This window comes from Euleptes europaea, chromosome 4 (genome assembly GCF_029931775.1).
Source record: "Euleptes europaea isolate rEulEur1 chromosome 4, rEulEur1.hap1, whole genome shotgun sequence".
NCBI classification, from domain to species: domain Eukaryota; kingdom Metazoa; phylum Chordata; class Lepidosauria; order Squamata; family Sphaerodactylidae; genus Euleptes; species Euleptes europaea.
The window spans coordinates 106,545,746-106,689,924 of NC_079315.1; the positions used below are offsets into that span (position 1 = coordinate 106,545,746).

Here is a 144,179-nt window from a genome sequence, read left to right on the forward strand (position 1 = left end):
AATATGAAAAACTGAAACTTAGTTCCTCAACAGTTCTTTGGTCCTTTTTATTTCATATCTTATTTCCATGAGAAAAAAATATTTATGATCTGTTACTCTACTGGGATTTTATTATATTTTTATGCACAAAAATAGTAACATCTTCAGAATTTGATTTATAACTACATTAAAATTACATTTTCCCTTGGCCTGATTTTTGGCCTAATGTACAGATTTCAGTGGGAGTGAAGGCCTAACTACATATGTGGGCTGTCCTGACCTGTACTAACAGCTATTTCTTAATTCAAACATACTAGAGAATCAAATGGCAATGAAAACCCAGAGGTAGAGACTGTACCACCTTAGGCTACAGGTGGTAGATTCTGTATTCTTTACAGAAAACCTCCAGGGAAAGGGTTCACCTCCTCTCTTAGCTGATGTCATATTTGCAGGGATTTTTTTTTTTTTTTAACACAAGGGAACTTTTCAAACTGTGATTCTTTGTGATCCTCCACCTGCAGTCAGGTATAGCCCATTCTACCACCTCAGTTCCCTGCCACCTTCAATCAATCAATCATTCCTTTATTGGGATAAAAAGGCACAATACAAAAGGATACAAAAGGATACAAAAGGATACAAAAGGAATGGAGATATTAAAAGGTGCCCTTTAAAAAATAGTTAATAGACAGTTACATCGAATAACATTGTTTGTTGATGATACCATCTAATTAACTGTTTGGCGGGCTTTTAAAACAAATTTTAAAAACAGTGCCACCGTCTCCAAGGAGGTGAACGGTTGTTCAATAAATAAAAAAGGTAAAGGTCCCCTGTGCAAGCACCGGGTCATTCCTGACCCATGGGGTGACGTCACATCCCGACGTTTACTAGGCAGACTTTGTTTATGAGGTGGTTTGCCATTCCCTTCCCCAGTCATCTTCCCTTTACCCCCAGCAAGCTGGGTACTCATTTTACTAACCTTGGAAGGATGGAAGGCTGAGTCAACCTTGAGCCGGCTACCTGAAACCAACTTCAGTTGGGATCAAACTCAGGTCGTGAGCAGAGCTTGGACTGCAGTACTGCAGCTTACCACTCTGCGCCATGGGGCTCCTATGTTCAATAAATAGGTGACATTAAAAGAATCTGGGACATTGTGTCTATCAATCAACAAGGGGCTTAATAGTTCATTGTGATATTCTGTATAGAAACGACAATAAAATAAGACATGAGCAACTGTTTCAAAGAATTGTTGTCATAGGAGCAAAGCCTGGCAGGCAGAGGGGTTTTCCGAAATCTGCCTTCAAGTAGCACAGATGTCTCTGCCACCTTATTTCCCTGTATTGGGGCCTAAGTTTGCTCCACTTTCAACAGCTGTAGTGAAAAAGAGATATCCACCAGTCTAAAAGGACGATAACCTGCCTCTCTTTTTAAAGCCTTCATTAGACATTGGCTGACAATAAATGGCTTTAGGCTTGTATCTGTGTGTTCTTTGGGGCCTCAACAGGTCAGCTCCAGCAAATCTTGCAAATGTGGATTTTCTGGCTCTGCAACAGATAGGACTGAGATCAAAGTTCAGATCTAAAATGCTTCAGTTGCTGCAGATCTTTGTATGAAGATGGGAAGGGGGGGAGTGTGTTCCTGGCTCCGTTCTCCAGAGGCATTTGATAACACAGATTAGAACATAAGAACACAAGAAAAGCCCTGCTGGCTCAGACCAAGGCCCATCAAGTCCAGCAGTCTGTTCACACAGTGGCCAACCAGGTGCCCCCAGGAAGCCCACAAACAAGACAACTGCAGCAGCAGCAGCACCATCCTGCCCGTGTTCCACAGCACCTAATATATTCGGCATGCTCCTCTGATCCTGGAGAGAATACGTATGCATCATGACTAGTATCCATTTTAACTAGTCTTAAGATTTTCTGACAGTACTGTTTTTCGATATGTGTGGAGTACTGTAAAGATCCTTTTCTCTCAGGTGCCTTTTTAATATCTACACGCAACCACTGGGGGAGAACATTTGGTAGCTCAGCGTGCGGTTTCATCAACAAGCTGTGAGATTCCAAAAAGAAGAAGAGGACGAGGAGTTGGTTTTTATATGCCGACATTCTCTACCACTTAAGGAAGAATCACACCGGCTTACAATCACCTTCCCTTCCCCTCCCCACAACAGACACCCTGTAAGGTAGGGTGGGGCTGAGAGAGCACTAAGAGAGCTGTGACTAGCCCAAGGTCACCCAGCTGGCTTCATGTGGAGGAGTGGGAAACCAACCCAGTTCACCAGATCAGCGTCCACTGCTGAGTGGGGAATCAAACCCGGTTCTGCAGATTAGAGTCCACCACTCCAAACCACGGCTCTTAACCACTACACCACGCTGGCTCTCCCAGTGCAGATAGGATCTGGATGAGGGCTAATCAACTGCATTTAACCCAGGTATTATGACAGGGACTTCTGACCTATGGCTGCAATTTAAGAATAAGATTTTGGCCTGATGTGAGTGACTGCAACGTGATCTACACAGGTCAGCCTTAGAAGATGGCTCAGAGGCTTCAGCGGGTGCCCAAAGATGAGATTTTCCCTCTTGGAAAGGGGATGTTGTGGGGAGCAAGTAGCTCCTATTCTAGCTTAGCTGCCCTGGCTGCTGGTTGGATTCTGGGTCCAAGTCAAAGGGCCAGGTCGCCAGTGGTGGAAAGTTTTTGGGGCGGAGCCCGAGGAGGGTGGGGTTTGGGAAGGGACTCCAATACCATAGAGTCCAATGGCCAAAGCGGACATTTTCTCCAGCGGAACTGATCTCTATCCGCTGGAGATCAGTTGTAATAGCAGGAGATCTCCAGCTACTACCTGGAGGTTGGCAACCCTAGATGGCCCTGACCTTGAACGTCTGATGTGGTCCAGGGCTCTCCTGTCTCCGGGAGCAACCCCTACCCTACTCTAGGATTTCTCTCTCTATATGGAGGCGAGAACCACAGATCTGGACTTTCTGCATGGGTGTCAGGGGCCACAGTATGGAAAGTGTGCCAAGCCTGGCTCATGTGGCCCCTGCATTAATAGTGAGGGACCTGGTAATTTCAAACGCCGGCAAACTAGCGGTTATAACAACTGCATGTTTAATTTCATTAGCATTTCTGTACCTCTTGTGTTTCTTGACCATTTTAAGTGATTACTTATTGATTGATAGTTCTGATGGTGTCTTTAAAAATGTTGTATATTGATTTTAGCTTCTTTAAAAAGCAGCGTTAGGTGTCATTTTTCATCAGATAATGTGGACACCCACTGTTTAAATCAATGAGTAAATATAGATAACAGCCCAACAATTTGTTTTACAGAAAATTTACTTTGGAAGTATGGTTGCCAGGTCCCTCTTTGCCACTGGCGGGAGGTTTTTGGGGCAGAGCCTGAGGAGGGCGGAGTTTGGGAAGGGGAGGGACTTCAATGCCATAGAGTCCAATTGCCAAATCGGTCATTTTCTCCAGGGGAACTGATCTCTATCAGCTGCAGATCAGCTGTAATAGCAGATCTCCAGCTAGTACCTGGAGGTTGGCAACCCTGCTTGGAAGGGAAGTGATTTATGCTTAGCTGTTTCATTCCGAAACACTTCTCTGCTCCAAATGCCCCTCCCCATGAGTTCCAAACATGTAAACAAACCATGTTCTTTTCATGCCAAAAATTACAGCTGAACGTGTGAACTTGGCTTAAGGTAATGTAGGAAGTAATAAAGATCTGCCTTTGGTGTCCGTCTGGAGATGGATATTTTCCACTTTCAGGTCATCAGAAGATACTGATTACTGTGTGATTGATGGAATGTGCCTACTCGTACATAGAACATGCCCTGGATTACACCCCAGAACGCAAACTTCCACTGCATAATTATGAAGTTCTGAGTTAACGTCCACTAACTTAGAAGGTAACACCCACAGAAGCATTTTTTAAATATTTAAAACCTTGCATTTAGCTATATGGGATCTTCACTCTCTGCCTATTCATTAACTCAGATAGTTCATATTCGTCATGCTGCATAATATTTGCACATGCAGAATTGCCCTCAACCTGGAGATAGAAAATTGGCCTTTCACCATTTGCTGGTCACTTAGCATACCCTAAATGTTCCCTTTTAGTGTGGTCCTGCTCAGATGCCTACAACTGTTGCATGAGGATTTAAAAACAACTAGGGCCGATTCAGATGATCAAATTGGTACGCTGAGTATGATAACCATCTTCAAGTACTTGAAGGGCTGTCATAGAGAGGAGGGTGCCGAGTTGTTTTCTGTTGCCCCAGAAGGTTGGACCAGCACCAACGGGTTGAAATTAAATCAAAAGAGTTTCTGTCTAGACATTAGGAAGAATTTTCTAACAGTTAGAGTGGTTCCTCAGTGGAACAGGCTTCCTCGGGAGGTGGTGAGTGCTACTTCCCTGGAGGTTTTTAAGAGGAGGTTGGATGGCCATCTGTCAGCAATGCTGGTTCTATGACCTTAAGCAGATGATGAGAGGGAGGGCAACTTGGCCAACTTCTGGGCATGAGGTAGGGGTCAGTGGGGGTGTGGGAGCGAGGTAGTTGTGAATTTCCTGCATTGTACAGGAGGTTGGACTAGATGACCCTCATGGTACCTTCCAACTCTATGATTCTATGAATTCAGCAAACGGTATATCTTGGAGTATGCACCATCCTCGGCTTCTGAAAATTGCTACCAGAGCTCTTGGAGGGGAAGACAGAATTGCTACAGCAGAGAACTGCAGCAACTTCCTTTCCTGCTATTTGTCTTGCCAACGTAAAGCTTTTCCCTTCTCCTTTTAAAAGGACAGGGAAAATGAAAAATGTACACAGGATTCTTCATACATGGCAAAATTCTGCAAAAGCCTATGAGATGTTGGCAGAATGAACACACAAGGTTTTCATTACAACACCCAATTGATTGCACCGATTTAATTTGTAAATGGTCCCCCTGCCTGGTTGTTCGGCCTTGTAAGGAACAGCAAACTATTTCCTGACTTGCTGTCTTTGTTTCTGAAGAATACTTTTTTTTTTACAGAACATGAGACAACCACACATGTTATTATTTACAGACCAGCCAGTAAATTTACTCTGAAGTAGCTCTATTGCTTCCGAAAGGTTTCTATAGTATTTAATTTTATGAGCCAATTTGGAAATTTTGCACAAACTTGTGAAAGCAGTTTTGTAAACATACAACTGAAGTCAGCAATAAAATTCCTATTGTCGTTTGAGCGATCATGACAGAAATAATCCGTGGTTTGCATCTTGAGCTGCTTAGAGAATTGTTGTTAAGAAATTACCCCAAATCGGACATTTTTCCATTATGGAAAATATTGATATAAAAATAAAACACACAAACAACAATCCCATAATTTTTGTGCTGCCTTTAATTAAACAATTACTCCAAATAAATACTGAAAATGTCAAAAATACCGAATATGTTACTCACCTTTCATGCACTGCAGCAAACATGTTTACTGTGTCAAATGTGGAGCCCAAAAATCGTATCTCACCACCCTCAAGCTATCATGCATGTATTATTAGCCCACAATTGTTAAAGCCTCTTTTTACACCTAGTGGATTTCAATCAGACCCCTTTGTATGAAGTTGGCCCTTCTCTTTGATTTCATATCACCATTGTCACTTATCTGAGAGGCCCTAGGATATCTTAGCTGCCGTTAATGAAACACTGTTGCATTAAAGTCAGGACACGACGACCCCTCATCCCAGCCCATCAATATAACTGGCTTGCATGTCCATTACTATTCTAAGGTGGGATTTTGTAATGTAGGAATTTTGCAATGTCTGTACCTTACTTAAAACTCATTCAGGACTTCCATGCATAGTTAAACTGTGGTACTCCCTGCCCCAGGATGTGGTGATGGCTGCCAACTTGGAAGGCTTTAAGAGGGAAGTGGACATGTTCATGGAGGAGTATTCATGGCTACTAGTAAAAATGGATACTAGTCATGATGCATATCTGTTCTCTCCAGTATCAGAGGAACATGCCTATTATATCAGGCGCTATGGACACAGGCAGGATAATGCTGCTGCAGTCATCTTGTTTGTGGGCTTTCTAGAGGCACCTGGCCGGTCACTGTGTGAACAGACTGCTGGACTTAATGGGCCTTGGTCTGATCCAGCAGGGCTTTTCTTATGTTCTTATGCATGTGTAAGATCAAGGTGTATAAATCTCTGCACTACTCCCATAGGATACATTCATGCATTGGGTGCTGTTGATATAAAAGGTTGCTGGTACATTTTTAATGGAAGGGTAAGTTTCCAGTCCTCATGGAGGAAGAAATGTTCACTAGATGTATACAGCTTTGGAAAATGAAGCAACTGCCTCTACAGCTGTTTAGTACTATTTCTTTTCCCTACAACAACCTCTACCTCCTTTGTACTGGATCATCCCTACTGAGCAGTGTGTTTTTCATTGTACGTGCCATCAAGTGACAGCTGACTTGTGTGTGTGTAAAATGCCGTCAAGTTGCAGCCGACTTATGGCGACCCCTTATGGGGTTTTCATGGCAAGAGACTAGCAGAGGTGGTTTGCCAGTGCCTTCCTCTGCATAGCAACCCTGGTATCCCTTGGTGGTCTCCCATCCAAATACTAACCAGGGCTGACCCTGCTTAGCGTCTGAGATATGACGAGATCGGGCTGTACCATGCTGCCTTCCCTCCTCACAGCTGACTTACAAGGACTTGTATGGTGGGGTTTTCAAGGCAAGTCGTTAAGCAAAGGTGGTTTGCCATTGTCTTCCTCTGTCAAGTCTTCCTCTGTCAAGTCTTCCTCGGTGGTCTCTCATCCAAGTCCCAATCCTGCTTCGCTTCTGAGATCTGATGAGATCAGGCTACATTACACCATTCCGCATCCTGCTTTCCATTACGGGTACTCAAAATTTCTTCCCCAATGCCTGCTCTGCAGGCTGGTATTTCACAGCCAGCAAACAGGCAATCAGTGGGACCCAGCAAAGCCTGAAGGCCTCAGATCACGATGGGTAGCCGTGTTAGTCTGTCACTAGCTGTAGGAAAGAGAAAGAGTCCAGTAGCACCTTAAAGACAACAACATTTCTGGCAGGGTATGAGCTTTTGTGAGCTACTGGTCACTCCTTCAGATTCAGCTAGAATGTGATTCCATCTCTCCTTAAGTAGAGAAAAGTGAATTAGACGCACAATGGCAATCCGAAGAAGTGAGTTGTGGCTCACGAAAGCTCAGTACCCTGCCAGAAATGTTGCTAGTCTTTAAGATGCTACCGGACTCTTGCTCTTTTCTACTGAAGGCCACAGTTCGAAGTGGGACAAACGATAGAGAGATCAGATTGCAGGGGAAATCCCTCCGAACAGGGACTTTGTATGAGGGAAGGGATGTTTTCCATTTCGCCCGCCCTACACCTAATTGCATCCACACCCTGGTGCAAAGCGAAGCATCCGGCTCGCGGTTCGGAAGATCTCTGACAGGCACGCTTCCTAGAAAGCCAATCCCACTGTGTTGGAGGGGAGGGCCAGCGTGGTGTAGTGGTTAAGAGCGGTGGCCTCTGATCTGGAGAACTGGGTTTGATTCCCCAGACTCTAATCTGGTGAACTGGATTTGTGTCCCCACTCCTACACACGAAGCCAGCTGGGTGACCTTGGGCTAGTCACTCTCTCAGCCCCACCTCCCTCCCTGGGTGTCTGTTGCGGGGAGAGGAAGGGGGTTGCCAGCCGGTTTGAGTCTCCCTTAAGTGGCAGAGAAAGTCGGAATATAAAAACCAACTCTTCTTCTTCTTTCCAAATCCACGGGCGTCGGATCGCACCCTCCAAGCTGCACAGAGACGGAAAAGCCCCGCGTCGGAGCGCCTCGTCGGAAAGCTCCGAACAAAGCGCCCGGGTTGCAAGGGGGGGGGGGAGGGGGCGTGGCTCGGCGAAGGCGGCGGGAGGGGAGAAGGGGGCGTGGCCCTGCGAGGAACGGCCCCGCCCCCCGGCATAAACCCGGCCTCGCCGCACCACGCGCGTGGCGAAGAGGCGCGCGGTCGGCCGCTCCGCTATTTAAACGGGGGCGATGAGACCGGCCGGAGGCGGGGAGGTGCGCCCAGATCGCTCCGGAGGCGGCGAGGCAGGGGACCGGGGAGGAAGACGAAGATGCTGCTGCTGCTGCAGCACCGGGGACAGGTCGTGGGAGGGCCGTCGCTGATTTTGCAAACACCCCCCCACCCCTTTTAAATACATCTCTATCTCTTCCATGTCCTGGTAGAGACAGAGGGGGGGAAGGAAACTCTCCTTCGGACTGGATCCATACAAACTTTGCAGGGTTTGATTCTTAATTTTTGCAAGCCCCCCCCCCTCTTAATTTTTGCAAACTTTGCCGGGTTTGATCCTTAATTTTTTGCAAGCCCCCCCCCCATTAATTTTTGCAAACTTTGCCGGGTCTGATGCTTAATTTTTTGCAAGCCCCCGCTCTTTTATTTTTGCAAACTTTGCCGGGTCTGATACTTAATGTTTGCAAGCCCCCCCCCCCCTTTAATTTTTGCAAACTTTGCCGGGTCTGATGCTTAATTTTTTGCAAGCCCCCGCTCTTTAATTTTTGCAAACTTTGCAGGGTCTGATTCTTAATGTTTGCAAGCCCCCCCCCCTTTAATTTTTGCAAACTTTGCCGGGCCTGAGACTTAATTTTTAACAAGCCCCCCCCCCCGCTTTAATTTTTGCAAACTTTGCCTGGTCTGATTGTTAAATTTTGCAAGCCCCCCCCTTTAATTTTTGCAAACTTTGCCGGGCCTGAGACTTAATTTTTAACAAGCCCCCCCCCCCCCCCGCTTTAATTTTTGCAACCTTTGCAGGGTCTGATTCTTAATTTTTGCAAACTTTGCCGGGTTCGGATTCTTAATTTCCGGGCCGCCTTTGCCTGGCCCGCTGGCCAGCATGCCTTCCTTCTTGCTGCTGGGCTTCTTCGCGTGCAGCCTGGTGGCCGGGCTGCTGCTGGCCAAGAGCAGCGAGGAGGAGGCGGGGGCGTCGGAGGCGCGGGCGCTGCGGGTGCTGGTGCTGCTGCCGCAGGACGACGCGTACCTGTTCTCGCTGGGGCGGGTGCGGCCGGCCATCGAGTACGCGGTGCGGGGCGTGGAGGCGAACGGCTCGCTCCTGCCGGCGGGCTACCGGCTGCGCGTGTCGTACGAGGACTCGGAGTGCGGCAACGGGGCGCTGTTCCGCCTGGTGGACATGGTGGCGGTGCGGCGGCAGTGGCCCGACGTGCTGCTGGGGCCGGTGTGCGAGTACGCGGCGGCGCCGGTGGCGCGGCTGGCGGCGCACTGGGGGCTGCCCATGCTGTCGGCCGGCACGCTGGCCGCCGCCTTCGACGCCAAGGCGGGCGAGTACTCGCACCTGACGCGCGTGGCGGCGGGCTACTCGCAGCTGGGCCGGGCGCTGGTGGCGCTGGCTCGCCAGCAGCAGTGGGGCCGCGCCAGCCTCGTCTACCAGGAGGACAAGGAGCGGCGCGACTGCTTCTTCGCCGCCGAGGGCGTCCACGCCGCCTTCCGCGACGCCGCCCTCCACACCGACGACTTCGCCTTCGACCCCCGCGCCAAGTACGTCGAGGACGTGGTGCGCGCCGTCCAGGGCGGCGAGAGAGGTGAGCCCCGCCAAGGCGCGCGCGGGGGGGGGAGGCTCCGCGCGCTTGGTGCTGGCGGAGGGAAGGGGCGAATCCAGGCGCTTAGAGCATCGATGCGCTTCGAGCATGAGCAGGGAGGGGGATCGATGCGCTTAGAGCATCTGTGCACTTAGAGCCTGAGCAGGGAAGGGGGGATCCATGCGCTTAGAGCATCGATGCGCTTAGGTCATGAGCAGGGAGGGGGGCATCCATGCGTGTAGAGCATCTATGCACTTAGAGCATGTGCCGGGAAGGGGGGATCCATGCACTTAGAGCATCTGTGCACTTAGAGCGTGTGCCGGGAAGGGGAGGAATCCATACACAGAGAGCATATGCCGGGATTGGGATGGGTGAATCCATGCACTTAGAGCATCTATGCACTTTGAGCAGGGAAGGGGGGGATCCATGCACTTAGAGCATGTGCCGGGAGGAAGGGATCCATACACTTAGAGCATACGTCAGGATTGGGGTGGGGGAATCCATGCACTTAGAGCATCTATTCATTTAGAGCATGAGCAGGGAAGGGGGGAATCCATGCACTTAGAGCATCTATGCACTTAGAGCATGAGCAGGGAGGGGGGCATCCATGCGCTTAGAACATCTATGCACTTTGAGCAGGGAAGGGGGGAATCCATGCACTTAGAGCATCTATGTGCTTAGAGCATGAGCAGGGAAGGGGGGATCCATGCACTTAGAGCATCTATGCACTTAGAGCATGAGCAGGGAATGGGGGGGTCCATGCACTTAGAGCATCTGTGCCCTTAGAGCATGAGCAGGGAGGGGGGAATCCATGCACTTAGAGCATCAATGCGCTTAGAGCATGTGCCGGGAGGAAGGGATCCATACACAGAGAGCATATGCCGGGATTGGGGTGGGGGAATCCATGCACTTAGAGCATCTATGCACTTAGAGCATGAGCAGGGAAGGGGGATCTTTGCACTTAGAGCATCTATGCACTTTGAGCAGGGAAGGGGGGGAATCCATGCACTTAGAGCATGTGCCAGGAGGGGGGATCCATACACTTAGAGCATATGCTGGGATTATTGCGAGGGAATCCATGCATTTAGAGCATGTGCTGGGAAGGGGGGAATCATGCACTTAGAGCATGTGCCGGGAGGAAGGGATCCATACACTTAGAGCATATGTCGGGATTGGCGTGGGGAAATCCATGCACTTAGAGCATCTATTCACTTAGAACATGAGCAGGGAAGGGGGGATCCATTCACTTAGAGCATCTATGCACTTAGAGCATGTGCCAGGAAGGGGGGAATCCATGCACTTAGAGCATCTATGCACTTAGAGCATGTGCCAGGAAGGGGGGAATCCATGCACTTAGAGCATCTATGCACTTAGAGCATGTGCCGGGATTGTTGTGGGGGAATCCATCCATTTAGAACATGTGCAGGGAAGGGGGGGAATCCATGCACTTAGAGCATGTGCAGGGAGGGGGGATCTATGCACTTAGAATATGTGCAGGGAAGGGGGGGAATCCGTGCACTTAAAGCATGTGCCAGGAAGGGGGAGGAATCCATGCACTTAGAGGGTCGGGCTGTAGGGCTTCATACCTCTGCGTTGCAGTTAGTGCAATCCAGGCTGAGCCCATTGATTTGAAGGGACTCGGACAAGAGCAACTCCGCTTTGGGTGGCACTGGGAGTGGCGGTTGAGCCAGGCGCTGGTCTACCTCGCAGGGTTGCGGGGGGGGGGGCAAGGGGAATCACGTGGGGTGCCTTAAGCTCCTTGAAGGAGAGGCGGGATAAAATAGTAGTAGCTAGTTACCAGGCTGCGGATCTACTCCTACGCCCGTAGGTGCGCGGTCAAAAGTATTGGATTGCACTGGGAGTGGCATTGAACCAGTCGCCGGTCTACCTCGCAGGGTTATCAGTGGGCAAGGGGGTTGCAAGGAGTGCCTTAGGCTCCTTGGAGGCAAGGTGGGATAAAACAGCTAGTTACCAGGCTGCAGACCTACTGCTACACCCGTAGGTGCTCAGTCAAAAGTACCCGTTTTTCACCCGTGCTTGGACCGTGGTCCGGCGAGCAACCAAAGGGAATCAATCGTCGCTCTGGGAAGTTAAGCCCCCGGTTGCTGATCGGTCGCTTTGTGCTTCCCAGCAGGGCGCTCCTGCACCCGGCTGGCGTCGCCCATCCAGCAGCGCCAGTGGCGTTGGGAGGGCCAGTTCAGACTGTGCGGGGCGACCGAATTGGGAAGGGGGGAGGTATCTGGGAGACATTGACCATTTATACACGGGAGGTTTTGCCTTGGATTTGCCGCTCTCTAGATGCACAATTTCCCCCATCCGAATTCTCAAAACTTTGTATGGGGGCTTATTTTTGAGTTTTGAGAATTCGGATGGGGGAAATGTGCATCTACTGAGTGGCAAATCCAAGGCAAAACCTCCCGTGCATAAATGGCCCTGCTGTTCTTCTGCACACTTGCCCCTGCGGTGCACCGTCTAGCCACAGGGTACAGTGCCCAGATGGACTACCGGCTTACGATCATTTTGGGACCATGCAGCCTAAATTTAGCAGCTCCGGCTCAGAACTCCCTGCCGGTTGACGTCTTTCCCTGAAGGTACCTTGTCCCCATTTTGAGCCTAGCGCTATATTTTGCAATGCGGACTTGCCCTCAAGTTTATTTGCAGAGCTCTTTACTTTGCAAGCCTGTGTCTGTTTACTCAGAAGTAAGATAAGCCTGTGTGTGTGTTAAGTGCTGTCAAGTCGCTTCCGACTCATGGCAACCCTATGAATCAAAGTCCCCCAAAATGTCCTATCTTTGACAGCCTTGCTCAGATCTTGCAAATTGAAGGCTGTGGCTTCCCCTATTGGGTCAATCCATCTCTTGTTGGGTCTTCCTCTTTTCCTGCTGCCCTCAACTTTTCCTAGCATGATAACCCTACTTGCAGGAAAATGTGTACCAGGATTTTCGTCTTGTGTGTGTGTAAAGTGCCGTCAAGTCGCAACTGACTTATGGTGAACCCTTTTAGGATTTTCATGGCAAGAGACTAACAGAGGTGGTTTGCCAGTGCCTTCCTCTGCACAGCAACCCTGGTATACCTTGGTGGTCTCCCAGCCAAATACTAACCAGGGCTGACCCTGCTTCTGAGATCTGACAAGATCAGGCTAGCCTGGGCCATCCAGGTCAGGGCAGGATTTTCGTCTTACCTACATTCATTTGACTTAGTCTCCAGAAGCTCTGTGGTCACTGTTATTCCCATTTTATAAGGGGAACACTGAGGCTGAGAGAGAGAGAGATCACCTTTGCTAAGGCTGCAGAGTTAGTCTTTGCTGGAGGCAGAACTTGAACCCAGATCTTCCAGATTCCACCGGTTCCTAAACCACACTGGTTCCCTGTAAGAGGTCCTGATCTTCCACTGCTGTTCTAAAGCTGGTTTACTTTAGTACCAGCTTTCCAGGGCTGCTGCCTTAGTGGGTGGGAGAACATTTCTCTTCTGTTAAGCATATGTTTAAGTACCTTCATGTGCCTATAATAACTGCACGTTTTAAAACTTGTCGTTGGCTATGATTAACAACAGAGCACATTCCATTGCTGGAGAGGGGAATTGCACAAAGCTGCGTTTTATGATAGGCAAAGTAAACGCTGGAAATTTGGGGTGGGGGGTAGCAATACAGGTGTCTGCCAGGTTTTTCTACAAATTGAAAAGACTATATGATTCAATGGCTGCATTGGTACACTGGGGAGCACTCTTTGTCTTGCAGGGGGGAGTGTATATAAAATAAGATCTCTTAACAGGGTTGTTTTAAAATGATGCCGACCGAGGGCAAGAGTTAGAATGCTTTCAGTGATGATACAGGCACTGGCCAATAGGTGCCCCTAACAGACAAGTGGTCAGAATGCACATGGCACTTCCATGGCACTTCCAATTGCAGTAGGTACACTAGGGAAATATGTTTTTTTCCCCCTCAGTAATATTAGCTGGAGGAAAGATGTTTGACTCCTGTGTATGAAACTGTAGCAATGGTATATTGTACGTTTCAACATTTGTCTGGATGGCTGACACAATCTTGCACTATGCAGGCTTCTGCCATTAGATCAGGAAGGGCTAGGAATAGACCACAGATATGAAGGATGCATTACAATAGGGCATCTTCTGAATTGGATGACGTCTAACCCTTCCTTGGTGTTAACTTTCCCTGGCTTTATTCTTCAGTAACCAGTGCACACCTCTTTCACCAGCATCACTAACTGTCTCCATAATTTTGGAAATTCTGATCCAGCACTTCCTAGTTTTGCTCCCGCTTTATCACTTACCTTTCCCTTACTTTTGTCTAGGGTTGAGGTTGGTTGAAACCAATTTTTAAAACTGCCAAAAGGATTTGTCCTGTCACTTGTAATATGCCCTCACGTCTTCCCCTCTTCCCACATCACTACCGTCCCCGGTCTTGAAACTGACTTTCTTAGTGCTTGCTGTTTTTTGTATACCAGGGGAAAGATTTGCTATATACTGTTGCTGCCCACAGGGTTATGTAGTAGTCTGGATTGAGAGCGGCTCTCCTTTGTTTCTATGGATGGATGGCTCCCTCGGGGGGAGGGGGCATGGCTCAGTGGTAGAGCATCTGCTAGCCATGCAGAAGGTAACCCAGGTTCAGTCCCCGGCATCTCCAGTTAAAGGGACCAGGCAAGTAGGTGATGTGAAAGACCCCTGCCTGAGACCCTGGAGAGCCACTGCCGGTCTGAGTAGACAATACTGACTTGGATGGACCGAGGGTCTGATTCAGTATAAGGCAGCTTCATGTGTTCAACTAAATCATGATTTTGAATGTGCCACAGACTTTCCTGGTCTCTTTTGCATCTATATATATGTATTACAAAGAGGTGGTGTAGTGTAGCGGTTCCGAATTTGACTCAGGAAGTCCCTGGTTTGAATGTTACCTCTGCTGCAGGTACGCTAGGTGCTCACTAGGTATGCTCTCAGCCTCATCATTCCCTCTGCAGCACGGGGTTCTCAGGAGCTGCCCCCTTCTAATACTGATCTACCTTATTGCCAAGATCATGATGATAATAGCTGGTCCCTGTAAATTACAGCATGCCCAGTTTGGTTTTCTCCTGGAACATTTCTTCCTCTTGCTGTTCATAAAAGTCATGGCATAAGAGTTATTTGGAATGAAGGATTATCGTGGAAAAAGCTTTGTAAAAGGTTAAATAATGTTCAAAAGCGTGTAATGAATGGACATCTCCATGTGAATTTCAGAAGTGCAGTGGGATTCACTGCCTGTTGTCTCCGTTCCAGTGCGGGAAAGAGAGCTCTTGTTTGGGTACCATTATTTTCCAGGCAAACCACCTCTGAGCATCTCTTGCATTGAAAACCTTACAGGGTCGTTGTAAGTCAGCTGTGACTTGACAGCACTTTTCATCACTATTTTCCAACCCCTGTAGTGAGTGATCCATCCATTCATCGCATCTTAGCGTGACACACGTTCTAACATATGGACAAGAGCGTCAGACTAGTATCCGAGAGAACAAGGTTTGATTCCCCACTCCTGCCATGGAAGCTCACTGGGTGACTTTGGGCCAATCATACTCTCTCAACCTAACCTACCTCACAGTGTTGTTGTGAGGATTAAATGGAGGAGAGAAGGATGATGTAAGCTGCTTTGGGTCCCCATTGTGGAACAAGGTGGGGTATGAATAAAATAATTCATGCTTGTGTTTATGAGATAAGCTTGGATTGATTGGCATACCTTTCAAAAAAGCTCCAGATAATCAGCTTCAGCATCTCTTACCTGTGAACCAATGAAGAGGAATCAAGAAATTACAAATCTAAATTCAGTTAGCAACATGCCCTGGAGAACAGAGCAATGTAGGGCAAGAGTGAATCAGTTTTAAGTGTTACGGTCCTATTTCTTTTTTTTAAAAGTGATGTTACCCACCCTGAGTCGGCTTGCTGAGGGGGGCGGGTTAGAAGTCTAATAAATAAATAAATCTCCAAATTAATTTTGTCATCTCTGCCAGCCCTTTCATTTCCATTCTGTTTCATTGTTAGTATTTTGCAAGTGAAGCGTTGGCCAAGGTTTCCCCCCTCCCCCAAATTTGCCCCCTTAACTTTATCCTCAAAATCTGGGACATTCAAAAATATGCTATCTGTTGATTTGGATGATGAAGAACTAAATTGGGCTTTCAGGACCTCCCTTGTTTTCCACTCTAATCTGAATATTTCACATTCGGGGCTTTCAAACTGGCCTCACTCAATAGCGGCAGAGTCTGTCTTTTGTGGGGTTTCCTGTTTTTATTCCGACTAGGAAGTTGTTCTCCAGCAGGTCATACACTGATGGCATTTGGACTCATTTGGTCAGCAGGGGCCGCGGAAGGCGGATTTAGAACGAGTGGGGGGGGGTTGGGAACGTACCCAGGGAAACGTCTGTGCAAGACGGCTGAATTGTTTACAGCATGTGCTTGTCAGTAGTTATGTGACAGATGTTGCAAGAGACAGGCTGAGCTGCTGTCCTGGGATGTTTATTAAATACTGTCTCACAGTTCCTGATTCCTGATTCCCCCCCACCCCCCGGCCGCTGATACGTATACATTGATTGATGAATTCCACTCCCGTCTGTTCTGAAAGGTCACATAAAAAGTGCAATGCGAACAAATGTCATAAGAACATAAAAAAACCCTGCTGGATCAGACCAAGGCCCATCAAGTCCAGCAGTCTGTTCACACAGTGGCCAACCAGGTGCCTCTAGGAAGCCCCCCAAACAAGACGACTGCAGCAGCACCATCCTGCCTGTGTTCTACAGCACCCAAGATAATAGGCATGCTCCTCTGATACTATAGAGATCTATATAGGTATGCGTCATGACAAGTATTCATTTTGACTAGTAGCCATGAATAGCCCTCTCCTCCATGAACATGCCCACTCCCCTCTTAAAGCCTTCCAAGTTGGCAGCCATCACCACATCCTGGGGCAGGGAGTTCCACAATTTAACCATGCGTTGTGTGAAAAAATACTTCCTTTTATCTGTTTTGAATCTCTCACCCTCCAGCTTCAGCAGATGACCCCGCGTTCTGGTGTTATGGGAGAGGAAGGAAACTTTCTCCCTGTCCACTCTCTCCAAACCATGCATAATTTTATAGACCTCTATCATGTCTCCCCTCAGCCGCCTTCTTTCCAAGCTAAACAGCCCTAAGCGTTTTAACCGCTCCTCATAGGGCAGTTGTTCTAGTCTCCTAATCATTTTGGTTGCTCTCCTAGGTTTGGGTAAGTAAGAGAGGGGCCGTAGCTCAGTGGCAGAGCCTCTGCTTGGCATGCAGAAGGTCCCAGGTTCAATCCCCGGCATCTCCAGTTAAAGGGACTAGGCAAGTAGGTGATGTGAAAGACCCCTGCCTGAGACCCTGGAGAGCCGCTGCCGGTCTGAGTAGACAATACTGGCTTTGATACTACACTTGATCTTAGCCAAAAGGCCAAGAAGCGATATAGTAGCGAACCATTACTACAACTAGGTTATCAAAGAGCTAAATTACAAATTAAGCAAAGGCTATGGGACATTGCACTTCAAACTGACAGAGCACAGGCCCCCTATTAAAGAAAGATTGTAATAAAAGGTTTGTGCCTCTAAATTACCTTTACTCGCTGGAAACCCCAAAGTTGAGAAGCGCCTTTACCTTAGCCCGGTTCAATGTACTTCCGCCCTTATTGATGGAAGATATGCATGTATCCCATATGATCAACGAACCTGTCCTTGCCAGTCAGGCGGGATTGAAACCATTGAACACGTCTTATTAGATTGCTGTTACTATCAGGAAATTAGATCCAGGCTCATTAGACCAATATTGTCCAAATACCCAGGTAGAACAAGCTCCTTTTATACTGACCTTCTCCTTGCTGACTGCTCCAACGAGACCACCCTTAAGGTGGCAAAATTCTGCGCACAAGCATGTTTAATAAGACGGAAGAAGGTAACCTAAATTTTAATTAAAGTTATCTAAGTGTTATAACTGTACTATTTATATATGTCTAGGGTTATATCAATTTGTTGCTGGTCTTTGACCGTAAATAAACTTGTTGTACTGACTTTGATGGACCGAGGGTCTGATTCACTGGAAGGCAGCTTCATGGGTTCAAGTGTCCTAAATTCAGGCATACAAGATGCTTACAGAAGGCTTTTCATCAAATATTTAAACATTAGAACCACTCTTGGATGTCATGGAACTTCAGAGCAAGAATATCCATGGATGGGAACTTCTGCCAAACAGGCGGGATTCCCAGTCTTTACAATCAGTGAAAGATTTGCTGCTGATTGCAATGGCATTTAAAATTACACATGAAGCTGTGTGATTCCTTGAAAGCAGCATGTAGGCTACAATTCTGGTCTTTTACCTTAAAGCCTATCAAACAGAGCAGGACAGTTCTGAGCAAGCATGGGTTGGTTTAGATGAAGCATCACGTCCTTCAGCAGCCAGAGATGTGCTTCCTTGTCACTCTAGTCTAGCACAGTCATCTCGGGGATGCAGGATATGGTGAGGGCTCGGCTTTAATAAACAAAGCAGCCCTCCGATGTTGTTATTTTTTGCATGGGAGTAGGTGTTAGAGGCCAAGGAAGTGTTTGTCTTCACTCCCATGTCTGCATAAAGGGCTTTCTCCTTGTTTGCTCGATTACTCCATCATACAGGTCAGGGTGCATCTTGGTGCAACATCTGTCCAGATCCCTGAAAGGGAGTTCGATGGCAGCGCAAGAGTCCCTGCTTGAGCAATCCTTGTGTTCAAGTCTGCCCTGATAAGAGCTCTAAGCATCCGGTTGTTCAAGAGGCATCTTGACCCGTCTGAGTGAATAACACATCCGCAAGGCCGCGCTCTCAGTTTGTACCATGGGGAGGTACTTACATGGGACAGCGAAGCTGGTGACCACCTGAAGAAGAAGAGTTGGTTTTTATGTGCCGACTTTCGCTGCCGTTTAAGGAGAATCAAACTGGCTTTCAGTTGCCTTCCCTTCGCCTCCCCACAACAAGCTCTCCTTCCCTGGAGGTTCTTAAGAAGAGGTTAGATGGCCATCTGTCAGCAATGCTGATTCTATGACCTTAGGCAGGTGATGAGAGGGAGGGCATCTTGGCCATCTTCTGTAGGGGTCACTGGAGTTGGGGGGGGAGAGGTAGTTGTGAATTTCCTGCATTGTGCAGGGGGTTGGACTAGATGACCCTAGTGGTCCCTTCCAACTCTATGAATCTATGAACAGACACCTTGTGAGGTAGGTGGGGCTGAGAGAGTTCAGAAAGAACTGTGTCTGGCCCAAGGTCACCCAGCTGGATTCATGTGCTTTTTAGGGCCCAGGGCCCTAAAAGCCACTCCTTCTATACTCCACTTCTTAGAACAAGCTGTTTTCTGCCACAATCTGCACAATGTTTTAAAAAGCCCAGCATACACTACACAAATAGACTTTGGGCTACAAACATGAGTTTTCGAACTCTGCTTTTGATGATAAAATACAGGGTGAGGGAAGGGAACTTGCGAGAGGGGGGGAGAAGAGGCTTCCTTTGAAATACCTCTGAGCTGTTTCTGAAGAAGGTGGGCAGATGCGGGGGAGCTGAGGAGGAAGATGGTCGGGAAAGGGAAAAGCAGCAAGGGGAGGAAGAGGTGCGTAACCCTTTGTCTGTATGCTGCTTAGGCTTCATAAAACTCTTGCCCAGAGGTTGCCCAGGAAAAACAGCAGGCAGGGAGAGGGTTGCACCCTCTCCTGCCTCTGTTTCTACCCATATACATCCACCCACCCACCCACCCACCCACTGAACACGAGGGTTAGGAATCCCATGTTTGTCAGTGTTTGCCAGCAAGGGTTGCCAAGTGCCTTGAGAACAAAAATGTCCTGTCCCTTTAACAGAGGCTTAATGGGATGTTATTTACCTCCATGTCATAAAATGCTTCAACTGCCCATTTGCACGTGCTAATCCTCCATTAACGGGAGGGGGCATTTTTCTCCAGGCCTGTTGACAACGCCAGCGTGGTGTAGTGGTTAAGAGTGGTGCTCTGGTGGACTCTGATCTGGAGAACTGGGTTTGATTTCCCCACTCCTCCGCATGAGCGGCAGACACTAATCTGGTGGACCGGGTTGGTTTCCCTACTCCTTCCCCACATGAAGCCAGCTGGGTGACCTTGGGCTAGTCACAGCTCTCTTAGAGCCCTCTCAGCTCCATCTACCTCGCAGGGAATATGGGACAGTCATCTCTGTTGATATTGTTACATCTACCGGTGGCCTTTGATACAATTGACCTTATTCATTGGTTGAAATATGACATTTGTGTTTTTGAAGTAGCTCTTTGGTGGTTTTAGAGAGCCGGCGTGATAAAGAGTGGTTGTTTGGAGAGGTGGACTCTGATCTAGAGAACCGAATTTGATTTCCCCACTCCTTCACATGAGTGGCGGAGGCTAATCTGGTGAACTGGATTTGTTCCCCCACTCCTACACGCGAAGCCAGCTGGGTGACTTTGGGCTAGTCACACTCTCTCAGCCCCACTTACCTACAGGGTGTCTGTTGTGGGGAGGGGAAGGGAAGGTGATTGTAAGCAGGTTTAATTCTTCCTTAAGTGGTAGAGAAAGTTGGCATACAAAAACTAACTCTTCTTCTAAGTCTGCCCCCCAGGCAATATATTATGTGGGGGGGAAATACACTGGGAAAGGTATGTTTTTGCTCAGTCAGTAACCTCCTGCCTGACTTCAGATATTCCTCTCTTTTGTTGTGTAGTATAGTAAAACTTCCACACTTAACATGATGATCTACTTTTCAAGATCTAAGAATGCAGAAATCCCCAAGAGTACACCTAAAAGGAAATGTTGGCTGGATGACAAAAAACCGGATACTTAACCTTTCATTCTTTTATAGCGACTCTGCATATGTTACGAGTCTGAGGGATGTTTTCTTTTGGCCCTGCCGAATGGAGAGGCTCTTCCTCCTCAACCTTGGAGAGATCCCATTGAGTATTGCATAAATAACAAAGGCATTGTGTGGAAGCAGCTACCAGGGGAGCGCATGAATTCCTAACTCCTCAGTAATAGGGCCACCAGTTCAGCAAAACAACTGGGACACAGAGAGCTTACAAAGCATATTTTTTTTCTCAAAAATATATCAGATGAAAGAAGTGGCATAATGCTTCAGTGTACATTAGGACAAAATTCCCACCTCAGTGTAGTTAAAGAGAAGATGTGTTACAAAATTAGGCTCAGACTAGAACATAAGAAAGGCCCTGCTGGATCAGACCAAGGCCCATCAAGTCCAGCCGTCTGTTCACACAGTGGCCAACCAGGGGCCTCTAGGAAGCCCACAAACAAGACGACTGCAGCAGCACCATCCTGCCTGTGTTCCACAGCACCTAATATATTAGGCATGCTCCTCTGATCCTGGAGAGAATAGGTATGCATCATGACTAGTATCCATTTTTACTAGTAGCCATGAATACTCCTTTTTTCCATGAATACTTCTCTTCTAATACTGAAGAGTTGGGAATTCATGCACTCTCCTGGTAGCTTTTGTTATTTATGCAATACTCAATGGGATCTCTCCAAGGTTGAGGAGGAAGAGCTTCTCTAGACATGTTGCTGGCAAGCTCACCTGTTTATCCCAGAGTCTTCGGCAGTCACATATAAAAGCAAAGTGTGGGGCTTGACCTGAAGGGCAGGTGAGGTGCTCAGGGGAGGAGAGCTGAACGTTCCCTACGCATCCTCCTCTCCCGCGCTTCTCCTCCCTGAGGGCTTTCCTTCACTTCAGGTATTGGACCTTGTCTAAGAACCTAAGTTCCTGTGGCATAGTGTGTGGAGGTCAGTGGAGGGAACCTTCTCAGGGCGAACCTAAGGGTTGAGCTGGAAACTAAAAATTCTTATAAAGCAATATGTTTATTTGGTGTACGCCATAAAATAGATTAAAAACACCGGGCCTGGAATACAGGCTGCATATAAATACAGGAGTGGGGAATAAAGCCCGGTTCTCCAGATTTGAGTCTACCGCTCTGAACCAATACACAACGCTGGTGTGTAGGGACTAGTGATTGTGACATTATGTTGGACGCGCATGCCACCATGGAGCGCCTTGATCCTCTGACCAGGATCTTACCCAGGGTTGGTCTGAAGCGAACAGAAACACGTATGCTTCAAATAGTGGCCTATTTGCTAAGCATTTATTATTATTAGTAGTAGTATTTCAATTTAATACCCCGCTCTCCCTGCCTGAGACCCAGCTCAGAGCGGCTGACAGGAGAGTAATAACCCATTTAATCAATAAAACCATTAAAACACCATTTAAAATAGCCCTAAAGTTATAAAAGCCAAATATCCTAAAACTGCTTAGGCACCTCTAGGTGTTAAAAGTTTTAACTAGGCGAGCAGATGGACGTAGATACAACAACGGTGAGGGGTTGGGGAGGCCAGCAATCCTATTTAGGAAACCGTAGCTGGCCTCAACCATAAGCCTGGCAGAATAGTTCTGTTTTACGGGACCTGCGGAACTCTTTAAGGTCCCGCAGGGCCCTGGTCTCACTCGAGAGGCTATTCCACCAGGTGGGGGCCAGGGCAGAGAAAGCCCTGGCCCTGGTCGAGGCCAGCCGGACGTTCCTCGGTCCGGGGACCACCTAAAGATTGGTATTAGATGACCAAAGAGTCTGCCGGGGAACACACCAGGAGAGGCGGTCCTGCAGATACGCAGGTATTTCTCATCCCAAGCTATTTCCCCCCCCCAATCCACTGTTGCTTAGATGCAGGACATGTGGACTACGAACAGACATGCTGTGTGTGGTCCATTCATTCCCAGGGATGTGAGGGTCCAATTTGGATATATTGGGATCTCAGCGTGAGAAGAGAAGGGTCTTCAGCCATCTTCCCCCATTCAGCCGTCAATGTAACTTTGGTTTAAATTGCACAAAGATTAACAGACTGAACTTATGTAGAGTTCTGTGGTAAATGCCAATAACTGGATGTCCTTGAGTGGTTTTGCTTTAACTTTAGGGGAGGGGCTGTGGCTCAGTGGTAGAGCATCTGCTTGGCATGCAGAAGGTCCCAGGTTCAATCCACAGCATCTCCAGTTAAAGGGACTAGGCAAGTAGGTGATGTGAACGTTCTCCGCCTGAGACCCTGGAGAGCCGCTGCTGGTCTGAGTAGACAATACTGATTTTGATGGACCAAGGGTCTGGTTCAGTATAAGGCATCTTCATGTGTTCATGTGTTCAACTCATGATTTAATCAACAAGGGGGGAAAGGGTGACTCTAAAGTTCAAATAAAAAATGTCCGTGTATATACTTCCATATGGTGTATGCCAACTGGTTGCCTTAACTATAGAAAATATTTAATTAAAACTGAATAAAGCCTCTATATACCTCGGTTGGGTATACTTGAAGGTTCTTAAATACTTATGTTTTGACTATTTTAGAAAATTATATACAATTGCTGGTTTTTTTGGATGTCAACTTTCCAAAAGCTCAAGTAGAGAGAGCTTTCTTATCCCCTACTACCTGGTAGGGCTGATTCACACATTGCATAGTCCACATGGAGGACACAGGACTCCGTCAGCAGACATGATATGCAGGGTCTGTGCTGGACACTCGATTCCCAGAGGTGTGGAGGTTCCATTTACATGGATTGGGACCACAGCATGAGAGGAGAAGACGCGTCAGCCTTTTCCTTTTAAGGGTTTCCTGACCTGAAATGCTCTGTGTGGGGGGAATTTACATGTCCTGATGTCTGCGCATAAGTTTCTGTCAAGAAGACAAATAGCTGCTCCCCAGGGCCGATTCAGGTCATGGAAAAGGCACAGGGGAGGAAGTCTGGCGCTCTTTCTCCTCGTGTGCCATGGCCCCCATCCAAACCTAGCAGAGAAGTGCACTGCTAGTCAGGGAACCAAATAAAGCCGTGGTCTTTAGCACTAGTGCAGTGACAAACGGTTGCAAAATGAGAGCTTGTTTGCTGGTCACTGATGAACACGCTCTATACACGTTCTTTCCTCTTGAACATGGGATCAGTATGATGCTTTCTTAGATTTCGGGGGAGAAAGAAATGCAGGATCTTCATCTCCCTAGCTTCAGTAGGGGATCCCTGTGGTCAAAGAGGATGTTGCTTTTCTCGGAGGAAAGCTCTTTGCATGCACCAGGAGCTGTGAACTGGGGTCTGCCCCTTGGCTGCTTTATCTAAGTGGGTTTTCCCTCTCTTGCCGCCAAGACCCTCACTTTTTCATACAGCCCTGTCTCTGGATGCAATTTGCACTTGGCAGTGGTGCGAAACCCGTCTGAGCATAATTTATCTATGTTTAGTTTCCTTTAAACTAGTAGATCTTTTTTTAGTGTTTCTGTATAAACTGTACAGTAATATAATCTTCACTCTGACATTTTCCTGCTGTGTAACGGCCTTCGCTCAGGCAGTTTAAGGGTATTGTACTCATCTTCCTTCCCACGTACACTTTTAGCAAATGCCAAAGTGACTTTATCAGTGCATCTTTGAAATAGAAGCTGTTCCAGGTTTCTTCATTCCTTTTAGTTGTTTGTCGTTGGGTGCCTGAGGAATTACTTTGATTTCACTTACAGGAGAATGGTTTTTAGGGTAGATTACAGTTAGGTAGTAGAAAACAGGAGCGGCAGCTCAGGTGATGCGAAGGCTAGAGGGCTTTCTCTGGAAGTAGAACGCCTCAAGGCCCTTTATCTGATGAACTTTAGCATGGAAATGGGCAAATTTCCCCCATCCCAGTTCAGAATGGGACCGGGTCTGTCTTCATTGTTGGGATTCTTGGGAGGTAGAGGGAAACATGGTGTTGGAGGAAAGTTTATGAATACCGTTGATGGCCAAAAAGACAAATCAGCGGGTTCTAGATCAAATCAAGCCTGTACTCTCCCTAGATGCTAAAATGACTTTCAGGTCATTCCTGGCTTCCGAGGACAAAAGTCCTCAGGAGGCCAGGAAGGGGCTGTGTCAGCGTAAGTGGCCTGGCCACCGGTGGGGAGACCCAGACACCTGTCTCCTGGCACTGCCATGACTGCACCTCCCAGGGATGCTGGCTGGGCCTTCTGCCAGCTCCCACCAGCGTAAAGGTTTGCACCGGTGTTCGGGGTGTGTGTGTGCCAGAGGCGGAGCTGTCTGTAGGCGGCCTCCTGTCCCCTTTCGCCCCGGGTATGCCACCGGAACAAACAGCGTTGCTGCGACTGCTTTTTTCAATGGGGCGAAAAGCCCCATTTAAAAAACAAAAAGCCTCCAAAAGGCTTCTTTCGGCAGCCGGGAAACGGCTTTGGGGATGCCACAGCAGCACCTCAACCACACTGTCCCTGGCCGCCTAAAGCTCAGGAATGGGCTGTAAACTGGTGCTATCATATTTTGACCAAATTATGATAAGACAAGACTCACTGGAAAAGACTCTCACTCTAGGAAACGTTGAAGGCAGCAGGGAAAGAGGAAGACCCATCATGAGATGGATTGACTCTATAAAGGAATCCACAGCCCTCAGTTTGCAAGAACTGAGCAAGGCTGTTAATGATAGGATGTTTTGGAAGACATGGATTCGTAAGGTCGCCTTGAGTTGGAAGCGACTTGACGCCACTTAACACACACACACAAATGGGGAACCAGGCTGCAATCTCAGATAAATCTGATCCATTCTAAACGCTTCCCTGCCAGCTTTCCCAGCCCTCCGTTTCCTTCTTTGCCCCCTTTACTGGATCACAGAAAAGACTTTAACTTCCCTCTCTAGATGCAAATATAATAGTGCTTGCAAACCATAAACCTGCTTTTTGAAGAGGAACGTGTGCAATGCAGCCAGGACAGGCTGACGCTTCAGTCCCTGGTGAGCTACGCTAAGGGCACTATGAGTTGTTATTGCCCTTAATGTCTGTTATCACTTTCAGAAATAGCTGGAGGGTTTGAGGAATAGCTTCTTACCGATGTTTTCCATTTATTTCTCCAGTGGTGATCATGTGTGCCAGCAGTGACGCAATAAGGAACATCATGCTGGCTGCCCATCGGCAAGGAATGACCAACGGAGACTATGCTTTCTTCAACATTGAACTTTTCAACAGTTCGTCATACGGTAAAGTATTTCTTTTCCTCTGGGATGTTACAAGCCTTTTATGAGCATAACATTTTAGAGATAATATTCTAAAACAGGCTAGGGTAAGCCTTAAGATAGACCATCATCTGAGGTTAACATGAAGCTCAGCATTTTGAGGCTGATGTGCATTTTGATGATGTTTGGAGAAAAAAAGTAACCTCTTAGAAATTATTGCATCTGTTGTTTGAAACTGGTCTTCTATGAGCAAGCCCCAGGGCTGTAGACGCTGCACCAGAATATAACAAAATAAGTTGGATAAGCTATTTATGGGCAGTTGGATCCACCAACCAATTTGCGTTGGAGCAGTCTTTGAAAACAGAACCCCGTAAGTAGCAAAATTATAACCTGTTTTGCCATATGGTCCAGGGTAGTCCCTGAACTGGTAGTTATTGGACCAGTCAGTCAAGTGATGCACTTTCTTGTGTTAGGCTTCCCTCCATACCACAAGGCCTTTGCACATGACATCTTTTGAAAGCAAACATCGTTCACATCCATTGATGTGACAATATCGTGTGAGTTTGAGCTGAGATCTAGACCATAATGGATTTAGCTTTAGATGGATCTGTGAATGGGAAGGTAGTCCTTGGTCCAGCGTGTTTCCGTGCCGGAGCAAATGGCATCTGAGCAAGCCTGCGTGTGGTTTGTGGCTCTTGTAAGCTAATCTGAGGCACAGTTTTCAGGGCTTGACTTCCGCGCTTGGATTTGTTTTAGCAATTCCAAAGCAGTGAGCTGACTTAAATCTGTTTACGTTTTTCAGTTTAACTGGCTAGTGAATCATCGTCAGATGGACCAAAGAAAAAATTATCCTGGGGGTGGAGGGAGATAACAATAGAAGACTGAGGAACTGCTAGAGAGCGGTTCAGGAGAAAGCCACCTTGAGAAGCCACAAATGTGGATGTTCCAGGCCATTCTGTGAACCACAAGATGCTTGCGCAAGCATTATCGTTAGAAATACTGCAAACTTCTGAGCAATTGTGTTCACCAGCTGATCACCTGTGAGCCAAACCCCAGATCTCTTTACCTAAGCACTGTAGGCTTCAAGCAGCTGCTGAAGAGGTTTGGGGGCTGCTCAGTAGCCCTGCTTGCTAACTTTCATTCTTCGTGATCTGTCACCTTGTTTGGCCCCTGGGCAATAGCTGTGGTTACTTGCTAACTTTTGCTTCTCCAAGATGCTGTGGCCTTTGGAGTTACTCATGGCTGTCCTCGGTTTTTCCTTATTTTGCAACCAGAACATAAAGCACACAGTGATCCCTGCGCGGGGTGCTTTCACCTTTTCTTGCCAAGGACGTGCAAGGAAAGGCTTTTTAAAGGCAGTCAGTCCTCAATGAACTTTGGATCATGCAACATATTTTTTACCACGATTGGGGGACTTAAATTGCTCTTCAGTTCCCCCCCCCTTGTTTGGGTCGTTCTCCTTGTGGAATGCTGAACTTTCAATATAGCAAGCAACTTGAAAAAAAGAAAAGATGTGCTTATTTGGGGCAGGGGAGTAAGCTACGGCTCCCATCGGGCTTTGCAAAAGAAATGCTGCTGATCCAGGCAGCTTGGCATTCATTATCTTCATTGTCAGTAAAGAATCAGATAAACACTGAGCAGTTGTTTTTAAGACTGCGTATGGTGTCGCTTATATGTCTGGATCTTCTGTAGCAGCATGCAGTGATGACAAGGGTGAAAGGAAAGCTACTTTAGGTTGTACATGAGAAAAGTGCATACGTGAAAGGCCAGTTATACTGTACTGTAGCATTAGGATATGTCTAATTTTTATGTCACCTTATCACACAGCTTAGTGTCCGCATGGTGGCAAAAAGTCAAAACCATTAAAACATATAGAGGAGGGTGCCGAGTTGTTTTCTGTTGCCCCAGAAGGTCAGACCAGAACCAACAGGTTGAAATTAAGTCAAAAGAGTTTCTGTCTAGACATTAGGAAGAATTTTCTAACAGAGCGGTTCCTCAATGGAACAGGCTTCCTCGGGAGATGGTAAGCTCTCCTTCCCTGGAGGTTTTTAAGCAGAGGCTGGATGGCCATCTGTCAGCAATGCTGATTCTATGACTTTAGGCAGATCATGAGAGGGAGGGCATCTTGGCCATCTTCTGGGCATGGAGTAGGGGTCACTGGGAGTGTGGGGGGAGGTGAATTTCCTGCATTGTGCAGGGGGTTGGACTAGATGATCCTGACTCTATGATTCTATAAGCTTTTAAAATACATACTATAAAACCAATTGAAAACAAAACACATAAACAGGAAGGAGGATCAGTGAGTGAACACCAAATGAAACCGATAAGTCTTCACCTGCTGGTGGAAGACAGTGATTGAGGGGCACAGTCTAATCTCTGTGTGGAGGGAATTCCATAATTTTTGTGCCAATGCTGAGAAGACCCTTTCTCCAATTGCCACCCATCTAGCCTCAGATGGTGAGGGGCACCCAAAGAAAGTTCCCTGAAGATGACCACTGGGATCTGGTGGGTACATATGGGAGTAGGTGATCTTTAAGGTATGTCGGTCCCAATCCATATATGGCTTTAAAGTTCAATACCAGCACCTTGAACTGGGCCCAGAAGCTAATTGGGAGCCAGTGTAGGTAGAACAAGACTGAAGTGATGTGGTCCCTATAACACATTCCAGTCAGCATTCTGGTTTCAGCTTTCTGCACCAGCTGTAGCTTCTGAAGACTCTTCAAGGAAAGCCCCACACAGAGCACATTGCAGTAGTCTAATCTGATGGGAAAATCCGTCACCAAACAAAAACAAGTGTCTTGAGCTTTCAAAGGACTACCGTCCCTTTAATTTGTCTCTATACTCCTTCATTTAAGGAGGCTTCTGCTTCTTGGCTTCTGAACTGCTCGCTTCCTGTTAATTCTTGAATCAGCCCTTAATTGGTCAGTTCCCGCGCCTTGCTGGGAAAGGCTGATGGCTTAATTACTCTTTGCAGCCAAAGCAAATGCTCATTAGTGTTTGTTATGTGTGTGTGTGAAGTGCCGTCAAGTCGCAGCCGACTTATGGCGACCCCTTTTGGGGTTTTTATGGCAAGAGACTAACAGAAGTGGTTTGCCAGTGCCTTCCTCTGCATAGCAGCCCTGGTATTCCTTGGTGGTCTCCCATCCAAATACTAACCAGGGCTGACCCTGCTTAGCTTCTGAGATCTGACGAGATCAGGCTAGCCTGGGCCATCCAGGTCAGGGCAGTGTTTGTTATAGTATCGTAAAAATTATGAGCAATTGGTTTAGCTGCAAAAAGTAATTGAAGCCTTAACCCCCCCCCACGCACACACACCAGAACAGAAATTGACTACCCACTGATTCCTAAATGTTGAAGCTCCGCAAGAGACTTGTGTGTGCTTGTGAAGTGCCGTAAAGTCGCAGCCGATGTAAAAAGACCTCGGTGGGGTTTTCAAGGCAAGGGACTAAGCAGAGGTGTCTTGCAGTTGCTTTCCTCTGCAGAGTCTTTCTTGGAGGTCTCCCTTCCAAATGCCTAGCCGGCTTAGCTTCCGAGATCTGACGAGAACATAAGAAAAGCCCTGTTGGATCAGACCAAGGCCCATCAAGTCCAGCAGTCTGTTCACACAGTGGCCAACCAGGTGCCTCTAGGTAACCCCCAAACAAGACAACTGCAGCAGCACCATCCTGCCTGTGTTCCACAGCACCTAATATATTAGGCATGCTCCTCTGATCCTAGAGAGAATCGGGTTATGCCGTATCATTCCACTTCCCCGTAAGATACTTGCAAGGAAGCAAATAGTTGAGAAGCAGAAGCAAGTTGTGACAAAACAGTGGCAGGGATAATAAAGGAGCAGGGACCTATGTGAATCAAATTCTCAGTAACTATGTAGGATGTTGCTTATGTAGATGGGTGTTGCCAGGTATTTATAGGGAATATGGTGCTATATAAAGTGACCTGTGGAAATACCGTGTTAATTTCACTGCCAGACGATTGCAGAAAGGGAAAGGATGCCTCAGTTCTCTTTTGTCAATTTAACCTCTATATTTTCATCTATGACTGGCTTTTTTATTTCCAGATGAATGAAAACAAGAGTTTCACCTTTAGTGCCTTTTTATAGCATTCATAAACCAACAGTTTAAGGTCACAGTCTTCCACTGAAGGTCTCTTCCGTATTTGTTTGTTGAAATAAATAGCCTTCCGGTAAAGTATTCTGTTCGAGCCCGTCCTTTAGTGTCTTCTCCCAGTGAAGGATTGATACATTCATTTTTATTGATGGATGTACGAAATTTATAGCCTGATTTTCTGCCCAGGGACACCAAGGCAGCTACCAGTTTAAAAAAATAGCACTATAAAAACGTAATAAAACCAAAACTAAAATACATACATAAAAACACAGAAACAGCAATGAAAATATAGGGAAGGCAGGAGTGATCACCGAGGGAACACCAGGCGAAAGGAAGTATTCACTTGCTGGTGGAAGACAATGATAGAAGGAGACCAAAAATATCCCCAGGGAGCGAGTTCCATAATTTTGGTGCTACAACCAAGAAAGCCCTTTCAAGTTGCCGCCCGTCTAACCTCAGAAGGCAGAGACACTTGAAAAAGGGCCTCATAAGATGACTAGGTTTGTAGTGGAGTGGGCAGTTCTTAAGGTATGCTGGTACCAAACTGTATAGGGCTTTAAACCAAGACACAGAACTAGTCAGAACAGAAGAGAGAAAGAGTTATCTTTGTTCCTCTCCCCCCCCCCCAATTGTCTTCAGTTTTCCTCATTAATGAAGTGTAAAAATTTCAATGTAAAAACTCAGATTACTGCTCATGGTGAAAATGGATTCTTCGGCCTGAGACATATGCATATTTTCATTTCATTTTTGACCATACGTTCCTGCAGAAAATTTCAGGCATATATCACAGACCTGATTCTCCAAGCCAGAATTTTTTTAGAGAACAATACATAATATTTTTTTACAGAAAAATATTATTCAATCATTCATAACATACTTTGTATTCCAGTCACACCTAAGCATTTACTTAATTTCTTGTTAATTAACATTCTCCTAATTTCAGGGAGAGAGATTTGAGCATGTGCTTAACGTTCCGTCAACCAAACTGATATAATTTAGACTTAAAGTGCTTAAACCTGGATGGATTGTGTTCCTAGTGTGTGTGTGTATATATATACATTATGTTATCAGGATACAGTGCTTTATATTGCTGACTACCCCTAGCAGCACATCAGGAATACAGCCGTTGAAAAAGGGGGAAAACGAGCTCTTTATGGTGACTGGGGTGGAATTGTAAATATTTTTATTTCTCCCTTAGGAAATGGCTCATGGAAGAGAGGAGACAAATACGACCTTGAGGCAAAGCAAGCCTACTCATCCCTCCAGACAGTCACACTACTGAGGACAGTGAAACCCGAGTTTGAGAAGTTTGCCATGGAGGTGAAAAGTTCTGCTCAGAAACAAGGAATCAACGATGATGACGATTACGTAAGTAACATCTTCTAAAACGTTCTTCTTGTTAAAAACGAAGGTGACAGAGTGGCCTTTTCTGAATTGGGCTAAAATGTCTGGGTGTTCGTAGATGATTTCAGAGAACTCTTTTTGGTAGCCTTTTTTTTTTTTTGGAAACCACTTGCGAAAGAAAATTGCTCTGTTTGTTATTGGTCACCTGGAACAGGGTTCTTTTTGTCTTTGTTCTTGGGGCATCTAAGGTATTAAGTACTGAAGGCATGGACCCGATAATCCTTAATACTTTTTGGTACCAATTCTTTCCAAGGTCCTCCAGGTGACGCCAAAAACCGTTATAATAGTGGACAAAGTATCCACTTGCTTTCCCATCACCATGAGATTAACTTATCATAGCCAATCAACAAACTGATTTTTTTGTTTAGCTGTGTTGATTGATAATATTGGTGATCTACACCAGGGTTTCTTAAACTTTTTCCACTCGCAACCCATTTTCGCCCAAGAAATTTTACGCGACTCCATGTGTATAGAATAGGTATACAAATCAAACATTTACTGATAATATATCATAAAGAAATTTATTTTAAAACAATTCTTTGGTATACATGTATTACCATTTATTAAAGACAAAACAAATCTGCATACTAATTTGCATACTGTTGCCAAATTTTTCGCGACTCCCACATTCAGTTATGGGACGCCATATGGGGTCGCGACACATAGTTTAAGAAGCTTTGATCTAAACACACGCCCTTGACTACAGATCTTTCTGGGCCCTTTGCAATGGAACAAGAGTGAGTTTTGTTGATTGTCTTGACTTGAACAGGCTGTCTTTCGCCAAGTTTGAGAAGTCTGGTTTTCGCTAATATAAGTTCTTTATCAGCAGATGAAATTTACAGTTTGCAACACTGTACAGTTTCCTAGGGGAATAAGGGAGCTGCAGAATGATGCGGAATGATGCAGAACCCACCAAAAATGAAGAAAAGCTGTATCAACTTCTCAAACTTTGGAACTGCATTTTGCATCCTTAAGCAATTTTGTCAATATATCAAAATATCTGAAAGAAAGCCCTCTATTGCACATGCGAGTGTTTTGAACCTGGAAATTCTAGCAACAGAACTTAACTGCCCAAGACCCAGAGTCATTAAAGGATGAGTTCTAGAACATCACAGACCTGAAAAGCAGGGAGACTCTTTACCTTGGAATGGTCAGGAAGGGGTCACTAAGACAACAGTTCCAGCAGAGACATCTTGAGAGTGTTTCCTTGTGAATATCTCCAATTTATTACTCATTCTTGCACAGGGGGATATACCAGCCTAGTTGGAGTTCTACCACAAAAACAAGGCACTCCCCTTTACCTGAGAACTGATCTGTACTAGGGAGGTGGGGCCCTGAATGTTTTTCAGTCCTCTGTAGGTTAGTGCTGGAGCAACCTTCTGGATTACCTAGTCCCTGTTCATTATCTCTAGTCTTGGCTCCATCTTCCACAGTGCGCTGTCCCAGGTTCTGACACCAGAGTCTTAAGAATGAATGTAGGTGGTACTCCACACTCTGGCCATGAAGAGGAGAATTTTGGGAATACCATCTCAGTAGACTGCTGGATTCACAAAAGACTAGCAAATAGGTCACCAATGGAAATAGTGGCAAGCTGTGAGATAATGGAGCATAATTAATTACAGGGAGAAACAGAAAGAAGATTAAACATGATCTGAGCCATGGCTTAGTGTAGAGCACATGCTTTATATGTAGATGGGCCTACGTTCAGGCTCTGGCATCTCCTGTTAAAGGGTTTCAGAAGCAGGTGTTGGGAATGACTTGAGATCCTGGAAAGCCACTGCTAGTCAGACATTGCCAAGTTAGACAGACCAATTTCTGATGTGTTATAAGGCAGTTCTATATGTTCATAGATATATGGTCCAGAACTTTGTGGATTTATTTAAAACATTTATATGCTGCTTTTCCACCCAAATAGGTTCCCCAAGGCAACAGCTGGCATAGAACTTGTATTCCTACAACAGCTCCGTAGAGGGTGTTATAGTGAGGAGAAGGAAGAAACAGCCAAGATTGTAGCTCAGGGTTGTATAGGTGCATCTTTGTTCTGAATCATCTCTGGTAGAAACTGCCATTGTTAACACTTTTTGTTCTAAGTATTTGAATTCTGCTGCAGTGATAGAATAGTGTCAACATTTCCAAGTATCCCAGGAAGAAGAATGAAACTTTCATATCCTTTTCGTAGATTAAATAGAAGAAGAAGAAGAGTTGGTTTTTATATGCCAACTTTCTCTACCACTTAATTCACAGTGGGTAGCCGTGTTAGTCTGTTTGCAGTAGTCAAAAAGGGCAAGAGTCCAGTAGCACCTTAAAGACTAACAAAAATATTTTCTGGTCGGGTATGAGCTTTCGTGAGCCACAGGTCACTTCTTCAGATACATCTAGAATGTGAATCCATCGGTCTTTAAGTAGAGGAACAGTATGTAAATGTGAATAGCAGGCTTGATGGGATTAGGTGTGATATGCAGAAGAGTCTGTGATGTCCAGGGGAGAGATGGGTGTGGAGAAATCAGCATTGGTAATGGGCCATGAATGCAAGGTCTTTATTCAGCCCAGGTAAATGCATTGACTTTAGTTTGAATATCAACTGTATGATGACTGTATGATAACTGTATGATAACTGTATGAGAAACTGCTGAATTACAGTTACAATTACCAGAAAATATTTTTGTTAGTCTTTAAGGTGCTACTGGACTCTTGCCCTTTTTGTCTACCACTTAAGGGAGACTCAAACCGACTTACAATCGCCTTCCCTTCCCCTCCTCACAACAGACACCCAGTGAGGTGGGTGAGGCTGAGAGAGTGTGACTGGCCCAAGGTCACCCAGTTGGCTTCATGTGTAGGAGTGGGGAAACAAATCCAGTTCACCAGATTAGCCTCCACCTCTCATGTGGAGGAGAGGGGAATCAAACCCGCTTCTCCAGATCAGACTCCACCGCTCCACACTATCAAGCAGTGAAATCACCCTCCTTGTTAAATTCAAGCTTATTTTATCATATATCTTTACATAAAATGTAAAGAAACATAATGTAACTGTAAAGAAGTATATTGACCAAAAGAAATCCAAATTGATAAAAAGGGAAAGTTCTTCCTTCGAAGTAATGGCCTGGAATGCACTAGTGTACAGTGTGAAAGTGGTGTTTCGCAGATGTTTTTATGGAATCTTTTGATAAATACTGAATGTTAGGTATTTGGCATTAAATTCAATTGAGGGGCTGCTATCAGAGCAAAACAATTGCTAATGCAGTTGGCACTGTCTGTTTTGGCTTTGTTATCTGAGCTGCTGAATACACCGTTTGACAGACAGGATGTCAAGACGTAGAGAACACACACACCCATCCAAGTCTTTGGCTGTTCAGGGGCACTGAACTGTAATCTTGGCTGTTCCTCCTTCTCTTCCTCATGAGAACACCCTCTGTGGAGCTGTTGTAGGAATAAAAGTTCTGTGTCTGCCATGGCACAGCCCTTATTGAAAGCCTACCAAGTCCTTGTAGTTGCAGATAGTAGAAGCAGTCACTTGGAACTAAAAGCTATTTTATACAGACCTTGCCAAAAGGTTAACGGGACATAGCATGTCTAGTAATTTCTGATGCCCCCCTCCAATGCAAATCAGGATCCTTGAAAACTCCTTTAGTGAAGTGAAATGCAATGGCAAAACTGGAGCTTAAAAGAATGTGCTGCAATCAGTAGAGAATATAAGAGTTACTCAGCAGTCAAGATTTTTTTTAATCTTGTCGAAAAGAAACCATTTTTTGTTTTGTTATCCTGGAAGCCATAGGCAGTGGTTGATGGCCTGGGAACATTTAGGAGGGGTGTACAATTAAATCACTTGCTAAGAAGGCTACGAAATATTGCTTTGATCAATAGCTGTCCTAGCATTTACAGCCAAGTAGCTACAAAAGCTCGCTACCCAAACGAGAAGGGAATCTCGGAGCTCGGCCACACTGTTCACAAAATGAGTCTGAAGGAAAACAAAGAAGAGAAAGGGAAGGTTTCCTTCTGGGGTCCCTCAAGCAAGAGGCCCAGTCTGAAGAGGGGAGGCCACCTACACAGCTGCTGAGAACTGCACTGAATTCTTGTTTTGGGAAGCGGCCGGGGAAATAGGATAGCAACATAGTGTAGCAGCACTAGTGCAGTACATGCAAATTACCCCAAACACTGCTTTTGCTGGCAAAATACATTTATTTATGTATTTAAAATAGAAGAAGAAGAAGAGTTGGTTTTTATATGCCAACTTTCTCTACCACTTAAGGAAGAATCAAACTAGCTTACAATCACCTTCCCTTCTCCTCACAACAGATACCCTGTGAGGCCGAGAGAGCTCTAAGAGAGCTGTGACTAGCCCAAGGTCACCCATCTGGCTTCATGTGGAGGAGTGGGGAAAGCAACCCGGTTCACCAGATTAGCGTCCGCCGCTTATGTGGAGGAGTGGGGACTCAAATCCGGTTCTCCAGATTAGAGTCCACCGCTCCAAACCAACGCTCTTCACCATTATACCATGCTGCCTATTTGGCAGGCTTGCTTTTCTCTCAGCAATTTCAGGCCCAGGTTAGAAGAATGGTGCTTCAAATACGTTTAAACCTATTACCAAAAGATAACACCAAATGTGTTTCTATTAAAACGTCCTACTGTTTCCCAGCTAAAAATCTCCAATACGTTTAATCTTTTGGCACTTCAATGTTATACCAACTTACGCAGAAAAACTGGATTTCAATAAAACTTACCTCCAGGTAAAAGTGATTAGAAACTAGTTAGTTTATTCCTCTTCAGAGTATTTGACTGTAAGTAATCAAATGGACTTTGCTGAGAGAACCAAGAAAAGATAGCTTGAGGACCATGATTTTTTTTTTTTGCCCCCAGGTCGCAGCCAACTTATGGCAACTCCGTAAGGTCTTCAAAGGCAAGGGCTCAACAGAGGTGGCTTTCTATTTCCTGCCTCTGTGTAGCAGCCCTGGATTTCCTAGGTGGTCTCCCATCCAAATACTAACCAGGGCTGACCCTGCTTAGCTTCCAAGATCTGATGAGAGTGGGTTAGCCTGGGCTACGCAGGTCAAGGTAGGACCACAATAGAGATTTCTAAATATGAGCCAGTTTCCTCCAAAACTAGCCACTTGGACACTAACTCAGAAGATAGCTTCTTAGATAGTCATATCTGGACACTGAAAGATAGCAGTGTCTCTCACCATTGCATAGCCTTCAAAATGTTTGTTTTGTACAGTGTTGTGATGGCTTGAAGCAAATGTAAAATTGGCTTTAGATGCAAATATAATATGTATCTGTTTTATGTGATTTTCAGTTATTTTTACAGACATATCAATTTTCTTCAATTGTCCATGTTCCATCCCCAGCTTTTCAGATCAGGAAGCAGTGTGGGGAGGGAGATACAGGGGGAAGCGAGGTGTTCCCCACAAGACCTTGGAGGTTTTGTACTGCACAACGGAGCCCAGCCCAGTGGCCCCCCCAACTGGGACCATGCAGAATTTTCCCAAGGAGGGGCTGCCAGGGGAGGGAAGGAGAGAAAACTGAAGTCAGTGGGGCAGATATAGGAAGGTTGATTGGAAGGATGGATGGAAAGAAGAAGGAAATGGGGAGAGGCTATAGGGACTTTCGGGGAAGGGAAAGAATAGTGGGGGGAGGGGAAAGAGATCCCCCGCAAGCCCTTGCGGATTCCCTGTTTGTAATATTGAAAAATTGAACATATAAACTTTGGAAGCAGTTCCAACGGGATTCTAAAAATCAGTAAATTAAAAGCAAAATTAAATATTCTCTAAATTGATGCCTAATTAGATACCCCAGAGCTAAACTCAAACATGAAATGGATATAGCCATAGTGCTATACAGTTTACCTGTGTAAAAATCAGCTTTGTGATGTCCCTTGAATTTAAGCTGACCGTGGAATTACCAGTAGCTCATAGCACACATGAATAAGTAGATTTCAGTCTAGGATTTCCAGTTCTGATAACATAAAAACAGGAAAGATGGCAAGACTGAGCCAGTGCTGGTGGAGGCTGCTACTGCAATTGGCAGCAGTTTTTTTCCCCATTATCTGTTTTATCCTGACAGCTCACTGCTATTCGTCCTATCTTGGTGCCTGTTCTTCAGGGCTCCGTAGCCAATAGTGTACAATTTTATCTTTGAAAGGGATCTTGCCCAGAAGGTCAGAACATAATAAATCTTCTCTAGACCCATGGACACAGTCTCTTTCAAGCATCCCATGGCAAACATGGCAGATGTTCCAGGATCATCCACTAAAATGCAACCCCAGACTACCAGTGATTGAATTGCAAAACCAACAGTAGAAGGGGAAATTTCAGCAGTGTTAAGCAGCCACTCCTTAATTACGGATTCAACAAGCCAGGGCAGTAAGAAATGCCACAAGCCAACAGGCCTCCCAAATCAACAGAGCAATTGCCTGGATTCTGCTGATACCCAAAATTCACATTTGCACATCAACCTGATAGTAGTAGTGCATATATTCTGCCATCCCAAAGAGGAAGGAAACTGTGGCTGAAGTCCTAAGAACACCTAACTGGCATCTAGTCCCACTGAACTAAGTTGGACTTATTTCTGAGTAGACATCCTTAGATTTGCTCCCTTTGTGAATATTCTGGTTATGGTAGTGGTCCCTTATATAGTACACATTTTTCCAAAGTGTGGGATCACCTCATGAAAGCTTAGAAACTTGCTTAATTTATTGATTCAAAAGCCTGAACCCATTTCTGGAGCAATAAAACCATAACTTGAAGAAACATTCTTTATGGCATAACATGTGAGCGTTGAAAAGAGCTGCCTTTAAAAGCAAAATGATGCGCCAGCAAAGCGGCACATGTCATAGTGTAGCTGAGCCGTAAGCCTTCAAGAAGTCTAGGGTGAAAAACCTGACCTGTCTTCGTTAACCAGCAAATTGTTTTTTGGTTAAAGTTCAATTGCGGTCCACTTATTAAATCATTCTTACTGGAAAGTGGCTTAGAGTTTTCAAAATTCTCAGTGCTACCTCTGCTACTGGTTTTGGGGAGTAGACGTTAATAAATGCTGGTTTTATTTCTAACCTGAACTGGGATGCTTTTATAACCTTGGCTGTTTTGCCTGTTGAGGTTAGCGAGACCACCCATACTTGTTGTTTCTTCTAATTAAAAAGCAAGGTGTGGGGGAGCTTAACTAAATTAGTTAACCTCTCAGCAGTGGTGGCTAGATCGGGAGGATACATTGCTTGGGATCATAGATTGCTCAACACTCAGTGCAGGGGAATGAAAAGCCGTTCATCTTACCTTTATAACTGGTCTTGCTGAAAGAAAATGAAGTAATGTATGGGGCAAATGAATTGTTTAGCATTGGATGGACATTGACATTATGAAGAAGAAGAAGAGTTGGTTTTTATATGCCGACTTTCTCTACCACTTAAGGGAGAATCAAACCGGCTTACAATCACGTTCCCTTCCCCTCTCCACAACAGACGCCCTGTGTGGTAAGTGGGGCTGAGAGAGCTCTAAGAGAGCTGTGACTAGCCCAAGGTCACCCAGCTGGCTTCGCCTGGAGGAGTAGGGAAACAAATCCAGTTCGCGAGATTAGCCTCCGCCGCTCATGTGGAGGAGCGGGGAATCAAACCCGGTTCTCCAGATTAGAGTCCACTACTCCAAACCACCGCTCTTAACCACTAAACCATGCTGGCTCTTATCCTCCCCCCCCCCAAGAAAAGAAGGGAATCCGTTATCTACAGCATTTGTAAGAGAGGTGGAGGCACCAGTCCTCTGAAGCAACCAGTTTGGTATCCTACTGCTTATCTGCAATAGCTACTTGGGAGGCAGCAGGAATTGGAATATTTGTCAGCTGATGTATAATATCAGCACCAGGCTCGCCGCACATTTTTTGTCTTCCTTTTCTTCTAATTGCACACCCCCAGCCTGGTATTACCCATTAATTAGGACTGCAGAGTCTCTGAACTGGTGTGGGTGGGGGGGTTAGTAAAATCACTGAAAGAGAAGGCAAGAATGTAACCTGCTTGCTGGTGTGTGCCCCACTTGCCTTTCCCCCCAAACCAGCTAAGTAGGATTAATGACATGCGAGCTTTTGTGTCCACTTTAAATGCACCAGGAGAGAAAATAAAAAGGCCGCTGCCAGGGAATAATTTGTACAGTTGAATAGATCTATTCAGCGGCTGGAGTGCTTTGCTAATTGGTTCTTGTAGGTTATCCGGGCTGTGTAACCGTGGTCTTGGAATTTTCTTTCCTGACGTTTCGCCAGCAACTGTGGCAGGCATCTTCAGAGTAGTAATACTGAAGGACAGTGTCTCTCAGTGTCAAGGGTGTAGGAAGAGTAATATATAGTCAGAAAGGGGTTGGGTTTGAGCTGAGTATTGTCCTGCAAAAGTATTGTCCTGTATTTGCAGGACAATACTCAGCTCAAACCCAACCCCTTTCTGACTATATATTACTCTTCCTACACCCTTGACACTGAGAGACACTGTCCTTCAGTATTACTACTCTGTAGATGCCTGCCACAGTTGCTGGCGAAACGTCAGGAAAGAAAATTCCAAGACCACGGTTACACAGCCCGGATAACCTACAAGAACCAATGAACTCTGACCGTGAAAGCCTTCGACAATATTTTGCTTTGCTAATTGTCTTGGAAGGAATGAAAGCAACCCACAAGTTTGGGTTTTGGAAGCAAGGGGGGGCATGAATTCACATGTCAGCTTGTGCTTTTGTTGTTAGAATTGACCCACTATTAATTAGAGGTTTGGAGCGCAGCTGTACGGACCACCAAAGACAACCTCGGTTCTTGCACTCACTTCTGTTGACGGATCAGCATTGCGGTTCCTAGCAGAGTTGCATCCTTCTGAGTTCATTGAAGTCAGCTGAGAATTGTACTGTAAATGTCAGACTGTCAATTTTTCCCAGGCCAAAAGGAAAATAGACCCTCCCCCTTTCATACCTTAAAAGTCACAGGATGGGCGTTAGATCTTGAATTAAAGATCTAACGCCCATCCTATGACTTTTAAGGTATGAAAGGGTTGGGGGCCAATTTTCCTTTTGGCCTGAGACTTCCTATCTTTTTATGATTTTATGGGGGCTTTTAAATAAATCATATCTATCCAGATCAGATCAGTTTAATATAAGCTTCATTTCACCCAGCAAATAAATGAAGAAGAAGAAGAGTTGGTTTTTATATGACGACTTTCTCTGCCACTTAAGGGAGACTCAAACTGGCTTACAATCACCTTCCCCTTCCCACAACAGACACCCTGTGAGGTAGGTGGGGCTGAGAGAGTGTGACTAGCCCAAGGTCACCCATTTGGCTTCATGTTTAGGAGTGGGGAAACAAATCCAGTTCACCAGATTAGCCTCCGCCACTCATGTGGAGGAGTGGGGAATCAAACCCGGTTCTCCAGAGCAGAGTCCACTGCTCTTAACCACTACACCACACATTATTTAAAAATGAAACATTTCCCCAAATCCTCCAGTATAGATTGTGGCCCTTTGGATCCTAGCTTAAAAGACAAATTTTGTGTGTTTTAGTGTTGTGGTCCCAAGTTCTACAAATCAGTCCATCTCTACAGCTGCACTTCGCTCCAGATGTATACTCAGTTGTGCATGCAGATCTAATAGATGCGAGTGTTCCCCAGTCTACAAACCCAAAGGGCTGTGTGAACTATTTTCACTAAAATTGGTGTAGAATGTTCTGAACGCAATGCAAGTGATATGGCCCATTAATGGTGGGGACAACAAATGCTCCCAGAGGCATACTTATGTGACATGTGGGATCCAGTCTACTAGAATCAGTGATTATTAACTGCATCCTAAGTTTCAAGTTCTTTTGGCTGAAATGAGAAGCTTTAAATTTTTGATGATAAAAAGAAGTCCATGTCACAGACTCACGGAAATTATGCATGTGTGAAGATAAAACTTCTCCTAAATACTGCAGATTAACTGCACCAAACTTTATTTGGTATGGATGCCTTTCCTAGGGTATGCAAGTGACGTTACTCAAGTGAAATGAAAACATGTAAACTAGAACTGGCCTCCCATTTATGGCATGGTTAAGACGTAGTCCTTAATGCTGGACAAGCTGTACCCCAAATAAAGCAACCTATATTTGAGTAGGTGCTGTGGTATAATTCTGTTTAATGAAAAGCTGTGTGTTTAGAGTTCCATGTTTCCACTAGATGCGAAGAAAGTCTGTTCCAAGGAGAAATCTCCCGAGGGCAATGAGACCTTCCCAGTACTGGGAACTTTTAAGGCAGAGATGAAACTTATATTTAGGGAGGTTAGATGAGGAGGGGAATTTGGTCTGTGTTATAGGAATGTCTGTATGCTCCCAGTACAATCCACTAAACCAGTTTTTCTTTTCATTTTCAGATTGTTTTCATTGAGTTGATGTGAAGTTTAATGCTGTTTTGTTTAAATACATGATGGCTACCCTTTAAAAATTATGAAGTTGGGCTTCAAAAAAATGGAAACTGGCAGTTCTCTGTTGTGAACAGTTAAGGCTGTGCTACTGCTCCCTGAACAATAGCACAAAGATGTCTGCAACACACTATGATAACTGTACACATATTTAGAACACTAGATCAAAGATGTCTTGCTTTTGTAGGCTTTAATTTTGGGAGTGGGGGAATGAAATAGTTGCATGGCATACTAAGCTCCTACTAAAACCGAATATTTTAATCAGTATATACATGCCTTGGCTAATGGGTCAAAGTTGGGTAAACGTTCATACAAGCCTGGTCCTAGGAATGTTTACTCAGAAGTAAGGTTCCTTTCACTGAGACTTGGTTCTGTTGAACTGCGTGGGATTGAAGTCTAAAAACCTAATAGAACTACACTTGAAAGAATAAAATCCCAGCCTGATTATCAGATGGATGCCGTCTGCTGAAAGCCAGTCCAAATTGGAAGGTCTTACGCGAGTTCGCTACAATTGCATTTTGTTACTGTAGTATAAATAGTTCCCATCTGCTCAGCCTCCATGATGGTGTTGCATTAGGTGCCTTAGGAGAGCCAGCGTGGTGTAGTAGTTAAGAGTGGTGGGCTCTAATCTGGAGTACTGGGTTTGATTCCCCTCTTCTCCATATGAGTGACAGACTGTAATCTGGTGAACCGGGTTGGTTTCCCCACTCCTACACATGAGGGGCCAACTCAATCTGGAGAATTGGGTTTGATGCCCTGCTCCTCCACAGGAAGCCTGCTTGGTGACCTTGGGCTAGTCACAGTTCTCTCAGAACTCTCTCTGCCCCACCTATCTCTCAAGGTGTCTGTTGTGGGGAGGGGAAGGGAAGACGATTGTAAGACGCTTTGAGACTCCTTAAAGGTGGAGAAAAGCAGGGTATAAAAACCAACTCTTCTTCAAAGTATTTTCTGAGTCTGAGGGCCACTGCCTGTAGAAAACAAAGGGAGGGTGCACTGGCTTGCTGCTTGCCTACTCATAGCTGCCTTGCATGGGTACTAGGAATGTGCACCTGAAAAAAAACACCTGATATTTTTCAGATTTTGATTTGGAAAAGGGCATAAATACTGGTATTCAATGGTATTTGTGTCCCCTGATTCCAGTTCAGTTTTTTCCAGGATTCTGAAATTATTTGGGTTTCATTATTCCCTATGGGGGACTTAGGGGGGGGTGGAGTGGCTCCCCCCCCCCGAACCAAATGGCACCAAAATTGCAGTGGAGCTAGTGCTGCCAGTCCACTAAAGACTCTCCAAGTTTCAAGGAAATGGGAACAAGGGGTCCAATTTTATAGACCCCTGAACAAGGTGCCCCGGCCATCCTACTTGCAGGGGTGCGGACTAGGAGGAGAAAAGAGCCCCTGGAAAAGGGCCCCACCCCCACAAAGGAAGGAGGGAAGGAGAAAGAGCCTGTTCTCCCTGTCCAAGGATAGACAGGCTGTGGCTTAGTGGTAGAGCATCTTCTTGGCATGCCGAAGGCCCCAGGTTCAATTCCAGGCATCTCCAGTTAAAGGACTAGGCAAGTAGGTGACGTGAAAGACCTCTGCCGGAGAGCTGCTGGCAGTCTGAGCAGACAATACTGGCTTTGATAGACCAAGGGTCTGATTCGATATAAGGCAGCTTCATGTGATGAATGTAGAGTATGTTTATCATTGGCTAAAATTTCATCTTCCTTTTCGTCATACTTCTGGTTGACAAATGGTTGATATTAGTGAAAGATCTCGCCCCACTTACGAACCTTGCTGAGTATCTGGCTGGCTAGTGTTGATAACTTTTATAAATGGAAGAAACTTGGTTTTGCTTCCCCTGTGAAACAAAAAGTGACGGCATTTTAATTCCAGCAGCTTTGGGGGGGGGGTAAGGGGATGTCTGATGTGGAGCCAAGGCACTGGTTTATGTAGGAGCTTCATTCAAAGCCTTTTGAACTCCGTGAAAAACCTCCCATTGGCTTTGTATCGCGTCCTAAATCTGATGAAGTGGTGGAACTGTTTTCACTGGTAAGGAAGGCAATTTCAGGAATCTTTGTGGGGGAGATTATTTATGATGTTTATTGTTCAGTAAGTTGGCCAGCAAGCACTTGCCAGGAGCTTAAAGCAATTTATTATTATTTTTCTAAAGCACGGCAATAAAAAAGGATACAATGGGAAACCCTAATAAGAGGTACTGTGTGTGGTGAAGGGGACCAGTCTTCTTATTTGTAAGCCATTTATCCCTGTGATATATCCCCCATTTTACTACAATGTGGCTCTGCAGTTCAGAGGCAGGAGAGATCGTTTTTCAGCTGTGTCAAAAGGGCAATCTGGTGCTGTCCTGAACTGAGCATATTTGGGACTCTGAAATGTTTTAAAAAAAGAAAAAAGAATCAAGGTGCAGGAATTTCCCCCCAAACAGCTACAGAGAAAGATAAATGGCTAGATAAGGTAGAACTCTTAGGGCTTTGCCTGGCTGAATCTAGTTAACTTAATTATTGCATGAATGAGCTAGGAATCCATAAGAGATCTCAGCACCATCCTAAATCTATACTCCCAGTGAAAAGCTAATGTGCCTGATAAATGATATGGTCCTTAATAAGTAGTTTCTGAAGCTTTCTGCAGACATTATCACTAACAACAGCAGTACAACAACTGCATTAACGTATTCCCTTAATGCACACAAAGTACAAAACTGGATTTTTTTTCAGGCGCAGAATTCGTTAGCTGGCCCAGATGTTTAGTACCGCCCACAGCAATCCTGTTTGTGTAGCCATATTGGCATGTGTCAGTTGAATATTCTTGCTCGCTGAAGAGCCCCATACTGAGATCGGTGGAGTATTTTTGTCAGGAGGGAGCATTCCACCATGCAAGCCCCTACTTGCAATCCGAAGGGGAGCGATTGAGCAACAGGTTTCTGGCTTTCTTTCTTTCAGACAGCTCTGTTCTGCTTTTTGGTCTAGTGGGTGTCTAGGACAGCTGGTGATTAAAACAACGGACACCGTTCAAAACTGACGAAACAGAACTCAATACTATCAGATCAGAAACGAGCCTTGTCATGTCATACCAGCAAGCCCAAGAAAGAAAACACTCAGTTCAGTCACTCCTGACCTACTTGGCATCTGGGACTGATCGCCATAAGTCAGCTGTGACTTGAGGGCAAAATATATGCATATATTGTTACTTTTCCCCATACTGGTTGCCAGTAGTAAGGCGGGGGGAAATCCTAATTGTTAATCAACTCAACTGCCTCAACTGCCGGAATATTAATCCGTCCCAAATGCCAACCATGGAGAAGGGTGAAGCTCAGTGGACATCACTGGGATTGTGGAGTTTCAAAAGTCTGGTGCTTTGCCCCAATACCCAAACACACTTCTGACAGTAGGAGAACGTGAAGCAAAGCATTTGCAGATTTGCAGATCTAAATGTATATATTGAACGATGCAGGAAGTTTATCACCTCAATGAAAACTGGGACTATGACTTTCACCTTTAAAAATCCCTGTATGATGGGGAAGGGGGGTATTAGCATTTTTAGCCAATAAAGCCTACCTATTTAATGCGTCAGTACTTTTAGGCTTATCTGTTGAGAAAAGGCAGTTGGGGGTGGCATGCAAGAATGCTACCCCCTCCTCTTTGCTTCTCGGTTTTAGTCCTCAGTAAACTTCACTTTTGGCATAAGGCTTTATTGGCTAAGAATTCTGATACCCCCTCCCCTACATACAGGGATTTTTTAAGGTGAAAGTCATGGGCTTCCCAAACTTTTCATACTAGCAGATCTCAGAGAGCGGGATAAGAGTTTTGTGCATTTAACCTGTATGTGTATTTCTCCAGATGTGCTGATATGGTTATTTTCCGAAGGCCAAGCCGCCTGTTAAGTTTGATTTCTATGGATGCCCTTCTTTTGTAAGAATATCTGATGTCCTGAAACCATAATACATTGTGGCTTTCCAAGCACGGCGGGGGCAGAAGTGAGATAGATGTGGTGATCACTTCACCCACAATGAATCAGTTACATTGGGCTTCCTGTGCTACGGTCAAGTCAAGTTTATTAATACGGTCGACTGACCAATCACGTGCCAACATATCAAAATTTCCAGACACAATAGTTTAGCACCACAGAATCACAGACTGCCCTTGCATATAAAGGTGTAAGGTCAATAAAAGCAACCCCTGGTTAAGATTATCATATTAAAATTGTAAAATATTCTAACAATCATTCTCTGATAAAGTTCTCTGTATTTTAATAGCAACAGCTCAGAACTTGGCAGTTTGGAGCGTAAGCTGAGGGTCTTCTCCTAATAGGAGCTTCTTTGCCAAAAGCTCAACTGACTCATCCGGGAATTTACCAAGTAGGAGGGAAATGAGCTTTGATATAGCCTGTGCTACAGTCTCTCAAAGGCGAACATAAGAAAGGCCATGCTGGATCAGACCAAGGCCCATCAAGTAGTCCTGCAGTCTTCACACAGTGGCCAACCAGATGCCTCTAGGAAGCCCACAAACAAGGTGACCGCAGCAGCATTATCCGGCCTGTGTCCAGACAAGGCAAGACCCCTCGGCACTCCTTGATGCAGCATTGCCTCCACACAAAAAGTGGGAGTGCTGTCCTAGAAGGATCCCATCTCACCTACTCCCCATTGCTGGTGTCCCATTTCTTTTGCTTCCGGGCAATTCCTCCAAGCGAGGGCCGGTGGGCAGAGCCCAGGTCTTCAACCAAGCCATTCTAGCTTGGGTGTGTTTGTGTGCACAATCAGGAGGATTCAGCTCACTCCCTGCCATCAGTGGTGAGGGAGATGACAGGCTCCCCCTTCCTTGGCCCCCACTAGCCGGGGCCGAGCCTGACCTGCAGGAGGCCTGTATGACTTTGCACTCCATACCAAACATCCCCCCATACAAAAAAAGCTGTGTAGAAGGAATTTTTGTCGGAAGATGCATTCAGTCATGTTAGCGCTTACTCGAAGATAAAAGGGGCCTATCGCAGACACAGATTTGCCATACCTGAGTAGCCAGCATTTGGCACTGAAAAACAGCTTACAACATCCGACAAACAAAATGCTAAATCTCATAATGTTGAAACTGCCATCCTAAAATTTAAAAGCTTATTGCTGTTCTTGCTGGATAATTAAGGAAGTAACAGCTTAAACAGATATTGAAGAACTGCATCGCAAGTATTGTGATGCTCCCCTCCTCAAGCCAGCTGCATGTAGGAGTTATATTCATGAAGATATGATCCACACAGTTCCATTTTTGTAGTTCAGCTTTTTCTCCAACATCTGGCAAAAGTCTTCACATGGTTCTGATTTCCACCTGTGTTTCGTTTCAACGTAGCACTGCGTCAAACATTTGGGAGATGCAGCCAGAACTGAAGAATGGGCAAATAGTTCATGCTTATGGAACATTGGAAAAATAAACAATTTTAAAAGAAAGAACTAGGAGAATCACAAGAGCTATAAAAATGTCCGGGAGGTGAAATAATTTCTGCCCGCAGAGAAAGAAAGTGGGTATCTCACAGCAGTAGATCACTAGTTTTAAGAAATAAGGGCTGGGAGGGGGGCTGAATTTAAGATTGGCAGACTAGGAAAACAACTGTCTGCCTATTATTTGCAGCATGTTGAAATAGTTCACAGTACCCTATGTTTTTACTGTACCATGAGGTTAGCTGTTAACCAGCAGTAGGGGTGAAGGCCTCTTGCTCCTCACTCCTCTGTCAATTAGGAGACCAGCGTGGTGTAGTAGCTAGGAGTGGTAGACTAATCTGGAGAACTGGGTTTGATTTCCCCACTCCGACACATGAAGCCAGCTGGGTAACCTTGGGCTAGTCACAGCTCTCAGCCCCACCTGCCTCACAAGGTGTCTGTTGTGGGGACAGGAAGGGAAGGAGATTGTAAGTCGGTTTGATTCTTCTTAAAAGGTAATGACTTCATTTTTTACTTCACATGACTTCATTTTTCCTACTGGCCAAATATTCTGTGGAACAGAGGAGGCTTCCAGCCCAGACTCCTGGCTCACACACACCCCGGTCCACTTCTAAGACAACCAAGGCCCACCACCCCATTAGGCCACTAAGGCTGGCTTACTCTTCCTTTTTAATAAAACACAACTGTTGTCTGGGTTTATCATGATAGTATGAGTGGAAAGTGGCATTTTACTTAGCTCATGCCATTTACTGAAATAGCCACAAAAGACTGTCTTTTATTTTCCTGTTGGCTTGCTTCATCACAGCTTTAGAGGGTAGCCGTGTTGGGTCTACAGTAGAACAGTTATATTTGATCCAATAGAATAAGGAGGAGGAGGAGGAGTTGGTTTTTATATGCCGACTTTCTCTACCACTTAAGGGAGACTCAAACTGGCTTACAATCACCTTCCCTTCCCATCCCCACAACAGACACCCTGTGAGGTGGGTGGGGCTGAGAGAGCTCAAGAGAGCTGGGAGTAGCCCAAGGTCACCCATCAGGCTGCATGTGGAGGAGTAGAGAAACCAACCCGGTTCGCCAGATCAGAGTCCACTGCTCTTAACCACTACACCACGCTGGCTCCCTTGGAGACCAACAAGATTTACAGGGTATGAGCTTTTGAGAGGCAAAGATGATATCTGGCAAAGGGAGCTTGACTCTCCAAAAACGCAAACCCCGAAAAGTCTTGTAAGTCTCTAATGTGCTACTGGACTCATATTCAGCTATGCTGCAGCACAAAGTTATTCATTTTCCAGCAGAGGAGGAGTCTGTTGAGCAAGGTCCAGAACTAAGGAAATGGAAGGGAGGCGGAGAGTCGATGGAGAGTAGTCATTAAACCAACCATCCAAGAGAGCCGGGGGGGTGGGAACCAGATAAAACTTCCCCTCTCCTGAAAAGCAACAGAGAGAAAGTATTTTCATAACCAAATGAAGTGCGCTGTGCAAAACAGAGTTTGCTGACCAGCCATATGCAAAGGCAGATTACTAGACCCCTTAAATGAGAAAATAAGAGTTCGTGGGTTACTTGTGTAAACTCATAACTCAAGCTGAGTAATTGTTGTGAATCAAGGCTGAATCCAGGTTATGATTTTTTTTATCCTCCTTTTGTAATTCTACAACTTGGGAGTACTCAATAGTTGGGCAAAGTCGATGGGCAATGGTTTCAGGATGGACAAAAGGAAATGCTTCTTTCCTCAACAAGTAATTGAATTGTAGGAGACACTGATGGCCATGAGGATAGATGGCTCATAAAGAGGATTTGACAGATTCGTGGAGGATAGGTCCATCAGTGGCTAGTAGCCATGGTGATTCAAAGGAAGCTCTGTCTTCAGAGGCAGTGGGTCTCTGGATACCAGTGGTAGGAGGCAACATTAGTGGACAACTCTGACATCTGTGTATTGACCCTCCAGGGCAACTGATTGGTTGCTGTCCGAAACGGGATGCTAAACTCGATGGTCTCATGGAGAGGGGCCATGGCTCAGTGGTAGAGTATCTGCTTGGCATGCAGAAGGTCCCAGGTTCAGTCACTGGCATCTTCAGTTACAGGGACTAGGCAAGTAGGTGATGTGAAAGACCTCTACCTGAGACCCCGGAGATACGCTGCCAGTCTGAGTAGACAATATTGACTTTGATGGACCAAGGGTCTGATTCAGAATAAGGCAGCTTCATGTTTTATTCAGTAGGGCTCTTATGTTCTTAAAAGCATACCTCCAGGAGGTATCTTTCCACTGACTGCTGATAACCTGGAGGTTTTTAAGACGAGGTTAGTTGGCCATGCTGATTCTATAATCTTAAACAGATGATGAGAGGGAGGGCATCTTGGCCATCTTCAGAGCATGGAGTAGGGGTCTCTGGGTGTGGAGGGGAGGTAGTTGTGAATTTCCTGCATTGTGCAGGGGGTTGGACTAGATGACCCTGGTGGTCCCTTCCAACTCTGATTCTAACTGCCCACAGTTAAAAACTATTATGAAAAATGCTATTGACTTAACTGACAAAGGTATTCCATCATTTCCATCGGTACAATACCAGTTCCTGTGTGAATTTTGTACTTTTGTTGCTTGACTGTAGTGGGAACCGACAGAGTAGTTTTTGTAGGCCATGAACTTCTCAAAGATCACTTGCTTTATTCAGGGCTTCCTTTTCATTTGGTAGATGATGTCTGCTTCTGGCTCCAAACTGAAACAAGAGTAGTCTGTGGCTGTCAGACAGAAAAGAAACATTAGGGTACTTTAGGATGGCTCCAGGTGTTCTTGCTTGATCTTAAAGCATACCAGAGAGTGGCAATAAAACCTTTGTCTTGTTAAAATAAAAGCCACAGAGATCATTAACTTCTCTTCCTTAGGCTTTTCAGATATCTTTGATAAGGCCTACTCCCTTTCATCAACGACTATGCCCATGCAAAACAGAGAAAGTGGAATCAGTAGAACATGTTCTGCTATAATGTCCCTTCTACAACGACATAAGATCGCAGTACATTCTCCCCGTACTGTCATCCTTTCCTGGGAGATCGGAAGAAGCTAAAGCTTCCCTTCTCTTAGCAGACTCTTCTCGGGAGATAACCACTCAAGTAGCCAAATTTTGCCTCCGGTCTAGTGGGATTCATAAACTGCTAATTGAAAACCTTTCCCCATAGAAGATCTTTCCTCCTCTTCTTCAAATCATCCCTCCCAGAATCATCAACTTTTATTATTTTATTTTATTATTTTAACCTAACTGATTTTTATCCAGAGCTGATTTTGTGTCGAAAGAAAACCTGATTGACTGATCAATAAGGCCATAAACAGCCCAGTTTTATCCTACTTTGCAGATTTTGCAAGAATTGGCACAAAATGAACCAATTTTGTTTTACCACTATTTGAGCCGTACTTCAGATGTATTTGGTTTTATTTTGTTCTGTAATGGCTGTCTGATGTTAATCCATTTTCATAAGATTGGGGTTTTAACAGTAGCTCAATGCACTCACAAAGCTTTGCTCTGGTTCTAGGTTAATATGTTTGTGGAAGGATTCCATGATGCTATTATACTCTACGTTCTGGCTTTACGAGAAGTTCTGAAGAATGGGTTCACTAAGAAAGATGGAGAGAAGATTGTCCATCAGACATGGAACAGAACGTATGAAGGTGTGAACAACTGAGTGTTCCATTTGATTTGGTTAAGCCCCCAAAGCTGTATGGTTTGTTTCCCTTTTGGAATAATTACCAGTGGTCTAGTTCCCTGATTATATTTGTGATGCTTTCTGACTTTTCAATGTGGAAATCTCATGTCTTCTTCTGATGCCATGCCATGAAAACGTGGGTGTGGCTTACCTCTCCTTGACGAAAGTCCTTTCCCACTTTTGGACTGTACATTACAAGAAGGAAAATTAAAGAAAAATCTGGCCAGTGTACCGTTTTGGAAGCAGGAAGTGTATCTGAGTGACCCTTAACTCCTGATGTATAATTCTTGGTACGAAAAAAGAAGGAGGTAGCTTGTAAGATAGCGGTAAGAAGCTCCTCCAACACAAGAGAAAGTTTTTTTTATCTCTTGATTCATTCCCTGAATTTACCCCTTGTGCTAGCTGTGTTGTGTTTCGAAAGCTCCATCCTGCCTCTGGCTATCTCCACTGATAAAGGGAAAACATAGTCAAAAGTGAAAGCGATTGACTTGATGAGTTGAAACAGCAGGGAATGTAGATAACATGTTCACCCTGCATATTTTTGTGACAATCTACTCTGAACGTTTTATAGCCTCAGTGTAATTTTCTGCAGAGAGAACGTCCTTTTAAAAAGTAGGTTCGGGAGACATGAGGGTCCTTGGTGCTTTCCTTCTTTTTTTCAAAATAGCAACCATTTAACTTTTTTGTGTGCATCCCTTAGCTCGATGTATTACATTGCTTCATTTTCCCCCGTTAGGCTTTTTACTTCCGAGATGCGGCATTTGATAGACACCACAAATGTCAATTTTTTTTCCTGACTTGTCAGCGCTGTGTTGGGTTTTTCTTCCTCACATTTGACATTCACTCTGATCCGTGCTGCGGTGACACTGAGACTAGACTACTGTAATGCACTATACATCGGTCTCCCCTCAAAATCAGTTCGGAAACTAGTTGGCGCAGAATGTCACAGCTCAGCTGTTAGCAGGAGCTAGATGGAGCATTCATATTACTCCCTTTCTGCAGTCACTCCACTGACTTCCCATCAGTTAGCGGTCTCATGGCCTTGGACTCTCATATCTGCAAGAGACTGCCTCTCCCCCTATGCCCCCACCCCATGACAGCTTTGCTTATCCAAGCAGGACATTCTGCAGGTGCCAACCTGCAAATGGGCAAAATCAACAACTGCCCGTACACTGCTGGGGTCCCCAATGAGGAAGAGATTAAGACCGCCACCACCTAACAGGAAGACGCATGTGGAAGTGTGGAAGAAATAGGCATCACACTCACTGCTAGGAGGGTGAGAGTAGTCCTGTTCATCTAGAATACAGTCACCTGGTGGACACCATGACAGTGACCAAACCTGCAGAGGTTCCTGAGGTCGAATCCTTATACCGCAGATACACAACCAGTCACAGGCAACGGGGCTCCCACGGGAGGGTTAGACCAGTTCCCCCATTGGGAAGGTCCCGATAACCTACCAGTGACATGGAAATTGCCACTTACCATCAGAGAGCTACTAAGAAGAGTTATAAGCAACATCTGTTGTATAGCCCAAACACAAATGTGCCCTTTTCCAACTTCACAATGGCAACCAAGGAGTCCAGGAACATGTCTCAGAATGGGCACCCCCCACCACCACCAAAGAAGAGATATACCCAATCCTGTCTCTGGGAGACTTGCTGGGGCATTAGCCGTATACTAGGACTGGCCAATACCCAGATTTTTTTTAATTCCCTCCTAACTGAATTTATAGATGTTAATCATACCTGCAGCAATGCTGAATGTAATATTACTTTTGTACTTTTTATTTTTAATAAACTTTATAAAAGTGGGAAAAAAAACCTGCCCGTGCACATAAGAACATCAAGTCCAGCAGTCTGTTCACACGGTGGCCAACCAGGTGCCTCCAGGAAGCCCCCAAACCAGATGACGGCAGCAGCACTATCCTTCCTTCTCTGTTGTGGCTCCCACCTTGTGTAATGGCCTGCCTGAGGGGGTCAGGAAGGTTCCCACTCTTCCTGGCTTTCCACAAACAGTGCAAAACTGAATTATTCGAGAGGGCTTTTTCTGCTCAAGCGATAGGGTTAGCACTGTTACAAAAGGTTTCATAAAGTTACTTGGATAAGTTATTGGGGACCTGTGGTCTGTACTACTGTGTGTAGTTTGCTGCGGGTTGGATCCTACTACATAATTTTGCATCATTTAATATGTTAGTACTTGCGGTTTGCTTCAGATCTGGTCTTTTTTTTAGAATTTGGTTGGCAAAATCCTGTTTCATCGTTCACTGAATGTCCCATCTTGTCAATTGTCCCAGTGAGAAAGCCAGACTATAAATGACGTAAATAAATAATATAACAAGCCAGAATCCTCCTCATTAGCCCAACAAATTAAGTCACATAATTCAGACTTCCAAGACCTGCAAGTAAACTAATCTTCCTCTTAATTGTTCTTTCATTTTATTTCAGCACAAGTGTGGCGGTTCTGGAATATAACTTGAACCCCCCCAAAAAAACTACTATTTATTTATTATCTGTTCAAAATTGTTAGGGATGCAGATACACAGGTGAACTTACTAGTGGTTCTGAAATGCCAGAAGTAGTCCTAGAAGACTGGTGATATTTTTTGCCATATCAAGTCCGTAGAATTGTGCTTTCTCCTTTACTTGTTTTCCTTGGAAGCATTCTGTATTTTCATCTCATTCATTTTCTGATTCTTTTGGTGCTGTTCTCTAGGCATTGCAGGGCCAGTATCCATAGATGCCAATGGAGACCGATATGGGGATTTCTCTGTGATTGCAATGACTGATCCAGAAACTGGGACACAGCAGGTAAGTGAGGAAATAAACTTAATTCTAAAAGTAAGCAGCAAGTCAAAGAATACTTGAATAAACTCTGAAGTCTCAATCTCAGTTCACCAAAGTATTGTACAAGGTCAGTTTCAGAATAACTAGCTATTATTTTAGATGATTGTTAGATAACTGGAATGGGAGATTGAAGAACTCAAAATATAGGGTCATTTTTTAAAGGAATCTTCAGAGATAGCTTGGCTTTCCTCTAGTAAACATATTCTAGAGCAATATGATACAATTAGTTCTTGTAGGTTATCCGGGCTGTGTGACCGTGGTCTTGGTATTTTCTTTCCTGATGTTTCGCCAACAGCTGTGGCAGGCATCTTCAGAGGAGTAACACTGAAGGACAGATAACCTACAAGAACCGATGAACTCTGACCGTGAAAGCCTTCGACAATATGATACAATTAATTTGCACAAACTTTTACAACTTTATTTTTACAAAGGGACAGTTCAGCACCCCAGCTATCCAAGTGGTTGTTTGGAGTGCCACAATCCAGCAATGATGCCACCGCTTCACTGAGGCGTGCTTGACTCCAACAGCCAGCGTGGTGTAATGGTTAAGAGCTGTGGTTTGGAACGGTGGACTCTGATCTGGAGAACCGGGTTTGATTCCCCACTCCTCCACATGAGCGGCGGACGCTAATCTGGTGAACCGGGTTGGTTTCCCCACTCCTACACATGAAGCCAGCTGGGTGACCTCAAGCTAGTCACACTCTCTCAGCCTCACCTACCTCACAGGGTGTCTGTTGTGGGGAGGGGAAGGAAAGGTGATTGCAAGCCTGTTTGAGTCTCCCTTAAGTGGTAGAGAAAGTCATCATATAAAACCCAACTCTTCTTATCCTCCTCCTCCTCTTCCTCTGCTGGAAACACAGGTATAGCATGCTACCTGTCAGTTAATACTTTTAATTGCTGGGCTGGAGCAATGGAATTCTAATGTGTATCCCATTGTCTTGTACGTAGCAGAGACCAGAGAAGTTGTTATGTCTGTTTCTCCCAGGAGAAAGCTGGTCGTGGACACACATTGTCATTTTGCTACTGTGCTTCTGTGTGTAGGTTATTGGGAACTATTATGGGAAACAGGGCCGGCTTGAAATGCTTCCAAATGCAAATTACTTCTGGGAACCAAAACTGAGAATAGATGATAACCGAGGTACAGAGCATCCAAGCAACACACCCTGCAAATCATGTAAGTTCGCTAACTTCAGCTTCTTCTTTTCATCTGTAACAGACACTCTGTGCTGGGGGGATGTACTTACTGCTAAATACACTTCTGCATTTGACAGCATTATTATATTGTACCTCCATGTAGCTTTAACACACATGAAAACATGAAGCTGCCTTATACTGAATCAGACCCTTGGTCTATCCAAGGCAGTATTGTCTACTCAGACCGGCAGCGGCTCTCCAGGGTCTCAGGCAGAGGCCTTTCACATCACCTGCTTGCCTAGTCCCTTTAACTGGAGATGCCGGGGATTGAACCTGGGACCTTCTGCTTACCATAGCCCCTCCCCCTTGCTTGCTTACAGGCAATGCAGTTGGCTTTCATGGGATCACTGGTGACAGTGGGTTGGTTCTAGATCATAGGGGTTAGATCCAAAGGTACCCGTCCCATCATGGAAGAAGTTCTTCTACTTACAGAGGTTCATGGAATTACACTCTCCAGTGACAGAAAAACACATTTGAATCCAACAGCATGGTTTGATCCATCAAATTGTTTCCAAAGCCTGTAGTACACCAGCAAAGTGCATATGTTCAAATGCTTTTGTGTGTCTTAGTGGAAATACCTTAAAGGTTGTGGTCTCACCGCCAGCTCTACAAGACAGGAAGGATGGCATAGGTACCTTACTACTGAGACTTCATTCATTTTGAGCTGTTGATGGAGCAGAGGAGTTGGCAGGTGGAAGATTGTACTGAAGTCCATGGGCAGGGGAAGTAGGACCAACCAGCAGAATGCATTAGAATATGTGTCCTACAAGTGGTGAAGAAGCAACACAAGGTGATTAGGAGCTGGGGTGGTAGGCTGAGGCCCAATGATGATCAAAGGGGGTGTATGCAGAAAATCTAGCAAGAGGTGCATACATTGCAATCCTGGGCATACTTTTTTGGTAATAGCCCCCCACTGAACTCATGGGACATACTTCTGAGTAGATATGCATAGAATCAAACTGTCAAGACAACAATTCTTCACCACCAGTCTTGAAGAATATCATATAACATGAATAAACATGCCTTTCTCTTAAGAACTTTCTCGATGTACCTATCACTGTTTTAAGTATGATTGATTTTCAGTTGGGTTTTGTTTTGTTTTTAAAGCTCAAATTAAACGTAAAAACCTACAGGAAGATCAAGAGCTGACACTAAAGAAAACGCCCATTTTGAAACTTTGCCAAAATGGATATAGAAACAATTCGGCTATAAATTAGTCATTAATTTAGCAGCCCTGTGAACATTAACTTTTTTTTTTCTGTGTGGACTGCTGTTGTTTATTTCTTCTTCTAATTTTTCAAGCAGGTGGCCTAGGAGAGTCAGCAGTTACAGGAATTGTTGTGGGTGCCTTGCTAGGAGCGGGATTGTTGATGGCCTTCTACTTTTTCAGGTTGGTTCAGGGTTTTTTTTGTGGGGGGAGATCCACATGCACCTACTATATACCCTTTGAAATAACGTTATTTTTTGACTTGCAAAGAAAAGGATAGGAGAAGGACAGGTGTCAGAGTACGAATCTGTTCTGTGTTGCCATATATAAAGAATTTCTGTAGGAATCTGTCCATGTCTTGTATTCTCCGCGTAGTCACCCTTTCCTGCATCCATTCTGCACGCTTCCATACAGAACAATGGAGGCATGAATCTGGACATTCCTAGAAAAAATGACTAATGTGGTAAACATAAACAAGGACACGAATTATAACCAGTTTCATCAAAAATGGAATTTATTTTATAAATATGTTGAGGCTTAATGTTCACTAAAATAAAAATAAGAGAGTAGATGCTAACTAGCCATAGTGATATTTAATTCAACTTCCTATCTAGATAACTATTTCGATCGCAGAGATATTAAATATGTGTGATAGACCTGATAAGGAGATTATTTTTCGACCATATGATCAGTAATGTCCAGGGTTTTTTTTCTATAACTTGGGTAACCGTTTGATTGTACGATGGCGTTGAAAAGCATGGCAATGCAATCTGCCTTGTTTTCACATTTTTGTCCTTTCAGTTGCATTATTGTTATCCCTATTTTTCCTTTTTTACTTCTGTACCCCCCTCCTATAAACTAAAATAAAAAAAGACATTCCTAGAAATAGCCCTAGAAAGTCCCATGGTTCTGGCAGGCGGAGAAGGCACAGCCATAATTAAATAAAATTGCTACTGCCTTTACACATAGGAGGTGTATAACTGAAATTTCGCAAGGGATCACAGGCGGCATGCATATGGCGAAGGACAGGCCAGACTGGCGACGTGAGCATGGTGACATGTTGCCTTTAATGTAAACTTTCCTTCTAGGGAGTGCACTGTATCACAATCAAATAAAGAAATACATTTTGCACTTTATCACCTATCCTTTCTCTCAGTTTAGTAATGGACAGCTACCCTTTTCCAGTTGCTTCATTATAAGTAATTGCTTTTGAAATGTCCAAATATGGATCCTCACTGTAAGACTTATAGGGAATAGATACAGTATGAAAATGGTCAATGGAAATTAAAAAAGCAAGGAAGAATTAGGTATTTTAGATTGGTTTAAATATTTCCAATTAAATGATATGTTTTAAAAAGATCAAAGGGTAGGGTTTATAGATAAGAAGTCAACTTTGGAGGTAATATTAGAATCGGAAAATAAAGGTATGATTTCCAAACTGTATCAACTGATTAGAATACAATCTGGAACAAGAAAGAGTCAAAAAGGTTATGATAGCATGGGCAGTAGATATAGGACATAATATTCATCTGGAAGATTGGGAAAAACTTTGGAAAAAAAGAATTTAAATTTACAATTGCTAGTAATATAAGAGAGAATATGTATAAGATGTTTTACAGATGGTATATAACCCCAGAGATTTTGGCCAAAATGGACAAATCATTTCAGACAAATGTTGGAGATGTAAAGAACAGAAGAAGGCGCGATTGGGTGGGGTGGGGGGTAGAAGGCGGGACAGCCCACACATCAGCTGGCCGGCGGTAGCGCGATGGGAGAGGGCCCGGCAGGCGAATTACCGTATTGACCCCAGTATAAGCCGTGGTGAGTTTTTTAAGCCAAAAATCATGGCTAAAAAACTCAGCTTATACTCAGTATATACGGTAAATAAAATATAGTAGTAAAGGGAAACTAAATATATAGTGGATGGTATAAAGTTAAGGGGTACTTCTCTGGAAGTCACAATGGGGGGTGGTTGGGCACGTAACACGAGGGAGGGAAGGGGACTTTTACTTTTAATTCTAGATTATTTTTGTTATTTCTGTTAACTTGTTTTTATTTTGCTTAAAATCCCTTTTCTTTCCTCCCCCCCCTGTAATTTCTTTATCTCAAAAAGTCAATAATTTTTTTTTAAAAAAAAGAAATGTTCAGTCTGAATTACATTTTACAGGTTTGTTTTACAGCAGATTGATGTTTCTCAGTGTAGAGACTTTGCCCAAGTTCACAAAAATATTATAATCATACCATGAGGAATACTTAGTGCTATGATGTCAAACCGGGAGGGAAAATTCTGGGCTTAAAACAAAGGGTTATTTTATACAGTAAGGACCATTCCTTAAGATTCCTGTTTGTGAGCATCTGTTATCAAGACAAAAATGATACTATTGTGCCTATTCACTGCAGTTGGCACATCCACAACCTTTACAGTTAGTGTGTTTAGGAGTGGTGGACTGTAATCTGAAGAACTGGGTTTGATTCCCCAATTGTCCGCATGAGTAGCGGACACTAATCAAAAGGAAGTATTTTTTCACACAACGCATAGTTAAATTGTGGAACTCCCTGCCCCAGGATGTAGTGATGGCTGCCAGCTTGGAGGGCTTTAAGAGGGGAGTGGACGTATTCATGGAGGAAAGGGGTATTCATGGCTATTAGTTAGAATGGATACTAGTCATGCTGCATACCTATTCTCTCTAGTATCAGAGGAGCATGCCTATTATATTGAGTGCTGTGGAACACAGGCAGGATGGTACTGCTGCAGTTGTCTTGTTTGGGGGCTTCCTAGAGACATCTGGTTGGCCACAGTGTGAACAGACTGCTGGACTTGATGGGCCTTGGTCTGAGCCAGCAGGGCTTTTCTTATGTTCTTATGTTCAGATTTATTATTAATACAGCATAAGCCAGTAAAACACATTTTGTCATTTATACAAAAGGTAAAAAATTATAGCATTTCAACCAAAGACATTCCTAATTAAAATTTCCAGATAATTTATAATAGAGTAAAATTGACCAAATTAGGATTTAAACTAATTGCAATGGCCCAACATTAGGGGTCGAACTTTATATGCTATTGCACAAAATTTGGCTACCTATTTTGCCATCACTAATCTGGTGAACTGGGTTGGTTTCCCCACTCCTCACAGGGTGTCTGTTGTGGGGAGGGGAGGGGAAGATGATTGTAAGCCAGTTTGATTCTTCCTTAAGTGGTAGAGAAAGTCGGCATATAAAAACTAACTCTTCTTCTTTCACATTTCACAGACTCAGCTTATTTTTTAAACTGTAGATAGCTGTTGCTAAAACACGAACAAACCTGTGTCTGCCTTTGCTATCTGGATGTGTTTCTTCACTAATAACCACAATGTTAGTGTCTGTGTTACAACAAACTACAAGAGTTACATACTAGTGCATCTCATTTATTTATGATACTCATGGAACCACACAACTGATGCCGTTTAAATATCTAACAACATTATCAATTAACAGGTTTTATGAGTTGCATTTGTACCTTCAAAGGACCAGCTGTACTGGGTGCTGGATTTCGACTGCAATATATGTGAAACTTTTGGGCTAGGTGAAAACGCTCCAAGGCACATACCCCCTTTAATCTTTTGTCAGTGCTGTTCATTCATCCCCTTTATCATTAGAGTCCCATTTGTCTTTCATAGACATTCTTTTGTGAAGGGTGTTGTATTGCTTTTTCCAAACAGAAGCAGGAGGGTTTCTTACTCTGTGCTATCCATTCCTTTTATGCAGAAAAAAGTACAAAATAACTATTGAGAGACGAAGTCAATTGGAAGAATATAACATCGGCAAGCACCAACAGTTACGAGAAGACTCCATCAGATCTCACTTTTCAGCGGCATGAACTAGAGAGAAAGGAACTGTGGGGGAAATCTGAGGAAAAATGGATCCTACCAAAGAGGGTGACAGAAAAGAAGAAGCTCATTAAGGACTCAGCATTTTAAAAGTAGAGTAATTTTGTCTTAATTTCTTTCAGAAACTCAGGAATGATTTACTAGCCACATTATGCCACATGGCCTTTTTCTCTTGTGGAAAGGATAAGTACAAAAACAAAGTGCTGTTCATTTTTTTTTCTTTCCTCTGTGCAAGATGTCTTAGTGTATTCCAAGTCAGGTGGCTCTGGCCAGCCATTTGCTTCTTGGCGACGTAAATGGTTCTTCCTGATGCTTTTTTTGTGAACCTCAGAAGGGCCTCCTTTAGCTGCATCTCGCACCAGAGGAGTCGTAAAAGAGGGATCTCGGAGACATAAATGCTGCTTTCATAGCAGGAGCAGAAATACGTTGAGTTTATTGGGGGCAGCAAGGGAAAGGAGGTAGCGGCAGTACAATATAATTTGTGGAAAGAGGACAGACACACATTTGTTCACGGAACGCGAGGAAAGGGATGAGAAAAGACAAGTCTGATTCTCTAAGGGCCTTTTCACTCAACACATTCTTTTTTTCTATCAGGAGATGAGAAGATTGTTCCCATAGTGACCCCTCTGAAAGGATTTCCTTGACGTTTTTTGTTTTAGTAGTGTAGATAAGGCAACTGTATACCGGTCTTTCTGGAGAAGAAGCAAAACTTGGGTTTAAGCAAATTACCATTTATGGCTAGAAAGTTCTGGCAACATAACCATAAGATAAATAGGAATTCTGGCTCAGAGATCACTCCAGGATACCAAATTGGCTGACACAGCTTTCCTACTTGAGATCCTCTGTAAGTTATTGTAGAAAATAAGCTCAAACTGTCACAGGGAAAAAAGCTGAGGCCTGGTCTATACATGAAGCATCATGAGGCGATGGAATCCTGAAGTTTAGGGTTGCCAACCTCCAGGTACTAGCTGGAGATCTATTACAACTGATCTACAGCCAATAGAGATCAGATCACCTGGAGAAAATGGCTGCTTTGGCAATTGGACTCTATGGCATTGAAGTCCCTCCCCAAACCCCGCTCTCCTCAGGCTCTGCCCCAAAAACCTCCCGCCGGTGGCGAAGAGGGACCTGGCAACCCTACTGAAGTGGTAAAGTGGACTGTACCATTTCGGACTGCAAGATGGGGATGGTGACATTTTTGACCCACAACAAACCCTTACAATTAAAAATCCCTGTAAGTAAAAAAAATTAGGACTCCCCAGAACCCTTCCCTCTGATATACTATCATTGCTAAGCTCGGTTTCCACTTGAAGGTCAAACTGTAGACAGGGCAGTATCAAAAATGTTATTCTTCTACCTGCATTCTGAAGGAGTCCAGTCTATTCTGCCACCACGAGACCTTATTGCCGTCTCGTTCTGCTGTATGTGGGCTGCCACCAGTTACTGTAATGAAGGTTCCTGCCACTGCCAAAGCAGATTATGTTAATCTCTATCCAGACACATGCATAAATAGCTGGACATCCCCTTCTGGTTCTTTGTTTGTTCTTCTCCTTTCCCTGCCAGATTGCCCATCTACTTCAGCCTGGCTGCTTCGCTCGCCGTCACCATTCCAACGACTTTGGGTCTTTGTGTTGATTATGCATGCCTTTTCCAACCGTCAGAGGTTGCCTCACTCTCTCCCTGCATTTCCCCACGTTTTGGCTGTGTTTTCAGAGACCTGTTTTATCTCGAATTTCAAAACATGGGGAAAGGTAGGGGGAGAGTGAAGCAGCCTCTGACAGTCAGAAATGGCATGCATAAACAACACAAGCCCGAAGTTGGAGGGGTGACAGCGTGTGAAGCTGCCATGCAGGTCTTGGTTGTCAGCACAGACATTAAAGATGATAAATAAGGTGCCAGTTTTGATCTGTGCAGGAAAACCCTGGCGATGGGGGAATTTGAGCTCAAGCATAATGCATCTGTTTTTGAAAACCAGGCTGTTACTCAGCAGTATGTTCCATTGAAACCTGTGGTACTTACTTCCGAGTAAACGATTATCGGAACAGGATGTGACATGGCATCCCAACTCTAGAATGCTTCAGTAGGAAGCCAAAGCCCCACTTGCCACCTTTGAGACCTGAGTGTGGCCCAAACTGTAAATATTGTCTGAATTTTGTACAGTAAAGTTAACTCAAAACTTAATTGTTGTTGTATAAAAGGTGACATTCCAGGTTAACATTTTATTTTTTAGGTATTCTTATTTTATATTTTTCTATTAGAAAAAGGTCTATTTTTGTTTTGTTTTTATTTCACTTTGGAAAGTCAAAGTGAGAGTACATTTGAAGAGCTGTTGTTGTGCTTAAAGTGTGACTAGTAATGAGCACAGAGCTTCTTAGATGTAAATAAAAGTCATATCTTTAACTTTTGAATATTGGCCAGTCTTCCCCATTTCCCAGGTATTGGGAAAATTCCATTGGCAAGATTCCATTGACTATACAATACAGTTCATGTTAATATGGTCAGCCATTGTCTAGCATAAATTTGCATTAGCACAGCCATCTATGCTATTGGAAGGGTGAATACATCTTGAGGCTTTAATAACCCCCCAAAACCCTTTTTAATGTATGTTGGTTTAAAAAAGGCGTTTAGATCAGGTTTGTTTTCTCAGACTTTCAGCCCTCAGGATCTGTTTTATATTGACTCATCTGTTGAGAAACCCCAACATGCCTGCCAGCAGAAACCCATTGAGGTAGGCACTGGGAAGTAAGACATTCACACAACACATAGTTAAATTGTGGAACTCCCTGCCCCAGGATGCGGTGATGGCTGCCAACTTGGAAGGCTTTAAGAGGGGAGTGGACATGTTCATAAAGGAGAGGGGTAGTCATGGCTACTAGTAAAAATGGATACTAGTCATGATGCATACCTATTTTCTCCAGGATCAGAGGAGCATGCCGAATATATCAGGTGCTTTGGAACACAGGCAGGATGCTGCTGTGGTCGCCTTGTTTGTGAGCTTCCTAGAGGCACCTGGTTGGCCACTGTGCGAACACACTGCTGGACTTGATGGTCTGATCCAGCATGGCCACCTCCTGAGAGTGGCAAAACACTAGGTACTCCTAGCCAATTGGCAGCTGGACATCTGCATGGTGTTGACTCATTCAACAACATATGAAGTTGCCTTATATCAAGTTGATCATTGGTCCGTACAGTTAGCCCTGACCGCCTGTGGCTTCTTGTGGTTTTCTGTAGAGAGGTCTTTCCCAACACCTGCTCCCTTATATCTTTTAATTGCCAATATCAGAGAGTAAACACAGGATCTTCTGCATGGAAAGCATGCATTATACCACTGAGCCACACATCCTCCACTCCACCCATCCCTACCTCTACCACTGTCCATGTCATTGACCATTCAGTAAAGGTGACCTTGTCCTGCCCATTGTCTTCAGCATACTACCTCACTGGCCACTATTGAACGAAGCACACTGTAGAAAATTCTAGGGCATGTTTCAAGTCATCCATTCCATTCATGCTTTACTACTGCCCTCCATAAAATTGTGTGTTAAACCTTAAAAGACATCCAGCCATTTCCCTTTGGCTACATAGTACAGAGGAAGATCAATAATGAGGGATCTGCTACCTTCAGGGAAGCCTGTTGTTCATTGCTAATCTTCTCACTTGAAGAATCCCTGATAACGTCTAAGGAATCCTAGGATTCCCTGGAACACTGACCGAAGGCCACCGGTTTAGATCATGGAGTCCCGAAGGACCTGGATATGATCTGTTTTGTAATAATTTGCTGCTCTGTCTGTAAGTCAGTGTGTGGTTTTTTAAAAAAAACTTTTTGCTGCAGTCCCTTCAGCATTCACACCTTATCTATCTCTGGTCTCTCAATAGTAATACTATGCTGAGACTTCAAACTCTTCAAGGAAAGCATTAAAAATGAATTGCCAGCAAAAACCTGCTTCACTAAAGTAATTCATACAGGTACCACACATATACAATAAATAACCCACTACAGTTCAGGGCATAGATGCAAAGTCCAACTGAAGTCAAAGGAATCATTGTGAACTGTACTGTTGCCAAAATCTGCAAATGGTACAAAAAAAGAATGTGCTGAAGTTTAATGTTAAGTGCAAGAATCTAAATGCTCACTCTGAGCCAGCTGGAAGGCTTTAAGAGGGGAGTGGACATATTCATGGAGGAAAGGGATATTCATGGCTATTAGTTAAAATGGATACTAGTCATGCTGCATACCTATTCTCTCTAGTATCAGAGGACCATGCCTATTATCTTGGGTGCGGTGGATGGTGCTGCTGCAGTTGTCTTGTTTGTGGGCTTCCCGGTGGCACCTGGTTGGCCACTGTGTGAACAGACTGCTGGACTTGATGGGCCTTGGTCTGTTCCAGCAGGGCCTTTCTTATGTTCTTATGGAAGACTGAATATACATGTTACTGAACCAACACTGTTGGAAGGGACTCTGCAAGCTTTCTAGCTTTGTCTAACCTTCATGATTTTCAGGCTGTCACCAACAGAAGCAGAACTAATAAAAAGAGTAAGCAATTTCCTTTCTTTCCTCCTCTGTCTAGTTCGAATTCAGAAAACTAGCACAAGCATGATACATCATAAGATCCATAGTTCAGCTGTTGTTCATAATTCATACTGATGAACCGATAGACATCTGGTGTGCAAACAGGATTCTTCCTATGAAATCAGGCTTCCGTTCAAACATAAAATTATTGTTTTTTTTTACTTTGAGAGCACAAAATTATATATTTCATTCAAATCTAGCTGAGTCCTTTTCAGATTTAATTACTGTGCATCTCCATTAGTAGTCTAAATGGAGAAAGTGACTCCAGAGTTGGATTCAGTCACTTTGGCTTTCCAGACCACTCGCATACTGCCATTAGTTTAAAAATGAAGGCCACACGTTGATTTCAGTTGCGTTGTTCCAGAAGCAGTTGCGTGTCACAAGTCATTTTAAAGTACTTGTGATGCTGAATGAATGAAAGCTCCCAATTTTGAAAACTGGACTTTGGAATAATTCCCTGGGATCAATCTGGATCAAAGTCTGACATTTCAACTGAAGAGGAAAACTCTTCCGTCTTCAGAACATACAGTAGACTCACATAAAGACTAAAAATGAATACAACTGACAAGTGAGACAAATATCACAGAGGGAACCGCATGGGAAACCAGTAACTTGAGAACAAACAGTACCCACAGTAGAGGTGATAACAGCATAATAAGGAGCAAGTCGTACAGGATAACATAGCTTGGGATTTCTGCAACTCCCTCACTTTGTCTCAGTCATTTTGTCTCATGCGATGTTGAAACGCCCCTGAGAAAGCTCTGTTTCTATGTGACTGGTAAAGGGATCACCTTTCATAGTGATATGCAGTAGGTGATGCAAAAGACCTCTGCCTGAGACCCTGGAGAGCTGCTGCCGGTCTGAGTAGACAATACTGACTTCAATGGACCAAGGGTCTGATTCAGTATAAGGCAGCTTCATGTGTTCATGTGATAGTAGGTTGAAGGTGGGTGGGTCTTTACGAGAATGGGAATCACGCTCACAGTCCAATTTCCCTTTCTCGGTCATAGGAGAGCAGGCAGGAAAAGGAAAGAGACCTGTAGACAGAGTGACTGACAGCATCTGATGGAAGATCCTCCTTCTGAAGGAAGCCACCTCTGATGCGTAGAAGTCAATGTTATATTGTTTTGTAACTGTGGACGGAGTAGTAAAGGGAGCTGCCCACAGATCTCTTCCAGAGAGGCGTTGTAGAAATAGCTGCAGAAGTCGTGTGCTTCCGTTACTGAAAGTGCTGTAATCACCAAGGTGGGAAAGTGACCTCAAGACTTATACTCTCTAGATGTGTGTGCTGAAACACATCTGCTGATCTGGAAACGGTACAATCCTGATATCATAGCTCATAGGACCTGAATAGGCTGTTGTCTAAATTCTTAGGACCTACTAATGTACAGCCTTAATTATCTTAGTTTCTTCTGCACATGCCTTAAATAATGAGGATTTTAAAGGGAAGGTGCTGTCATCGGTGGAGTCATAACACCCCCCCTTATTTTTTAAAAAGCCCTAAGATATTGACATATCCATACAATTTTGTAATGATAGCTTAATGAGCAAGTTCTCTAAATTCCCAGCTTTCTTTTTTTTTAAAATAAGTCTGGAGGCTCTTCCCTCACAGAAATATGCCTTTTCCCTGATATCTCCACAAAGGAAAAAGCTAGAGACTTACTTTTTTTTAAAATGAAAGCTGCGAATTCAGAGAACCTCCTTAAGCTATCATTACAACAGTATATGGATATATTGATATTTTAGGGCCCTTTTAAAAAACCCTGAAAACAGTAATCTTGGGTGGGGAGAGAGGAGAACGACTCGTTTGACTATGGTGGCAGTCCAACCATTGAAAACTGGGCTAGAGGTGGTTGGCATTGGTGAAACAAAGAAACCCGACAAACATTACGTGAGAGGAAACACCCAACTCAAAATTGGCGTCCAGAAAAAAGATCTGGATTAAAGTGGTTTCAGAAGAACCAGAAAACCCCCCTGAGGAATAAACAAAAAAAAGTGAGCAAAAACTAGACATAAAAATCGGGATAAACCGAAGAAGTATGGGGCTGACAGAAAAAACCCATGTGGAAAAGCCCTATGTTTTGCAAGTGACCGTCAGCCTGGCAATAAGGTAAAACAGGGATAATATCATCTTTGTGGATTTAGCTTTAAGAAGGACAAACGGGAATCCCCTTTGTTTTGCATTAGTATCCCTTCCATTGAATTTTGAAAACAAACTAAAAATTGAAGCTTTCTAAAATCAATGTATCATTTTGTAGATACTTAATTTTTGTTTCTTCCCAAAAGCACCCTGAATAAATGAAATCAAACATCTTAAAGCATACAAGCAATAGTTTTGTTTTGTTTTAAGTACCCCTTTCAAGTTTCACATGAACCACTAACCGTAACATTCTACCTTACAGGCAAAATATTCTAGAGAATTTGATCTGCTAAGGTTCATATGTTAAGCAACAGTACTTATGAGGATTTACTAAGTGCTATAATACATTAAGGAAATGTGTGATTGGGGTTTCTTCTGTGTGATATTTCTTAGGAGACACTTGACCAAGCAAAGCAAATCTAACCAGTAAGGCATTTTTAAAGTGATTTATAAAATCTGAACTGGCCTATTATTCATACCAAACCATGGATGACGACCTTGACACACTTTTTCAGCTGCAAATCTTATTACTTTTTCTCACTAAAGAATATGTTACTTGTGGACCTCTTGATTAAAACTTAGATACATATCTAGTGCGGCCAAGAGGCAACTGGTACATGCTAGAATAATCATTCTAGCTAAGTCTTGATTGTGTTGAGCTAACATACTACAAAGCAGTCTCTGAAAAGTCAATGGGGGCTAGTCCAGAGTAAGCTGTTAAGGACTGCTGGATGTTATAAGACTTTCACACACTACTGTACCTTGGACAATGTGGCATCAATTGGGAAATAACGGCTTCCATTTTAGTGTGGATGAACTTCAGAATTAAGAATTATCTCCCTTAAGAATTCTGCTGCAGTTTTTACAGCTTGTTCACTGCTTTGAGTGCATTTTTTTTCCTGGCGTAACTGCAATTTATAAATTCTTAAAACAAATAAGGACATGATAATTGCCTAGGACATTTTAAAAAATCCTAGTGGGACTGACTATATGCATTGATAAACAGACATTGGAAACCTGCCACTGACTTCAGTGACAAGGAGGGTCAATCTAAACGTTCTGATTTTCACTAGCTTTTCTCTTGCCTCAGTTAATGGAAGTCACATTTGTAGGGCCAAGCAATTGGTATTTACACCTCTGGCATTTTCCTGTTGGAGTTCCTCATGCTGAACCACTAAATGACTTTTTGCCTCTCATCCCAACTATAAAAATGATTGCCAACCATGCAATCCTGAGTGGGGGGGTAGTTGGGTTGGGCACGGGGTCGACGATGCAGCACCACCTCCTGAGCAGCTTGCTGGCCTGAAAATGCAGTGTTAACATTGATTTTAAAAAAAAAACTGTGAAACTCCTCCATAGAGTTTCACACGTCTATGCCTGCTTTTTTTTTTTTTTGCTGGTGCAAGTTCGCACCAGCTAAAGGGGGCGTTAGGGCTTTGGTCAGCCCCCATCCCCGGGAACGCTCCCTTTGGCGCTTGTGCGAGTCCTTGCTGCCAAAAAGGCTGCGCTGGTGCCCATGGCTCGTACTGCTGCAGGGCTCCCCAGAGTCGGCATAAGTGTCCCTGCGGTGGCGCCCAAGGCAGTTAAGCCAGCGCAAGTGGCTCTTACGCCGCCGCAGGGGTCACACCGGCTCCCAAGAACTTTCGCCTCCCCTTTCAGAATTTCTCTGTAAACGAATCAACAGCAGCTGTTGCCCCCCCCAAAAAAATCTAAGTGCATATACCAAATTGGTGATCATACCCACTGTCATCTTCTCTCATGGATGTGTTTCCGCAGATCACTTTTATGCACAAAGGATTTATATGTCAAGAATCCTACGAGGATAGCAAGGGCTGGCTTGACAAGATGTCACATGATGACAGGTGCATAAACCCTTTTCACATTCCGGTTGTAGTCAGGGAGGTGCTTCTACTCATGAGAACTGTACTATTAGATGCAACTCTCAGAATGCGATACACAACCACTTACACTGCCTTTGTTGTCTCAACTGGCAATAAGACAATGGAATATAAAAGAAAGTAATCTTTTCAAGTGCTTATAATCACATGGTGTATCTATGTATATAGTAAGCTAGACAGACTAACTTGGACACTACTTGACTACTGTCCTCAAAGCAAAACTCAATTTGGATTCTAGAATATAATTCCCCCGAAGCTTATTTGGGGGACAATTTGGTCAATAAAACTAGTTCTTCCATGATAGCAATACTGGATTAAAACTTTGATCTTTTGACAACATTAACAAAGTAGTCTCTCACCAAACAGTCTTTATCACCCAAGTTATCTACCTATTACAGGAATAGATGTCAATTGGAGCAGAAAACAGGTTAGTCTGCACAAGGAACAAAACACATCTATCTTGTAACCAGAGTATGAAGTTATTACAAAACTATGAGGACTCAGGTTAGAAATTGTGGAGGTTTAACTTTGTCTTCCTGCCCCCAGTGTGGGAAACATTACTAAGATTGTAAAGAAATATACTGGATAATCTAGAAATGTCATACTGGTCTGGTAGAAATTGAATGGAATGCTGCACAATATGTTGTACTGATGTAAGTAGAACTATTTGCATATGATGTGATTTTATTTATTGTATTTCTGTAGAAAATGAGAATTCGTGACTGTGGATATAACCTCTGTGTGATGTATTTTATTACTTTTACAAGATGCTCATTTAAAAATATCATTTGTGGTCATTGGCTATTAATTGTGTACATTTTTGTAAACATTTCAGATAGTTAAAATGGTCATATTCTCATGCTATAACAAAAAAAATCCCATTAAAGTCCCAAATTTATACATACTACTATTATTGTGTTCTGATGATTAGTTAAGAGTACACTCAGTCAGTGACATGCTGCTGTACAACATTGTGGTGTGGGAAACAACCTACAAGTCTATCTAGTTTATCATCAAAAAGTGGTTCTTGTATCCAGCGGCCAACTTATCCTTCAGCTAAAAGACAGCTACTCCTCCAGCATGAGAAATCCATGCCTAAGGCCATCGATGCATGGCTGTTTCCTTGCAGTCACCCCACCGACTACTTCGGGACTTTGCTTTGATTATGCTTGCATTTTCTGACCGTCAGAGGTCGCCTCGCTGTCCCCGCGTGTTTCTGTGTGTTTTGCCCGTGTTTTCTGGATTCGTGTTTAACCACCATACAGAAACGCACGGGAGAGCAAGGCAATCTCTGACAGTCAGAAAATGCAGTAGTTGGCAAGGTGACCGCAAGGAAACAGCCATGCATAAATGGCCTAACAGTGCTATCCCTAAGCAAAGGTACACCCTTCTAAGCCCGCTGAAGGGTGTATCTGTTTGGGGTTGCACTGTTAGTGCTCCATCCTAAACAGACTTAATTGGACTTAAAATGATGCAACTCAGCTTAGAAATGCATGCTGCAAGACAGAATTTGAAATCGGATCCAAGTCAAACATGCGGTCAACTAGCCTATATTGACCGTTATATAATGGCATGAACTATTCATAACTCTAGAACTGGCCGTTTTATGGCGAGAAAGGCATGGGGTAAGCATAAATAAATATTGTGGTAATAGAAACGAGTCTTCCCCTAGGCATATTAGGCAACTGCCCACAGTAACCGTGGGTGGCAAGAGCCATTCCAGCGCATCAGACTACCCTTACCTCTGCCAGTAAGGGAATGGATCGGTAGCTCCTTCTGAATAATTAAATGATCTGAATGATTCCTTTTGATAACAAAATTCGTACAAGCATACAGAAAGCTTCAGTGTACTGCTGTTGCCTTGTATTCCTTTGAAAAGTCTCTTTCTTTTAGTTCAATTGTGGGGCAAATTGTTATTGATGAGTTCTCCCAGCTAGGAGAACAAGCCATAAAATCTGAAGGGAGCGTCCCAAATGGCTCATTATCCTCCTGACTTGTTTATCGCGTCTCATGTATTCCAGTTGTAGAGAAGCAGAGAGATATATATCACAATCCCATTTGCCTTTGTACGGATCAGAGGACACGACTGGATAGATGGTCTTTCTTTGTGTTTCTCTAGAATAAAAAAGTATTTTGATATATAGGCAGGCCTTCAAGGCACAGGTATCATCATGCAATACTTGATAGATCAGAGCAACCTAGAAACTGAACTGTGAGTGTGTATATGCAAGTAAAAACCAGTGCTACATGTAACATCAACACAACCATTTGGGAGGAATAGTAGCTTAAATGGTTTTGAAGATCACACTGTTGTGTAATACTTATAATTCTCCTGATATGAAAATACTTGAAGACTAATGATAGATGTCAGACTTGTAAGTGATGTTAAGTCTGACTTTTCCTCAGGTATTCCTGAATTTTGGATTTTCTGTCTTGTATGGATGATTCTGATATTTTCTTCGTTCAAAGTTCTTCCCATTTGAGTTCCAATTTATCAGCCATCTTTTCAACGCAAAAGGAATGAATCCTCAATTGATTTGTTGTTGTTTTTTAATTTCTGAAATTGTGAATGTGCACAGCTTCTAGTTCTATCTAAAGCCCCCAAAGCCTGAGTCGAAACAACCATTACATGCCATCAATTGTTGCATAATCTCGGTATAGAACTCCATGTGAGATCTTCTTGACACAGAAGGGAAAGGAAAGGAAGCAACACAGCCTAGAGTTTGTACAGATGACATAACCTTTCTAATTTATTGTAGAAATGACCGTAAGTTCCATATATGTTGCAATGTGAAAAAGGGTCTCCCTGACCATCTACAGGGGTAGTTAGTTGACGGCCAGAGACGGTTCAGCCATGCCGCCTCCTGAGAAGCTTCCCAGTCCATAAATAAATTTAAAAACTCATTTTAAAAATCCCTGTGAAACTCCCACATTAAGTTTCACAGGGCTCCGCCACTTTCCCAGGACGGAAGGGCTTTGGAAGCTGCCTAAAGGCAGCTCCACCCCCGGAAACGCCCCTTGGATGCTGGCGCAAGCATACCAGAAAAATGCTGCCAAAGAGGCAGCGCTGGCACACAAGGCTCATGCTGCCACATCACTCCCTGGAGCTGGCGTAAGTTGCCCTGTGCCGGTGTCTGTGCCACTTTGGATGGCACAAGTGACACAGACGCTGGCACAGGAGGTCACACCGGTTCCTATGCAGCTCCGCACTCCCCTTCAGGATTGCACAGTTAATCCTTCATGAGAGATAACATGGCTAATTTAGTTAATTTCACTACATCTGCCTTAAATAAATTTACCCATTAAAAATTAAGGGCCATCAGCTGGACACTTGATTGCATCAGCAGCACATTGTATAGCAGTACATAGTTCATAAAAGGCTTTCCTGCTCAACCTCCCCCCCTTCTTTCACGGATTCAACTCCCACAGCAAAGATCCATAACTCGTTTTAATAACATCGTTTCAAAAATATGGTGGTCTCCAATGGGACTGCCAAATGCCTCCATTCAGAGTTCATAGTAAATCAGTGCACAATACAAAATGCAGCTCTAGAAGTATACTTGATGTTGGTGCCAAACAAAAAGAGAATTGTGGGGGGAAAACACCTTGGGCATGCATTTTGTGCTTATTTTCTCATCTCCAGGTACTACTGTAGCTGGAGATCTGGAGAAAATGGCATTGAAGTCCCTCCCCTCCCCAAACCCCACCCTCCTCAGACTCTGCCCCCAAAACCTCCTGCTGGTGGCGAAGAGGAACTTGGCAATCTTATCTGCTGGGTTGCCACCCACCTAATCTCAAAAGGCGGGGGCACCCAGAAAAGGACCTCCGGAGATGATCCGTGGATGACTGTAGTGGTTGGGCAGTTTCATAAGGAAGTACGGCAGTCCTTCAGGAATGTTGGTCCCCAACCTTATAGGCCTCTGAAGGTTAACAAATTGCAAGCCAGTGTAGATGCGCTAAGATTGGAGTGATATGGTCCCTATGGCCCACTCTAGTCAATATCCTAGCTGCAGCATTCTGTATCAACCCAGCTTTTCAAAGCTGGGTAACTGCCCCTCTCTTAAGGAAGCTTTGACTATCTCTTGGACCAGTCAGCCACCACCACCCCGGTCAGATTTAAGTAACCAGGCAGATGTCGTGCCTCAGACACCAAGGATCCTGTTCAAACCCTCAGACTGAATAAACTGAAAGGTATCCCAAACAACTGGACAAGTGGGTATGTTGGCACCATCTGATGCTGTCAATGCAAACAGAGTCCAAGTTGGAATGGATGTAGATCTCCAGTTAGAGGTATTTCATTGATGTTTCATAGTCTTGGAGGTATTTCATAGGGAGGGGCCGTGGCTCAGTGGTAGAGCATCTGCTTGGCATGCAGAAGGTCCCAGGTTCAATCCCCGGCATCTCCAGTTAAAGGGACTAGGCAAGTGGGTGATGGGAAAGACCTCTGCCTGAGTCCCTGGAGAGCCGCTGCCAGTCTGAGTAGACAATACTGACCTTGATGGACCAAGGGTCTGATTCAGTAGAAGGCAGCTTCATGTGTGTTCATGATTATTGTATTGTATTGTATTGTGTTGACATTCTGGTGACCTGGCTTCGTCGGGAACTCTCGTGTGAAAGCCTTCCAGCTTCAACCCTACTCTGCAACAACCCCCTCCCCCCATATTAGTTGAAATGAAATAAACAGATCAGGCATGTATAAACATAACTGTTTAATAGTCCACATGTGGTGAGTCGAGCCATAACCCCCAGGATTCAGTTGGTATGAAAGGGAAGGGGACGAGCACCATGAGAATTCACAGGCCCAGAGGTAAACCTTATTTGATTATGTCAATTTTCCACATATTTAGCAGAAACTGTCACCCATTTATAAATACTTAGTTGATTAATTGTATGAGCTTCATTCATATATTGGTAGGGCTGCCAACCTCCAGATGGTGGCTGGAGATCTCCTGCTATTGCAACTGATTTCCAGCAGATCAAGATCAGTTCACCTGGAGAAAATGGCCGCTGTGGTAATTGGACTCTATGGCAATGAAGTCCCTCCCCCCTTAAAACCCCGCCCACCTCAGGCTCCACCCCCAAAATCTCCAGTCTGGAGATGAGCTGTAATTCCGAGAGATCCCCAGGCCCAACCTGGAGGCTGGCATCCCTAGGCCAGATCCCTAATACATTCTGCTTAGAACTGCACTGGTGACCCAATATGTGAATGAAGCTCATACAATTAATCAACTAAGTGTTTTTTTTTTTTTTAATGGGCGACAGTTTCTGCTAAATTTGTAGAAAATTGACATCTTGTGAGGTTTACCTTTGAGCCTGTGAATTCTCATGGTGCTTGTCCCCTTCCCTTTCATACCAACTGGCCCCCAGGGTATATGGCTCAACTCACCACAGTTATGTTTATACATGCCTGATCTATTTATTTCATTTCAACTAATATAGGGGTAGGTGTTGTGCAGAATAGGGTTGAAGCTGGAAGGCTTTTACGCGAGAGTTCCCAAAGAAGCCAGGTCACCAGAACGTTAAAGAAATATGTCTTACCTCACAAAAGTTATTACTAAAATCAGTTTCGTTGCTGTACTACTGGAAACCAGCCAAAGAAACACCAATGTTTAAAATGAATCCAGGGAAGTACAGGTCTGTAAGCCTAATGAATTTGGGGATAGATCACGATGGGTAGCCGTGTTAGTCTGTCACTAGCAGTAGAAAAGAGCAGGAGTCCAGTAGCACCTTAAAGACTAACAAAATTTCTGTCAGGGTATGATTCCTGTCTCATTACCAATGTTAATTTCTCCACGCCTACTACCCCTGAGCCCCGTGGCGCAGAGTGGTAAAGCTGCAGTACTGCAGTCCAAGCTTTGCTCACGACCTGGGTTCAATCCCGACGGAAGTCGGTTTCAGGTAGCCGGCTCAAGGTTGACTCAGCCTTCCATCCTTCCGAGGTCGGTAAAATGAGTACCCAGCTTCCTGGGGGTAAAGGGAACAGGACTGGGGAAGGCACTGGCAAACCACCCCGCAAAACAAAGTCTGCCTAGGAAACGTTGGGATGTGACGTCACCCCATGGGTCAGGAATGACCCGGTGCTTGCACAGGGGACCTTTACCTTTACTACCCCTCTGCATGTCACACTTAATCCGATCACGCCTGGTAATGTCATTTACTTGCTTTCGACATTTACATTGTCATTGTGTGTCTAATTCACTCGGCTCTACTTAAGGATAGATGGAATCACATTCTACCTGTATCTGAAGAAGTAAGCTGTGGCTCACGAAAGCTCATATACCCTGCCAGAAATTTTGTTAGTCTTTAAGGTGCTACAGGACTCTTGCTCTTTTCTACTGCTAATGAATTGGGGGGAAGTATAGTCAACACCGTCTTGACCCAGATGGCCCACCCAACCCAATCTCGGAAGCTAAGCAGGGTCGGTCCTGCTTAGTACTTGGATGGGAGATCTCCAAGGAAGCCAAGGGTTGCTATGCAGAGGCAGGCAATGGCAAACCACCTCTCTCTTGTCTTGAAAACCCTACAGAGTTACCATACGTTGGCTACAGTTTGATGACATTTTCTACCCCATAGTCAAAGCTAGAATTGTTTACTGTGCAGAAGATCCAGCACAATGCCATGATAGCAAGCCACCTTAAGAACTAGAGAGCCAGAGTGGTTTAGTGGTTAAGAGCAGTGGTTTGGAGAGGTGGACTTGGATCTGGAGAACCGGGTTTAATTCCCCACCTCCTCCACATGAGTGGCAGACGCTAATCTGGTGAACTAGATTAGTTTCCTCTCTCCTACACATGAAGCCAGCTGGGTGACCTTGGGCTAGCCACTGAGCTCTCTCAGCCCCACCTACCTCACAGGGTGTCTGTTGTGGGGAAGGGAAGGTAATTGTAAGCTGGTTTGAGTCTCCCTTAAGTGGTACACAAAGTCGGCATATAAAAACCAACTCTTCTTCTTCTTCTTCGACCCCAACAGCACAAAGAAAGTGCCCATCCATATCTTTCACCTAAATACTCTCCACTGCATTCCTGAAAGACAGGGGGGTGGGAGAGAGAACCCCTTCATGTACAAAATAGGGTTGAATGCCAGGTGTAAATCAAACCGAAGAGCTTTGGAAAGAAGGAAATCCAATAGCTCAAAGTGTAAAAATTATCAATTTAATTCAGAAAGGTATAGTAACTGAGATTCTTGCTAAGGCGCTGTGGGTTCGCAAATTTCTTCCCAGAAAGACTGTCATTCCTTGAATGTTTGTAGGTAGATAGGCATGTCACTACACAGCAGCAAATATATTAAAGGCTTCATTAATCATCCTCTCCACAGTGAGAAAACTGGGGGCTGAAAAATCCGCAGAAGCACCAAAACCTCCAGGGCAGGGCTGAGTCACACAGAGGCAAGAGATGCTCCTTTCCGCCTAGATCAGGGATGAACTAAACATTCCTTCCAAATTGAAGTTGAAGAAAGAAATTTTCTGAAGACCCATTTCGATTAAAACTTAAATTCCCCCTACTTACTTCTTCCAAGTGCTGACAAATAAGCAAAATACTGGGGGGGGATGTGTATGCACGCTGAGTTCCTACATGAACAAGCAAGGCTTTTCTTGGTTTCATGCTTATTTTTTATTTTGTTCCCCAGTCCCTCTACTTCTGTCACTGAGTATTTTCATCTATTTTTGCTGTCTTCTTTCCTTCATGCTTCAATCTTGCCTGACAGCTAATTCACATGATCCCTTGGAGGTCTTGTTTTTTTATTCATCACAGACCAAGGCCTTTTATGCAGGGACGTTTCGCCACGGTCACCCCCGCCAACTGTTTCAGGGGCTTCCTTTTGATTATGCATACCTTTCCCGACCATCAGAGGTCACCTTGTGCTCCCCGCACATTTCTGTGCATTTTGCGGGGTTTGGGGAGGGGAGGGGAGGGACTTCAATGCCATAGAGTCCAATTGCCAAAGCGGGCATCTCCAGAGGAACTGATCTCTATCGGCTGGAGATCAGTTGTAATAGCAGATCTCCAGCCACCCCCTGGAGGTTAGTCAAACTAAATAGCACTAATGACCAGACAAAACTTAACAAAAATAACTATATTATTTGCTGTCTCCACACGAGTCACAGTCTTCGGCTGGAGACTCCTGAGGAGTCTCAAAAGAGGGAGCCGGGACTACTTTCTCCAAAGCATGGCAAATGCAGCTCCGCTACGCGGTTCAGCGGTCAGCCGCTGCCATGATAGCAACAGCAGGAAGTGCCCAGGGAAGCACGTGATCCTCACACGGCTCCTCCATAGGCTGCAGCGGAGGAAGCCATGGCAACAAGAGAACCTCTACTGTACACAATGAGACTGCTGACTGACTCACTCACTCAACTCGTGCATGAGTCGCGCGTGCCTCCTCCGCGCCGTGTACCCCGCGGCCTGCCTGCGCCACGTCTCCTGTCACCCGACCAACCGACACCCCCGCGCGTGCCTGCGTGCCTGCACGTGGTCATTTGTGGCAGAGCAGAGCCGCACTCAAGGGGCCAAAGAGCCGCATGCGGCCCGCGAGCCGCAGTTCACCGACCACTGATCTAGGATATGGCCCCAAAAGAACTTTAGGACTCAAAAAGACATATCTACACAGCATCTTCAGATACAGATAACTGAAGAGCAAATCTGAGTGATGTCTGCTTGGATTAACGCCCTTCACTGTTTTCCAGCCTTGACCTTAGACCAAGCAGCACTTCTGGAGTGTTCTGATTTACTTGCTTAGAAATAAACAGTGATTGTGTTAACATGAAGATATGCTAGGCTCTTACAGAGGTTCAGCTCTTTCCTGGATATTTAGGGTTGCGAAGTCCCTCTTCGCCACTGATGGGAGGTTTTTGGGGCGGAGCCTGAGGAGGGCCGGGTTCGGGGAGGGACTTCAATGCCATGGAGTCCAATTGCCAAAGCGGCCATTTTCTCCAGGTGAACTGATCTCTATCATCTGGAGATCAGTTGTAGTAGCAGGAGATCTCCAGCTACTGCTAGTACCTAGAGGTTGGCAACCCTATGGATGTTGGCTATGTGATCCTCATGGGGGTGCTCTTTTGGCAATAAGACAAAATTGAAACAAATCTAAACAGATGGTGTCAACACTTAATCACTTGAAATTTGTCAAGGATGGTGGTGACAAAAATGTGCTGAAAACCAGAACTGGGGGGGCGGGAGGGTGAAAGCTGTGATGACCGAGCCTATCATCTGATTTCTGAGAGGATCTACATATTGGGCATTAAATATTCTCTAACCACCCAAAAGATATTTTCTTCGGGCCTATGGTTGACTCTGAATACCCAGAGAAGAATATGGTTGTACTATCTATCCATCAAAATATGATCAGGAACAGTATGCGTTAGAAAGAGTCTGTCACAAGTCTTCACTATATCCAGCTTAGAACATGCACTAGCAGTTTTGGCTTCAGAAACAGGCCTCTGTGATCCCAGAGGAAAGGAGACAGTGGAGTTGTGACTGTTTTATGGCTATACATCCTGCTATCACGCTCTGATTGTTTTTATTGTCACTTGAATGGCAAGTCCTAGGCTAATTTAAAAAAACACGATACAAGCTACGTTTCTGATGAAAATGTTATACGATAACAGTTATTAGTTTTAGTATTTGAGTTGCCTGCCCCACAGGGCATCCAAAACGTCGAATACACCATACACACAGAGATATGTTATTTATGAAGAGATACACTTGGTGGAGGCTCTTTGGTGCACCCCTTCCAATTGTCCATGCTGCCGTCCAGCACAGAGGAGACACTTCTGTGGCATCCTCCATCAGGACATTGTTTTAAGGTTGTGCAGGGCAAGGGAGGGAGGAGAACCAATAAGGTAGCCCAGCATCACATCTACCCTCTAAGTTTGTTTTATGGGTCAGAAACAAATTCACCGATTGAAAGCTGAACTCTGCAGTGAACATTCATATATGTACTAACCTTTTATTCTCAGCTGCCGATTATGATGCAATCACAACATGCTTGAAACAAAAGAAATTTGCCAAAAAAAAAAATCACAAACAAGCAAAACTAATGTAAACTCTGTCCAACAGCAACAATACACAGCCCAATGAATCCCCAAGACGAGGGGGGAAGGGGAAAGTCCATCATTTGACAGATGTTAGTGATATTGCTTAACGAAAGATGGCAAAATAAAAATAGTGACAGTGAGTCACCATAAGTTATCTGAATAAAAGCTATTTATAATGAAAAGCTTTGGAGGGTCTAACTTTAAGAAGCGCCCTATTTATTTTGTGCTTCACACAACAACTTGCTTAAAACGCCCTTTTTCTCTCCTGACCTGCTACCAACTTACATAGACAGAAATCAAAAGGAAGTTGAGGTGTACAGGTATGCAAGTACCGAACTATAAATTATCAGCTAAATACATAAATGTCCTGTGATAGCTAAGTATAGCAAAATAGTCATAACATATAAAACTCTAGTACTATCACACCTTTTGACAATGATGTCTTCATCAGTGGTCAGCCATAAAAATTATTTTTAAAAGATACAGTTGATTCCAATGTAAAAATACATGTAAATCATAGTATTGAGCCCAGCTTGCCAGGAATGAGCATGGGCTATAAATGCGAATAAATAAATAAATAATGCAGACAATACGCCCCCCCCTCAAAAAAAAAAAAAACAACAACCATCAGTCATACAAATGATGGATCTTTTGTGGGACCATGCCCCAACATTGTTTCCTTAAAGCAGATTTTTAATAACCATAACCATTGATCTACTACTCACATGGTTTAGTGAAGGTGCTTACAGAATTCTCAGGCAGAGAAGAAATAAAATCTCCTTTTCCATTAACTATTAAAAGTATATTAAGTTGATCAATGACAAAGACTTCTTTGAGATTCTTAAGAATTAATCAGCCTACATCTTACTATAAAGGTAAATTCCATACAGTAGACGAAGCCAAACAATACACAGTCACTATGAAGTCTCAGTGTGAAATGATCAGACATGTGCAGTTGAGACTGTGCCTCTGAGGTGAGAGGACTTCAGACCTAAAGCCTAATTCTGGAAGACTCCAAATCAAAGATCTGTTTAGGTGTAAATATAATCTGTGTGGTGCACAGAGACCACAAAGAGTCACAGTAGTAAATGCAAATCAGAATATTATTTAGGGATGGTGTGATTTCATCAGAATTTTGACAGTTGAATTTACCATATTGAATTTACCATGTGATCACCTAATCTGTTTGGATTGCGCCAAAAAACACCCACTGCACTGGTTTGCATCACCATACTATGAATGCACAAAGATGCTGCTGATTCAAACTGACTGGCAGCCATTAGTGTCACTAAACACTACTTAGACAAACACTGAAGAATAGGGTTTCATTGAAACGCAACCGTTATTTATGACTGATTCATACGATTGGTAGGGTCGCCAGGTCCCTCTTCAGCACCAGTGGGAGGTTTTTGGGTTGGAGCCTGAAGAGGGCGGAGTTTGGGGAGGGGAGGGACTTCAATGCCATAGGGTCCAATTGCCAAAGCGGCAATTTTCTCCAGGTGAACTGATCTCCATTGGCTGGAGATCAGTTGCAATAGCAGGAGATCTCCAGCTAGTGCCTGGAGGTTGGCAACCCTAATATTCATCTTTAAACGACGATCATTCACTAGTGCGACTAAAGCCTTCTCAGTTCCAGACTCGAGCCTGAAGCCAGATGGAAATGTGTCATGGGCTGATGTGTCATCCAGGAACCCTTGAAACCGCTCTGTCACGTAGTTGGAGCTCCTGTGAGTTTAATAATAAAAATGGCTCTTTTTGGTATCTTAGTTTTAGCACGTTAAACAACTGGTGCTAGGAATGATGGAGTACATAGGATTGAACACAACACTCAGCGACATCTATACAATACAGAAGCCAAGACAGAGTCCGGTCTTTCATAAGCTGTACGCCTTACACACATGAACTTGGAAGTTTCCCTGACATCAGTGGGACTTGCTTCCCCCAAAAAGTGTCAAGGGATGGTTTGTAAATGCTGATCAGAATTAAGATGCACACACTTCTTCAACAACCAAATGCAAACAACCAAACCAGAGACTTATAATGCATCCCGCTCCCCAGGATTTACTTCCCTCTTCAGGTTTATTGCAGCTGTCCTGGATGGAGATTGCTCTGGTTGCCACTGGGAATTCTTTGTTGAACAATACATTTTGACAAGCAGTGGTCTTGACAAGGCTTGGAGTGAATTTGTTTTTCCCCTCGTGTACAGCAACCTAATTTTACCAACTAACTAATGTGGTGAGAAATTTAAATGGTTTTAAAACAAGGGAACTACTTCCTCTGTATTGGTTGATCTTTTCTCTGGAAATTGAATCTCTTCCAGTTACTTAATTTTATACTGGTATGAAATAAGGTTTGTTGTTCTTCAAGGACTCAAAAAAAATGGAACAGATGCCCACTGACTTCTTTCCAGATTAACTATTAGCTGATGACACTGCAGAATTTCTTTCTGACTGAAGAAAAAATAAGTATCAGACAAACTATATGTTAGCTATTATAATTTCTGGCCTCAAACCCATTCCATTTACATTTTGCCTCCCTGCAACTAGCAGATCTGGATTGCAGCATGCCCTTGTCTGCGAAAAGGACATTCATTAGGTTTAGCTGGGGACAGATGATCACTGCTGTGGCCATCCACATTAGGTGCGCGTCAGTCTTTCTTATTCGAAGGTGGTAATAATCTCTGGTTAGACCTCACCTGCCCTGACCTGGATGGCCCAGGTTAGCCTGACCTTGTCAGATCTCAGAAGCTAAGCAGGGTCAGCCCTGGTTAGTATTTGGATGGGAGACCACCAAGGAATACCAGGGTTACTGTGCAGAGGAAGGAACTGGCAAACCACCTCTGTTAGTCTCTTGCCATGAAAACCCCAAAAATGGGTCGCCATAAGTCGGCTGCGACTTGACGGCACTTTACACACACACACAGACCTCACCTAGAGTATTGTGTTCAGTTTTGGGCACCACAATTTAAGAAGGATGTAGACAAGCTGGAACGGGTCCAGAGGAGGGCAACAAAGATGGTGAGGGGAGTGGAGACCAAGTCCTATGAGGAAAGGTTGAAGGAGCTGGGTATGTTTACCCTGAACAGGAGAAGACTGAGAGGTGATATGATAACCATCTTCAAGTACTTGAAGGGCTGTCATATAGAGGATGGTGCTGAGTTGTTTACTGTTGCTCCAGAAGGTCGGACCAGAACCAACAGGTTGAAATTAAATCAAAAGAGTTTCCGTCTAGATATAAGGAAGAATTTTCTAACACAGAGGTCCCTCAGTGGAACAGGCTTCCTCGGGAGGTGGTAAGCTCTCCTTCCCTGGAGGTTTTAAAGAAGAAGCTAGATGGCCATCTGTCAGCAATGCTGATTCTATGACCTTAAGCAGATCATGAGAGGGAGGGCACCTTGGCCATCTTCTGGGCGGGGGGGGGTAGTTTGGAATTTCCTGCATTGTGCAGGGGTTTGTCTAGATGACCCTGGTGGTCCCTTCCAACTCTATGATTCTATGATTCTATCTCTATATAGTTAGATATTAATTTGTCAAGGATTTGTTCAGAGAGATTCATTTTTATTTTTATACACACAGAATAAATACAGGACAAATTGTACCGAATGGCTAATAGTCCCTGACATAATTTGAATCACCTGAATGTCTGGAATTCAAACCAATACAACCCAATGGACTACAGTCCACAGTGAACTTATCCTACACCAGCCTACTTGAAGCCAGATTCAAGAGGTTACCAAGATAAGAATGGGGGTGTCCCTGTAAGTTGGATGAAGTCGAGTCTATTGCACACATTTTCTTCAGATGCTCGTTCTATGAGGAAGCAAGATTTAAGCTAATTTCCCCTCTCCTTAATCTAACAAAGGATAGCTCTGAGGAAGGGAGGTTGAGGAATCTCCAATGGGAAGGGTCAGCCCAGACGATGAAACAAGTAGCTACATTCTGTGCTGCAATACACAAGATCCGTCAGACAAAGCGGGGGCTTGGCAATCTAACCTAAAACGGACAAGGTTATATTAATCTGAGGTTTTTAGCTAATAGCAATTTGTTTAATTTATTTAAGAATTATATATCCCATAGTTTTAGATATTGTGTCTTTTAATTCTACCTTGTAATTGATATGAATATTTTAATGGCTTTGCCATATTAATAAATCTGAATCTGAATCACCAGCCTACTTGGGAGCGGGGGGAAACAACTATGGAAGTTTTCAATGGTAGTTTTCATTTGGTAGGAAATCAGCTGAAATACAAGTACTTTGGACTTGTATGAGTTGTGGCTTTGGCTGGGCATCTTTTATGTAGTAATTCCTCAGGTGTTAAATTATATATTGCAGACGCTAAGCAGATATGCCTGTGTGTGGCAGCGCTGGAATAAATCATCTTAATACTCCAAAGTGAGACAAGTTTAAATCTGTGTGGAATACAGATTCCATCACCTCTAACAGACAGTGAATTACTGGGCAGCGTCCAGGCAGTGTCCTGCTCTGTAAATAAGCCCCTCCACCTCCGAGATTTGGCAACAAACACCGTTTGTATTTCATGCAAGTGTCAGATGTTATTTGAATCAAAATATTTTAAATGGACTCGCGTCCACGCAGCTGTCCACAGTACTGCTACAGTCCTTGGCCCTTTCAAATGGGTATTTCAAACGGTCAGCGATGCAAATTTTCATGTCGCAGGATGGAAATTTGGGGTCAGTGAGTAAGGCACACTCAAGCATATCACACAGCCACATGAACCCAGCTTCCGCCGGCAAAGGCTACAGGGTTAGGGCGCAGAAAAACAGGAGGTGCATCAAGACAAGGCCAAAATCAAATATGAATTATCTTGCAGCTTTAGGCAGCAGAGATAATTGATGGCAGACAGTTTAAAGGGCATGAAATGAGCCGTGCAAAAACGGACACACGGAAATTTTGCACAACTAATTTGGAACGTGAAATTGCCATGACCAGCTTCCCAATTTAGAGCGGCTAGCACGAGACTCTCTGAGGTTCAGGTTGCATATTCTAAACGTCTTGTAATTTGCAATTTTCAGCAAGCTTATAAGGGATTTGGGTTTCAAGGTCAAATGAACATTCACTTGTTTGGTTTCAGTCACGTTCAGTGCCTATACGACTGCTGATTAACAGATGCAGGCCAAATATTTACTACGCGTTTTCCCTATTTCGACTTGGAAAGAATAACTGAACATCTCGGTGCCTAACCAGTGTACTCTGAGCTTTTAATACTTCAAAGGTCAGTTCTGACATTATATTTCTTCACCTGCTTTTCCAAAACGCAAGGCCAAATATGTAGGGTTGCCAACCTCCAGGTACTGACAACTGCTACTACTAGTTGGTGATAACAATGATATATTCAGTGTAACAATCTGCTACAATAGTTATAACAATGTGCTACAAAGTCAATAGAGTCAAAAATGTACTATTGAAAGTACAGTCACAATCACTCCGAGGTTGAAGCCTTCAATTGCAGTGTGGTAAACAGGGAGACAATCGTTGTAGTTCTTCCTCAGTCCCGTTTCTGTAATTTGTTCGTTTAGAATTGATTTTAGCTTTCCATAGCTTCATTTCTCTTATACTTCACTTAAATACTCCTTTCATAGGATACAAAAAGCAACCACTTTTCTTAACAATCAAAATTCCAAAGCTTGGATATCCAATTCATAACGTTGCTTAGACAGGTTCACATTAAATCCCTCCTATTTCTGTTTTCAGTTTTCAGCCTTGCTTTTCTTACAACATTAAGAAATTAAAGATGCAGTCAGTGCATTAGCACTTACAACATTAGGGGCTATCCCCCTAATGTTGCAAGAAAAGCAAGGCTGAAAACTGAAAACTGAAATAGGAGGGATTTAATGTGAACCTGTCTAAGCAACTTTATGAATTGGATATCCAAGCTTTGGAATTTTGATTGTTAAGAAAAGTGGTTGCTTTTTGTATCCTATGAAAGGAGTATTTAAGTGAAGTATAAGAGAAATGAAGCTATGGAAAGCTAAAAATCAATTCTAAACGAACAAATTACAGAAACGGGACTGAGGAAGAACTACAAGAATTGAAACGAGCGTCTCCCTGTTTACCACACTGCAATTGAAGGCTTCAACCTCGGAGTGATTGTGACTGTACTTTCAATAGTACATTTTTGACTCTATTGACTTTGTAGCACATTGTTATAACTGTAGCAGATTGTTACACTGAATATATCATTGTTATCACTAACTAGTAGTAGCAGTTGTCTGTACTGAGTTTCTAACCTTAGGTAGCGGTGCAGAGGTGTGTAACTGGGTTGCTCAACCTCCAGGTACTAGCTGGAGATATCCCGCTATTACAACCCATCTTCAGCCGATAGAGATCAGTTCACCTGGAGAAAATGGCCGCTTTGGCAATTGGACTCTATGGAATTGAAGTCCCTCCCCTCCCCAAACCCTGCCCTCCTCAGGCTCTGCCCCAAAAATCTCCAGGTATTTCCCAACCCGGAGCTGGCAACCCTATCTGGCAGCCCTTGACCTTTGGGACCCTTAGACAATTGCTTAGGTGTTCCTAGTGGACAGGCCAGCCCTCAGAAGGAGGCAAAACAGCATAAAGAGAATGGAGTGCACCTGAAATAGGGAAGAAAGAAGACTTTCAGGGAAATGCAGCAAGAGAGCAGCACAAGGGATTGGCTTTAATTTATTATCTTCTCAGCTGGCTGAACAGTCTAACATATTGCATGCTGAATATAAAGCAACACCTACCGGTATTAAATATCTAGGCACCTGGATCCCCCAAGATATTGAGGAAACATCAGATTAGAATAATGTTAAAATATAATCTGAGAGTCCGGGGTTGTTATTTTTTTGGTCATCTCTTCCTGTTTTGTGGCTAGGCAGAATAGCTATCATAAAAATGGTTTTATTACCTAAAATCTTATTTTCATTCCAAAATATCCCTCTTCTCGTGAAGAATGACATCTTTGTAGTGTCATTCTTTACAAGAAGAGGGATATTTTGGAATTTTGGAAAGGGGCAACAAATTATTCTAAATTTTATATGGCAAGGAAACTCTCCTACACAAGGTGCAAACAATTATGTATAGAGATGTTTCTCAAGGAAGCCTAGAGGCAGCAAGGTTAACTTCATTGCAAGAATGGTTTATTCTAGGGAAAGATTCTTTAGCTGTCTCTAAGAAATTAAAATATGATACAATGGGCTGCTACCTGTTCAAAGCAACTACACAGCATGCTGTGTCTCATTCTGGCCTGGTAGCTGTGCAAAGCACTATGTGGCATATGTAGCTACTTCATACAGATAGCAGCCCAATTTAAATGAGGCACTATGCGAACGTGAAGTCCTTTGGAAGAATGCTTTGGCTTCAGCCAGTGTCCTGTTTAAATCAAGTCACTATGAGGTAAGATTAAGGTGACCAGGTCCCCCCTTACAATTGGCGGGAGCTTGGGGGGGAGGTATTTGCAAGCACGCACCACCTGCACGCAACGAAGTCCCTTCCATGGTAAACCTGGAAGTGACAGGAGTGCAATAGCACACTCCTAAAAAAACTTCATGGAAACCATATAGTTTTTGGAGGAATGAGCTAGAGTGTCCCCGTCAAACCCAGAAGTGACAGGGACGCTCTAGCATATGGTTTCCATAGTTTTTTTTTAGGGATGTGTTAGAGCGTCCCCGTCGCTTCCGGATTTACTATGGAAGGGACGTTATTGTGCTACCCTTTAGCTGGCCTGTTTGCCCCACCAGCCTGCTGAGGGGCAGTGGGCAGGCCTGTTAATGGGCGGGCAATTACCTGGCAACCCTAGGTAAGATAGGACGACAGTTTAATTCCTTTTTGTGTAATTACATTCATGGGGGGGGGGATAGAGTTGCCAGCCTCTAGGTAGTGGCTGGAGATCTCCTGGGATTATAGCTGATCTCCAGGGGACAGAGATCAGTTCACCTGGAGAAAATGGCCGCTTTGGAAGGTGGAGTCTATGACATTATACCCCACTGAAGTCCCTCCCTTCCTCAAACCTCACCCTCCTCAGGCTCCACCCCTAAAATTTCCAGTTATTTCCCAACTCAGAGCTGGCAATCCTATGGGGAAGACTCTATGTGTGGCTGCCCTATCACATCTAGTTGGGCCTCATGTTTGGGCGATCAAATATATCAAAACATGACAAAATTAAGAATTTTTTTAAAAGGATTCCAAAATGTTAATGAAAAGGAAGGTATTCCAGGCCAGCCCTAATTCAATCCCAGTTCTGTTGAAGTATATGCTTTATCACATTTCTTTCCTTCATGCCTTCATGTAGATATATCCATTAGAGGCATTTCAAGAAACTGGAGTACTGAAAGTGTGCACATTTCTGAACAATTATTCTTCTTTGATTTAAAAAAAGTCCATTTTACCAAGAAAAGGAAATCCTAACAGAGAAATCAAACTGTGACCTCAGGCAAAGGTAATTCACTGAAAGCAAAACTGTGTGTGTGTATATGGCATGATGCCACATTTCTTTTGATTAGGAAGCTTAAATCTGGAATACATTCTGAAAACAGGAAGGCATGGCAGAAACTCTCTTTCAATTAAATAGTTCCCATATAAACACAGGAATTCCACTGTCATCAATCCCCGGAACCTGTGCCAGGGCAAACTGGCTGGTTAACAAGATTTGCTTAGCTATGAACAAAAAGAAACCCCCTACATACCAAAACACTCATATTTTCCGACAGCTTTGTCTCTTCTGTTCTCAGGGAACGCTATCACTGAGCTTTAATGCTGCTGTGCTGTTTTCAAATGAGAAGAAGAAAGAAAGAAAGAAAGAAAGAAAGAAAGAAAGAAAGAAAGAAAGAAAGAAAGAAAGAAAGAAAGAAAGAAAGAAAGAAAGAAAGAAAGAAGGAAGGAAGGAAGGAAGGAAGGAAGGAAGGAAGGAAGGAAGGAAGGAAGGAAGGAAGGAGAAGAAGAAGAAGAAGAAGAAGAAGAAGAAGAAGGGCTGAAAGAGGATAGGAGCTGGCATGACCCCCCTCTGCTTGCATTAGTGCCAGCTGCACTGGCCAAGTGCTGGCATTAATGCCAGCAGCGGGGCACTTATGCCGGTTAGGGTTGCCAACCTCCAGGTACTAGCTGGAGATCTCCTGCTATTGCAACTGATCTCCAGCCGATAGAGATCAGTTCACCTGCAAAAAATGGCCGATTTGGCAATTGAACTCTATGGCATTGACGTCCCTCCCCTCCCCAAACCCTGCCCTTCTCAGGCTCTGCTCCAAAAACTTCCTGCCGGTGGCGAAGAGGGACCTGGCAACCCTAATCCCGGTACTGGGGAGCTATGCAGCAGCACAAGCCACAGGCACAAGTACAGCCTCGCCGGCAGCATGTCCCTGGTGCCGTGTCAAGGGGGGCGTTCCCGGGGTGAAGTTGACTTTACTCAGCTCCCTAAGCCCTGTCGGCCTGGGAACACCCCCTTTTGCAGGTGCCAAGTTACACCTACAAAAAGGCAGGCGTAGCCCTGTGAAACTCTATAGAGGAGTTTCTTGGGGCTTGGGGATTATTTTATTTTAGCTTCTGTGCTGCTGCAAGCCGCTCAGGAGGCAGCACAGCTACGCTGTCCCCAAGCCCATCATAAGTACCTTCCCCTCAATAGGACTGGGCTGCCCATGAACCAGATACAATCTCATTTCAGCTACTATGGCCGTGAGCACTGGAAAGTGTTGAAAGAGCTAACTTGAGGAAGTTATTCAAGGAACGTGCATTTATAAATAGGTAAAGGTTTATGAACTTAAAAAATAACTGTTTTTGTTGAATTAATGTTTTTTGAGGCTAACAACCTCTGGACACTAAAGCACGCCCAGATGGTGATTTTGAGGAAATGACCAATTCTCAATATATTGTCGAAGGCTTTCACGGTCAGAGTTCATTGGTTCTTGTACGTTATCCGGGCTGTGTAACCGTGGTCTTGGAATTTTCTTTCCTGACGTTTCGCCAGCAACTGTGGCAGGCATCTGAAGATGCCTGCCACAGTTGCTGGCGAAACGTCAGGAAAGAAAATTCCAAGACCACGGTTACACAGCCCAGATAACGTACAAGAACCAATGACCAATTCTCCTGTAATTTGTTTGAAGCCTCATCTTAAAATGTGGTAGCCTCCATCTGGCGAGGAAGGCTGGCTCCATCCCTAAGAACATAAGTAAAGCCCTGCTGGATCAGAGCAAGGTCCATCAAGTCCAGCAGTCTGTTCACACAGTGGCCAACCAGGTGCCTCTAGGAAGCCCCCAAACAAGACAACTGCAGCAGCACCATCCTGCCTGTGTTCCACAGCAGCCAAGATAATAGGCATGCTCCTCTGATCATCCCTGTGTCTGTTCCCAACCATGAAAACACCAAGAGTTCTCACGATCATTCAGTATGGAACTAAATGATCATAAATTATGTTTGCAGTGCTAGGAATGTTTCTAATCCTTATTAGAACATCACGAACAGAGAGGAACTGCTCATGTCCCTTTATAAACAGTGCTGGAAAAGATCTAGGTATGATTGATTAGATATAATGGTTTCCTCTGCCTCATCGTTGATGTCATGATGCTTTTTGAGAACCAGCCTTTCCTCTGACAGAGTAAACACACACAATATTCACATCCAGGTAATATCCCTATTTGCGTCAGTGAGTCCTGTTAGCATTAACACATTTCTTTGAAAAAGAATGGGGAAAAAATGTCAAAGTGATGTGGTAGATAGTGAGCTCACACATGCTTTCAACATTAAAATCTGCACAGAAAGATCACACCTATTCACAATTTATAATCCAGAGCAGTGTATTTTCTTGTTCCAATTTGCTAACATAAAACGTCACATTGTAGTTTTCTTCTAGCAAAGGGATGAATTGAACACATCTTGTAGCTCAGGCAGTTACCAAAGACCTCACGCAGTTTGGGAGAAGAAACGTGCAACCCCCACATTCTTGGGGTTATGACCATGGCAATGATCTTAACCTTTCTTCATGCTTAAGGTCATGAGAAACAGTTACAGATCTAGTTCCTAGAGTTGAGGAAGTGAGGACACAAAACATGGCTGATCTCTGTTGTTTCTTTATTAATCAATAGACAGCTTTCAATGAGTATAGGCCGTGGACCAATGCAGAAATACTTCTGCTATTCCCACGTTCCTTCCTGGCGTCTTTCTTTTCATGTTCGATTGTTTGTGTCTAGAATAGTCATCCTATCAGGCAGATACTGTTCCAGTTTAGTATTTTAACTCTTCATTAACTGATCCTGAAAACCATGTTACTGAGTGACACTCTAAGAATAATCTGATGTCCCAATGAAGTCAACAGAATGATATAGTAGTATGGGTGTATTTTAAGTGCCATCAAATCACTTTCGATTTATGGTGACCATATGAATTAATGGGGAGTGGACATGTTCATGGAGGAAAGGGGTATTCATGGCTATTAGTTGGAATGGATGCTGGTCATGCTGCATACCTGTTCTCTCTAGTATCAGAGGAGCATGCCTATTATTTTGGGTGCGGTGGAACACGGGCAGGATGGTGCTGCTGCAGTCATCTTGTTTGTGGCTTCCTAGAGGCACCTGGTTGGCCAGTGAGCAGACTGCTAGACTTGATGGGCCTCCAAGCTGGCAGCCATCACCACAAGGCTGTAAATGATAGGACATTTTGGGTGTGGTGGAACACGGGCAGGATGGTGCTGCTGCAGTCATCTTGTTTGTGGCTTCCTAGAGGCACCTGGTTGGCCACTGTGTGAGCAGACTGCTGGACTTGATGGGCCTTGGTCTGATCCAGCAGGGCCTTTTTTATGTTCTTATGTTCTTGCTGAGGTCTTGCAAACAGAGGGCTGTGGCTTCCTTGATTGAGTCAATCCATCTCATGTCAGGTATTCCTCTTTTTCTGATGCCTTCAACTTTCCCTAGTATTATTGACTTTTTCATTATTCTATTATTGTTATTGTACTTAGCATGAAGGACTATAATCTGGGAGGTCCAATCTGTTGTGGAAACCCACTGGGTGTCCTTGGGCTAGTTGCTCTCTGTCAGCCTAACCTTTTTCACAGGGTTGCTGTTGTGAGGATAAAATAGAGGATGGGATAGTTATGATGTAAGCTACTTTGTGCTCATGTTGGGAAGAAAAGGGAGATAAGTACCTGAATTAAATCAAACTACTCAAGACTTGTTTCGATAAACCGAATTGACGAATATCCATCCTACAGTCTTTTTAAAAAAAACCAAGTTCTCATTCTAACATGAAAGTATTCTTAGGCCTAGGAAGATTAGAACAAAATCACTTTTAAGAATGTTGAATCAACAAACACACTGGATTCTGAACTGTGCTTGGCAGGCTCAGCATTCTAGGGCAGAGTCAGGGACTTGCTTGCCCAACCATTGGAATGAATGATGAAATCCAATTAGTTAGAATTAACTGAGATGTAAGATATGACTTGATGAAAATGTGTGAAGAAGCATACAGATGGAAAACATTGCTCTGGAGTTGGTCACTCAAGAGGATTTTTCAGGGAGGATGCTAGATTCCTTCTGGTTGCTGAAATATTCCAGTGCACATATATACCTCTGTCACCACAGGAATAATTCAAAATAATTAGTGTGGATAGAAAAATTATGTCAGAAAAGGCCCTTTGCCTATGCACATCAGAGTGTCTCTTCTCTGTTTCAAGAAACTATGGCCTGCAAACAGGCTTCCATCCCTTGGCCTTTAGTTGGTTTATCTATTACCACTTACAGCATTCTCTTAAATAAAGAAGTTATGGAATATCAAATGCCTGTGATAAGAAAACCATGTACCATTAGCTGAGTTGGTTTAAACTAGCAGCTGCTCGTATCAAGATACTATTAGAAAAGCCTGTCTGAGGAACAAATGGAACACTGGAAAAAAAATTTTTTTGCAGATCACAAATCCTGCTGAGTGATCAACAAGAATGCACTCCACCCTTTGGAAAACAGCGGAGTGTTGAACACCCAGAATTAGTATATTTCCTACCATGCTGCATTCTTTCCTTTAGCGCTCCCACATTTACTTCCATTACAGGTCACATACACTAGCTTTGATCCCTGGACAATATCCTCCCAAAATGAACTTTGAAACATGAACGGAGAATGCAGAGGCAATATTTGTGCATGCACTCTTTAATCCTGAAAGGGGGACTTGTTTTAGCTTAAGAAACAGACAGACCGAGGTGGGCAAAATCAGTTTTCTCTTTTAAATGAGAGTAATTTAGCTATTTAATAATGACCAGATATATTATGACGTTAGTTTTTTTTCCTCAGAAGTCTAGAGATAGTTACATTATGTTAGAACCATAGAATCATAGAGTTGGAAGGAGCCATATAGGTCATCCAGTACAATATAATTATTCAAAAACTCCCTATCTCCAGTGATGTAGATACAGTAGAAATACAGGTAGAACTTGATTGATTGTACATTTAAGACATAGTAACTATACAGAGTATCATATATACAAGAGTACATATGCCAAATCCAAAACACCAGGGCCATTTATGCATGGGAAGTTTGTATTGGGCTTGCTCTGCAGATGCAGTTTTCTGATCCGAATTCTCAAAACTCTATGCATGAATTTCTGCCCAAAAGAAATTCCAGGAGTACTTTGTGGTCAATTATGCATCCCCAGCAAAATACTGAGATTCTGAGTCCCTCCCCCTGACAACACTGCTTTGTAATTGGCTGTAGTGCATTTTTAAAATACATCACCAGCCCCACAGCTGAATTCTTTCATTTCTAATTATAGCCAAATGGCCACTCTACAATCAAAGCAGAAAAGGGTCCAGAAAAACACCCTCCAACCAATTTGTTTCTGGCTATCTCAATGCAGGGGTCATAAGAACATAAAAACACTTGCATGGTCATTTCAATTTCATCCTTCCATTGGTAATCACTCGTAACCAGGGGGAAAAAGGCTTTAATAGGGCTGTGCATTCGGTAAAACCCAAACCGAAAAAATACTGAAAAAAGCCATTTCGGTAAATTTCGAGTTTACCAAGTCCCTAAAGCTGAGGAGGATTGCAAAGCAATTGCTTTAAACGGTCCATTGTTTAAAGCAGCGGGTTTCCCCGGCTCCTCCATTGAAAAATACTAGCAGCGTTCACAATAGAGAGTCAGTCTACAGCATTTCACTATTGCTTAACTTTTCTATGCAGGAAAATCGGATGGGGGCGACCCCTTCCAGACCCCATAAAATTGGACCCCCTGACCCAGTCTTCACCAAACTTGGGGGTTCTTGCAAGGAGAGTCCTTTGCAGCCACGCTACAAATGTGGGGGCTCTACCTGCAAAAATGCCCCCCACCCCGGAGCCATGGAAAGCTCTGTAGGCTTTATTGGACCCGAATTTTTTGGGGAAACCCAGAAAAAGCCAGATTCCCATATTTACCGGTATGGGAATTGCACAGCCCTAGAGGGGAATCAGCCCAGTTCTGTTCATTCCTGAAGTCTGTAAACCCTTGCTGTGAAATTGACCAAAGGTGGGGGGAGAATCAGCCTGGTGCTGTTCATTTCTGATGTCTGAAAAACCTTGCTGTGAAATTGACCAACTGAGCAGAGTAGCCATTTAACAACCAGATCAAAGAATCACACCCAAACTTGGGACACAGGCCTGTTTTTTTGGGTGGGTGGAGGTATATTTTAGCAGTAAAATGCTAAATATAAATAGAAATGAAGACAAGAGCAGGCGAGGAAAAACCCAGCACTTCCTCGCCCCTCCCCTTGATTTCAGGTATCTCGGTGGTAAATTGCCCAAATTTTGTGGGGGCAGGGAACACTGTGTCTTTCCCTCGATTGCTCTTGTCTATTTTTTGATGTATATATTTAGCATTTTATCACTAAATTATACTTTGCAAGCAAGAAAACCCCCGGTGGGGGTGAGTGGCTGGGGAATGGCAATCGTCCTGCTGTTGGAGAAATAAGCAGTTGCATGGCTGCTTATTTCTCCAGCCTCCACTGAGATGGCTTCCAGAGGCTTCAGAGGGGAGGGGTTGCCTGAAGACTGGCTGGAGGAGGAGTGGGAGGGGAAAGCAAGAATAAGGGCGTGAGGAGAGAAACCTGAACTAATGTCTGTGAGCGGAAATGGCACTGATTTGCCTCGATTTTGGCTCAAAGCAGACTTTAAATTTGTGGCAAAACAGCATCCTAAAACCGTGGGGAAAGCGTGAGGTGGCAGTAAAGTAACTGCTGAATGTCGGAAAAATCATGCATAATCCCAACGAAGCCCTGAAACAGTCCAACGGGGATCGCAAGGCTAAATACCCATGTATAAATGGCCCAAGATATTTTCTTTCATGTGTGCATATATAAGACATAACTTGAAGGTCAGCGCAATGGTCAGGAGAAACTGGATGCTATGCAAAAAAAGAAAGAAAACTCTCACACATAATCTATGCACATGTATAGGGGCCGTGGCTCAGTGGTAGAGCCTCTGCTTGGCATGCAGAAGGTCCCAGGTTCAATCCCTGGCAACTCCAGTTAAAGGGACCAGGCAAGTAGGTGATGTGAAAGACCCCAGACTGGGACCCTGGAGAGCCGCTGCTGGTCTGAGTAGATAATACTGACTTGGATGGACCAAGGGTCTGATTCAGTATAAGGCAGCTTCATGTGTTCATGTGCATATGTACAGCTGGACATATTTTTAATTTTTAATTTTATTAATTTTATTTAATTTTGGGGGGATTCCTGGGAGACGAGACATCAATAATTCCAGTATTCCAACAACACTCAGAAATTCTGTCATGTCAGTATTTTCTTTCCTGAACAAATCTGACAGGTGTTCTATTACAGAGAGAGAATGGGAACAGTCGGGGTATCTATAGATCACATTTTTATCCTGACCCTTGTCCATTGAGATTAGGGCAGTAATTCTTTCCTCCTCCATTATATCCTCACAACAACCCTTTGAAGTCGGTATGGCCGATACAAAGTGACTGCCCAATCTCACACATGAGTTTCATGGCAGAATAGGAATTTGAACCCAAGGGCGTGTGCACTACTGGGACAGTGCACTTATACTGGACACATCTACATACGCTTGTTTTTTTCTGTACAGTAGATATTACCAGCCATGGCCATTATCGCCATCCAAAAGTTAGCATGAAGAAACTGTTTTGTAATTGTCATAAAGTTGTGACACTGTATTGTTTAATTGGGACTAGTATAAATTCTACTGGATTATCTTCTTGCTTAACATTCAGTGATTTTTCTTTCTTTCAAAATCTTACCAGAAAAATACAACAAATGTGAAAAAGATCACATTTTCCTTTCATGACAGAATATAGGTTTATGTGTTACAATTATTCCTAACAAACCAAACCCAACCTTCAAGGTTTCTCTGTTTGGAAGCATTGTCTCTTCAGTACAAAAATGTAGAAATTAGTCCAACACTGACATTTTTGGATTGATTTACTTCCACAAGATCCAGTTAAAAATTGTACATGACATATTCCGTATGCAATGGTTCCAAAAAAAATTAGCAAATACTTCCAAATATGGGGGCTTGGGGATTCCTGTTGTTTCCATTAGCAAAGGGAAACAAAAACTGTTTCTGATTCTTGCTGAAGAACATTCAACAGTACCCATCACTTAACTCACTTGTTCAGACATTTAAATCACATTACGTCATTAACATTTAAGTTAGGTGCAGTTTAATATAAATGACTTCAGAAGACCAACTGTGCAGTCTGCAGCCTAACTAAATGTATGTTCTTGGATTAAAACTGCTTGGCAATGAAGCAAAAGAACACTTATGTGGGAAAGGCTCCACACAACTCAAAGGTATTTACACCCACCACCCGGTCATCCCAAATTCAAACACCGTAACCTGCACAATCTGTTTCAGATTTGGATGCCTAAATCCCATTCAGTTCCATGTAAATCAAGTGTACAAAGCAAACATAATCCAGGAATTCAAGTGTTTAAGGGCTGCTTCAGAAATCTAATTGGAAGAAATATGCACTTGTTGGACACCATCTGTTCCCTCTGGAATTTATTAATTTTCTTCAATGGACTTGGCATTCAAGAGTTGAGTATGTTATCAGTCGTACTTACATCTGCTGCTCTTTCCCAGACAGTAACTATGTCTATGATGCTTTGGTGATATCCAAATGTGGTCTGTGGGGCTACTTTTGAAGAGTGTTCAGACTGCAACTGGTCCAGAATATGACCATGAGGTTCTCGGTAAGGCCAAGATGCCAACAGCATGTTTCTCCTATTTCATCACTGGCTGCCAGTTAGTGACTCAGTCCAATTGACAGTTCTGGTTTTGACCCTTCAGGTTCTAAATGGTCGACAACCAAGTATCTTAAGCACCACCTTACTGAACACTGGAGTAATCATTTGACCTCTTACTCTGTGGCCCCCCTTCAGGCTGAGCCATTTTTTATTTTTATGAACACATGAAGCTGCCTTATACTGAATCAGCCCCTTGGTCCATCCAAGTCAGCATTGTCTACTCAGACCAGCAGCAGCTCTCCAGGGTCTCAGGCAGAGGTCTTTCACATCACCTACTTGCCCAGTCCCTTTAACTGGAGATGCCAGGGATTGAACCTGGGACCTTCTGCATGCCAAGCAGATGCTCTGCCACTGAGCTACAGCCCTTCCTTATTCTTGCTATTATTTATGGTAGGTTTTCAAGGCAAGAAACATTCAGAGGGGGGTTGCCATTGCCTGTGTCTGCAACACTACTAGGGTTGCCAGGTCCCTCCTCTACTCCCGTGGGAGATTTTTGGGGTGGGCATCGCATGCACATGGCCATGAGAAACGCTATCCCATCACTTCCAGTTTACTTCCGGAAGTGCCACAGCGCAACGGGATGATTTACCACTCAAACCTCCCATTTGAGTGGTAAATTGTCCCGTTGCGCTGCAGCACTTCCAGAAGTAAACCGGAAGTGACGGGATAGTGTTGCTCGCGGCCATGCACACGTGCGATCCTTGCTGTGAGCCGGCCAATGGATTGGCGGGCAATTGCCTGCCATTCCAAGCCACCTGGCAACCCTAATCACAACCCTGGACTTCCTTGGTGGTCTCCCATCCAAATACTAACCAGGGCTGACCCTGCTTAGCGTCTGAGATCTGACGAGATCAGGCTAGCCTGGGCTATCCTTAGTGGCCACTATATTTGTCTTGAACATGATGGCCCTGTTCAGATAAAACATTGCTTGATCCAATGAGGAACGGGAGGAATGCTTGAACCCACAGGGCATTCCTAATCTTCTAATCACGTCCATAGTTATAGGATCAGGCATTGCTATGTTTGAGCTGACCCGCTCTGTTTCTCAAAAGCTTATCCTATGTCTATGCAGTGATGGCAAAGTTGATGCATTTGGTGAACAGAAGACCTGAGGAGGAGTTCCAGAAAAAATGGAAACCATATCATGACAATGTTTAATAGTATTATGGTTATGGGGCATTAGATAATTTTAATGTTAATATCAGTAGTTTATAGAGAAAGCAATAATAATGAAAGGTAGATAATATAGATGGCTCATTAAAGCAGAAGTCAGTAAACAGTAACTTGATTAACTTTAAACTTAGAGTAAATAGTGTTAGCATAATAATAAAAGAAATATAGGCAGTAATGTTAAGACATAGTTAACAATGTTAGTTTTTGATGTGAAGCATCAAATCTATTTAATGTATTTTTTCAATAATGATATGATATGGCTTGGCTTGGCCGTGGTTAAGGCTTTGAATATTCGGTTTCCCTTGGAGGGCATGACGCATTGTATGTATGGGTTTGTATGTATTCTATTCTTTCTTTAATAAAAATTTATGTGGGGGGAAGCTTATCCTTTGTCATAATTTTGGGAGATAACTAGACACTTTGAAAAGGTTCTTCTGAGGTCTGGACAACTGCATGAGTAAGACGTGACAAATCCTCAGTCTTCCTCTAATCTGCGGCCACTGTACTTACTCCAAGGTTCAATAGCACTGTGTCTGCTATTAATGAAAAAATATTACAAATTCAACCCCTGTCAAAAGCAATCAGAAGGCTGATTTCTTTCCTGGTTGCAGCTTTGCTCAGCTCTGCACAGCTCTGTGAGTTTTATAAACAGGGCCTACTGCTCTTGTTCATTAAAATTGGGCTCACTGCAGGAACCTTATTGCAAAATGGTATTAATGAAACTAATTAACCTCTATGCTTTCCAAAACCTGGCACAACATGAATATTCTTCTAAAAATGTTATAGGACAAAGGGGGACAAAACCTTTTACAAGTTTCAATGAAGATAGCGGCAGGTCACTCTTTGCCCAGGAATTTCAGTTTCTATATACAGCAAGCTGTGCATGAGCCTGGGTTTGTACATTCATCACATGCATCATGTTTAATGAAAGCCAAAAAATCTTGTCTACCCATTCCATTTTGAACCCATCCACATGTCAAGCAGACTTGAATGCCATAGGGTCCAAATTGCCAAAGCAGCCATTTTCTCCAGGTGAATTGATCTCCATCAGCTGGAGATCAGTTGTAACAGCAGGAGATCTCCAGCTAGTACCTGGAGGTTGGCAAACCCTAGGTCACAGCACCCAGAGTAGAATGAAGGCCCTGGCAGTAGCAAAAGTATTCTGGGCCTTTAGTGCTTTAAACGCTGTAATTTTAGCATATCTCCCAAAGAAGAGCATCAAAACACAACAGAACTTAAAATTTCCCATGTGATAAATATTGTGGTACTGTTGTGTTTTGCCATATGTTCTTTGTCTAAAAATGTGGAAATAACACAAACGACAACAAGAAATACCTAGGATTTTACTAATCGTATGGACCTCATTGACCGTTTTATGGTTTAAAAGCTAAAGGTCCCCTGTGCAAACACCGGGTCATTCCTGACCCATGCGGTGACATCACATCCCGACGTTTACTAGGCAGACTATGTTTACGGAGTGGTTTGCCAGTGCCTTCCCCTGTTGTCTACACTTTACCCCCAGCAAGCTGGGTACTCCTTTTACCGACCTCAGAAGGATGGAAGGCAGAGTCAACCTTGAGCCGGCTACCTGAAACCAACTTCCGTCGGGATCGAACTCAGGTCGTGAGCAGAGCTTGGACTGCAGTTTTATAGTTTACGTTCATGGAAATAATAGACCTCACTCCCTGCAGACCTGCATTTTATGTTGCCATTTTATCTGGCAGAGTGAATGTAAACAATCTACATTTCTCTGCCGGTGGCATGTTCCACTACTCCGCAGGGGCTCAAGGCCATGGGATATCAGGTCTAGAAGGTCACGTTACTGTTGTATTTACATCTGTGCAACACCACTGAGATTGTAGGAGGAAACTAACAAAAATATCATTTCTCCGAAAGTACGTGTAGTATGCCTCACATGAAAACAACTCATAATCTGCATTCTTTTTGAGCACTGTGGAAAACAATGCTGCCTTTTCTTGTTATATTCACCGCAAATACCAGAAATGTGGGAAATGCTCCAGAAGGAATTGTTTGTGTTTTCCTAACACAATGAAGTTACTGGAGAAGAGCTTTTGCTTTGTTTTACCATGTTTGTCTTGGGGGAGAACAAACAAATTTCAGACCATGAATTCATGAAATATGATCTAAAATGTTAAAGAAGAACATAGAGTCCATGCATTTCATGAAGCTGCATAATGCACGTTAGACAATGGCACACATTATTCTAAGAAAGCATTTCTCAAGGTTCTGATGGCTCGGGCGCACCCAGCTAAAAATGATTTACCTATACAGCATGTAAAAGTAAAAAGTATCCAACCTCAGAGAACCCCACACCTGTATTTCTACAAGAAACATTGATCTGGGGGTACGGTTGCCAACCTCCAGATACTGACACAGATAATCTATACTCCTAGTATAGCTCAAATAGAGACTGTATTGTACAAATTACAAAATACACTTAACATACACATAACGTGCAAACACATACAAAACTTACATATAATTCAACACACAAAAGTAAAATTATTTTGTTCTGTGCTGTACAGAGTTCATTGCACCTGTCAATAAGTGCATTTTACATTTTAGGGTGGAGAGCAACTGCAGACAGCTAAAAATGTCTGGCAGAAAGATGTGCATGCTTTAGCTATCAAATAGCTAGGAAAATCATAATAAGAACTGTGTTAAATTACAGAAAATTCATCTTCTGGGCATTTTATGTATAGCCAGCTACTTTTAAAAAGCTGCACTCAAGCATTCAGTCTTAATGGATACTTTTGAAATGTCACAAGTTATCAAACACACAAAAGTTCAATATGCATAAGCTAAAGTATGCATAATGCAACAGAACATATAAGATAAAGTAAACCTAGTATGTGAGTAATTATATCAATAAGTAATCACAATAATTAAAATCTGCTTCAGTTGTAGATGCTAGATGGAAAATACATGTTTTGACAGCAGTGACTATTTTGAACTAGAATAATGTTAACTTAGAAACGTGCATGCATAATTAATTCCACTGTAAACTAGGGTACATATGACCAAAGGAAAAACAGTTTTGCCGCCTTAACAAACTTAATGTATGGAAACTGACAGTTGCAGCTTTTCATGCTACAGAGGAAAATAATGTCACCTGGTAAATAAGAACATAAGAAAAGCCATGCTGGATCAGACCAAGGCCCATCAAGTCCAGTAGTCTGTTCACACAGTGGCCAACCATGTGCCTCTAGGAATCCCACAAGCAAGGCGACTGCAGCAGCATTGTCCTGCCTGTGTTCCACGGCACCTAATATAATAGGCACGCCCCTCTGATCCTGGAGAGAATAGGTATGCATCATGACTAGTATCCATTTTGACTAGCAGCCATGGATAGCCCTCTCTCCTCCATGAACATGTCCACTCCCCTCTTCAAGCCTTCCAAGTTGGCAGCCATCACCACATCCTGGGGCAGGGAGTTCCACAATTTAACTATGCATTGTGTGAATACTTCCTTTTATCTGTTTTGAATCTTTCATCAGCTTCAGCAGATGTTCTAGTATTATGAGAGAGGGAGAATAGCTTCTCCTTGTCCACTCTCTCCATACAATGCATAATTTTATAGACCTCTATCATGTCTCCCCTTAACCACCTTCTTTCCAAGCTAAACAGCCCTAAGCATCTTAACCACTAGTTGCTCTAGCCCCCTGATCATTTTGGTTGCTCTTTTCTGCACCTTCTCAAGCTCTGCAATATTTTGTTTAGGTGTGGTGACCAGAACTGTACACAGTATTTCAAGTGAGGTCTCACCATAGATCTGTACAATGGCAGTATGATAGCAGCAGTTTTATTCTCGATTCTTTGTCTAATTATGGCCAGCATGGAATTTGCCTTTTTCACAGCAGCCGCACACTGGGTTGACATCTTCATCAAGTGATCCACTACCACCCCACGATCCCTTTCTTGGTCTGTCACTGCCAGCACAGATTCCATCAGTGTATATGTGAAGTTGGGATTTTTTGCGCCAATATGCATCACTTTACACTTACTTACATTGAATCTCATTTGCCATTTTATTGCCTATTCCTCCAGTTTGAACTGATCCTTTTGGAGCTCTTAACAGTCTGATTTTGTTTTAACCACCCTAAATAATTTGGTGTCATCTGCAAACCTGGCCACCTTGCTGTTCACCCCCAACTCCAGGTCACTGATGAACAGGTTGAGGAGTACCAGTCCCAACACACATCCCTGAGGGACCTCACTGCTCACATCCCTCCATTGTGAAAATTGACCATTGATTCCTACTAGGGTTGTGCATATTGATATACCCAAACCTAAAATAAACCCCACATTAACCGTTTCAGCAATATTTGGGTTTCGGGTTAACCAAATACCAAAACCTGAGAATCTGCCCGAAGCTGAACTTCTTATTGTTGGTCTTGATGTGTTTAGCGATATGTTCCTCAAAATCTTATTGTTTCTTATTGTTGGTCTTGATGCGTTTAGCAATATGTCCCTCAAAAACCTTTTTTGCATCTCTAATTGTTTGCTTGCATTTCTTTTGTGCAAGTTTGTGTTTGCTTTTGTTTGCCTCGTTTGGGCAATCCTTCCAGTTTCTGAAGGAAGCCTTTTTTTTCTCCAATAGCTTTCTTCACCTTACCCGTTAGCCACAGTGGTGACTTCATGGACTTAAGACCACCTTTCCTGACCTGCGGTATACAATCTAGCTTAGCCTCTAGTATTGTGGACATGAGTAACTCCCAAGCCTTTTCCAGAGATTTAACACCCCTAACTGTTCTTTTCAACTTCCTTTATGCCAGGTTTCTCGTTTTAGAGAAGTTCCCTCTTTTAAAGTCAAAGGTAATTGTGTGAGATTTCCCAGACACTTTCCCACATACATATAAATTAAATTTGATGCTGTTGTGGCCACTACTGCCAACTGGCTCAACTACATCCATATCCAGCACCACAGAGTATTAAGTCCAGGATGAAACACAGAGTATTAAGTCCCCTCTGGTTGCGTCCATGACCAACGGTTCAAGGTCACAGTCATTGAAGATGTCTAGAATTTTTTTTCTCTTTGGCTTGACTGGAGCATGCATTTATCCAGTCAATATGAGGGTAGTTAAAGTCTCCCATTATTACTACTTCATCACCTTTGGATGCTTCCCTGATTTCATTCCCCATCATAGGATTCGAAGATTCATCAGGATTTTTTCAAAGTTGTTTAACTGAATATCTGAAATAGCAGAAAGAGCAAGAGTCCAGTAGCACCTTAAAGACTAACAAAAATATTTTCTGGCAGGGTATGAGCTTTCGTGAGCCACAGCTCACTTCTTCAGATACAGCTAGAATCTGTATCTGTGAATATCTGAAAGTAACTTTGATACTGTGAATATCTGAAAGTAACTTTTTCTGTTCAAGAAGGATTTGGATTTTGGTCCAAGCCAAGGGAAGGGTTTAGTGCCACGTTTGATAAAGTCCTATCTGTATGCGTTAACTATGATTTGAGGAGTATACTGCTACAAGGTGGAAGCTGGGAATTCATAAGAAAAGTCCTGTTGGAACAGACCAGTGGTCCATCTAGTCCAGCATCCTGTCTCACACAGTGGTCAACCAGTTACTCTGGAGTGTCTACAACAGGACATAGAGGCTGAAGCCAAGGTCTTTCCTGATGTTGCCTCCTGACACTGGTATTCAGTGGTTTACTGCCTCTGAATGTGAAGGTTCTCTTTGGTCACCATGGCTAGTAGCCACAAATCTGTCTAACCCCCTGTCAACATGCAAATGTAAGAGGAGTTGATGCAGGGCTTAGATAAATCTGTGTAACTCTAAAGGAAAACTTTGTAGTTACTATAGAAATTAGGCAAACAAGTTCTATGTATATATGAAAAGTTGGCTTATTATGCATGCTATAAAATGATGGCATATCTGAGAAAGCTGTTCTTAGGTCATTAAATAGCTTTCTGCTACATCTTTCAATGTGATACTAATGCCCCATACCCCAGTGAACAATGTATTTGAATAGATCTGTATTTTATGTTCAACAGAGGAACAAGCAAAGGACTTGTATCCAGGAATACTTATTCTAATTCTTACTCATGCCTTTACCATGTTTTCATGCGGTGAAACACATCTGAAAAGTCATAGGGAATATCTGTTCAAATAAGGTATCTGCTCAAATACATATTTTCAGGTGGGAAAAAATGGGAGGGGGGAAAAAGAAATTTTAAAGAAAGGAGTGAGGCCAGCGAAGAGGAATGTTTACATGTAGATGATCAGAAAAATAATGGTGAAATGAAGCATGAGAAGTTCATTCATCCCTATTTCTTTCTGGGTTGTATGTTAAGAGAGGTAAAAAGCACCCTGCCCTGATATGGACCCCAGGTTAGCCTGATCTCATCAGATCTCAGAAGCTATGTAATGATGGCCCTAGTTATTACTTGGATGGGAGACCACCAAGGAAGACTATCATTGCTATGTAGAGGAAGGTGATGTGGCAAACCACCTCTGTTATCCTCTTGCCTTGAAAACCCTATGGAGCCACCATAAGTCAACTGTGACTTGATGACACTTTCCACCACCAAAAATATCCTGCCTCCCCCAACTATATGCAAAGAGGTTAACGCTGGCTTCAGTTTGAGGCAACACTGAGCAAAGGATGAAATGTAATTAAGGCACCCTTTGATTATGTGGAAAAGCTCAACGTTTTATTTGAGTCTCTGTACTGACAGTATTTCAGTCATACCTACAGGACCTGATTTTCAACCTTTTCCTATCAAATCTAGCTTGAAGTCTTACTTTCTCTGTTTCAGGCTATTGCTTCTTATTTTCCCATCTGCAAATACTGCAATTAATCCTGATTTTTAATTTACAATAGTATTTCTCACTCAATTTAGAAAAGGTCAAGCAGAAATTTAATCTCTTATATCTCTTTAAATATGGATATATGCCCAGAAAAAAAAATCCATCTTTAAGTCTGTGCAGGGCTTTGGTGACCTCTGATTCATCCCTCTAACCACAATGTGCTATACTTTTTTTCCACAAGTGGAACAGCAGAGCAGCAATCCATCAGGAAAATGCAAAACTGTTGCATGATTCTGCATACCATTTGAAAGTGTACTCGTTTTCGAACCAACTCCCACAGACAATTATAACAGACCACAAATTCCAGGAACGTTTTATCTGCAATGTAACTTTATACTGGTCACTAGGGCACCTGAGTTTCCAGCCATACAGTTCAGTTCAGATGTGAAAAGGTGCAAAGGTATAAAATTAGTTATACTGTTAACTGTTTCCAGCTAACTTCATTGACAAACACAAAAGGACACAGGGAGTGGATTCTGGAAAGATAAAGTTGATTATGCTGGACCAGTCAAACATCTGCTGTAGCCATCACGTGCTCTGCAGAGACCATGAAATCAATTCAGCTGTTCCAGGTTAGTGTGGAAATAACTAACTTGGGCCTATCTTGCGAAGAAGAAGAAGAGTTGGTTTTTATATGCCGACTTTCTCTACCACTTAAGGGAGACTCAAACTGGCTTACAATCACCTTCCCTTCCCCTCCCCACAACAGATGCCCTATGAGGTAGGTGGGGCTGAGAGAGTGTGACTAGCCCAAGGTCACCCAGCTGGCTTCGTTTGTAGGAGTGGGGGAAACAAATCCGGTTCACCAGATTAGCCTCCGCTGCTCATGTAGAGGAGGTGGGGAATCAAACCTGGTTGTCCAGATCAGACTCCGCCGCTCCAAACCACCGCCCTTAACCACCACTACACCATGCTGGCTTAGAAGTGTCTTTTATGGAAATGTGCCAGCTATAAAGAGAAGATAAGTGACACAAGGTCTATGTCTAGAAAAAAACCCAAGCCAAATTGTCAGAAAGGAACAATTTCTGAAGGTGATGAACTCTTCTTTTTGTTTTGTGCACTTCAAGGGACTAAAGATTTTAATTCTGATATTGCTAGTGCAATCCTAACGGGGGAGGGCCGAATGCGCTCAGGGAACTGACTGACTTTTATGCTGGCGTCTCTCTGGCGTAGGCCCCCACTGTGTTTTGAACATGTGGGAGTAAAAAGTCACCTGTGGACAATTCAGCGTGGATCAGAGGACGAGGTAGGAGCACCCAAACCTTTCCACTTTTTTTTTTTAGAGGGATACTGGGGCTACCGCTAGGGTTGCCAACCTCAAGGTTCTAGCAGGAGATCTCCTGCTATTACAACGGATCTCCAGCCGATAGAGATCAGTTCATCAGGAGAAAATGGCCGCTTTGGCAATTGGACTCTTTGGCATTGAAGTCCCTCCCCTCCCCAAACTCTGCCCTCCTCAGGCTCCACCCCAAAAACCTCCTGCCGGTGGCAAAGAGGGACCTGGCAACCCTAGCTACCGCTAATACTGAATGTGTAGCAAGCCTCTTAGATTGTTCTGCGTCCCACTATATGAATGCTGAAGGTGGTTTATTTCATGACATTCAACCTGCCATAGTTCCTTCTATGCTTCCTAATTGAATTTCCCCTAATATCAGCCCTTTTGCTGTGCTCTGAAGTCTTTCCAGTTTATAAACATCTTCCATGGAGTATGGACCCAAATGAGTCATAGTCTGGTTCTGTTTTGGGAAGCCTGGCGCTGAGGTGGTAGCTCTGATTTAGACATCCTTGATGAATGACCAACAGTACTAAATCACATATTAGAGGCCGATCTATTACAGAGGGGGGCAGTCAAGCGTAAAGCCATGGGATGGATATGGATGATAGGGTGAATGTGTGTGGCCTGCAGCTAGTATTTTCATCCGGTAAGGTCTCGCTTTTTCAAAAAAAGAAAGTGCAGGGAAAAGTAAGACACCCACCCAGTAGAAAGCCAAGCAGTACTGTAAGCTACTTCAGTATCCAGTAATCCATTCCATGCTTTATCATATTTATAGAGTATTAGAATCTGGAGCATGTCCAAGCCAGGTTTTTCTTTTCTTTCCTTGAACACCTATTCTCTCTAGAAACAGAGGAGCATGCCTATTATATTAGGTGCTTTGGAACCCAGGCAGGATGCTGCTGCAGTAGTCTTGTTTGGGGGCTTCCTAGAGACACCTGGTTGGCCACTGTGTGAACAGACTGCTGGACTTGATGGGCCTTGGTCTGATCCAGCAGGGCTTTTCTTATGTAACATCACTAAACATCACTAACATCAGACATACATTTTCAGGGAAGTTCGTTCTCTCATCTTCAGGTACTCCTATCCCCTTCCCCAATACCAACTGGAGATCAGTTGTAATAGCGGGAGACATCCAGCCACCACCTGGAGGTTGGCAACCCTAGGTGACCCTGAGTTTCAGTGTTATGGGAGAGGGAGAAAAGTTTTTCTTGCTCTGCTTTCTCTATTCCCTGCAAAATTTAGTAGACCTCTATCATGTCACTCTGTTGACTCTAGCTTGTCTCTTGGTGGAAAAGAGATACATTGGGGAACATACTCTTTCCCCAGCTGTTGGGATAAGAAATGGGAAAGATACATTTGGGGCACTTTCACACAGCTCACTTCTTCAGTGGTTTTGCTGGGCCGTATGCTAAAGATCCCTTTTTCAGACCAACGGTGTCCCTGCCCTCTTCAGTCAGTGGACTCCTTGGTACATATCCTTTTGCACTGTCCTTACTTAGGCTAAAATGGATTATACCATGTTTTAACAAATGGTCCACATCTTCTCGAGCAAAAGGTTCAATTTCTCTTAGAGGACTCTGACCCTCACAGTACTTATTTTGTTGCTCGTTTTTGGAGGCTGCAGAGAAGAGACGAAAGAGAGGTGTTTTTAGAGATGGGTTAAGTTTTATGGTTTTATTGATCAAGACCATGGCCTAAGAACAGGGGGAAAGAAAGAACAGCTCACTTCTTCAGATACCAATGTAGTAACTTAAAAGGCCACTCAGTGGTTTGACACCCTTTTAGAAAAGCTACTTCTGGTGGGGATGATCAACAGTGAGAAGCAGTGAGGGGTAGCATCTAAGACTTGTTCCATCCATCCTTTCCTTGCTCCAAATAGCACTTTACAGCTTGCTCCCCAATAAGAAGGGTTCCCCCCCTCCGAGGTAGGCATGTGTGAGCACAAGCAAGTGTGCGTGTACATGTGAACTGGAGTATGGAAATCTTACTATGCCAATAAAGGTCTCTGAATCTGAATCAGTATGGAAATCTACGAGGAAAGGACTAAGCGTCCCTCTGCTCTCCTAATCTGCTTCTGTTTCAAAAAGCTCATCAGGCTTTTGCATTTGTGTGTACTATGTCACCTGAGATTCAGTCAATAGTGCTAACAGCATAAATCCTGGACTGCACAGGAGCTCAGGCATGCTTCCTTCTTATGAGAATGTTTCTCCTTTTTGAATATTAAATACAAAATATGGTTTTTACTCAACTAATACTCATACATTTGCATTTAAACAGAGCAGAACATAATGCACACATGTACCACCGATACCACCTGAGGAGAGACATTCCATTCTGTACAAGAGAAGAAGAAGGGTTGGTATTTATACGCCAACTTTATCTACCACTTAAAAGAGAATCAAACCAGCTTGCAATCTCTTTCCCTTCCCCTCCACACAACAGACACCCTGTGAGATAGGTGGGGCTGAGAGAGCTCTTAATAGAACTGTGACTAGCCCAAGGTCACCCAGCTGGCTTCATGTGGAGGAGTGGGGAAACAAATCCAGTTCACCAGATTAGCCTCTGTTGCTCATGTGGAGGAGCGGGAAATCAAACCTGGTTCTCCAGATCAGACTTGACTGCTCCAAACCACTGCTCTTAACCACTACACCATGCTGGCTCTCTTCTAATTCCTTGTATAGGCTGATGGCCACTGCCTATATTTCTGTAGGTACTTGTATTGAAAATTAACATTTAAAATAAATCTGTTGCCCAGTTAATCGAGGATTATTACTCAAAAGAGTTTTATTCTATTGACTGACTAAATATGGCAGCCCTAATAAAACATAAATACCACTTTGGATACGAATAAATAGTTTTCCTTTGACTACCTAAATTGCCTTTCCATCCAGTTTTTCAGACTTCCATTATATTGCCCAAATAGGCCTAGCCCCTTTATGCGGAATGATAATTGTGATACCCTGGAATTTGGGGGATTCTTGGCTTCTACAATTGCATGGTTGCCAGATAATGGGAGGGGGGCAAAGGAGAATGAAATTAGCGGAGTGTTATGTGGCTATCTTTGTCCGATGGAAAATCTGCAGTCCTTAGCCATGAACTTCATTTCTTTACTCTTAGCGTTATTTTAAAAAAATGATATCTGTTTTTTATTTATTTCCCCCCGCCCCCCACCTCTGTGCTCAATGACCCAGTTGGCAAGGCAAAGCCTTCAGAGAAGCGAAGAGGAGGGGAGAAAGCCTGCGTCTCCATGAAGCCAGCTTGGTGCCTGGAGTTTTTCCTTCCCTCCCCTGTCAAATAATTGAGGACAGAACAAGGAGGCATACACCAGCAGATAGGAGCCAGCTGCCCTCAATCCCTAGCAGAGGCCCAGGTGGGAGTTTGCTGGGCGGGCTGCAGATAAAGTAAAGGAAGGCTGTCGGGAAGCTGAGTGGATAGGATATGGGGAGATCAGTTCATGTAGGGCCTAGAATTACTCTCCAGGAGTCTGCACCAAAGTCAAACTGCCCCCCCCCCACAAATTATCCTGTCTAAGAATATATGTCACAATTTAGCAAGGATTGTCTGTTAATTCCTATTTTCAGGCCTTAGAGACACAAAGCATTATTGATAAATTTGAGGCATGAATACACTTGATAAACAGTCCAATTACAGTGTCACTTCTGAACACGTCAATCAGTTAGCGTCACTTCTGATGGTGTCGTTCTTTGAGGGTGGAAAACTGATTTGATATTTTCACCCCAACCAGTGATCAACAGTGTCAAAGCAGACAGCAACAACATCGTGTGCGGCTAGGGTTGCCAGGTCCCTCTTCACCACTGGCAGGAGGTTTTGGGGGGGAACCTGAGGAGGGTAGGGTTTGGGGAGGGACTTCAACGCCGTAGATCCCAATTGCCAAAGTGGCCATTTTCTCCACGTGAACTGATCTCTATCGGCTGGCGATCAGTTGTAACAGCAGGAGATCTCCAGCTCTTACCTGAAGGTTGGCAACCCTATGTCCAGTGAGGAAATCCTCACGTACTTCACCAGCTGTAATCACTAACTGCTGCTGTACGCAAGGATTTCTGCATTACGGCTGCTGCTCGTACATGTAAATATCGAACACTGCAAAAATGTTACTGGGTTTTTTTTCATAACTTTGTTATAATCTTGTATTGCACTTGTAAAATCTCTCAGCAGATGAGGGAGGGAGGAGAGGGCTAGGAAGCCCAGCCATGTGAAGCAGGCATTCTCCCTTTTTGCATCTGTGCTTGCCTCACCTCTGGGCCAAGGGGGAGACAGGAGGGGAGGTCAGAAGGAAGGAATTCAGGGTTTGTGTGAATGGAAAAAGAGAGAGGGGTGAGGATTCAGGCAAGAGAACTGAAAGACTTGTGAGAAGCAGCGAGCATGCTATGAGTGAAAAGCACCGCGCTTACAATAAGCGTATTATGCCAAGACAACTCCTGCTTCCTTTTTACGGGGTTCATCTTGCTATTGTGAGAATAAAATGGGGTGGGGTGGGTTGAACCTAGGGTTGCCAGCTCCAGGTTGGGAAATACCTGGAGATTACCTGGAGATTGGAAATACCTGGAGAAATACCTGGAGATTGGGGGTGGAGCCTGAGGAGGGCAAGGTTTGGAGGGGGGAGGTACTTCAATGCCACAGAGTCCAATTGCCAAAGCGACTATTTTCTCCAGGGGAACTGATTGGTGAGGGGTCTGAAGACCAAGTCCTGTGACGAAAGGTTGAAGGAGCTGGGTATGTTTAGCCTGAAGACGAGAAGACTGAGAGGCGATATGATAACCATCTTCAAGTACCTGAAGGGCTGTCATATGGAGGAGGGTGCCGAGTTGTTTTCTGTTGCCCCAGAAGGTCGGACCAGAACCAACGGGTTGAAATTAAATCAAAACAGTTTCCGTCTAGAGACACTGGGAAGAATTTTCTAAGAGTTAGAGTGGCTCCTCAGTGGAACAGGCTTCCTCGGGAGGTGGTAAGCTCTCCTTCCCTGGAGGTTGTTAAGCAGAGGCTAGATGGCCATCTGTCAGCAATGCTGATTCTATGACCTTAGGCAGATCATGAGTGGGAGGGCACCTTGGCCATCTTCTGGGCAAGGAGTAGGGGTCACTGGGTGTGTGGGGGGGAGGTAATTGTGAATTTCCTGCATTGCGCAGGGGGTTGAACTCGATGACCCTGGTGGCCCTTTCCAACTCTATGATTCTATGATTTCTGTCGCCTGGAGATCAGTTGTAATAGCGGGAGATCTCCAGCCACCACCTGGAGGCTGGCAACCCTAGTTGAACCATGAGGAGCGGTGGGATATAAATGTCTTAATAAATAAATAAATAAATAATCATGGATACTGCCCTGAGTTCCTCTGCCAAAGAGCTGAATAAAACTGCGAAGCGGAACATATGAAGGAGGGAAGAAATGCTAGTTGATGGCAATTAAAAGCAGAGGCTGAAAGAAAACCTCTCACCCCTATCCCGCTCTCACATACATTGAGGGCGTGAGAGAGAGTTCAGGGCTGCTGGGATTAACAGAATATAGTCAACACGCAATAAAGTGAAAGAGTGGAGACCATGGATTGGATGCTGGAAAATGTAGACCGTACGTCCAAGGAGAAAGAATTTCACATATCAGCCGGAGCTCATCAACCAGATCTTTGGCTGCAGGCACAACTGGAACTTTGTTGGTGCAAGTACATTTAAGGTTGCATTCTTCTCCTTTTCAGCTTATATTTTATGGTATTTGGAGCGGTGGTTTGGGGCGATGGAGTCTGGTCTGGAGAGCCGGGTTTGATTCCCCGCTCCTCCACATGAGCGGCGGAGGCTAATCTGGAGAACTGGGTTTGATTCCCCACTCCTCCATACGAAGCCAGCTGGGTGACCTTGGGCAAGTCATGCTCTCTCAGCTCCACCCGCCTCACAGGGTGTCTGTTGTGAGGAGGGGAAGGGAAGGTGATTGTAAGCCGGTTTGATTCTTCCTTAGGCGGTAGAGAAAGTCGGCATGTAAAAACCAACTCTTCTTCTATTTTTCTTTGCACATGGGAATTAATGGGTTTAAGTGAAGGGAGCACATATAACATTTTAATAACATATCTTTATCAACATCCAATAACTAACACAAATAAAACGTAATGGGGGCTGTCATATATTTATCAGAAAAGTTTCAGGGGGGAAACTCTTCCTTTTTTGTTTCAAGGACTTTTACATTTTTTCCAATTTAATCTGGGGGAGGGGTACTGAAAAAATTCGTGTGATTTTTTTCCCTTCTGTTTGGAATGTTTTTGAAGACAAGGTATTACTCACTCAATGTATAGCATTCAATTTTTCCAATGGAAAAAGTAGAAAATTTGGGGCAACATTAAAAACAACTCCTTGGAAATATTGTTTAATGAGTGAAATTGTTTCAAGACAAGGTTGGTTAGTTACTCAAATAAATTTACTAAAACTTACTATTGCATAAAAAAATCTGAGAGTTTCCCCCCCTAGTTCTTCAGTGGGGAAAATCGGGACATTTCGAGTTTGATCCCGACAGAAGTCGGTTTCAGGTAGCCGGCTCAAGGTTGACTCAGCCTTCCATCCTTCCGAGGTCGGTAAAATGAGTACCCACCTTGCTGGGGGTAAAGCATAGACGACTGGGGAAGGCACTGGCAAACCACCCCATAAACATAGTCTGCCTAGTAAACGTCGGGATGTGACATCACCCCATGGGTCAGGAATGACCCGGTGCTTGCACAGGGGACTACCTTTACCTTTTTACTATACACAGAACAATTTTCTATAGATGCCAAGAAATTAAAAATATTTTCCACTCAGGTAAGTATAAACTATATTTCATATACCACAAGATTACTATCCTAATAATGAGAGGAGCTATTACCGTTCTTAATGATTTTTAAAAAAATTAAGTCCAAACATTTCCTTGAGAATTGCTCTCTTGTGAGCGCTCCACCCTATACTTGACTCTTCCGTGGAAAGCAAAGCTTTATTTTCCTTTAAATAAATGGAGCTCTGGCTCTTTACCCCAAATTTAAGTTTTATGCTGTATACACAAAACCAAGCCTCACACTTTGCAATTACATAGCTCTAAACAACGTCCTTCTCACAGCAATTTACTTAAAATCACCAGGATTAATGACCTTAAGCTCTGTAGGCTAAATTCCGACCTCAATTACACACTAATGACGTCAATGGAGTTATTTGGAGCAACTGAGGGCAGAATGTGGCCCCGGCTCTTACTCTCTATAAAGTGATTACAGACGTCGTTATTATCTTATCACCCTCTGCAGTCCAGAAAGCATTCATACTGAGGATTTTGTTTCTCGTTCAATATTTGGAAATGATGTATGGTTCTCCAGCAGTCATTTTAAAGAGAAGAAGAACCTGCAGCCTAATTATAGCAGAGCAGTGGGTTTTTTTTTGGGGGGGGGGGGTCTGAATCATTCCTTCAGTAGCTTTAAAAAAACGGGGAAAGCACGCAGACATGTCCTCTTGGACATTTCAAAATGCATATGGAAGTACCAAAGGGCCTTAGATAATATTATTCTGCGCAAATGAAAACAGAATATTTTTATATCTTCACGAAAAAGTCTAATCGATCATTAGACTGGACAGGATATACAGACTTCCTGACATCTGACAATCCTTCATAGCGTGAGTTAGGCAATAAAAACCAGGGGTCAGGGTGGGGGGTGGGAGACCACTTAAAGAAACAATGTCTTGTTTCAGAACAAAGGAACTGCCTTCATCTCCAATTAAAATTCCTCTGTAAAACCAAAGCATTTTTCATCAAAAACAAACCCCCACCTATGTTCAACATACTATTTTCCTTTGAGCTGATGAACATTTCCTTGAAATTGATGCAACATTTAGTAGGAAAAAAATAATGATGTATGGAAAACTTCCAGATGATGATGATTTAATATGGAAGAAAATTCCTGTCTCAGCTCATGGTATTCATTCTGGCCTAGACATTCAGTTAAGAATGCCTTGGATTTGCTGCTCTCTAGATGCACAGGATCGCACCTGCTTGCAATCATTCCAGTGGATGGCTGGGGGGGGACCGCATATCTGCCCTCCCCCGATCCAATCTTCACAAAACTTGGGGGTTCTTGCAAGATGGGTCACCTTAAGTTTGGAACATCTACCGCCAAACATGCCCCCCCGGAGCCGTGGAAAGGCGCAAATGTGCTGTAAAATGGAATAGATGCACATTAAGGAGGGGGGAACCCTTCCGGGCCCCATATCTCGTCCCCCCCTGATCCAATCTTCACAAAACCTGGGGGTGCTTGCAAGAAGGGTCACCTTAAGCTATGCTGAAAGATTGGAATGTCTACCTCCAAACATGCCCCCCTGGAGCCGTGGAGAGGCGCGAATGTGCTGTAAAATGGAATAGATGCACATTAAGGAGGGGGGACCCCTTCCGGGCCCCATATCTTGGGCCCCCCTGATCCAATCTTAACAAAACTTGGGGGTTCTTGCAAGAAGGGTCACCTTAAGCTATGCTGAAAGTTTGGAACGTCTACCTCCAAACATGCCCCCCCCGGAACCATGGAAAGGCGTGAATGTGCTGTAAAATGGAATAGATGCACATTAAGGAGGGGGGACCCCTTCCGGGCCCCATATCTCGGCCCCCCGGATCCAATCTTCACAAAACCTGGGGGTGCTTGCAAGAAGGGTCACCTTAAGCTATGCTGAAAGTTTGGAACGTCTACCTCCAAACATGCCCCCCTGGAGCCGCAGAAAGGCGCAAATGTGCACACGCACCCCCCCCCCCCACGGGGATCTCTCTCTCACACAAACTCTTTCTCTCCCCGGGCTGCGCAGCAGCAGGGCTCATGCACTCAATTGCGACTGATTGGCCAGAAGAAGACCCAGCTTGGCCACCGATTGGCCATGGGAGAATGCTGCTTACTAACTGACGGTTATGCTGCTGATTCTGAGCCCCCGAATTTGCTGCATTTATCCGGAGTCCGCCCGAACTCGCCGAATTCGGCTCGTTGTTTTCCCGCCTTTGTTGAATTTGGTTCCATCCGAACTGAAAACCCCTGAATCGGGGGAAATTCGGCTGTTTTTCAGTTCGGGACGAACAGAATCGACAGCCCTACTTTCATATTTAAATTCAGGAATACGTTGTCACCAAAGAATAGCGGTGTTTGGTCCTGGTTCCGTAGCAATCACCTTCCATGACATAGTGTACTACTTTGTAATTTGCTCATCCTCAGGTGAGTTGCTGAACTTTCTTAACATATGTGCCGGACAGAGAAGCTGTGCCCCTTGTTGAACACATGAACACATGAAAGTGCCTTATACTGAATCAGATCCTTGGTCCATCAAACTCAGTACTGTCTACTCAGATCGGCAGCAGCTCTCCAGGGTCTCAGGCAGAGGTCTTTCACATCACCTACTTGCCTAGTCCCTTTAACTGGAGATGCTGGGGATTGAACCAAGCAGATGCTCTACCACTGAGCCAGAAGGTTGGACCAGAACCAAGAATTTTCTAACAGTTAGGGCAGTTCCTCAGTGGAACAGGCTTCCTCAAGAGGTGGTAAATTCTCCTTCCCTGGAGGTTTTTAAGCAGAGGCTAGATGGCTATCTGTCAGCAATGCTGATTCTATGACCTTAAGCAGATGATGAGAGGGAGGGCATCTTGGCCATCTTCTGGGCATGGAGTAGAGGTCACTGGGAGTGTGGGGAGGTAGTTGTGAATTTTCTGCATTGTGCAGGGGGTTGGACTAGATGACCCTGGTGGTCCCTCCCAACACTATGATTCTATGAGCCATAGCCTCTCCCCAAAGATATGCTGGAAAATGCTGAAACATTTGAACACATGAACTTGCCTTATACTTTGACTACTGGTCAGCCTTGCCTACTCGGACTAGCAACAGGTCTCCAGGGCTTGAGGCCGAGGTCCTTCACATCACCTCCTACGTGACCCTTTTAACTAGAGATGCCAGGGATTGTATCTGGGATCTTCTGCATGCAAAGCAGATTCTCTACAACTGAGTCCTAACCCCTCTTCCTTTTTACCCCACTCTTCCTTCAAGGACGTTCCCCCCATTTTACCCTTACAAACAACCCTGTGCCATAGGTTGAGCTGAGAGGAGGGATTTAAATCTGGTCTCTCCAGTGCTGGTCCGGTACTCTTACCATTAGTCAGCTGTTACAGTGCAGCAGCAGTGCAACAAGAGAGAACACCTTTTTGCACCTGGGGTAAACAAGTCAAAAGAAGAGAAAGTTTAGAAGCTGAGAAATTGTACCCACCTCTGGAATTCATCTGTAAAAATGGTGTTAAGGAGTGGTGGACTCTGGAGAACCATGTTTGATTCCCCACTCCTCCACATGAGTGGCGGACGCTAATCTGGTGAACTGGATTTGCTTCCCCACTCCTACACACGAAGCCAGCTGGGTGACCTTGGGACAGTCACAGTTCTCTTAGAGCTCTCTCAGCCCCACCTACCTTGCAGGGTGTCTGTTGTGGGGAGGGGAAGGGAAGAGAGACTGTATGCCGGTTTGATTCTCCTTTTAAAAAAGGTAGAGAAAATTGGCATATAAAAAACAACTCTTCTTCTGTCAAGGCTGAGCTGAAGCTACTCAGGCAATCCTCACATAGGATGTATTGGCATATCTGAGCTACTTTTATCTTTTACGGTGCTATCTGTTTCTTGAAGGCTAGAAGAATCCCCTAACCTGAGAGACATAAATGGTGTCTTCAGAATCAACTGTTTCTAAGTGAATGGACTGAAGACTGCAGACTTAGCAGGGTATCATTCTCTCGACGTTTTCATAACCCCCAAATTGCAGCGGTAAGGCATTTAATATGAGATTAAATAAATAGGCAATAAAAACGTCATATAAGGTTTACTTATTTTTTTAGACCTGCCATAAAAAGGATTTATAGATAGAACAAAATGTAAAAGGTAAATATTATTGTAGCTGAAACCTTCCATAAATGTAAAGTGTCTGCATTTGCTGTGGTACATGAGATTTTGCAAAATGACAGGTCATTTAGAACTGTTTGCGCCCCAAGGAGGAAAGAGGAGGTGTCAAGTGATCCTAACAAGAAGTCCACATGTTTTAAGAGCTCAGGGCGCTTTCTGGAAAATAATTCATCAGATCAATGGAATAAAACATCCAACTCATCTCTTCTCAAAGAGCCTGGGCTCTGGATTCCCTAGAGACAGACTGCATTCAAACCCTATATTTCAGGGCCAAACTACACATTATACAAAGTTCCATGCAACTTTCCTCATGTATTTTTTTTTCTTTTGAATGAAAAGTAGCCAAAGGAGGCTGCAATAGAAGCAAGGGAGGGTAGCGGCTCATTCCTGAGCCTTGCATTCCTGAGCCTTGCAGCGGCCGGGGACAGTAGGGTTGCCAACCTCCAGGTATTAGCTGGAGACCTCCTGCTATTACAACTGATCTCCAGCCAATAGAGATCAGTTCACCTGGAGAACGTGGCCGCTTTGGCAATTGGACTCTATGGCATTGAAGTCCCTCCTCTCCCCCGCCCTCATCAGGCTCCGCCCCTAAAACCTCCCACCCATTGCAAAGGGGGACATGGAAACCCTAAGGGACGGCATGGCCGAGGCGCCGCTGTGGCACCTTCAAAGAGGTTTCCCGGCCACTGCAAGGCTGAAAAAGGCCTTTTAAAAAACAAAAAAACAAAAATGGGGCGGGGGAAGCCCAACTGAAAAAAACGATGCTGCACCAAGAAAAACCTGAAGCAGCAACGCTGATGCTTAGGGTTGCCAACTGCCAGGTAGTAGCTGGATATCTCCTGCTATCACAATTGATCTCCAGCCGATAGAGATTAGTTCACCTGGAGAAAATGGCCGCTTTGGCCATTGGACTCTATGGCATTGAAGTCCCTCCCCTCCCCAAACCCCGCCCTCCTCAGGCTCCGCCCTAAAAACCTCCCACCGGTGGCGAAGAGGGACCTGGCAACCCTACTGATGCTGGAGGGGGCATTCCTGGGCTGGAAGGGCTTACGAAGATGACTACAGTCAGCTCCTCCCTTGGAAACACCCCCCCCCCATGCCAGCGCCACATTTCTCTTCTGGGATTTAGGTCCCGGAGAGGCTGTGGCTTCGGAGGAGCACTGTGGAAAGATTTGGAAAGATTCTTGCTCTTTGAGTCTGTGGATAAGAGTTACACACAAGTAATCCCCTTCATTCACGGAACTCCTTTGTTCTCCAATGTGCTGTTCAAGAGAACCAGAGCGTTCAACACTTAGTAAGATGAAGTCCCGCACACACACACACACACCGTTCCTCCTTCTGCTGGATCCTTCTGTCCACTGCAAGTGGCTGATGATGTTCTTACCAGCCCAGCGATAGAATCCGTTGTCTGGAAAAGAATTGAAATCACCACACAAAATATTGAGAAGGCAATGGGGCAGGTGGAATATCCAGGAAAGGTTCTACGTTGCCTGCCTCGAAAAACCCCAAGACTTTGCAATATGTCAGTTAGAAGTGATGAAAGAAAAAAGAAGGCCCAGTCAAACAAGGCCCTAGGAAGCATGCATTTGTCCACAGGGATACAGATGTTAAAGGAAGAAATGCAGAGAAGAAACCAGGTCTTAACAAATCTATATTTATGGAGGAAAATTAAAAACAAGTGAAACTGTGATGTAATTTCAAACAAGTTGTGAGCTTTTGTAAGAATTATTGTCGAAGGCTTTCACGGTCAGAGTTCATTGGTTCTTGCAGGTTATCCGGGCTGTGTAACCGTGGACCACGGTTACACAGCCCGGATAACCTGCAAGAACCAATTTTGTAAGAATTATTTCCAAGAACTTGTACTACTTATGCTTCAAAACGCATGATCAAGTACAGACTCTTCAAAACTTATTCATGCCTATTGAAATTTTTGTTATTGGATTCAGACTAGGCTTACCAGGTCCTTCTTCTGCTCCGGCAGGAGGTTTTTCTGGTGGTTGTGAAATCGCGTGCGGTCGCGCTGACATGATCACAGCACTTCAGGTTTACACCACTCCCAGTTTGAGTGGTAAAAGGCCCCTTGCGATGCATTTACACCCAGAAGTGCTGCATCACAATGGGCCCTTTACCACTCAAACTGGGAGTTTGAGTGGTAAACGGCCCCTTGCAACACGGCATTTCTGGCTTACAACCGGAAGTATTGTGGTGCCTCAGGCAGTCGCGTGTGCACGTGTTGCCCGCCGACCCTCAGTTGGTCGGCGGGCAGCCAGGTGGATTGGCAGGGGTTTGCCCGCCACCACCTGGCACTTGGCAACCCTAATTCAGACACATTCCCCCCCCCCCCGGGAGAAACTTCTCAAGATCCTCTATTTTTAACAATTAGCTGCAAATGCTTTCGCTAAGCAAGCCCCATTTATATGATTAATACAGCCAGATTTAAAACAGATTCGCTTGAAGCAGCAACAGCAGCAGCACGGTTGGACTGTGCAGTTATTGTGGCCATATGTAGTGCTTAAGGGCTGAAATGTCCACAGAAGACAGTAACAAAAACAATACTCACAGCCAAGGTACTGTGAGACCTTCTGCATACAAGCCATGTGCTCTGCTACTAAGCTACGGCCCCTTCTGCTGACATACTGGGCTCTAGCAGGAAATACAAACAAGCTGGAATATTCTCATTTTGCCGGAAAACCTTTTACTAACAATTGTTTGTGAACCAGGAGAACAGCTATACAACTGGTAGAGTCAACCTACTTTCCTGATCCTGTACGTACGTCCCAAAGAACTAAGCTTAACAGCCAAATACTCCATACTCCTTTCCCCCAGAGGTTAGCGGCAAGTTCTCCATAATTCTGCCAGAGCAAACGAGGTCAGAGAGGTGATAATCCTCTTGGAATGCGGCACTTAACACTACCCGGGTACTTGATAATTGCAGCATTCCAGCCAAAGGAGCTGCAGAGTGAAACCCAAATATCCTGGACTAAGGAAGTCTGTGAACTGGTGTCCCAAGTGAAAAATGTCTCCGGTGGTGTGATGTGGGGCAAGTGAAGGAGGGCTGGCAATTTGAGGCAGCTGACAAAAAGAAGAGTTGTGCTCATCCATATCGATCTGGCCTGAGCTCAGCTAGCTAAAATGTGAATTTAGATAATGAGCTGGCTTCCCATGTGTGTGTGTGTGTGTGTGTGTGTTAAGTGCAGTCAAGTCGCTTCCGACTCATGGCGACCCTATGAATGAAAGTCCTCCAAAATGTCCTATCTTTGACAGCCCTGCTCAGATCCTGCAAATTGAAGGCCATGGCTTCCTTTATTGAGTCTTCCCATACACTAGGATTTTGAATTCATAGAATCATAGAGTTGGAAGGGACCACCGGGGTCATCTAGTCCAACCCCCTGCACAATTCAGGAATTTCACAACTACCTCTCCCACACACCCCCAGTGACCCCTATTCCATGCCCAGAAGATGGCCAAGATGCCCTCCCTGTCATGAACTGCCTAAGGTCATAGAATCAGCATTGCTGACAGATGGCCATCTAGCCTCTGCTTGAAAACCTCCAGGGAAGGAGCACTTACCACCTCCCGAAGAAGCCTGTTCCACTGAGAAACCGCTCTAATGAAATAGTTTGAGAGAACTACTTCTCAAAACAGCATGAAAAGAGCTTAATTTGCTCCTTGGCCAGTTGTGGAACTCCCTCCTATGGCAACTCATCAGAGTTAGGGTTGCCAACCTCCAGGCACTAGCTGGAGATCTGGATGAGACATGCAAGATCAGTAGCAGTGGTATTAATGCTATTTGTAGGGTTGCCAACCTCCAGGTAGCAACTGGAGATCTCCTGCTATTACAATTGATCTCCAGCCAATAGAGATCAGTTCCCCTGGAGAAAATGGCTGCTTTGGCAATTGGACTCTATGGCACTGAAGTCCCTCCCCTCTCCAAACCCCTCCCTCCTCAGGCTCCACCCCAAAAACCTCCTGCTGGTGGCAAAGAGGGACCTGGCAATCCTAGCTATTTGGCTTATTATGTTGTTATGTTATATTTGTTATAATACAGCCGATACCGCAACTGCAAACACCTGTGCTGACTCAAAAGAGGTTCACAACATTACGAACAGTCAATATAGCTAGCTCTACTGTTTTATTGTATATCCAAAAATCTTAAAAGTTTCATTCTAGCTCTCCAGGATTTCAGTGGAAGAAACGAGCACACGGAGATCCAGTACCATTCACAGGAAAGAAAGATGATTTAATAACTTTAATTTAATACAGTAATAAATGTACAGTGATAACTTTCTCTTCCTTTTATCCAATGGAGGATTTTCAACAGAGCTTGCTGGCATCATGTTGAGCAGGGTCTTAGAAGGCACAAGTTTGCAAAGAGGTGGGGGCGCATTAAGGTTGCCAGGCCCCTCTTCACAACCAGCAGGAGTTTTGGGGGCGGAGCCTGAGAAGGGCGGGGTTTGGGGAGGGGAGGGACTTCAATGCCATAGAGTCCAATTGCCAAAGCGGCCATTTTCTCCAGGGGAACTGATGTCTATCAGCTGAAGATCAGTTGTAATAGCAGGTCTCCTGCCACCGCCTGGAGGTTGGCAACCCTAGGGTGCATTCAGAGGATGGCCTCAGCCCACTCCTAGGTTGCCATCCTCCAGGTGGGGCCTGGAATTCTCCCAGAGTTAAAACTGATCTCCAGACTACAGAAATCAGTTGCCCTGGGGAAAAAATGGTAGCTTTGGAGGGCAGAAGCATCATAGATTCCAGGTGAAATCCCTCCTCAGGTCAAGCACACTATCCTCATGACCATCCTAGGCTCTGTATTTCACTGTACTTTCTCACTTGCCCAGTGATTCAAGATCATAAGGCGTTGGTAACATGCAGGCCAATCCATGAATAAGTCCTTGGTCATATTGGAAATATGGCTAAAAATGATACATTGAAATTCAGATACAAAACAAATAATGTGGTATGTTCTTCAGCTTAGTATTTATTTGGTTGGAGAGAAACAAAAAATGTAGTGAGGATTAAAAATAAGTTTTAAAAAACTTATGAGGTGACAGCGGATAGCAAATCTGACATAACTTTGTAGAGATATATGGCAATAAGGAAGGTTACTGGCTGTGGAGACATCAAGTCATGGAGCAAAGAGGTGATAATCCCTGACTACAAAGTTTTGTTAAGACCACACCTGGAATATTACGCTCATCTTGGCGCTTGAGTCAGGAGAAATTCCTATGACAGGTTTTGGCACCCAGTTGGAGGAAGTCAAGAGAAGAGTCTTAAAAATAATATTAAGGAGGACCACGTTGTACGACAGCCGATTAAAAGAATGAAATATGTGTGCATTTTGGCCGAGAGGCAGATAACGGCAGTCCTGGGAGCTTGTACGCCAGTTCTGTGATCAAGGGAAGCGCTGCAACCGAGTCAAAGGGTGCCTTTTTGTGCAACGCATGCGGTTTGATTTTGATTCAGCGCTTTCAGTACATCAGTGTGTCTGATCCAGTACACCTTTTCTCTCAGGGGCATTTCATCCAAAACCTTTCGCTGCAGGTTGGCTTCCTAGCAGCATTGTTATTTCCCCCTTACTTATAAACCGTATTGTCTGCTAGTCACTGCTCTTCAGGGTTTCGGTTTTCCCATTTCCCTACCCCCGAAACCACTTTTGGGCTGATGTTTCCAGAAGGAACACACCTAAAGCACTTTTTGTAGGGGCTGTATTCGCTGTGCTTTTAAAGGTATCTGCCCACTGCCCTGCCCTTCTTCATACCTAACTTCTTCTACTGAGGTGCCGCAATTTTTATTGGCAGCAGATGCCTTTGTTTAACATTGCGTCAATATATCACTATAGAAGACAACCATACACAGGGTTTTTTGCGGGGAGGGGTTGGTGTGAATGTATTAATTTCAGAACTCCTCTGGACAGCCCCTAACAGCCTCCCATGACACCACAAATAAATATAGCTTAATTTGAATCAAGTCCCACTGAATTAATGAGGCTGACTCTTAAGTAAGCATGCATGTTTGAAGCTTCTGTTGTTGCTAGAATGTTAACCTACAAAGGTTTTCAGGAAGGCAAGCTATTGCTTTTACTCTCATAACAACGTTTTAATTTTTCATGCTCGCCGCTTTGTGGACCTTGATTGGGTGGAAAGGCAGGATAAAAATGTGTTTAAAAACCAGCCCTGAAAATTAGGCTAGAGAGAGTGACTGACCCCAGGTGATCCAGTGCGCTTGAGGGCTGGACGGGGATTGGATCCCTGGGATTGGATCCCTGATCTCCCAGGGCCTAGTCTGATAATTAGGGTTGCCAGCTCCAGGTTGGGAAATACCTGGAGATTTTGGGGGTGGGCACTGAGGGGGTGGGGTTTGGGGAAGGACTTCAATGGAATATAATGGCATAGAGTCCACTTTCCAAAGCAGCCATTTTCTCCCCCTGGAGATCAGCTGTAATCCCAGGAGAACTCCCGCTGCCACCTGGAGGTTGGCAACCCTACTCATAATCTAACCAATTCCCCACACTGGTTGCCGTTTTCACTTGTTTATTGTGACCAGAATCAGTGGCCATTTATGCACGGGAGGTTTTGCCTTGGATTTGCTGCTCTGCAGATGTATATTTTCCCCATCCGAATTCTCAGAACTAAAAAATAAAACCCCATGCAGAGTTTTGAGAGTTCAGATGGGGAAAATGTAAATCTAGAAAGCAGCAAATCCAAGGCAAAACCTCCCATGCATAAATGGCCAGTGATTCTGGTCACAATAAACAAGTGAAAACGGCAACCAGTGTGGGGAATTGGTTAGATTATGAGTAGGGTTGCCTAAACTTTTGCTTGCTCTTTATCATCTGATTGCTGCAAGAGCCAACAAGCAGTGCTAGACATTCAAGAGAAAAGTCAGTTCAAGCACTGAACACCGACATCTGTTTAATTTCTCAAAATCGTACAAAAAGAAGAAAGAGGAGAAAAATAAGAGAACTTGACAAAGACGTATGCAAAGATGCTAACAGCTCCCCAGAGAGAGAGGTTCTGCTCTGCAAAGGTGCTTTAGCCAACTCACTGTCAATTCAAAACAGCTCTTTCTTCACACATCTGTCCTCTTCATTCAGTGGGGCCACTGCTACCAGATTCTCTATGGGTGCTGACCCCGATACTTAAGGCCTATTAAGAACCATTAGCCAGTCACCCTAAGCTGGTAACCTAACAAAGGAATAGTCAGCTGGTAGCTATGTCAATACCAAGGAGTTTTTTAAAAAAAGAATCTGAGTTGCACAAAAGGGAAAACCAGTCCATAGGGGCAGCGAAGAAAACCTCGTTGAGTTTAAAGAAATTTGGCATGTTTTGAATTTTGCTGTTCAGGCATATTCTGTACCAGTCAAACAGGCGTTTAGACTTGTCTTTCTGGCAATGAAGAAAAACAACCCATTCTCAATGTGTCTGCTGGTAGTTTTTATCAAGCAGATTCAATAAAGCGTTCTTTAAGTCCACCAGCAGGTGAACGGAAAGTGCTTGAAAGATGACTGGTTCCCTTGCTTTTTGTAAGTTTTTTAAAGTACTTTTGTAAGTTTCATTTACTACACGATGTCCCTTTAATTTCATTGCATTCATACTACCTCTTGGGGATGGAACATTGTAATTACCTGCACCTGGGCATCCTTTTAGCTTGTATTAGTCCTTACAGTTACTACTCATTTGCGCATTTTGAGCAGAACCCTCATGAGTATTGCCTAGATCCTCTCATAGGAAGAATACATAATACATAAGAATACATAATACATAATATATTGGTCAGTTTAATTATTCTTTATTGTCTTGTTATGCTGTGTAAGTTTCATTGTATTAAATTTGTATTAAATTTATACATTTAGATTAGATAGCACTTTAAATTTGTAGCGGACATAGATATAGAGAGAAATATTTTCAAAGTCTTTTTAAATTGTATGCTTTGTCTTACCAGCGTGGTTTAGTGGTTAAGAGCGGTGGTTTGGAGTGGTGGAGTGTGATCTGGAGAACCAGGTTAAATTCCCCCCTCCTCCACATGGGTGGTGGACGCTAATCTGGTGAACCAGGTTGGTTTCCCCACTCCTCCACACGAAGCCAGCTGGGTGACCTTGGGCTAGTCACAGCTCTCTTAGAGCTCACTCAGCCCCACCTGCCTCACAGGATGTCTGTTATGGGGAGGGGAGGGGAAGGGAAGGTGATTGTAAGCCGGTTTGATTCTGCCTTAAGTGTTAGAGAAAGTCGGCATATAAAAAACACTAAATAACAACAACACAATTCTTACTAAATAACAATAACATAATTAGCTATTATAAGCAATTGAATTTTTTCCTTGGAAATATTTTCTGGCAATTGTTTTTGGTAATCTGCACACCTATATAGGCTGATGAAGCCCATACGTGACACGTGACACTGTTATCTAGATCGCACGTTCCAGATATCGCCTCGCACCCCGGACCTGCTGGTCTCTTCTTACCTGCATTGGCTTTTCAAGACTGGATCATCCTTTGATTTGTGAAGCATCCCAGCTGACTTTCCCTGGGTGTTTCCTTGTTTGTAACTTTGGCTGTGGACTTTGGACTTTTGCAGGACTTGGGGTTGCATTGTTTGTTGTTTCTCGTATGGTGTCTTGTGATTACTGTTATTTGGCCATTAACTTACTCTTGGGTTGCCAGGTCCCTCTTCACTACTGGCAGGAGGTTTTTGGGGCGGAGCCTAAGGAGGGAGGGGGTTTGTGGAGGGGAGGGGCTTCAATGCCATAGAGTCCAATTGCCAAAGCGGCAGGTGAACTGATCTCTATCTATTTTTGTTGTGATGACTTGTACAACTGAATGTACAGTGTCATCGTGCTGATTACACATTTACTTCAAATGATGGCTTCACCCTCATCATCATGCCACGTGGCATGATGAGCTCTTGTGCAGATTTTCTCCTGTCCTTCTCATGGAAGATATAACTGCCTTCCCAAAGAAACATAAGAAACTGAATAAGAAAATATACTGACTGTCGTGACCCCCACTGAGCTGGCTCTGGACTCCCACTCAGGAGCCTGGGGAACCAGAACCATGACCTGGGGAACCAGAACCATGACCTGGGGGAGACCAGGAAGCTCAAGGAGACCCCTTCATGGCGGATGACACTTCCCCCATCTGTTCCAGAAACTGCCTCCAGAACAACTGGGCCTGCTTTCCCTTAGCCTACTGAAGCTGAAGGCAAGGAAGTGAGGGCTGTTGGATCAACCAGTTCACCAGGCCATGACCCCTGGGTGCTGGATCTAGCTCCAGCCCTTGTCTGCTCCTGTGCTCCAGGGAGTCCTGGCTTTTGAGACCAGCAAACGAGGAAGCCTGAGGTCAGAACACTGACACTGGGAAGAACTTAAATTTAGCCTTCTGCCATTCAAACAGTTCTTTAAAAACTGTGCATGTAAGGACATTGGTAAATGTGGACTCCGATCCATAATTCAAGTTATAGCAGAATAGTTCAAGAGTTGGTTTGTTTGTTGATTCAACCTAGGGTTGCCAACTGCCAGGTAGTAGCAGGAGATCTCCTGCTAATTCAACTGATCTCCAGCCGATAGAGATCAGATCACCTGGAGAAAAATGGCCGCTTTAGCAATTGAACTCTATGGCATTGAAGTCCCTCCCCTCCCCAAACCCTGCCCTCTTCAGGCTCCACCCCCAAAATCTCCCACCGGTTGAGAAGAGGGACCTGGCAACCCTAGCTGGACCAATGCAGAGGAAACAGACTGCAATTTAAGAGACCAGTCTTCTAGGTCTTACTGATATGAATAGGGTTGCCAGCTCCGGGTTGGGAAATACCTGGAGATTTTGGGGGCACAGCCTGAGGAAGGTGGGGTTTGGAGAGGGGAGGGGCTTCAATGCTATAGAGTCCAATTGCCAGAGCTGCCATTTTCTCCAGGTGAACTGATCTATCAGCTGGAGATCAGCTGTAATAGCAGGAGACCTCCAGCCACCACCTGGAGGTTGGCAACCCTAGATATGAAAGCCCTTTCTGATGTGACCAGCAGTCTCGCTGTTTTCTGTAAAACAATGCTCTGTCCAAGTGAAGATTACTCCGTGGTAATAAGCAGATTAAGAATTAGTGGGTGAGTCAGATTCCAGGAACTGTTCCTCTGTTACCAGCGTTTTAGGATGTGTGAAATAGAGAATTCAAAGGAATGTGCCCATAAACCCTTTCAAGATTTGAACTTTTGTTGCACAGTGTGTATTTACTTTGGAAAATGACTAATTAGAAGTCAGCAGTGAAAAATGTACCCATTTCTTCATCTTATTCCCCGAACTGCCCACAACAAAAGGGCTAGGAGGAGGGACAGTGGGATGGGGAAAACGTGAGAAACCTCTTACCAGCTCCCAGCAGGTACCATCAATTATTAAATTCTAAGCAGCATTATGATATCACCAGGGAGCGTGACTTAGGTCAAGAGCCTGGCAGGAGGGCTTGGCAACTGCTAAATCAACAGCGATCAGAACTGGAAAACCAACATGCCTGCCACCATAAAATTTAAAAGAGAGCTTATTGTGCCTCAAACACAGCAGCAGGTTTAATAGAAAAGTAGACATGTTTATAGCCCCAGATTTACAGCATGACTTATAAACACCTTATTACTTAGAATCCAGTCTGCTGCCCTAGAAACTAAGAATGTGACTTTGTTGAGAAGAAGGATTTGTTGACATAAATGCCTTGACTAAGTTTGCCATTGTGGTTAACCAAAATGCATTTACTACTGAGAAAGTAAATAAAAGCAAACAAGATGTCTCTTATACCACAATACAGAAAGGTTCAAACCTGACCAAGCTCAATGCTATGACATAAATATGTTTAATGTTTATGGAATTTTTAAGAGCCATTTGCCAGGTTGGGCTTCAAGTCTCAGGTGAGTCCAGCTAAATGGGAATGTGTTTTCTAAACCTTGAAGGCATCTGGAAACACCTAGTCAGCCTCTTTGGGTGTGTTCGCATCCCAATCCCTTCCAAGTTAGCCTTGTTTCCCTCCAGATCTCTTCATTTTGCTTGCTAACCAATCACACCAGTCTTCATTCAGATGCCGAGAAATCAGTGACAGTAATACATCTAGGCAAATTTTGAGGTTCCTTCTCGGACAAACTCTATGGGAAGTATGAGGAAAATAAGAAGAGTTTCAATAAAACCAACACAATTTTGGGAGGATTCCATCTCATTTTGCTTATGGCAGGGCCTAGGGATGCTAGCCTCTAAGTGGGATTCCAAGATCCTTCAGAATTACAGCTCATCTCCAGACTACAGAGATCAGTTCAATTTAGGGTTGCCAAGTGCCAGGTGGTACAAGCAAATTGGAGCGTACTGAAGGAGAAGCTATACAGAAAAACCCACAAGGAAAAAAATTATCAGTAGGCAACCACTAACTTACTGATTGATATATATGCAATTTTACTACTCATGAGGCACTCTCTTGATTCATACAATCTAAACCGAATAATCCAACATACAAAATAATAATACAGTGGGCTGTTCCCAATACAATTTGCGTAATATATAACAATGCAGATATTTATAAAACGGTTGGAAAATGTATATCTGCACAGATTCCCCTTAAAATTCACGAGAGCCTATGCCATCACAGTCCCGTGCCATTTTGCAGATCAAAATCTCAAATAATGATGTAATCCACTGTATTGTAATTACATTTGCCAGGGATATTTTCGAAAAGTAAATTTACTGCGGCTGCGTGGATCCTCCACGCCGCGTTTGACAAACGCCAAGGAGATGCACTTGCTTCTAGTGGTCAGCTGATCGTTGCTGGCCAATCAGGCAAGATTCCTTTAGAAATATTGCTGCTGTGCCCAGCTAAGCATTGCTGAATGCTTGGGCAAAAGCCCCTTTATGACAAGACCCGATGCCTTCTTCAGACTATATATTTGATTTTATCCGACTGCAACTTTGCAGTTCATGATATATGACTTGTATGTCCAGGTGGTGGCCGGCAAACCCCCACCAATCCACCTGGCTGCCCGCTGACCAACTGATGGTCAGTGAGCAAAGCATGCACACGCGCCTGCCCGAGGTGCCACATCACTTCCGGTTTACACCCGAAAGTGCTGCATCGCAACAGGGCTTTTACCACTCAAACTTCCAGTTGTGATGCAATCGCAAACACCCTTGCGATGCGGCACTTCCGGGTGTAAATGCATCGCATTTAGTGGGAGTTTGAGTAGTAAACGGCCCCTTGTGATGTGTTTTACACCTGGAAGCGCCACATCGCAAGGGGCCTTTTACCACTCAAACTCAGTGTAAACCGGAAGTGCTGTGATCGCATCGGTGTGGCCGTGCACACGCGCGATCACATCTCACCTCCACCCCAGAAACCTCCTGCTGGAGGAGAGGAGAGACCTGGTAAGCCTAGTTCCCCTGGAGAAAATGGATGCTCTGGAGGGTGGGCTCTATGGCATTATACTCCACTGAGGTCCCAGGCTCCCCCTGGCCCCAACCCCAAATCTCCAAGAGTTTCCAAACCTATCCCCCCATCCACTGCCTGTGGTCAGGGAGGACTTGACAACCGTATAATTTGTGATCCACTAAATCCAGTCAGACTTTGTGGCTTGTTAGGTGTTACCCCATCACCTTTCTATTTTTGCAGTCTGAAACAGGTACCAAAAACAGGATGTTTTTTGGTCTCCTGCTGACCCTAGGGTTGCCAGGTCCCTCTTCGCCACCAGCGGGAGGTTTTTGGAGCAGAGCCTGAGGAGGGCGGGGTTTGGGAAGGGGAGGGACTTCAATGCCATAGAGTCCAGTTGCCAAAGTGGCCATTTTTTCCAGATGAACTGATCTCTATCAGCTGGAGATCAGTCATAATAGCAGGAGATCTCCAGCTAATACCTGGAGGTTGGTAACCCTAGTTGACCCCCAGACATGTCTGGGAGAGAGGTTGCATTTGGCTTGGTTGATCACAAATTCCACAGGTCTGGCTTAAACTGAGATATCAAGGCATAATTTGAGGGTCCTACTTGGGCGAAACACTGGAGGAATTTCATCTGTAACCACATTCACACAGGCCAGTCAAACAGCTTAGACAAACTTGTTACCAAATTTCAAAATCCATTCATCGCAAGAGTCCAGTAGCACCTAAAAGACTAACAAAAGTTCTGGCAGGGTATGAGCTTTCGGTATCTGAAGAAATGAGCGGTGGTTCCTGAAAGCTCATACCTTGCCAGAAATTTTGTTAGTCTTTAAGGTGCTATTGGACCCTTGCTCTTTTCTACTGTATGGGTTTTTAAAATTATTTTATTGTATTTGTGTGTGTGTGTTTTTTACTTTGTCAGCCACCTCAATCAGGTCTCTGGAGAGGCAGCGTATCAATTTGCGAAATTAAATAAATACATACATTTCTGTATACAACACTATGAACAAACATTAAACACATCTGCATAGAAATGAGCTACATGACTGTCCAGGAATATCAGACTCAGCCAGACAGCTGCCACAGCAAATAGTTCAACCATTTTTATATTTTTATTCTGTGTTCTATTGGCCATAGACTGGGGTAAAAGTTTGATAATGTCTGCACAATAATGTCTGCACAAAGATAGCATTCAGTCGAGGAACGGGGAAGATCTCCTTTCCTACTCCCCACTTCGCATACTCATACACCCTCCTCTGCAAAGCCTAATATCATATGAGATTTTTAAAAGTTTGAACGACAATCAATCTTATGCTGACTCTTTACTTATTAAAAGATTTGTGCTGTCTTCCCAAAAGAGGTTTCAAGGTGACTATCAGAACTGCTGCCCTGAAAGGAATCTCAGAGCAGTGAAGGCCCTGTCCTGACAAGCTGAGATCAGAGAGGTAAAATCAAGGAAACAGCAAGGAACCAAAAATAATCCTACACCGCTCAAGGAACGAGGAGAAAGGTTACGTGCTCAATTATATCACTATGCAGCCACATGAGTTTAGCTGTTTAATTTCAAATATATTTAGCATTAAGTTTGTTCTCGATATAATTAGTCATTCATAGAAGCTATCATGGAAAAAGTGGGTTTGAGTGGACAGCTCGGGGAACCAGACATGAGGGCCAGCTTGTTTTTTTACTGACGATAATAGGAATGATGCAAGCAAATCCCCACTCACCACTATGAAAATTTCCCCTTTATAACGATTCATCAGTTAAATATGTATTTACAATCTTGTTTTTCCTGTTTACATCAGTACAGAAATAACTCCATGTCTTCCTGTCCCATCTAGTTACAAACATTTTTAAAAGTCAAAGAGAAAAGTTTCTAGTTTATTGCAGATCTTCAGTGCAAACAAATATATTATGCTTCCTCACAGTAGTCTCTTTTTATTTTCGGTGTCACATCACCACTGACTCTTTCTATGCAGGTTTACTTGAAAATAAAATCCGCTGATTTCAATTAGATGTATGTCCAAGGGTCCTGCTTTTTAGGAATATATACTACTTTACAATATAAGCAATTTGTAGTATTCCCCCCCACAAGGCTGTCCTAAGGAGAGTTAAGCCCTTCTAAATCATTTGACTTCAATGGATTTAGAAGGTGTAAATCTATTTAGGATTATTGTCGAAGGCTTTCACGGTCAGAGTTCATTGGTTCTGGTAGGTTATCCGGGCTGTGTAACCGTGGTCTTGGTATTTTCTTTCCTGACGTTTCGCCAGCAGCTGTGGCCGGCATCTTCAGAAAGAAAGAAAGAAAATACCAAGACCACGGTTACACAGCCCGGATAACCTACGAGAACTATTTAGGATTCCTTATCAGATTAGCATGGTAGAGACCAACAGATAAAGTGGGGAACATGTTGTGGTACATAGCCTTCTACAATTTTAAATCCCAAATATGAAAAGCTTCTGAGTGAATCCATCAAAGTTAATGAAATTTGAAAGCTTTTTAATCGCCCTGGTTTTTTTTAAGTGTTTCGCCCCCGAAACCATCTTGTTTTGAAACCTGTATCTTTCGTAAGAGCCTGAAATTCCCCCTGTCTGAGGATATTCTGCAAGAACAACTTGGGAGACATTCATTGACCATACCACCTTACTCTGACCTGGATAGCCCAAGCTAGTCCGATCCTGTCAGATCTCAGAACCAAGCAGGGTTGACTGGAGGCAGTGTTTGGATTGGAGGCCACCAAGTAGGGTTTGCCAGGTCCCTCTTCACCGCTGGTTGGAGGTTTTGGGGGCAGAGCCTGAGGAGGGGTGGGGTTTGGGGAGGAGAGGGACTTCAATGCCATAGAGTCCAGTTGCCAAAGCAGCCATTTTTCTCCAGGTGAACTGATCTCTATTGGCTGGAGATCAGTTGTAATAGCAGGAGATCTCCAGGGTGGCAAACCACCTCTGAATGTCTCTTGCCTTGAAAACCCACCAGGGTAGACATAAGTCAGCTGAAACTTGATGACCAAAAAAAAATTGCCTTGCTCTCCAAGGGTATTTTTGAAAGTTTTCCACTTGTTTTTTCAGACTGCCTCAAGGGTGGGGAAAACCAAGAGAGCAGCAACCAGCATACAATACTGTCTGTAAGGGAGGGGGTAATCCGATGCAGTCAAGAAAATGAGGGGCATCAAAACCCTGGTGTGGAAAAGCCCATTGTTTTAGGATATTAATTGACCTGGTCATTTATATTTTGAGTGCCTTGTTAAATACAACTGAGGGTAACAAAACCACTATGGTGTTTTTTAAGAGTCAAAAGCTGCTTTGGGAGCAGTTTAGAGTGGGAAAGTGGTAGATGATGTACCTTCCTAATGTGAGAGATCCCCTCTCTCTGAGTTTACTTCTCCAAATCAAATGTTCAGACGTTGATAAAGAAACAAAGGATTTATTGAAGACATCAGGAGATGAGACAGGCACAGATAGCAAGTTGCAAGTGAGGGGCTAATCGGGTTTACAGAATATATTGACTCCAGGGCACTGGGGCACTGGGGTTCATACTATTGTTATGGGAAGTTACAAGCTATCACACTCCCAAGGCCGCATCGGCCTGAGGGAGTACTGACAGGAAGAACAGCGGGGGGGAAGATACATGGGCAATCAGGCCTGGCGCCTGAGACCAGAAGGTGTGAACTGCTTTTACGAGTTCACTGATAGCAGGTGATGGGAAGCAGAGACACATACACAGAGACCCTCACATTCTGCCCCCCTTAAGGCCCCCCCCGGGGTCCTCGAGAGGGCGAGGCTTATCTGGATAAGCGAGGTGGAATTCTCGGACCAAGCGAGGGGCCGCCATGTGGGGTGCGGCTACCCACTCGTCGTGAGCGGACCCAAGGTTTTTCCAACGAACAAAGTAAAACAGTTTCCCCTTCTTCCATTTGGAATCTAAGACCTTGGATATTTCCAGATGGGTATCCCCTCCTACCACAGTAGGAATCTCACGGTCGGGAGGGGGGTGGAACTGGGGGGCTGCCACATACGGTTTGAGAAGACTAATATGAAAAACCGGATGGACTCCCTTGAGAGTCTTTGGGAGCTTCAGTTCCACGGTAACCTCATTGATCACTCTGGTAATGGGGAAAGGTCCCACATAACGGTCGCTTAGTTTTTTGCAGGGCCGAAGGGAGCGGAGGTTTTTGGTGGACAGATATACTTGCTCCCCCACCTTTAGCTCCCATCCTGGAGACCGGTGCTTGTCTGCTTGTTCCTTGTACTTGCTTTTTGCCTTCTCAAGATTTTTGAGCAGCCACGGCCAGGTAGATTTAACTGCCTGGATCCACTCCTGAAGATCAGGGGTGGTTTGGAGCTCTGGAGTGACGGGGGCGGAACCGAAAGGACCGAATTCCGTCCCGTATATTACTTGGAAGGGACTAAAGCCGGTAGAGGAATGAGGTGCATTGTTGTACGCATATTCGGCGAATGGCAGCAGATCGACCCAGTCATCCTGGTGGAAATTGACATAGCAACGCAAATAACACTCTACCACCGCGTTTACTCGTTCCGTTTGACCATCCGTTTGGGGGTGATAGGCGGAAGACAAACCCTGTTCCTCCACCCCCATGAGCTTTAAAAAAGCTCGCCAGAATTTGGCAACAAACTGGACCCCCCGGTCGGAGAGGACCTTCCTCGGTACCGAGTGTAGCCTGAGGACATGTGTAACAAATAGTTTAGCCAAACCCTGGGCCGAAGGAAGACCCGCACATGGAACAAAATGGACCTGTTTGGAAAAAAGGTCCGTGATTACCCAGAGAACCGTTTTTCCCCGACTAGGAGGTAGGTCAGTGATAAAATCCATGGCTATGACTTCCCATGGGCGGGAGGGGTTCTCCAACGGTTTGAGAAGCCCGGGGGGTTTTCCCATCCGTTTCTTAGCTGTGGCGCAAGTGGGGCAGCTGCGCACATACAGCTCTACATCGGCTCTCATACCGGGCCACCAGAACTGCCTCCGTACCAGGTGAAGTGTCTTAATGAAGCCGAAGTGACCCGCCAATCTGGCACCATGTACAAGTCCCAATACCTCCTTGCGAAGGGAGGATGGGACATACAGTTTTCCCCCTTGCATCCACCAAGTGTTGGTGCGTTCCAGGCCAGTAGGGAGGAGATGGTGCTCCTCCTCCTGTAAGGAAGCGTCCCGGAGCCGCTGTTGAAAGGCTTCCGGGATACCTTTGAGTGTAGGGGGGGTCTCTGGTCGACGGGCTTGGGAGCGGGTGGTGACGGCCAAGCCGGGGACCTCCCCACGCTGCTCGGGCGTGAACAGGGAGTCGACAGGGCGATCGAAATCGTTGCGATACTGGGGGAGTCGAGACAGAGCGTCGGCCAGGGCATTGTCCTTCCCCGGGACATGTTTGAGAGTGAACCGGAATTTGGCGAAGAATTGGGCCCACCGAATTTGTTTGGCGTTGAGCTTTCTAGCTCCCTTGAGAGCCTCGAGATTCTTGTGATCAGTACACACTTCAAACGGCTGGTCGGCACCTTCTAAAAAGTGCCTCCATATGGTGAGGGCATGTTTGACCGCCGCCGCCTCCTTCTCCCAAATAGCCCAGTTGATTTCGGACTGGGAAAACTTTTTGGAGAAGTAGGCGCATGGTCGCAACCGCCCTCCCTCATCCCTCTGCAATAGGGCCCCACCCATGGCTACATCCGAAGCATCCACCTGCACCACGAAAGGCTTGGTGCAATCTGGGTGAGCCAAAACGGGTTCGGATGAAAAGAGTAGTTTTAAACACTCAAAAGCCTGCTGGCACTGGGGGGACCATTGCAAACGGGCTGAGGGAAGCGCGGCACTAGCCCCCTTGTCTTTGGTGCGCAACAGATTGGTGAGAGGAAGCGCAACTTGGGCAAAGTTGGGAATGAAGTTTCGGTAAAAGTTAGCGAATCCCAAAAATTGCTGAAGCTGGCGGCGGGTAGTGGGGGGTTCCCAATCCCGCACCGCCTGGACCTTGGCGGGGTCCATTTCTAAACCTTGGTGGGAAATCACGTACCCCAGAAATGTAATGGAGGGTTGGTGGAACTCACATTTGGATACCTTAGCATACAGCTTGTGCTCCCGCAGCCGCTGGAGCACTTCTCGCACTAGGCGCACATGTTCCTCCATGGTTTCAGAGTAAATAAGTATGTCATCGAGAAATACCACCACCCCCCGAAACAGCATATCATGTAAAACCTCATTAATCAATTGCATAAACACACTGGGGGCCCCCGAAAGTCCGAAGGGCATGACTAGGTATTCAAACATTCCAAAACAGCTGGAAAAGGCCGTTTTGGGCTCGTCTCCTTCTTTAATGCGGATGCGGTGGTATGCTTCCACTAAGTCCAGTTTGGTGAAGATTCGGCCCTCCTTTAATTGTGCTAAAAGGTCGGGAATAAGAGGGAGAGGGTAAGCGTTAGACTGGGTGACCGCGTTTAGCCTACGAAAGTCAATACACAGTCTTAGATCTCCCGTCTTTTTCTTCACAAAGAAGGCCGGGGCCGAATAAGGAGCTTTGGAAGGGCGTATGAAACCCCTCGCCAAGTTAGCGTCCAAATAGTCCCGCAACACCGCCTTCTCACTAGGGCTCATGGGGTAGACCTTCCCTTTAGACAGTTTGCCTTCCCCCACGATTTCAATGGCACAGTCCGTCTCTCTGTGGGGAGGTAGTTCGTCACATTCTTTAACATCAAAGACATCGGCAAACTGCGAGTAGTCTGTGGGAAGTTGAGGAGGAATGGAGATCGGGTTGGGGGACCCTACCAATGCGGCGGCCGGAGTCCTGAGTACCCGTTCCTTGTCATGCAACCCACAGGGGCTGTCGGGAAACGAGAGCACCCGTTTAACCCAGTCGATGGAGGGGTTATGTCCCCGTAGCCAGTTCATCCTAACACCACTGGGGTTACAATAGGGGCGATGGTAAAATACAAGCGTTCCCAATGTTCTCCCACCGACATAATCACGGCTGCAGTTCGGTGGGTTACTGGGCCCCGTTTAAAATCGCTCCCGTCCATTTGGGAAAAGCGGAGGGGTCCCGGAAGCCGCTTGCGCCGGACTCCCAGTTTCTTGGCGGCTTCCTCACTAATCATAGTGCGGGCACACCCCGAGTCGACCAAAGCGGGGACTTCTAAACTGGGACCCCCTTTGGGTAGGGACAGGTGGACACGTACATACACATTGTCCTCTTGGGCGCTTACCATCGGTGGAGCTCCTTGCACAACGACAGGGGCGGTCTGCTGCGGAGCCCCCTCTACAGCAGACCGACGGCGTTTTTTGCCGGCTGTTCCCACTCATCCTCCTCGCTGGAAGAGGGGGATGGAGTGGTGGCATTCGGGGATCCGTCCGAATCAAAAGTAGTATTTGTAATCCGGGACCCCGTTGGGCCTGTAGAGGTGGAGATCACATCCTGGGGGCGCGCATGGAGAGCGGAGGGTGCGCCGGAACGTCGGCCTGGTGGCCCGCTCCTGCGGCGGGGCTGGTCCTCCGCGGCCGCCTTCTGCGGTTCGGTCGGGGCTTGGCGAGGAGGGTTTGGACGACCCGCACGAGAGGGGCATTGTGACGCAAAGTGTCCCTGCCCTCCACAGGTCAGGCAGACGCCGGTCTCGAAACGCTTACGGCGTTCAGCGGCCGAGGGACCCCCGCTCCCTCCCGGTCGGAAGTCTCGGCCCCGGTCACTCCGGGGTCTCGGGTCTCGTCCAATGCGTTGTTTGGACAAGGTCAGGAGTTGTTTGCGATTCTCGATGTCGGCAGCGTGGCGAACCCAACCTTCCACATCCGGGGGGCTCCCTTGCATAAAAGCCCAATGCTGGAGGTCCGGGTTGAGACCCTCCCTGAAACACTGTACCAAAGTGGCCTCACTCCAGTCCAGGATTCGGCTGGCCAGTGATTGGAACTCACTTGCATACTGCGCCACCGACTTAGTCCCTTGGCGCAGTTGCATCAGGGAGGCTTTAGCCCGCTCACCCAGAGTCGGGTCCTCGAAGCGGTTTCGGAGTGCTACCATAAACTCATCCAGGGTTCGCAGCACCGGCGAGCGGAGTTCATACTGCAACACCATCCAGGCGGCCGCCTCCCCTTGCAGTAGGGAAGCCACGTACTGCACCCGGGACTCCTCGGAAGTGAAGGTGCGGCCCTGTTCCCGCATAAAAATGTCCACTTGGACCATGAAAAAGGTCAACTGGTCTCCGGAACCGTCATAGGTGACTTTCAGGTCCCGACGGGACGGGAGGCTAGGAGGCGCGGGGGGGGCTGCCGGTGTACCGTCTGGGGGGTTGCCGGCAGGCGGTTGCACTCTCAAGGCGTCCAGGGCCGCGGCCATCTCCCCCATCACCTGCCGCATGGTCTCCATCTGTTCCTGCATGGCTTGGCGATCCTCCAGCCACTGCCTGCGTTCCTCTTCCATCAGGGCCTCCTTGCGCGCCGGGTCCCCTTCAAGTCCCGTGCTGGGAAAGGCCAGACGGCGATCCTTCGCCGCGGTTCGGGAGAGAGACCAACCCTTGGGGGAGTCCAGCCAATTGTTAAAAAGTCCTCGGCCTTGGTCGGGGATGGGACCCCTAGGCTTCTTTGGCTTGGCACCCTCCTCCTTGGGATCCGGCTTCTCCGGTACCACCGGTCCGTCCGGTGCGTCAGGGGTAGTAGGGGTGTTTTCCTCATCGCCTGACATTCTGTCCCAAAAGGTACAGCAGCAGTTCGAGAGGCAAAGACTTGCAACTTAATGTGAGAGATCCCCTCTCTCTGAGTTTACTTCTCCAAATCAAATGTTCAGACGTTGATAAAGAAACAAAGGATTTATTGAAGACATCAGGAGATGAGACAGGCACAGATAGCAAGTTGCAAGTGAGGGGCTAATCGGGTTTACAGAATATATTGACTCCAGGGCACTGGGGCACTGGGGTTCATACTATTGTTATGGGAAGTTACAAGCTATCACACTCCCAAGGCCGCATCGGCCTGAGGGAGTACTGACAGGAAGAACAGCGGGGGGGAAGATACATGGGCAATCAGGCCTGGCGCCTGAGACCAGAAGGTGTGAACTGCTTTTACGAGTTCACTGATAGCAGGTGATGGGAAGCAGAGACACATACACAGAGACCCTCACACCTAAGCAACGTTACACCTTTCAGAGTTCATCGACTTCAGGGTTATGCTTAACCCTTTCCCTGACCGCTAATTTATCCCTGTAAATTGTTCCCCACAGTTCCAAATGTTTGTGAGAGTAAACATGTGTTTGGGAATCTCCCAGGGGAAGTTACTTTAATGGGTAATTTGAAGCCGAGAAGTGACATGCAGGAAAATAGTTTAACCAATACCACTTATCCACTCTAAACTGCCTTTTCCTTCAGCGGTTTATCTCTTTTTAAAAACAATTTAAAAGGTCATCAAGCTTTTATTGGATGTATTTGAACCTAACAGCCCAGAGACCTAGGCGCTGATGTTATACATCAACCTTCCTCAGCTATAACTTTGACCCACAATCTGCTCACTAAAAACAGATCAGATAAACTGGTGTCAGAAACCTTCCAGAACATCTTTGCGGCCAAGTATTGCTCTCCAGAGCAGCCGGTAGAGGTCTCTATACCAACTTCTCCCTGCCAATCTCAGCCAGGTTGTATTTGGAGAAGAGAGCTTGAAAGAGACCAGGGCCCGCTGTAACCTCTCCAAACTAAAAGCACTTTTAACGGAAACCACGATCCGGACCTTAGGCCTTGTATTAATTAAAGAACGTAGAACAGAAAAGATTCTATTTAGAAGAGCAAAGGTCAAATCAATTTTAGTACGAGATATTCAGCAGGCTTTCGTTCTACGTGGTGTTCATAAACCGCTGCAATGGATGCTGTGTTAATTCAGCGGAAGCTGTAGCAGAATCGGCTTACTGGGGAACTAATAACTGGAGGGTGGTGAGAATCAGGAATGCTGAGTTTTGGAGGAAAAAGGGGAGAATGGAATTTCATCCTTAACTCAGTGCAAAGCAGGGAATTGTGCTAGGCTAGGGTAGTGTTTAGGGTTGCCAGGTCTCTCTTTGCCACCGGCGGGAGGTTTTTGGGGTGGAGCCTGAGGAGGGCGGGGTTTGGAGAGGGGAGGGACTTCAATGCCATAGAGTCCAATTGCCAAAGCAGCCATTTTCTCCAGGGGAACTGATCTCTATTGGCTAGAGATCAATTGTAATAGCAAGAGGGACTTCAATGCCCTAGAGTCCAATTGCCAAAACAGCCATTTTCTCCAGGTGAACTGATCTCTCTCGGCTGGAGATCAGTTGTAATAGCAGGAGATCTCCAGCTACTACCTGGAGGGTGGCAATCCTACTAGTGTTCTTTTTATGTTCTGGCGGTTGTATGCTGTTTTTATACTCTAGCTGGATTTTATGGGTGGGTGTAATGGTATGTTTATTATTAATTTTATGCCATACTATGATTTTATTGTATTTTATTTTGTGAGCTGCCTCAGGCAGGTCTCTGGAGATGAGGCATACCAATTTTCTTAAATTAATTAATCAAAAGAGTGGTCTGTCTATTATGGAAAAGGTATTACCAGAGAAAATTTTGAAAGGAATAATATCACAGATTTACAAACTTCTACTGAAAAGGACAAAGGGGGAAGACAGGTCAATTTAAAATACAGAGTCAGAGAGATATTACAATGAGTGAAATGTGGACTATTCCTCACTTGTAAAATTTAACAGAAGCCCATTTGAAAATTGTTTATAGATGGTATCTTACTTCCAAATGATTAAATACATCCTATAAAACGAACATGTTATGAGTGCTCGAAATGTACTAGAAATGATGTTGATTTCTCAAATAGGGCAAGCCAGATGGTAGTAAGATATTGTGATATGGGTACTGACCCTGCTGATATGATAACCACCCAGAGATGAAGTAGTTAAAGCAATTATTGGGTAGTTTGTCTTACTTGGGTATTAAGGCTAAACTATTTATTACAAATATGTTGGTTGCAGCAAAAAATGTTTATTCTATACAATAGAGATAATGTACAAGGACAAAATAGATATGTGGAAAAAGTTATGTATATTCCAGAGAGGGGAAAAATAACAACACCAGGATGGCAACTAAGCCCCTACCCCAGGGTAACATAGAAATATCATGGTGTAACTCAGAGATATACCAGCAGAGTGCCAGATTCCAAACTGGTTTCCCATTCCCCCTCCTTGCTTCACTGCTTGCCTGCCTCTTGCAAACACCATGATTTGGGTAGCAATGTAAGTAACCAACATGGTTGCAACAGCTGTAGTCTTGATCATTTTGCCTTCTTTATTATCTTTCGGCAACGCTTCCCTGCTCTCACATATATGGCATTCCCCCGCCCCTTTGGCCTATACATACAAAGCACAAATATGTAAAACCTGCATTTCTGGGTATGTTACCAAAGGAAACAGTTTTACTTAAAATCTTGTTTTTGCCAACATATTTTCAAAGTATCTGGAGTGAAGTCAAACCACAGTGGCTCTCAGCTGTGTTTCCTTTTACTATTTCCCCAGGTACTCCCAGCACAGCGCTCCGTAACTGGATATTCTTTGAGGGACTTTTTAAAAAGACTGCACAAGACAGTTTGTAGCTTTAAGAATTACCCTTCTGGGGCCTAAACCATGGATACCAGGGCACTCATCTGCCAATCCTGAAATCACTGTCACTAAAACTTGTTTCCAGAAGCGGGACTCTAATATGACATGATAGGTTAAGTACAATCAATCAGGAAAGATTTAACATATTATCAAAAGATACTTTGTCTCTCTTGCCATTTTATCCAATATGTTTTTTCTTAATGGTTTAACTAAGAAAAGATTTGATTTTCTCAGATCTGTTAGGTTACATTGCACAAAGATTTCTAATCTAACAGCCCATTCCTGAGCTGGCGGCATGCAGGGACGGCGGGGAGGAGGCGCCACCGCGCCGCCTCCTAAGCAGTTCCTTGCACGCCAAAAAGTTTTTAAAAACCTTTTTGCGGATTTTAAAATTTTAAATGGGGCTTTACGCCCCATTGAGAAAAGCGAGGCTGTACTGGCTAAAAAGCAGACGCAGCCTCGCTCCTCTCGCTGCCGGTGTACCTGGGGTGAACAGTGACAGGAGGCTGCCTAATGGCAGCTCCTCCCCCCAGAACGCCCTGGGAGCGCCTCCCGGGATGCCAGAATGCCCCCTGGGACACTGGCATGGGCCTTTATGCTGGTGGGATGCTGGCGGAAGGCCGGCGGCGTAAGTAGCCAGGACGCCAGCATGGAGGGCCCCAAAACCGGTGTAGCGCCTTCCTGGCCTAAGTGTTTTCGCCCTTAAACGGTCTGGACACCGACCCAACAATGTTTAATGTTTTTATTTCTATCCTTTTCCCTTCTTCTTCTTTCTGTACCCTACAAAACTTAATAATAATTTAAAAAAATTTAAAAAAGGAATGTGCTGTAAATGTAACTATTAAAACTAGATGGGTCAAGAAAAAGCAATAAAATTGATGTTAAAAAATGCTTAGACAACAATGTTGAGGTAGTTAAGGTTAGTGGAAGGGATATTGTTAAATACTACCAGCATTTAATTTTACTAGCCATTAAGGTAAACACAGTCATGTTCCACATTTTGGCTTATTTGGCTTCTCCCTGTCCACTCTCTCCAAACCATGCATAATTTTATAGACCTCTATCATGTCTCCCCTCAGCCGCCTTCTTTCCAAGCTAAACAGCCCTAAGCGTCCTAACCGCTCCCCATAGGACAGTTTCTCTAGTCCCCTAATCATTTTGGCTGCTCTTTTCTGCACCTTCTCAAGCTCTGTAATATCCTTTTTTAGGTGTGGTGACCAGAACTGTACACAGTATTCCAAGTGTGGTCTCACCATAGATCTGTACAAGGGCAGTATGATATCAGCAGTTTTATTCACTATTCCTTGTCTAATTATAGTCAGCATGGAATTTGCCTTTTTTACAGCAGCCGCACACTGGGTTGACATCTTCATTGGGCTATCCACCCCACCCCCCCAAGATCCCTTTCTTGGTCTGTCGCTGCCAGCACAGATTCCATCAGTGTATATGTGAAGTTGGGACTTTTTGTCCCAATATGCATCACTTTACACTTACATTGAATCTCATTTGCCATTTTAATGCCCATTCTTCCAGTACGCAGAGATCCTTCTGGAGCTCTTCACAGTCCGATTTTGTTTTAACCACCCTAAATAATTTGGTGTCATCTGCAAACTTGGCTACTTCACTGTTTAACCCCAACTCCAGGTCATTGGTGAACAGGTTGAAAAGCACCGGTACCAACACAGATCCCTGAGGCACCCCACTGCTCACATCTCGCCATTGTGAGAACTGACCATTGATTCCTACTCTCTGCTTCCTATTTTTCAGCCAGCTCTCAATCCATAAGATTGTCCTCTTATCCCGTGACTGTGAAGTTTGCTTAGCAGTCTTTGGTGGGGGACTTTGTCAAAAGCTTTTTGGAAATCCAAATACACAATATCCACAGGCTCATTCCTGTCCACATGCTTATTGACACTTTCAAAAAACTCTAATAGGTTAGTGAGACAGGACCTACCCTTACAGAAGCCATGTTGGGTTTTGCCATTACAGACTGTGATAAATAAGTAGTTTTAAAATTCTCCCCGGGGACATTTTTTGAGGTAGAGTCACCAAATTCATAGCATAGTTTCACGAGACTCTCCTTGTGTGAACCCCAAAGTTTGGTAAAGTTTGGGATGGGGGTCTGATTTTAGGGGGTTCAAGTTTACAATGCTTCTCTATGGAGCAGGGGTGACCCCTTCTGGACCCCATAAGATCAGACCCCCTGGCCCAGTCTTCACCAAACTTTGGGGTTCATGCAAGGAGAGTCCCTTGAAGCTACCCTGAAAATTTGGGAACTCTACCTCCAAAAATGTCTTCCACTGAGCTCATTAAAAAAATTCCCATAGGGAAAAGCCTGGGGAAAGCTGAAGCCGAAAAAGCCGAATACCTATTCAGATGATTCGGCGATCAACTATCCAGCTTTTGCTTTACCAGATTTTGATATTCGGTAAAACCAAAACCTGAATATTGCCAAAACGGCTAATTTCGGGTTTATGTTCAGTTCGGGTCTGCCCTCTAAAGCAGTGGTTCTCAACCTGGGGCCATATGGCCCCCGGGGGCCCCCAGGATATTCCAAGGGGGGCCACAGGTGAAAATTGCATGAATGGGGGGCCACGGCACAAGACTAGGGGGCCACAGAGGGAAGTGAAAAGTGAAGAAAACAGAAACACATGAAATCCTAACACATGACTTTCTTCATTGCACTTCTATGCATCGTTTGCAACTGTGGATTTTTGTATCGCTGTAATCTTGTGCAACATGTGAACATTGTTGTTTATTAGCGTGTTGTATTCCCTTTTTGTGGGGTATTTTTTGTAAATTTCAGTTTCCCAATAAGAACTGCATGTGTGCATTCTGTGTGGCTGTTTATGCTTCTTTGTTCCTTGGCTATTTACAAACAAAACATTTAAATAGCTACCTTTCTACTGGTAGGACAGGGGGGCCACAGGAAGGAAACAAGGTCAGAAGAGGGCCATAGTTGTAAAAAGGTTGAGAACCACTGCCATTTCCTCCAAGGAACTGATCTATCTAGTCTGGAGATCAGATGTAATTCTGGGAGACCTCCATGCCTCACCTGGAGGTTGGCCGCCCTACTGAACATGGCAATATTTTTGATTTACATGAGCAAGAAATTAATTTTAATGATTCTGCTCGAATAACCAATAGGTCTTAAGCAGGAGTGCAAGAAATGTTTAAAAAAACGCTACCAATCTGAGAACTGCTTGCCAAAAATACCTCTGACGTGAGCTTATTTGTCTGCAGCAGGGATGTTTAGCAGTATTAATCTGCTGTACGTTCTTGCCTCCCATATGCTCTTTGTGGGGAGGCATTCCTTCTATTTCACTGAGTCCTTCCATTAAAAAAAAAACCCTGAGCTCTTGCTTCTCCTCTGGTGTGCATCTTTAGCAAATTGAGCATCTCTTCCTCTACTGAGAATACAAACAGAAGTACTTCTATTTCACTTTGAAAGTGATTGCTTTGTCTCACAGCCACCCCACCCCCGGTCTTTCATGTGCCTCTCGTTCATTCTTAATTTCTCTGCATTTTCTCTCCACATGTTCCACTATCACTGGGGCAGAAAATATGAGTCAGTGAACCTTGGACCATCTATTTCACCCACTTACGTGGGGGGGGGGGGGTTAAGGCCCAAAGTAAATAAAAAGTGTCAACTATTTCAAATAAACTAAAACTACATATACCATTTACCACCCACAGTCAAGTTCATTTTTTGAAATGAAATCATGGTCTGTCTAAAACATGTTAAAAGAATTAAGCACACACACCCACAAAAAGGAATGTCCAGACTTACTCTAAAAAGCAATGTATTATGATGTGTTGACTTACAGTGAGGAATTGCTACCTCCAGATAAATGTTTATGTATCATTCAGTGGTTGAATAAAATGTTCAGGGCACATTAAACTTTGCTCCATTCTGTTATTTTTTTATTTAAAAAAATATAAGAAATGTGAGTTTATTATGCTTTTATTTTTGTTCTCTAAAACTCCTGTTTGGGCTGGAACTTTAACACCACAAATGAGAGCCATTTCCATAATAGCCTCTGCAACCCAAAAAGCAGGACACTTTTGAAGATACCAAATGAAAGCTAGTAAGCTTATTCTAGTAAGTTTATTGGGTGGGCACTCTAGCCAACCTTGATAAACATTCAGTCATAGAATCATAGAGCTGGAAGGGGCCACCAGGGGCATCTAGTCCAACCCCCTGTACAATGCAAGAAATTCCAAACCACCTCCCCCACACCCCCAGTGACCCCTACTCTATGCCCAGAAGATGACCAAGGTGCCCTTCCTCTCATGATCTGCCTAAAGTCATAGAATCAGCATTGCTGACAGATGGCCATCTAGCCTCTGCTTTAAAACTTCCAGGGAAGCAGAGCTTACCACATCTCGAGGAAGCCTGTTCCACTGAGGAACCGTTGTTTTAGGAATTTTGAGTAATGGCACCACTACAAATGGGTGCCATGTAGGGTTGCCAACCTCCAGGTAC

The 144,179-nt window shown here is 44.4% G+C and overlaps 1 protein-coding gene and 1 pseudogene across 2 annotated transcripts; one reads left to right on the top strand and one right to left on the bottom strand.

Moving 5' to 3' along the window:
* Positions 1-8,861: 8,861 nt before the first annotated feature.
* On the top strand, positions 8,862-59,817 carry NPR3 (natriuretic peptide receptor 3). Of its 2 annotated transcripts, none has more exons than XM_056848621.1 (8): positions 8,862-9,564; positions 25,455-25,577; positions 30,858-31,027; positions 50,398-50,533; positions 53,280-53,374; positions 54,452-54,584; positions 55,907-55,994; positions 59,559-59,817. In XM_056848621.1, the coding sequence occupies exons 1-8, from the start codon at positions 8,862-8,864 to the stop codon at positions 59,668-59,670; spliced, it is 1,560 nt and encodes a 519-aa protein (XP_056704599.1). In that variant the 3' UTR covers positions 59,671-59,817. The 2 variants fall into 2 exon arrangements, with proteins under 2 accessions (XP_056704599.1, XP_056704600.1); XM_056848622.1 differs by having other exon boundaries at positions 55,910-55,994.
* LOC130477204 (U2 spliceosomal RNA) lies at positions 16,884-17,009 on the bottom strand (annotated as a pseudogene).
* Positions 59,818-144,179: the final 84,362 nt, after the last annotated feature.

Coding starts and splice junctions, on each gene's coding strand:
- NPR3 (XM_056848621.1), top strand. CDS start 8,862: ATGCCTTCCTTCTTGCTGCTGGGCTTCTTCGCGTGCAGCCTGGTGGCC. Junction 25,578..30,857: donor TTTCAACAGTTCGTCATACG/GTAAAGTATTTC, acceptor TTTCTCCCTTAG/GAAATGGCTCATGGAAGAGA. Junction 55,995..59,558: donor ATGGCCTTCTACTTTTTCAG/GTTGGTTCAGGG, acceptor CCTTTTATGCAG/AAAAAAGTACAAAATAACTA.